This window comes from Rattus norvegicus, chromosome 20 (genome assembly GCF_021556685.1).
Source record: "Rattus norvegicus strain SHRSP/BbbUtx chromosome 20, alternate assembly SHRSP_T2T, whole genome shotgun sequence".
NCBI classification, from domain to species: Eukaryota; Metazoa; Chordata; class Mammalia; order Rodentia; family Muridae; genus Rattus; species Rattus norvegicus.
In genome coordinates, this window is record NC_141553.1 from 11,070,284 (window position 1) to 11,205,427 (window position 135,144).

A 135,144-nucleotide genomic window follows, 5' to 3' on the forward strand; every position below is an offset into this window, starting at 1 on the left:
TGGTTCTGATTGGTAAATAAAGTTGCCAGTGGCCAATGGCTGGGAGACAGAGGTAGGTCTTAGGGTTTATGGGTAAGGGGACAGAGAGAGAGGAAGGATTTAGAATGACCATGCCGGGAAAGCAGAAAGGTCAGGGCTGAGATGTGCAAGAAAAGAGAGTCCACCAAATGTATAAGAGATGAGAAAGGGCAGCCCGAAGACTGCCCCCCAACAACAGCCCCCACCTGACAGGGTCAGGGGTGTCTGGGATGAAATATAGGTTTTATTACATAATAATTCAGGAATATGGGAGGGGAGAGCATACTAGCCCCATGGATGTTTGAGTGTGGCCCAGCCGTTGAGCTGATTAAGGCATATTAAATAAAAGGCTGTGTGTGTGTATGTGTGTGTGTGCACGCGTGCGTGTGTGTGTTAGGGATGGCATGGCAGCATTCAGGCAGGCATGGTGCAGGAGGAGCTGAGAGTTCTACATCTCCATTTGAAGATAGCTAGGAGACTGACTTCCAGGCAGCTAGGAGGAGGGTCTTAAAGCCACAGCGACACACCTATTCCAACATGGCCATGCTCACTCCCGCAGGGCCACGCCAAGTGTCCATAGGGTGCCCTACCCCCACCCGGGAGGTCAACCGCCCACACTCCTTGCTCCTGTGGACTTTCAATGCACACAACTTTATTTAATGCAGCAGACAGTATTGTGGCCCCACGTTAAAGATGAGACGCTAAGGAGAGGTGTGGCCCCTGGACTAGTGTGCACTTTGCAAGTAGAACCAGGTCTGCCTGGTACCCACTGCGAAACCAACTGTCTGTCCCTTCCTGCTGGACATAGTGGTCACTTGGCCTGCAGTGTTGGTAGCCCTTGGGTTCAGCCAATCTCCATTTGTGCTTCTGCTGTTCTCTGAGAGGACTGGGACCTCAGTGGTGAATGAGAGAGGGTGGTGTGGAGATGCTGCGAAAGCTACAGGGACAGGGACACGGAGGTGGGGCTGTCTTCTGAGCGGGTGGGGATCAGGGGTTGGAGGGTCAATGTAGATAGAAGGACCCAACAACTGCCACCTGCTTAAAGGGAGCTGCCCAGACGCAAAGAGGCTGATGGGACGGAGCCCGAAGCCTTGAATGTAGATGGCACAACCTGTCCCCAGATGCTGACAATTACAGTGTCCGTGGGCATGAGAAGATGACAGGCTGCTGAATTCATTTTGTGTTACTGTTATTAGGATGCCTGGCACTGGATCACATAGAGGACAGCTTTCATTTGCCCACGAGTAGTGACGGCGTCACTGCATGGTAGACCGCTCCCAAGGGAGGGCGGGGCTGGGATTGCTCTCCTAGAACCACAGAGCCATCCCAGCACTGAGAACTGCCTGGATGCTTTCTGGGACATGTCTCTAGGACCCATGACCTCTCTCCAGGCCTCCCCTCTTAAAAAGGATCCAGGTTCCCCCCTCTTAAAGGATCCGTTCCCTTTACTGATGTCTACACTGGAGGCTCGGTTTCTAGAACATGAACCCTTGGGTTTCAACTCAAATCACAGCTAAACCACGGCTGGAGCCTTTTCTATTTAGCTCTGGCACTACAGGGAGCATAGACAGTGACGCTGGCCCTGTCAGCACTGGGGCACACTGCAGGTACTGCCCATCTCTGTGGCAGTACCAACTGCAGAAGACTCCTGAACAGTTTAGCAGCAGGGGACCTCCCAACGCCAAACTGTTTCAGATGTAAAATAACAACCCTGGCACACAGAGGAGGTAAGCATATTACTACTTACACTGTAAGACCTCAGGGGAGACCATGACCCTCTGTAGGCTACTGGGGAGCCGAAGGAGGGAGGCTGGGGACTGGGAACTGGGAACAGACCCCCTCCCATGGGCAGGTCTGCACATGGTTGAATCCTCCTGTCAATGCCAAGAGTGAGAGTCCTGAGTTGCTCAGGAAGCTAGTGGCCACATCTACCTGAGGGATCAGGAAGGATCAACTTTCCAAACGACTCTGCCAAACGACTGTCCCTGCTGTCTGTGCTACTTTTCCTTTTTAGAAGACCGTTCAGCAAAAAACGTTACTAAAAAAAAATGAATCACAGCCAGTGTGGGAAAGTGTGGCAGTTCCTCAAAAAAAGCCACCGCAGACTCACCAGAGCAGTCCCACGCCTGCGACTACAGTGGAAAGGACAGCTCGGAGCGCTGAGCGGGTGACATCTGCACATTCATGTTCCTGCGGGGAATGCTCAATAGCTCAAGGTGGGAGCCGCCTGGGAGTTCATCATGGCGTTGCGGGTCTCTGTGTTTACGTGTCCTTAGAAGAAAATAAGGCTGGGGTGTAGTAGATACTTTTCTGTTGCCGTGATCAAATACCCTGTATGGCAGTTTGAATGAGCTTGACTCAGGGAGTGGTACTATTTGGAGGTGTGGCCTTGAAGGAATGGGTGTGGTCTTGGTAAAGTAGGTGTGGCCTCGCTAGAGTGGGTGTGGTCTTGTTGGAGGAAGTGTGTCACTGTGGGGGCAATGAGATCCCTCCTCCTAACCATGTGGGAGCCAGTCTTCTAGTGGCCTTCAAATTAAGATGTAGAAATCTCAGCTCCTTCTGCACCATGACTACCTGGACCCTGCCATGCTCCCACCTTGGTGATGATGGACTGAAACTCTGAATCTAGTCATGCTGGGTGGTTCAGAAAGAAGAGAGGTTTATAGGGCTTATGACTGGCTGTTTCAGAGCCCATGCAGCATGACCAGTGCCCAACAAGGTTTCCTGGCTGCATAACAATATGGCCGATGCTAACACATGGTGGGAGGAAGAGGGTACTGAGCAGTAAGTACCACATCCTGTGAAACCTGGGTCCTGGACGAGGGGCAGAGAGGGATGAAGAAAAGACAGACACATATATGGCCAAGCTGGTGGGCTTCTCAGATGCTATCAGTACAGCCATAATCCAGTCCATCAGTGAGTTTATTAGGCGTAGCACAGGGGGAGGTGTTAGCTAGTCTCTCCATGGGAGGTCTCTGCAGACCGTCTCAGGCTATAAAGGAGGAAGCCACAGTTGTTAGTCTTATCACACACGGATGGATTGTCCTGTAGATCCAGACAGATTTGAGAATAGCTTGGCTCTTTCTCTCGAGCCTGGGCCATTTGGGTAATGATTTTGCCAATCGTCCTATGGGTCTAAGGTCTTAGAATCTCCCACATGACTGTGTCCATGCCAAAATATACATTCCCTCAGGACTCGACTGACTCCGGGCTTTCTCAGCAGCCTATCGTAGAGGGAGGGCAAAATGACAGGCTTCGTGAGGGGCTGGCAGGTGGTGACAGTGACCAGTCTTATCTTGGTCATGCTGAGGGAGTGTTTAATCTGCCTCAAGATCTGCCCCAGTTACCTAATGACCACCCCTACACCCCTACACCATTGTTGACAGGAATGGATGGACCCTGTGGTACAGGGCCCTGACTTCAGCACCTGCCGAGTCTGTTGCTTCCCTGTGTCCCTTTGAGGTCTGTTCCCTTGAGGACTACAGGGGCACTCAAGTCTCACAGCGTCCTTGACTCTGCAAGAAGTTCTTGATTGGAGCCGGTTCTGGCTCTCGGGTGATGCATATACTGCGTGGTGAATGTCCTCCCAAAGCCTATCTGGGCTCCCAAGGGGTAGCCTTCTGGCCTAGTCCCAGAGAAGAACTCTGCCAGGGCTCCAGGAGTCCTTCATTGTAGGTGCGAGCGTGGTGATTCCGGTCGGTTGTGAGGTTTTATGTTGACTGAGACCCGGATGTGATAAAATTCGAGAGGTTTTGAGTGAACTCTTCTGACCCATTTGGCAGGACTTTTCTTCTTACGCAACCTGTTGTTGCTGGGCCATTCTTACTTAAGAGGAGACCAGGATGCACTCCTTATGAATCTGAAGTTTTAATCAAGCCACTTTCATTGACACAGGCCCTGGGTTTATTGTTATTTGCTTTAGAAAATGAATCCTTTATCATAGTGGCTCTAACACCTGAGCTATACAGCCACCCATCCCCCATCCCCTCTCTGTTCTCCCCCACCCCCTGCTCCCTCTACTCCCCTCACTCCCCACCCTTCTCCCTCCTCTGTTCTCCCTCCTCCCCGTGCTCCACCTGCTCCTCCTACTCCCCCTCCCTGCTGTCCTCCCTGCTCTCCCCACTCCCCCGCTCCACACCCCTACACCTGCCTGTGTGCTTGCCAGTTGTACATGGCTCTCTGAGGTCTTGCTGTCGGGCTGCACCTTAGTCAGGATTTCCATCGCTGCTACAAAAGCAGCATGACCAAAAGCAAACTGGGGAGGAAAGGGTTTATTCGGCTTACACTTCCATATCATAATCCATGATTGAAGGAAGTCAGGACAGGAACTCAAGCAGGGCAGGAACCTGGAGGCAGGAGCTGAAGCAGAGCCCATGGAGGGATGTTTCTTATTGGTTTGCTTCCCCTGGCTTGCTTTCTTATAGAACCCAGGACCACCAGCCCAGGGATGGCTCCACCCACAATGGGCTGGGCCCTCCACTAATTAAGAAAATGCCTTACAGGATGTGAGGGTGATCTGGCTGCGACCTCTGTCACCCCACTGATCACCAGGGTTGGTTCAGCGGATCTGGCTGGCAAGTCTGGTGTCCCTTCCTTCCTTCACAGCTCCATGTGCGTCCCTCCCAAAGCTGCATGCTCCATCCATCCTCAAATAGAGGAGGACCGGTCTTTGGCCAAGGGAATCAGGTAGCTTCGCTCTCCTGCTAGAACCTCCAAACAAGCTCTCAAGAAAATGCCTTGCAGCCAGATCTCATGGAGGCATCTTCTCAAGTGAGGTTCCCTCCTTGAAGATAAAACCAGCCAGCACAGGCTGGCATGGGGGTGGGGGGTAGGGGGCTGTCTTTTATTGTTATTGCTTCAGAATTGAATGAGTAAATTATTTAAATCACAAGCAGCCCCTGACCATACAGGTGGTGGATAGAGCCTAGGCTAGCCCAACTCAGGCTTGGCTTCCGTTTGTGGTTATCCTGAGAGCTTTGGGCACACCAGGGGGGCTAAGCGTACACTTGTCCTGTGCTCATTCCTTACCTAGCTACACTGCCAAGAAGCAGACACTATGATTTTTCTCCATCCGAAGTGAAGAAACAGAGTCAGAGAGGTTAGGAAACCTGCCCAGTTGATACAGTTGGTTAACAGCCGGAGATCAAGATCGGAGATCGGGACGTAAATTCTGGCCCAGGTTGGTATCAGCCTGATTACAGATCTAAGGAGGCCTCCCACAGGTTCCTGCCAGTCAGAGGACTCAGAATTAGGGGAAGGGCAGACAAGAAATCTGCAGAGTTAACAAAACAAAGAAAGAGAGAAAATAGAGTTCCAAGTTTTTTTTTTTGGAGCTGGGGACCGAACCCAGGGCCTTGCGCTTGCTAGGCAAGCGCTCCACCACTGAGCTAAATCCCCAACCCCCCCCCCCAAGGTTTTTTTTTTTTTTAAATTAATCATTCCATTTGTTAACATCTCAAATGATAGCCCCTTCTCGGTCACCTCTCCACAATCCCCCCAAACCCCTCCCCCGAGCTATCCCCCCTCCCTGAGTTCCAAGTCTTTAATCACCAGTGGGGGAGACTGAGGCTGTCTGGCACCCTTTTAGCAACTGTCTGGAGGTGCCACCTTCTAATTGTGGGCACCCACAGAAATCCAAACCCGTAGAGCAGGGTGGATTCTCTCAGTAGATAATTATTTATAATTAGCATCGCAGCGCCACAAGATTGCTTTTAAATTGCTTCAAAATGGTCCCCGAGGGTTTTGAACATCCCCCGAATACGTTTAATTTCCTATCAATTTGTAGTAAGTCGTAACACCCATCCAAAAGTTGTTTTCTTAAGAACGTACATAAATTAAAGCCTGGTATTGTTGAAGGGAGACACTTAACGTCTCAGGGACCGAGGACGGTGACCGAGCACAGAGGGAAGAAGGATGCTGTTGGGTGGAGAGCACCCCAGGGCTCTACCTAACCCGTGGGTCAGGGTGACATTTACCAGCACCAGGACAATGGGAATGTGCAGGCCCTGATCCGTCCCTCTGTTTGTCAGACCAGCCTGAGGGTACAGATCCAGACATAGTTGAACCTTGCTGGGAGGGTTCTGGTTCTAGGACCAGCTTAGGGCTCAGTGACTGGAGGCTCTGAATGAGCAACGAGCCTTGGTACTTGGATGGTCTGGTCTTCGGCAGTGCACTGCTTAAGCTCCACTGACCGCAGCCGTTGAAGCTAGGCATGTGACCAGTCAAGCCCAGGTCTTTGGTATCTGGAGAGGCAAAAGACTGAGGGTGGCTGTGTAGGCCATTGGTCCATAGGAACCCTTTGAATCTAAGCTCCATCTCCATCACAGCAAGGGATTAGAGAGTTCGAACTTGACCTCTTGGTTCTAAAATAAACGCTTGCTGTGAGCAAGGGCTGCTCCGTGCAGATCGCCTGCTGTGTTATTAATGAGAGCTCAATTATAGAGTCCCGGCTTTGTGGGGCGCCCAGCATGCTCTCTTCATCCCGCTGGGCCCCGGGGAGGGCCTTCATTCATCCCACACAAAACCAAGAAAATACATACAGATCCTAGGAAGGAAGAAACAAGAAAGGGCCACACTGGCCTCCTACACACCCTCTAGGAGTCAGTCTTGGTTTGCTTCTGCCCCAGAGCACCACCCCTCCCCCATTCAACTTGTAGCTCTCTAGACAAGATAATTAATTGGGGGTAGAGTAGGTGGCAGGTGGGTGGCCCTTCCTCCTTTTTTTTTTTAAACTAAATAAATATGTATTATATATAAGTACACTGTAGCTGTCTTCAGATACCCCAGAAGAGGGCACTAGATCCCCATTACAGATGGCTGTGAGCCACCATGTGGTTGCTGGGATTTGAGCTAAGGACCTCTGGAAGAGTAGTCAGTGCTCTAACCACTGGACCATCTCTCCAGCCCTCATTCCAATCCTTTACTGGGGCTCTCTTTACAATAATCTCCTGATCCCCGCCTCTGGGGCACCAGTGGATCTTCCCTCAGGGCTGCCTTGGGAGCATCTATAAATGGTGGTAGCTGCTGTTCTATCTGCCACAATCCTGAATCCTTGGGTTGGAGCAGCAGAGCTACGGGGAGTTCCCTGGGTTGGGTGGGGTGGGGTGGGGTAGTGGGAGCTGTGGGATACCTCTTTGTTAGCTGTTGTTGGTGTTAGCATTCTTATCTCTTTGTTTCTGGGACTACAATTTCCTTTGCCCTCCCTCCCCCCTCCTCCAGGGGCTTTAGTGATGGGTAGGAAGGAAGGAGGGATCAGGAGGGATTCCAGGAATGGTGACCAGGTGACTCAGTTCGTGGCTCCCATTAACACCTTTCTCCTCCACATCTTTGTCTTCTGTGTCACTTATCATGATGCAGAAAACACCTATTAGACTCTCATAAACGATCACATCATTGGGTTCCAAGTGAGAACCGAGAAAACTCCCGTCGGAGACAGGAGCCAGAAAAGCAAGCTTTATTTCCTGTACGTGCAGTGAGGCGGCCAGTTCGGGATGTGAACCTCGTCCCCGAAGGAAAATGGTACAACATCGTTATAGGATGGGATCACAAAGCGAGGGGAGGTGGAGTGGGGTGAGCTGTTGCCTTGACCAAACTTTTTTTTTCCCTTTTTGACACAAGGGGTTAAACAAGGAAGTTAATGGAGGTGACTGGGTCTTATCCGGGTCACTTGGTTTACAGGGACCTTGTGTCGCCTTTTACAGCCAGGTCCCTCCCAGACTCTGGTCTGGAATTTAGAATGATAACGGAAGGACAGACAAGCTGCAGTAGTCAATTAAGCCAAGATAAGCAACACCTTTACGACTGGCGTGCCTTAGTTTAGATAACAACAACTTCCTTCTTTCCATTCACTGCTTAACAGACGTGAAACACCTGAAGAAGCAGGAACAGACGCTTCTGTTCTGGGGCCTGGGAACCTGAACTCCATTTTGACCCTGTCAGCAAGATGGAGGTCGTGCCTGCAATGGCTGGACTCAGGAAACTCCTAATGTTTGAGACACAGATGCTATAGACCGCCGTTTGGGTTGCTCTGCCTCTCGCTATGCTCCTGTGGACCCCGAAGAACTCAGAGTGGGGCTGTCTTTAGAGAAAAGGCCTTACAGAACTAGTTAAGTTAAAAACAAGGTCACCATGGTGGCCCCGATCCAACCGACTGACTGGTGTCCTTATTAGTGTGTCCGTAGGAAACTCACAATTCCTCACGCTTCAAAAGACATTCCATAGATCCAGGAATGAGCCCAACCCGGACTATAAGAGGATTTCAGGCAGTTACATAAAATCCAGAATTCCTCAGGAACTTGTGAAGCTAGTGGTTCCATCTGCCCAAGAGTTCTTTTTTTCTTTACCTTGGTAGAAGGGCCATGTGGTCACCTATAATGCCTATCAGTTATCACAAGTGCTTCTTACACATCTCAAAGTCTCTCTCTCTTTTAAAAAAATTATTTTATTTATATGAGTACACTGTAGCTGTCTTCAGACACGCCAGAAGAGGGCATCGGATCCCATTACAGATGGTTGTGAGCCACCATGTGGTTGCTGGGAATTGAACTCAGGACCTCTGGAAGAGCAGTCAGTGCTCTTAACCACTGAGCCATCTCTCCAGCCCCTCAAAGTCTCTCTTGCCACCCCTTCCTCTGCCCTTGGCTGCCTCTTTACTAGCTCTGTCTCTGTTTCCTTCTGGACCTTGCTCTGCCTCTAACCATGACTACCCACTTGTCTCTCCTCCCCAGGTGATGTCTTCTCTGTCTTGGTTGCTCCTTGAGTCCCACAGGTACATCAGGCACTTCTGTGCCCTCTTGGGCTTCTGAGACATTGGAATCCTCCCTCAGGTGGAGTTCCTGCTTGCAACCCTAAGACTCCTCCTGCTTTCTTTAACAGATGTCTCCTTCCCTGCTTGCTCTTCTCTCAGTTTGCTCCTGTCTCTAACTATGGGCTTTCCCCATTCGGAATGCTCCCTGCCTGTCTTCTCTAATCTCTTCCCGCTTTGGACTCAGAGATTCCATTAAGCCTCACTGTCTTACTCCAAATAGCTTGGTCTTACTTAGTACAGCTCAATGGGCAATGGCGTCATACTCCATTTCCAATTTCTCATGGATTCTAATAACTTTTGCCACTACGCAAGCAAGTCATCCCAGAATCTCTTATCTCTAAATTTTCTCTGTTCTTCATCCTTGGAAAAGCGCCTTTTTTTTTTTTTCCCCCGGAGCTGGGGACCGAACCCAGGGCCTTGTGCTTGCTAGGCAAGCGCTCTACCACCGAGCTAAATCCCCAACCCCGGAAAAGCACCTTCTTTACTCCGCTCATTCTCGTCTCTCCTTCTGATCACTAACCAGTTTTTACAGAGATTCAAATGTCTTTTGGGGATGGATAATATTTAAATATTGTCACACGCTATTTTACTGTATTAAAAAAACAAAGCTGGCAGGGCGGTGGTGGTGCACACCTTTAATCCCAGCTCTCTGGAGGCAAGAGGCAGGTGGATCTCTGAGTTGGAGGTCAGCCTGATCTACAGAGTGGGTTCTGGGACAGACAGGGCTACACAGATAAATCCTGTCTAGGGGGGAAAAAGCTGTTTCTGGAGCTGGGTTATGTCTCTGTCGCTCTGTCTCTCTGTCTCTCTCTCTTTTCCTCCAGGCCCAAGCATATTTATTTAAAAATTTCTCCCAAATCTCTGTCCTGGGTCAGGCAGTTGGTTCCATCTGACTCTGTGGAAAGAAGGAAAACAAAACAAAAAGGCACTGGAAAAGACTCTCTACTGGCTGGTTTTGTGTCATCAGAAAGGAAGGAGCCTCAGTTGAGGAAAAGCCTCCAGGAGATCCAGGTGTAAGGAATTTTCCCAGTGATTGATGGGGAAGGGCCCATCCAATGGTGGGTGGAGCCACCCCTGGACTGGTGGTCCTGGGTTCCACAAGAAAGCAGGCTGAGCAAGCCAGGGGGAGCAAGTCAGTAAGCAGCATCCCTCCATGGCCTCTGCATCAGCTCCTGCCTCCAGGTTCCTGCCCTGCTTGAATTCCTATCCTGACTGTCTTTGATGGCAGACTATGGTCTGGGAGTGTAAGCCATTATCAAACCCTTTCCTCCCAACTTGCTTCTTGGCCATGGCGTTTTTGTAGTAGCAATAGAAAGCCTAAGACAGACGCTATATGAGCTTTAAAACAGCCAAAAGGTAAACTATTCCAACTACTGCTGCTTATCCCAAGTCACCAGGCCCTACCTGCCCTTGGGGTTGGTGAGGTGGCACAGAGGTGACAGACTCTAGGAACAGGTGAGAAACGCTGCAGCAAGCTCTTTGACTGCTGCTGTAAGCTCCTTTAATATCCTCCACTCACGCTCCATTGGTCCCAAGAAAGCATCTTTTCTAAACACCAGTTACTGATTGGCTGGCATTGTCTGCACCAGTAATTCTTGCTCTCTTGGGCAGTCCTCAATTAGGTCCTCCAGCAGGAGATGCTTTTGTGGCTACAAGCCCCCCCCCCCCGCCCCCGCTCTGGCGTTTACATAGAGGCACCTCTTGTTCCTGCTACAATCCCAGACTCCTTTTCTTGATTTTATTTAACTCTTTAAATGCTTCCTTTTCTTGCATCTCTAAAACTTTTGCTAACGTATAAATGGACAAGTTATTTTTCTAGATAAATGAGTCAATTCAAGCCAGATTAGAATATATAAGAGCAGAGTTACTGGGGAGCTGCTCTCTGGATAAGTTCACTGTCCCCCAAGACCCAAGGACTAAGGCTAGGGAAGTCATCATGAGAAGGGGGAGACAGGAGGGGGACAAGAAAGAGCATGTGTTTAGAGAGAGGGAGAAGGGAGAGAGACCGAGAGACAGAAAGGAAGGAGGAGGAGGGAGAGGAGGAGAAAGAGGAGAGAAAAATGAGGAGACAAAGAAAAGGTATGGATTATATAGGGAGGAGCCTCTGGGGTAAGGGCAGCCCATCCCCTGGGTTGGAAAGTTCAGGGTTGGGGGCAGGGTACACCAGATAGGGAGTGAGGAATGCTGGGAGAACCTGGAGGCCAGGTCTGCTTTGGTATGTAAAATATGCACCTCAGCCCCTTGTTTCCAGTCTGAAATCGAACACAAACCTTATACTAACATTTGTACAAATGTTTCGTAAGCAATCCGTATCTCAGGATTTGTAAATTCACCGGGTGCGGGTTTTTAAAGAAAAATTGGTAAAATCTGTAGCCACGAAGAAAGTTAGCTTAAAATTTGTAACAGAAAGTGTCGACAGTTTAAAAATCTGCAGTGTACTTGTAGGTAACTTGGATTATTCAACTCTTGTTTAGGAAAACAAATGTTTTTAAAGAAAAAAGTGTGTGTGTGTGTGTGTGTGTGTGTGTGTGTGTGTGTGTGTTCCAGATGGGCTCACTTTGGAGTAAACAGTAACCACATGGCTTGCTGCCATCTTGGCTGATGACGTCATCAGGATGGACGCAACCACGTGTCCGGCAGCCATCTTTGCTAAAGAGAGGGCATGTCATGTGACTTCACCGCCATCTTGATTAAGGTGACCGTGTACTACAGAGCAACTAAGACAGCACCTGTAAAACTTTTTGATCCTTCTTACCGTTATGTTAATCATTCTCATCCTCATTCTTGTCCCTCGGTTATCATTCAATCTTCTCTTTTAGACTATGGAGGAAGCAACCAGACCTCCAAGGTATTTAGAATTAGGGTGGATTTCTGTATAATGACTAAAATGACAGATGAGAACAAACCCATGAACCAGGCTTGTGGAAAACTTTAAAACAACACATGCTCAATGAAGAAGGTTTATACATTCCTAAAGTTATGAAGGTCTATTCAGATGAACAGAATCTTAGAGATGTATGTCAAAGTACTTGTGTCTTTGCTAGCTATGCTCAACACTAGGCTTCTAGAAAATTTTAGATAAGGAACAGCACGCATTTGGTAAATAAGGTTTATAAATTCCCAACCTCTATTCATTCAGGCTGGTGGGTATGTCTGGCCCCTTTATCTCTGCTAACCTTAAGTTTTAGCTATTTGGATAGATTGAGTCATATAAGAACTGTGATAGTCTATAGAGGTACATCATGAAATGATCAGGAAAGGTCTTCAGTCTCCCTGCGGAGACTGCATTTATGGTTTAAAGTTTAATTGTGATGCTAGAGGAAATTCAAGTCGGAGTTTTAAGGCCCAAACTGAACAGGAATAAAACTGTAAAATTTACATATTTAAAATTATAATCTTAAAACGCTATTAGCTTGTAAGCTATTAAAGGATAATTAAGGCGTGCAGTTAAAGGTCAGTTATAAACGATCAAAGTACTTCGCGTGCTCGGATCTATGCTTGTAGCCGTGTAGTGTGAATGTGCATTCATTTACAAGACAAGCTTTAGCCTCCTGTATATGTGGTCAAGAGTAAGCCTGAAGCAGGTCACAAAAGAATAAGTAAAGTTTGTGTAACGACAGGTATACTTAATAAAGTAGATGATGGCCCTCAAGCCCCTCAGAGAGATCGGTTGGATATGGTGTTTAATGAAAAAGGCTTCCCCTGACAGACAAAATGCCAGCTCTTGGTAGCAGCCACTGAGGTGTTCGGAGGAAGTTTCCCGAGTTCGGCCATCTTCAGGAACGAATTCCACCTTGCGGGCAGGATCAAAACCGAGTTCATGTTCCCAAGGCCCCGGAACCAACTCCTATCCTGCATCTTCAGATGTTTCCTGTTTGTCTGTTAACCAGGAAGGGACGTAAAGAGGGAAGGTGCTCTTATCCCATGATCCTAAGGCGCACAAATAATGTGACTTAATCGGCAATGGGTCACGTGACTGTGGAGCTTGCCCACTTCTTTCGTTTCTCTCTCTCTCTCTCTCTCTCTCTCTCTCTCTCTCTCTCTCTCTCTAAATTCCAGGTCAGAGTCCAGGAGGGGACCTGGCTTCAGAAGCTGAATCAAGGACCCCAAAGCCGAGGCCGGGTGACCCAGATAAGTCCCAGGCAGGGTTGGGGATTTAGCTCAGTGGTAGAGCGCTTGCCTAGCAAGCACAAGGCCCTGGGTTCAGTTCCCAGCTCCGAAAAAAAGAAAAGAAAAGAAAAAAAAAAAGTCCCAGTCACCTCCATGAACTTCCTTGTTTAACCCCTTGTGTGAAGATATGATTGGTCAGTGCAACAGCCCACCCCCGCTCTTCCTCCTTTGTGTTGCCATCCTTTGTCACCCTTCGAAGATGAGGTTCAGATCCCAAACTGGCTCCCTCCCTGGGCCAACTTCATTTTAAGCTTCTTTTTCTTCAGGGAGATTTTCGACTTCCACCCAGATCCCAACAGAGGTTGACTCCAAAGATGGGGAGGAATGGACTCTGCCTGGAGCTTACTTTAACCGTGGTCACCCTGACTGTTAGCGTTCTGTCTAAGCTCCACCCCCACGGTTACCTGGCAACAGCCAGATCTGTTCCGCCCCACAGTTACCTGGCAACAGCCAGGCATGCCTGGCACTATAAAAGGGGCTGCTTGGTCCCTCTTCACTCTCTCGCTCCCTCTTGCTCTCGGTCTCTTGCTCTTACCCTCTTACCCTTTGTCCCTTCTTTCCCTGTTCCCCTACCCCCTTCTCTCCACGTGCTCTTGTCGGACCTCCACTTCTCTACTTCTCTCTCTCTCTCTGCCCTACTACCCTCTTAACTCCAGGTAACTGTGGGGGTGGGGCTTAGACCGAATGCTAACACTGACCAGTGAGCAAAAGGGGCCCCCCACCACTGTTGGGTTGACTGCCCGCCCAGTTCGTCCTCCAACAGGAAAATGTCTCGCTTTCTGTTCTGGCAGCTGAAGGATGATGACCTCTGTTAGCATTTCGTCTAGGCTCTACCTCACAGTTACCTGGCAACAGCCTGGAGTGTCTGACTCGCTATAAAAGGGGCTGCTTGCCCCTTCCTCTCTCTTCATCTTCCTCTCTTATCTTCTTCCCTTTCTGTCCCTTCTCTCCCCATTCCCCTCCCCCCCTCTCCATGTGTTCATGATGGCTGGCCTTTACTACTACTACTACTACTACTACTACTACTACTACTACTACTCCTCCTCCTCCTCCTCCTCTCTCTCTCTCTCTCTCTCTCTCTCTCTCTCCCTCCCTCCCTCCCTCCCCCTCCCTCCCTTCCTTTCTCTGTCTCTACTACCCCCTACCCCCAACTCCCGTTCCCATGCCCTGAATACACTTTATGCCTCAGCATGGGCCCGCAGAGTTACTCCCTTCCCCAACATCATACCACGCCTCCGAACATATCCCTGGCTTCTTTTTCTTTTTTATAAGATACAACCACCTCTGCCCCTGTGAGGCCACTCGGACTACACTTCCGGCTGGCTCAAATGTATCCTCCTCACATCTCCGTGACGGCGCTGATGAGGAGCTGATGATAATAGCTTTATCAGTTCAGCGGCAGCAGCAGGTAGACCTCGGCTAGTTCCGCCCACCATGACTGTAGCTGCCTGGCCATTTCCTATGTCAGTTGACTTTTTCTTTTTCTTTTTCTTTTTTTTTTTTTTTTTTTTTTTTTTTTTTGGAGCTGGGGACCAGGGCCTTGCGCTTCCTAGGCAAGCGCTCTACCACTGAGCTAAATCCCCAACCCCTCAGTTGACTTTTTCTAGAGCTACTAGGTCTCCTGCTGAAAAAGGCCAAGTGCCCGACATGTTCCTCAGACTGAAGAGACAAACTCACACAACAGGCTTAAACAAAAACTCAAGCTAGCATGCTGTTCTTACTAACTAGAATTCTACCTTTTACTATCTATTTAAAAGATCTTGCTTTTTATTTTTTTTTTAAAACTCATTTATTTTATGTATAGGAGTACACTGTAACTGTCTTCAGACACACCAGAAGATGGCATTAGATCCCATTATAGATGGTTATAAGCCACCATGTAGTTGCTGGGAATTGAACTCAGGACCTCTGAAAGAGCAGTCAGTGCTCTTAACCGCCAAGCCATCTCTCCAGCCCAAGATCCTGCTTTTCAATGACCACCCTCCAAAATCAACCACTCATGGTAAATGACTATGGATAGAAAGGAAAAAAAAAAAAAAAAAAAAAAAAGAATGGCTCTGGGGACATTGGGGATATGGGCAGGCTGAGGAGAGACTGGAGGTGGGAACCAGCCTGTGCACCTTGGTCTGCAGCCTCAGGGCCTGTGACTTGTTCAGTCACACCTACACATGGCAGCCCTACAAGCACGGACAGCCCAGGAGCAAGAAAAGAAACGTGGTTCCAGGTTCGCACTGTCCAGAGATGCCCATGAAGTACCTAACTGCAATTTACTGTGTGTGTTCATCCAGACAGTGGAGAACGAACAGTCACTTAAGGGCTGCCTAGGGGTGGTGCTCTGTAGTTCCAGTAGAGAGGGCTCAGAGCGAGGACTTCAGTGGAGAATAAAGCTCAGAGCAACAAAGGGATGGTTACAGAACTCTCCCTCCCCCACTTTACAAAAGGGAGAAGGATGGGATCGCTAAGCAGGCAGCCCCTTAGGAGAAGGAAAAAAGATAGGCAGGAGTTTTCACATAGAGGTGGTTAGTAGGATGGGGAACAGAGTTTCAGAGAAAGCTCTGGGGTCAGTGTGAATTTGATTGGTCGCCCTACAAGCCATCGAGATACTAAGGCAGTGGCTACTGTCCTGCTTTGATCAGACCGGAAACTGAGATGCAGGGTGGGCTACACTGCTGGCTGGTGGTGTGAGCCCTGTCCCCAGCAGAGCCTCCCGAGGGACCAAGAGACACGACTTCCTCATCTCACAATCACCCTCCCTCCAGTTCTGACTTCAGCAGTATGTGTGCCAGGGAAAAGGGCACCATAAACAGATTTATTTTGCAACTCTCCAGCCCCGCTAGCTGTACAGCTGGAGTTGAGATTTAAATGGCGAGAGGAAGTAAGCAGATATGGACGAAGTTTTGAAAGGCCTAGCATTCATTCCCTTTTAGCTGGGGATGTGTCTTATCAGGCATGCAGAATTTCACAAATGACAGGCAAATTCTCTATTGCTGAGTTATATCCCCAGCCCTAAAAGCAAATGTTTATTTTTTTTTAAGATTTATTTATTTTATGTATGTGAGTAAACTGTTGCTCTCTCAGACACACCAGAAGAGGGCATCAGATCCCATTACAGATGGTTGTGAGCCATCATGTGGTTGCTGGGAATCGAACTCAGGTCCTCTGGAAGAGCAGTCCATGCTCTTAACCTCTGAGCCATCTCTTCAGCCCTATTTTCTTTCTTTTTTTTTTTTTTCGGAGCTGAGGACCAAACCCAGGGCCTTGCGCTTGCTAGGCCAGCGCTCTACCACTGAGCTAAATCCCCAACCCCCCTATTTTCTTTTTTAAAGACCGGGTCTCACTATGTATCCCTGGCTGGCCTGAAACAACTTTATGTAGTCCAGGTTGGTCTTGAACTCAACAGAGATCCAGTTGCCTCTGTAGGATGATGTCATTATGCAGGCGAAGGCAGTACAGGATAGAACGAGGCCTGTCATTGGACGAGAAGAAAGGATGGGTGGGAGAAAAGTTATAGAGAGGGGAGGAGACTGGAGCGAGGAAGGAGAGAGGCAGCGGAGAGAACATGGAGATGAATGTTAAGATTGCACTCTGTGTATTTACAGGTTGTTATGAATGTTCTTAAGGGATGGATGTGTACAGGGCTATGTATGTCTAGGTGGGCAATTATGTCTTATCAATTGGATCAGAGGTTATTGTGTTTGGTGATTTTATGTGGTGATTTAATTGAATTCAAGAGAGTATGTGGTGGCTAGAGACGTGTATGTCTGGCATGGTGGCAACCTGCCTTGGGAACTAGATGGATAGAGAGATTGTTGCCAGGCTCAGAGAGAAGCCATCAGCAGTGGTGATATGGGATGGAGGAAAGCGGGTGAGATGCTTTGCTGACTGAGATGGAGATATCTACCAGACACCTTGGGGCACTGTAGTGCCGGATCTAGTGAGGGATAAAAGACAGCATTTCTTAATTTTACAGCAACATGCCTCTGTCTTGTAAGTGCTGGGATTAAAGGCATACATTACCTGGCTTCTGAAAAAGGGTTCACTAGATATCCCTGGTTGGCTTAGAGCTTACTATATAGACCAGGCTGGCTTTGACTTACAGAAATCCACTTGCCTCAGCCTCCCTAGTTCTGGGATTAAAGGCCTGTATCTCCTAGCTTCTCAGTTGCATTTCTAAGCCAGGGGAGTTGTGATAGTTTGCAGGCATTCATCTTTTGCAACCTACTTTTTTATAAGGGTTCAACCTCTCCTCTAGTCCACCACCCAGCAGAGGTAGTTGAAGAGAAACATTATCAGGATCTGGGGGAAGTGGACCTGTTCATCCATAGTTCTTTCGGGGTAGCTTGACTGTTGGCAGCAGATCAGTCCAGTTGCAAATACCAGATGCGACTCAGCACTGCAGACCAGTCAGTCCTCTAGGCAGGCAGACACCAGACATGAACCAGCAGCTGTCTATAGGTCAATCCTGAAAAAGCTGCTAGCCTCCCCAACCAGCCTGAAAGGCTGTAAAATTGGCGAGTTGCTACAGGAACCTCATGACCAGTTCTTGGGCAAATTTCTCTCAATGTCGGAGTTATAACAAGTTGAGCTCAACAATGCTGTGTAAGGAGAACCAATACATGTGTGTCGTTAGCAAGGAATAGCGAGCAAAAGCAAACCAAAGCTCAGTTGCTTGCCTGCCACTGTCTGCGGGGTCATATTTATACTCCTTCATCACAGGTCCTTACACATGTTTGCTGTAGCAAAGCATCCTTTCACCTGTGTCTGCTTCAGGAAAACAGTCTTTCATGTGTTTGCTTTAGCAAGACCTCCTTTCACCTGTGTGCCCCAGCAAAACATCATTCAACAGAACTAACTTTCCAAAGAAAGTAGAAGCTTTCACTTTAGTGGTTAGCTTTTAATCATCAACTCCATACAGCCTAAGATCACCTGGGAAGAGAGTCTCCATGTGGGATGGCCCACCTTGGGTTGGCCTATCAGCGTGTCTGTGGAGGATTATCCAGAGCTAATTGATGCAGGAAGACTCCGCCCACTGTGGGTGGTACCATTCCCTAGGCAGGAGGTCCCAACCAGCATGCATGCATTCATTCTCTCTATGCTGTTGATTGTGGAATGTGATGTGACCTGATTGCTGTCTCAAGTTCCTGTTCCTGTGACCTTCCTACAGCAATAGATCGTAGCCTGGAATTGTGATCTAAACTATGCCCTTTCTCCCCTGTGTTGTTTTTTCGTTAGGGTTTATCACAATAATAGTAAACAGGAGACCTGGGATCCTCAGGCTCTATGGGCTTAGGGTACCCAGGGCTTGCTAAGATACAGGAGACCCTGTTAGGCTTGTAGATGCTAAGGGCTGAGCAGGTGGAGCCTCAGACCCAGGGTCAAAGAAAAGCATCTTCCAGGAGTATCCTGCCATGCTGAAGGCTAGATACTACCTGGCCTGGCTGGGCTTCTGCAAGGTATATGTTGGCAGCCTTGCTCTGGTCCTCGGGAAGCTCACTCTCTCCTCCCTATCTCTGTTCCTCTGACTGGTTGCCCTCCCTCTCTCCTGCCCCAGCTTCCTATGGAAACCACGAGGGCTTGCTGGTGTCAGCTCTTGGGTATCACCTGCTTGGGCTTTGTGTAGAGGGTGCACAAGCCACTGTCTCCGTGGCATACCAAGACTATCAGCTACTCCTCAGGCTGAGAGGAAGAGCCTAGGCTCAAATGTGGGGCTTCTGTGACTGCACAGTTTCCCCAAAGCTTGGGCCCTAGCCCAGGGTCTGCTGCCATCAAGATCTGGCTTCTAGCTCTTGTGGTCTGATCCTGACCTCTGTGCTGGTTGGGCAAGGCTTCTCCACATTTCATGAAGAGAGGTAGCTTCATGTGCTCAGCCAGCCAAAGGGAAGTCCAAAGAGCATCGTCAGACTTACCCAACGTGGCATTTGTTGCCAACTGGGATGTCTGTTCTTGGTCGTCAACTTGACTATATCTGGAAGGAACTACAATCCAGAAACAGAGGGCAAACCCGTGAGATTTTGTTTTGTTTTTGTTGCTTTTGTTCATGTTTTGCCAGACAGGGGGTCTCTGTGTAGCCTTGGCTGTCCTGGAACTCGCTCTGTAGACCAGGCTGGCCTCAAACCCAGAGATCCACCTGCCTCTGCCCCCAGAGTGCTGGGAATAAAGGTGAGGACCACTACTGCCCTGCAAGAGATTATTTTTGCTTTGTTTGAAGCAGATAAACCTTCTGGACAATTCATGAATTGTCTGGACCTTTGAGGTAAGGAAGACAAACACCTTTGATCAGATCTTGAGGCTGGAAGATCCACCTTTAATCTGGGTCACACCTGGTGGAAACTCATATAAAGACATGGACGAAGGAAGTTTCTGCTTGCTGTCTGCTTGCCCTGGCCTTGCAAGCACATCCATTCCTTCACCAGCACTGTGCCCTAGTTCTTTGGGATCCCAGCACATACTGAAAACCAGCTGCAACATCCAGCCTTGTGGTCTGAGCAACTACTGGGATTTTGGGCTTTCTGTTTACAGCCAGCCATTGTTGGCTTAGCTGGCCTGCAGCCTATAAGTCACCCCAATAAATTACCTTCATATATATATATGCATATACATATATATGCGTATGTGTGTTTGAGTGTATATATGTATGTATATATGTATATATGTGTATGTGTGTATATAGGTATATATAAGTATGTGTGTATGTGTATATATGTATATATGCATATACATGTATATATGTGTGTGTATGTTTGTATACATGTATATATAATAGATATCACATAAATATTATATATTATATATATATTTATTTATAGAGATTCATTCTATAGGTTCTGCTACTCTAGAGACCCCTGATCAATACACCAGCAATACCTGCCATTCTGGTATTTCCACAAGCCATGCCTCAGCATATCCCGGGGCTCCAATCAGTACTGAGAAGAACCCCCGTTATAAGTTTTTGCCTCTGCAGAAGGTACTGTTTACAATCATTTGTTTCCCGAATAAAAGTTGTATTCATCATCCTGGTTTCCTATTATGGGCATCTCCCCATCTAACACCTCCAACTTTTCGGTTCGTGTCCATGAGATTCCAGCAGTTACTTTCAGTCTGGGTAAATGTTGACATCTGTGTACAGTTCGAAGCTTTTGAAATACCCCCTCTGGGGGCTGGGAAGACAGCACAGCAGTTAACGGCATATTGTTCTTGCCAAGTATTCCTGCTTAGTGCCAGCATCCTCACAGGGTGACTCATGACTGTCTGTGACTCCAGCTGCAGGTGATGCAATACCTCTGGCCTCTGAGGGCCAAAACCTCCCTGTGTTTGTACCAGTCTCTCTCACACACATAATTAAAACACAAAAACAAACCTTTAAAGAAGCCCATTTGCCTAGGGCCCAGAACTGTTTTGGATGCCCTTGGAGCACAAACTGCCTCACTTCACAGCAAAACAAACTAGAGCCCGAGGTGTACTTGTCTGGAGGGCCAAGATGGCATCGAGCCTTGGCCTGTAGTCTGGCAGCCAGAAGAACCCATGTCCCTGTCAAAAAGCTCTGGGAGCATGAATGGCCAATGCCCATCCTGTCCCCAACTTGTGGAGACTGAGACATGTCATTTTGTGGTGAAGCCACCTTGGAACTGAGAGGCCCTTCTGGGTTAAGAGGTGGGTAGCCCCCCGTCATTTGGCTTCGGGCTCCACACTCACACTCAGTTTATGGATCTGTGGAACAGGTTGCCAGAAAGTTCTTTCTGAGAATTAGAGCCACTTGAAAGGACAGAGCTTCCTTGGTCAGCTCTGCAGGAGCCCCAGTGTCAACTTGCAACTCCTGAAGACTTTTACACAGCCACTGAACGCCGCTCGGGCCAGAATTCTTTTGCCAGTTGACATTAGAGGTAGGCACCTTGGTTTTTCTAACAGGAAAACAATACAAGTACGAGCTAGGCCAAGAGAAGCCAGCCCCTGCAATATGGACATGATGGTTTCAGAGCCAGGCTGACTGGTAAGTAGGAGTGAGGGTGTTGTGTTGATAAAAAGATAAAGGGGGGGGGATTATGTTCTATGGAGGTGTGGTGAGGTATGGGAAAGAGGGTGCCTCAATGGGCCCATGTTGAGGCATCCCTTTCCCCTAAAGGACCAACCACACGACGGTATAGTATAAAATAGACTTTATTCAGGGCATGGAGAGGAGAGTTAAGAGGGTAGTGCGGGGAGAGAGAGAACTAGAAGAGTAGAGGCCGGCCATGAGCACGCGGAGAGAAGGTGGGGAGGAGAATGGGGAAAGGGGGACAAAGGGCAAAGTGGGTAAGAGCAAGAGAGAATGAGAGAACAAGAGTTGGGGGGGAGGTTAAGCAGCCCCTTTTATAGTGTCAGGCATGCCTGGCTGTTGCCAGGTAACTGTGGGGCGGAGCATACCTGGCTGTTGCCAGGTTACTATAGGGGTGGAGCTTAGAATGCTAACGGAGAGAGTGGGCCATAGAGAGCAAGGAAGCCCTAAGTGTCAGGGAAACTTGTTTAAGAAAGAGAATGAAGAAAAGGAAAGTTGTAGAGTGTTTGTTGTTTGTTTTCGGAGTAGCTCAGAAAATTGGTCAGGCTTAACCCTGCTTCCTGGCTGCTGCTCCGTAACCGACTGTTGAATTTTTATTTGAAATTAATCGATCTATACTGGACTGTGACACGCAGAACCAGCACATTAATACTCTGGAAAGTGTTTGAAATTAAGAATATTTTAAACGGGTGTTTCTGCAGTTTAACCGGGTGACCTTGGGCCTTCAGAGAGCGTCTGGTTTCTGGATTTACAGGTGGGGCGCTAAGCCAGCACACTTGCAGGTCCCTGTGGCAATTTTTGTCTTTGAGTTTGGATTACTAAGAATGATCACATAGATAAAGGCTTTAGAAATATTAAGTTCCCAGGAAGAGTTCAAATCCTCTCGCTTGTCGAACGATGCCAAGCAGGTCAGGGAGTGGGTGTACTTTCCCATAACTTGAGGCTACTCTAATTCTCTGTTGTCTGGGCTACTCTTTTGGACCCGCTGCCTCTGTGGCCCCAGCGTCTTCATTGTGGAAAGCAACAATGTTACTTGTTATTGGTGCATAGAGTCATCAAAATTGCCACATGGTTTTTCTCGTGTTTTACAAGAAACTAGGAAACAAAAATTGGTAATGGCTAGAAGGAGGCCAGGAAGGGTGTGTGAATCTCTAATCTTACCACTTGGGAGGCAGAGGCAGAACAGGTTGGATTTCCGAGTTTGAGGCCAGCCTGGTCTACATAGGAAGCTCCAGGACAGCCAGGACTACACAGGGAAACCCTCTTCTGAGAAAAACACCAGAACGAACAAAAATTGGTAAGGAACAATGGATTTATTATCAGTTTGTCCAAATCGTGGAGATGGTGGAGGAGCCGCCAGCCTAATCCCTCCCAGACCAAAGATAGGTACACAGAGCTTTTCAGGAAGTGGGGAGGAAGGAACTTGAGCCTCAGGGTAGCTCCAGATCAGTTTTTAATTTGAGTCCAAGTAGAACAAAGTGGGGTCTCAATGAGTTACTTTAAAAAAAAAAGAAAGAAAAATTGGGTTTGTATAAAGTAGGATTCCCATCCACACTAGCCCTTGTAGAGCCGTTTGTAACTTCGTCTTTGGCAGGCGGACCCCTCGGGTGTGTCTTGTTCTTTGAGGCAGCTTCAGGGTCTAGACTTAGAGGAAGTCAGGATCCCTGACTATCTACTGGTGGAGGTGACACAGGCCTGCAGGGGACCCTGTCCCAGTGGAACAAAACCAACCAACCCCCCACAAGTGTGAGGGAATAAAAGCAAGGAGGAGATGAGCTGGTCGTTGAGGAAGAGGCTCGTGTGTGGAGTCTATGCTTCTCAGCAGAAGCAGCTCCTCGGCGACTGCTTCAAGTCCCAACTCTCAGTGGGGTAGAGGAGGGAGGAGGAGCAGGAAGTTCAAGCTGGGTTACACGAGACCTGTCTTAAAACACAAAAATCAACCAAAATAAATTTATTATTATTATTATTATTATTATTATTATTATTATTATTATTCATACTGCTGCTGCTGTGTTATGTGCCCAGCAGAACTGGAGTGTCAGGAAATTGTGAGTCTCCTGACTGGTGACCGGGCAAGCCCAGGTGCATGCTTAACCACTAAACCATCTCTCTGCCCTCCCGTTATCCCTTTTTTTAACTTTTTTTTTTTTTTAAAGAGATATTTCAAACGAAAACTCTAAAACTGAAACAAGCCGTGCTCAGGACCCGGGCGCTGGTGACATTTGAGCCCCAACTCAAACTTGTCGAGTTCGCAGCTGTAAGATTCTCACGGACAGTTTTGTAAACTCGGTCACAGTTAACACACGAGTTGACAGCCCGGGGCCCTAACCTAGCAAGGGCGTCTTCAACCCCCGTGACCCTTTTACAAGTCATCCGTGCCGAGAACATATGGTTCTTCAAACATGGCTGATGCTCTGCCGTTTGAAGAGATCTTTTCTTGGCAGTCCCTACTCACAGAGCTGCTTGGCAGGAGAATGATTGGGAGGGTCTGCTTAACTATGTCTTCTGACTTCTCTTGTTTTGTAGTCTTACTACTTTGCCACCTTAAAAAAAAAAAAAAAAAAAAAAAAGACCCTTCGTCTGTTCTCACATATGCTCTGGCCAGGCCATTACAAATTGTGCCTTCTGGTGTACTAGTTGATACCCAAGAACCTACAGAGCTACATCCCAGTTCTTTCAAGATGAAGGAATATTCAGACCCGAGGCTGCCCTGTCAGGTGCATGCAGTGCTGGGGAATGGAGTCAGGGCTCCAGGCATTTTAGGTTAATGTTCTACCAACTGAGCTACTCTCCAGCCCCAGCATCAAGGTCTTTAGGAAATTTGAATCTGGGCAAACGCTTGAGTGCTCTCGGCTGTGGTTTGTGGGGTCTCTGGGAAATTCCTGCTGGGTCACGTGGATAATTCACCCTCTGAAGGCTGGTGCTAAGTGACACCAGATGGATCCAAATGCTTTCATGCCACACACGTGGAGATGGGGGTTACCCCAAAATCTAAAGAGGAAGCCAAGCCTCAGACAAGTGGTCCGCCACCAGAACGGGCAAAATCGGCGCTCAAGTTCCCTAATGGTCTCCGTTAGGGTTTCTATTGCTGTGGCGAAACACTGACCAAAGAAGCAAATTGGAGAGGAAAGGGTTTATTCAGTAGCTTACACTTCCACATGATAGCCCATCATCGAAAGAGGCCAGGACAGAAACGCAAGCAGGGCAGGAACCGGGAGGCAGGAGTTGAAGCAGAGACCATGGAGGGGTGCTGCTTACTGGCTTGCTCACCATGGCATGCTCAGCCTGCCTTCTTATAGAACCCAGGACCACCTGCCCAGGGGTGGGACCACCGATGGTCAGCTGGGCCCTCCCCATTGATCACTAGTTAAGAGAATGGCTGACAGCTAAGTCTCATGATGGTATTTTCTCAGTTGAGGTTCCTTTCTTTTGGATGACTCTAGCTTGGATTAAGTTGACATGAAGCTATCCAGGACACTAACCAACCAGCCATTCAGGAAGTGGCTGGATGGAGCTTCCAAAGTGACATACATTTCAAACAAACCCTCTTTACAAATTGCCACCCAGATCACAAACCAAAGCAAGGTTCCGGTGGCAGGGCTACAAGGAGCTCTTCAGACTTCAAAACTAAAACAATTAGTGAGTTGGGTGGTGGTGTCGCATGCCTTTAAATCCCAGCACTTAGGAGGCAGAGGCAGGGGGATCTCTGAATGGGAGGCCCGCCTGGTCTAAAGACCTTGTATCCCCAGAGCAAGCTGACTGGTAAGTCTAGCCATAGCTGTGAGCTCTGGGTTCGGTTAAGAGAGCCTGCCTCATTGAAGGGGTGGAAGAATGAAGCCTGAGGTCAACCTTGGGACTCCCATCTGCATGTGCATACAAACGTACCCATGAACATGCAGACCCACACACATGCAGACCCACACACATGCAGACGTACACACACACACACACACACACGTGCAGATGTACGTACACACACATGCTTACCACACATACACAAAGAAAACGAAAATGGGTTTATTTATAGTTTGTTGAAACACAGGAATGGGAGGAGACAGAGCTGAGTCCCTCCTAGTTTGTCTGTGGCTATCTTACGATTTAACCGTTTTTCAAATTTTTATTGTATTTGTTTTGGATGTGGGGGGCTCGCGTCATGGTTGAGTAGAAGATAAAAGTCAGAGGTGGCTTTGTGGACTCGCTTCTCTTTCCACCTTTAGGTGCATTCCAGGATTTGAACTCAGTTCCTCAGGACGTTCAGCAAGTGTTTTTCCCTCTGAGCCGTTTCCCACCTCTTATAGTTTAGAAGAAGCTGATCATATCTGTGAAGGAGAATCAGCCTTTCCTAAGAGTAAGGGTGCTTAGGCCCCAGGCTGTTTTCAGTTTTTAAGTCTAGGCATAGGAAGGTTGGGGTCTGTTCAGTGTCCCTGTTCTGAAAGAAAAAGGAATAGGTTTTGTGGGATTCCTGCCCATTCTGGGCCTGTCAGATTTCTCTGTGACCCTTCCTTTGGTAGGAGGCGGGGGGGAGGTTGTTTATATCTTTGGAAATTATGTTAGGATCCACACTCCTGATAAGCAGTAATTTCGCAAGTGATCGTTGATAGCTGAAGGGAAGGGGTGAATACTTTTCAACTGAAGAAATGTTGAAGTGCCAGTTCAGAGGTGACCAGAGTTCCTCCATTTTGAATCAAATTGCCGAGTCTGAAAGGCTCTATTTTCTTTTTTCAAGATGGGGTTTCTCTGTGTAGCCCTGTCTGTCCTGGAACTCACTCTATAGACCAGGCTGGCCTCAAACTCAAGAGATCTTCTTGCCTCTGCCTCACAAGAGCTGGGGTCAAAGGCCACCACTAACCTAGAGAGACCTGTGTTATTAAAGAGAGTCACAGATATGACTTTGGCCATGTCTTCCCAACTTAACATTTGAAAGTGTTTCCTTTTTGAGAAGTTCTCACTCACTCGGTAGTACAGACTGTTCTCAAACTTGAAGCAATTCTCCTGCCTCACCCTCTTAAGTGCTGGGATTGAAGGCCTGAGCCACTTTCTAGGGAACTTTCTCCCTCCCACCCCCACATGTGTCTTGTCTCTCTCTCTCTCCCTATCCCTCACTCCCTTTCCTCCCTCCCTCTCTCTCTTTCTCTTTTCTTTTCAAAACAAGGGATCAGTTCTATGTAGCCTTGGTTGTCCCGGAACTTGCTCTGTAGACCAGACTCTGGTCTCAAACTCTGAGATTCACCTGCTTCTTTGTCCTGAGTGCTGGAGGAGGGCCAGGTGGGAAGAAGGCTTTTATGATCAAAACATAGGCCAAAGGGGTCCAAGAAATCCTTTCTGAGCTAGCTAGAGCAGATGGGAGTTGCCTGTGTAGACCGTAAACAGAACCTATGTTAGTTGTGAAATTCACTAAGTTATGGGGTCACTGTTGGGAAAGGAGTTTGATTAAACTCAAAGGTTAAAGATGCTTCAGCCATAAGTGTTATTTTTTTAACCTATTTGAAATATTTTAGTGGGAGAGGATGTGCCCAGTCCTGCAGTGACTTGCAGAGGATGTGCCAGGGTGGGTTGGCACCCAGGGTGGCCTCCCTCTTCTCAGAGGAGAAGTGGTGTAGGTGGAAGAAGTGTATGAGGAAGGACTCAGGGGGGGTGCCATTGAGATGTAAAGTGAATAAATTATTGGGGAAAAAGGAACTTTGGTTCAATCTGTAGCAAGATCTGCTGAGATGCGGCTCTCAGCTGAGAAACTTCTACCCCACTGGGTGAGGGGTTCTCCTCTCTCTCCCTGCTTAAACTTTCCCCATTTCCCTCTTCTGTCAGCTCAGCCTCTGCCTTCCAGACAGCCTGGTTGAGTCATGCAGTCTCTTCAACTCTTCTGTAGCCACCCTGTAAGCTTTTAAAGGTGTCTGGTGGTGTGACGAGTTATTAACGTTAGTAATTAAGATCGGGTTGGAGTGAAAGAACCTGTTTGCCAGTGGTCACGGCAGTTTATGTAGCTGAAGAGACTTGGAGACTTGTTACTCAGCAGTTTCCGGCAGTGTGGGAAGGCACATACTTACTTCCCTGTCTGTTACTGGAGATCGTGCCCCAGAACAGAAGCTTTTAAAGGTAGGCAGCCCGGCCGCTGGTATTTGGCCTAAGTCGTTTTCAAGTGAACTCGGAAAGTAGGGCTTGGATCCCAAGGCCTGAGCAGGCATGAGGCCACACGGGTTTCAAGTGGTGTGCAGATGGCCCGGTCCTGATGCCGCAACTGAGCCTGCACAGTCCTTCCTGGCCTGTTTTAGCATCAGCCTGCTTGGTGAGGGAGGAAAGCTCAGGTGCCTGTTAGTCCTCTGATCCGATGACTCACTATGGCCAGAACAGGCTGCTTGGGAAAGAGGGTACTCATGGCTGACCCTAGGAAGACCCCGGACTAGGTTAATTGAGGTTTCCTCTTGGGTCGAATGTGGATACAATGTTGCTAGCCAGTTGCCAAGTATAAATAAATCAAAGGGTACAGCACGTGGGACTGAAAAGCGATCCTGGTGCCTCACCAGACACTGGGGACAATCCTCCAGGATTCCAGGATGGGATCCTTACTTGGGGACAGGTGTGTGTGTGTGTGTGTGTGTGTGTGTGTGTGTGTGTGTGTGTGTGTGTGTGTGTGTGTTAGGAGTGGGGTCCAGGAAGATAAGGGGAATGGGCAGGAGACTCCAAAATTTCCAGGCGCTCCTAGGAGGGCTCAGAAGGAAGGGGATTCTAACCTGAGCCATCAAAACAACCCAGGTCTCAAGGGGACCTCCAGGGCTGGGAGGGGGTCTAGGCTGAGTTTCAGAATGATTCCAGGGGACTGAAGGGAGGCAAATCCAGGCTAGGCCAAGAGAATACCCCAGTTCTTGGGGAAGGCACCCCAAGAGCACTCCAAGGAACCATCGGGGTCCAGGTATGGCCCAGGAACACCCCAAGAACTTCAGGGGACAAGGGGATCCAGGCTGGGCTCAGGAACACCGCAGTACCCCAGAAGGACTCCAGGGGGCTGAAGGAGGGAATTCAAGCTGGGCCCACGATCATCCCGGTGGGACTCTGGGAGGACCGCAGGCGGCTGAAGGGGGTTCGGGCTGGGTCTAGGAACACCCCGCTGGTCCGGGAGGGTGGAGGCTGCTCCCGCGGGGCGCCCCTCACGTCCCCTCCCCCGCCCGCTGTCCGTTGGCCGAGGCGCCCGCCGCTGCGCCGCGGGCCGCGACTCCTCCCCCGCGCATCCGTCCGCGCGTGTCCCCGCGTCCCCGCGCCCGGCGTCCCGCGCCGGCGGAACTGTGGGATCGCCGCGCACAGGAAGTGGCGGCGGCGCCGAGGCGGAGGGCGGCGATGGGGGCCCGGGGCGGCGGGCGCCGCACTCGCTGAGGCCCCGACGCAGGGCCGGGCCGGGCCCAGGCCGCGCGCGCCGACGCGAGAACCGCGACCAGCAGGTGGAGTGCAGGTGAGCGGCGCCGAGCCGGGCCGAGCCGCCCGAGGTCGTCCCCCGCCCGCGGTCGCCGGGCCCCGCCGCAGTGGCCGGCTGCGCTCCGCGGGGCGCGCGGCCTGGAGAGCGCGGCGCCTGGAGGCTCCGGGTCCCGCCCGGCTCCTGTGCGGCCTGCCCGGCTCGCCGGTGCGGTGCGGGGTGCGCGGCGGCCTGGGGATGGGGGCGATCGGGGAGACATGGGGATGCCGGGCCCGGTGAGAGGGCCTGGGCGGCCTCGGGTCCCTCTCCGGGGGGAACCTTGCTCGGCTCCTGGCTTCTCGCACTGGAGGATCCCCCATGCCTGATTTCGGGGCCCTTTGGGCTAATTTCACTTTTTTGCTTGCTCAACGCCGAGGGAGGTCTGCAGGTGGGATGCCCTGGAGGAAGGTTCGAGGGCTCTCTCTCTCTCTCTCTCTCTCTCTCTCTCTCTCTCTCTCTCTCTCTCTCTCTCTCTCTCCTCTCTCTCCTCTCTCTCCTCTCTCTCCTCTCTCTCCTCTCTCTCCTCTCTCTCTCTCTCTGACTTTGGCGTTGAGACCAAAGGCCGACTGTGAATTTCCACGTTTCACTCAGGCGCTGGGGTCATTCAGTAACCAGAGCCTCTGGAGGAAAACACCTGTCCACGGTGCTCGGTGGGGCACCAGGAGCCCTGGAGCAGTTGACCCCAGGTACCTACGACAGGAGGATCATAAGCACTTAAGCTCGGTGGAAAATATGTGCAGGTTTCCCTTTTTACTTTGAGAGAAGTTTAGGGGCCCAGGGAAATGATTTTAGAAATGGCCTTTCAGACCTAACTTTTAAAGCATTGTGGAGAGTCTTCTAGAGAATCAGTAAGAGATTGGGTTCTTCCTGGGAAACAAGAAGGCTACTTGGATTTGAGACAGATTGGAATGACTCGTCCAGAGCCAAGATCTCTTATTCTGGGTTTGGACATAGGGTGCCGGCTGGGGGTGCTGGGTTTGTGGCTTGTTGGAACTGAGTGGGAGCAGCCCTTTCTGCTTCGATGACATTGGGGAATGGATTGTGCGCCTTCAAAGAGGTCTCTGTGGGTTGTGCTTGGTCACTTTGATCACTTCCTTACTGTCCCTTCCCCTTATCAGGTAAGCAGGACTCCTTCCTACTTTAGGAGTTAGTCTATAAGATTGATTCCTAGTATCACACGCGGTGCTCTGTAATTACATTGTTTCCAAAGACAGTTGCATGCGATTGCCTTGCCAGCCTCTCTCTGGTGTTGGTGGTGTGTGCTCCTCAGAGTGGCTCTGCTCAGCAGGTGGATGTCAGCTGGATGGCTGACCTAGCTCAGTCTGGACCTGCTGGAGGCCTTGTGTGTGGCCCCACCTGGGCTTATCTGTACAGCACCAGGTCTAGGTCTTAGAATTTGCCTGCGGAATTGGTGGGAAGTGGGTTAAACACAGTGTCTCCTAGGGAAGGAAGACAGAAGAGGTGCTGGAGAGAAAGGGAAATGTCTGTCTCAGTCTAGGCTGCTCCCAGACCCAGGACCAGCACTGGGAAGGACAGTGTCTGTGTGCTCTAGGGAACTGGGGAAACTGAACAGAAAGTACCTGATCTACTTCAGAAGTTGGAAAAGAGAGCATCTTCCACAGCAGTGAAGTGGTTTACTTCTTTTCTTGGGGCTTATAGCAGAGACCTTGGGCTGACAGACTGTGAACCACACTGGAGTCTGAGGAGCAGGGTTAGTCACTTGTCCTGGATTACATCACAAATTGTCCCAGCCAGAATTTAAATGAAGAGCAAAGGGACTCCAATTTTCTCAAGTCCTGTCAGGGTAGTAAAAAAAAAAAAAAACCTGTATTCTTTGTCTCCGGCCCACTTGGAGGCAGGTATGGCATACTAAGATCTTTTAATAGTCGGGGGGGGGGGGGAAGCAATGATGGAACTTTATTGTTTCTGGGGTCAGAATGACATCCTTAATCCAAACTCACCCCTGACAAGCTGGCGCTGGTTAACTGGTCCACATACCCCTCAGAAGACGGAGCTGGTACCAACTGTGTGTGTGTGTTGCCATCTCTGACTTGTGGCTTTGCAGTGTCACTCATTGCCTTTCAGATCCAGTGCTGAACCCTTGGCATCCCCTATTCTCTCCCTTGCCAGAACAATGGCCACTTTCCTTACACTCCTTGCACTTATCCGACACTATCTCCCTTCTCTCACACGCTGACAGACTGTGAATTCCACCCTGTGCATACCTCTGTGATTTCTCCCTTCTCGTGCTGTGGGCGCCGAGGTTTGAACAGCTTGTCTCTGGGCGTGACCGGCCACATTCTGCCGTTGGCATCTTGCTGACTTGTCTGACATGAGTTCCGTATCTGTTTCGTCTTCTCATTGAGAAGTTTCTGCTGCTCTAGGGCTATGTGGAGTTCTGTAAAACATTTGCTCAGGGACTTCGTGGGGGTTATCTTTATCAGCTAACTGAAGAACACTGGGGCCGTCAATGATTTTTTTGTTTCCAATTCGTAAAGTGAGTAACTGAACAGTGGGTCATTCCTAGAACGACCTCGTGGTGACTGCAGGGTTAATTTGAGTGTATTAACCTCACGGTGCTTTGTTTCGGGCGAGTGCAATAGTGCTTCCTCCTTGGGCAGTCTTGCTGATTTGTTTAGAGTCCAACATGTTCCGATCTTGTTTGTCAGCCAAAGTCCAGCAGTGTACACTCGTCACCTGGGCATAAGCTTAGTTGTAGGGATGGAGAGGCAGGCCGATGGGGTCCATGGGTCTTGCTGTACCTGTAACTGGCTACTGGACTAGTTGTGCCTTGCCCAGTGGCCACCTCTCTCTCACACATGGACGGGATATGTTTTAGATGTCAGTAGGTCTGAGTGGAGGGTAGCACACTCGTGTCCTTCAGGAGGTGACAGGCAGAAGCCTCCCTCCTGGCTGGAGTGTTTTGCCTCACTTAGGATAACAGCCTGAAGCTAGGTGCTCTTGTTTGGAGCAGGGTGCCAGCAACCCCACGTCATGTCCCTCTGTGACCCAGGAGCCATGCATCATTAATGTGCAGTGTCTCCATTCCTTTTGGGAAGTGGGGTGAGATCCATTATAAATGACAGCAGCAGTGGATATAGAGTGGTGTAGAAGAGAGCTGCTGCAGGGCACGGGCCCTCTGTCTCTCTGTCTCTGCTGGCTGGCTAAGGGTGCTCTTCCTCTAACAGTTTGCTGACGGGAGCATTCAATACTATACGCTGATATTACATTTGTCCCTGCTTTAAAAACAAGTTTATTTATTTAGTGCGCGCGCGTATCTGTGTGGGCATGCATGTGGGTGGGGCCCCGTGTTCAGAGGTCAACACTGGGTGTCTTCCTCAGTCCCTCTCCACTTGGTTCTTCTTTATTGTTTTAGAAAGATTTATTTTTATTTTAGGCGAGTGAGTGTTTTGCCTGCATGTATGTAAGGACACTACACACTCGTCCTGGTGTCAGAGGAAGCCAGAAGAGGGCACTAGATCTCCCGAGGCCAGAGTAACAGAGTATTGTGAGCCTCCATGTGGGTGCTGGGGGTTGAACTGGGGAACCTCTAGAAGAGCAGCCAGTGTCCACTCTTAACCACTTAGCCATCTCTCGAGCCCCCTTCTATTTTTTAAAGATTTCTTTTTCCCCACCCGCCATGTGCATGTATGTGTGTGCAGGACACATGTGTCCAGGGAGGTACCTATGCAAGCCAGAAGAGGTTGCCAGACCTCTCTCCCTTGGAGCTGGAGTCACAGGTGGTTACAAGTCACCTGTGGCTGCTGAGCACTGAATTTGGTTCTCTGGGGGAACCAAGGGACAGCACTCTGAACTGCTAAGTGGCCTCTCTAGCCTTCCCACCTTATTCTCTGAGACAGGGTCTCTCACTGAAACTGAAGCTGACAGATTTGGCTAAGCTGGCTGGCAGCTAGCAGTTGCCATGTACTTCCCTATGCTTCCCTCCCAGCGCCAGGATTGCAGGTCTGAGCTGCTGCACTGGGCTTCTTACATGGGTGCCTGGGATCTGCGGTCCTCATGCTGTGTGATATGCCCCAGCCCCTGCCTCTACTTTGCTTATCTCATTGCCATAGAGGACGGAGCAACTGTGCCCATTTCATATACACCTCGTTTAATTCTCCAAGAGATACCAAAGAAAGGAGTGTCTCTCGGTGACACTGAAGCTGAGAATGGGATCGGCAGCCCTGAGCAACAGGCTTGGCTTGGCAGGTCTAGATTTCAGACACCATTGAATCTCCAGCTACGGGGTTTGTCCTCCAGACTGCTTGATGCTCAGAATATACAAGATGTGAAAAACTCAAGTTTCTCAAACAGATCAAGTGATTAATTAGCTCTACACACACGTCTGTGTTCAGATCGGTGTTTACTCGTGCAGGCTACTCTTGCTGTAGAGGGCTCAAAGCCACAGCCATGTGCCAGAAGTGGCGCTGGACTTGGGGGAATATACTCACTGAGTTTTTCTTCTTTGTGTGAAAGGCTATGTGTTGACGCTGTGTGGGTTCACACAGACAGACAGACAGACAGACACACACACACACACCAATGATCCAGGCAGGCTTCCTATTGATTGATTTCTGATCCCGGTCATTGTCCCAGTGTAATTGCAGGGACTGGTTGAATGAACCGGTTTGCCTTTTATTAGAAAGAGACACAGGAAGGAGCAGTCGGAGTCCCTCAAAAAGTGTGGTGAAATTGCTGAGATTTTTTTTTTTTTTTTTTTTTTTTTTTTGTTGCTGCCACAGGCAGATTGGGTCCTCGGTAAGGACACCAAGCCCTCTTAACTGCTAAGCTGCCTTAGCAATTCATTAGCCTGGGCAGATCATTAAATGAAGACAGCATCAGCTAGAGTTACGTGGGAAACGGGTGCAGGTGACGAAGCTCAGAGTACAAGAGGTCTCCTGGGGAAGATGCTACGTGTGGCAGCGTGTGGCAGCGTTGGGGCGAGCCCCAGACAGGTCTGGGAAAAGAGGCTGGGCTGGAGGGAGGCAGGCCAGATGAGGAAGAATCTCAACAGAGGAATCAGCCAGGCCCGTGCAGAGAGCCTGGAGCTAGGAGGTCCACAGGCCCTTGTCCCACAGGCTGCCTGCTGAGTGCCCTGGGCTCCTCCCTCACCTGGGAGCTCCCTGGTCAAGTCATTGCAGATGACAGAAGTCTGAGTGGCAAAGCTCTGGCCACTTAAGAAATGAAGCTTAAAGTTTAATAACTTTGTCTGTCTGTCTGTCTTTCTTTCTTTCTTTCTTTCTTTCTTTCTTTCTTTCTTTCTTTCTCTTTTTTTCCGGAGCTGGGGACCGAACCCAGGGCCTTGCACTTGCTAGGCAAGCGCTCTACCACTGAGCTAAATCCCCAACCCCTAACTTTGTCTTTCTAGCTAGGGTGTTTCTTGTGGGGAAATGCTGGCACAGGAGGGCCACATATCCCATTGACAAGCATTCTACCAGCAACATCCCCAGTGCCAAAGTTTAGTCACCTAACATGTTTTGAGTGTTAGCCTGCATGCATGTCTGTGCACCATATGAATGCCTGGTGCTCACGGATATCAGAATAGGGCTGAGGACCCATGGGAATTGGAATAAGGACAGTTGTGAGCTGCTGTGTGGATCCTGGGAACTGAACTCAGGCTCTCTGGAAGAGCAGCCAGTTCAGTTAACTGCTGAGCCATTTCTCCAGCGTCAAGATTAGTAACTTTTTTTTTTAATAGAGAGGGTCTTTTTACGTGGAATTCACTCTGTAGACTAGGCTGGCTTCGAAATCACAGAGATCCACCTGCCCCTGCCTCTGCCTCTGCCTCTGCCTCTGCCTCCTGAATTCTAGTAACTTTTGATAGAGGAGGGAAAGCAGGGCGTGGCAGAAGCTATCAATTCAGGTAGCTTTAGGTTTTAGGAGCAGCCCTGTGGTCTCACAGGCCTCTGCAGCTCTGTGTGGTCTTTGTAGTAAGTGGCCAGAAGCTGGCGTCGGAAGAGAAATTGCCCATGCAGAGAAGGACTCCACAGTTCTGTATAGACATGGAGTCAGGAGCAGGTACACTGGAGAGGTTAAGAGTCAGAGCTGGCAGACACCCTCCATGAAGTACCCTTTGCAAAGCTCTCTCCATCAGTGGTTGGGAGACCACAACCTAGGTTCTAGGTGCTTGTTTTCCTGGAGCCCTGACTGCATTGTAGTCTATGTGCTGCTGAACTTTTGGCTGTAGAGTGTTTCATTTTTTGTCGAGCAAAGTTACAGGTGGAGCTTTTAAGGGCAGATTTCAACAAGGGTCAGGCAGCCAGGGGAGGGAGTGAGGTGTGGGTGTGGGATGTGAGAGGGGCGGGCTGTGCTGAACACAGCGGGGCTCACCTGACCTCCAGTTGCTGACCTCAGCCAAATGTGGAGTCACGGGACCCAAGTTACTAGTTTTTGTTCTTCTAAGAAAGGTCCTGAAATTTGGTCTTGGTGCAAGTTTCTGTTTAGCCAGTGCTGTGCCCCATTAGCAGAGCAGTTGTCCATCCTCAGGCCCACCAGTGAGCCACCACCTTTCCATTCTCATTTCTCAAGATAAAGTTAGAGTCCATGAAATGGACCAAGGCATTTTTCAGAATACACACACACACAGGGTAGCAGCAAATGATCCTGTATAGACACAAGCTGAAGGAGTGTCCCTCATGTCCATCTGTGCCCTCTGAGAGCAGGGTAGGTCCCCTATGAGGACTCAAAGGCCGAGGACGGGGGCAGAGCATGAGTGCCAGGTGAGAGACAGTGACTCCCCTGCTGTGGTCTGTGTAAAGACTGGGTAGTCACAGAGGATGCTGTACCAGACAGGGGCCCTCAGCCAGGTCCCCTTCCCACAAGTCCTGTGCAAATGTGTGTGGCCATTCAGTACCCAATGTCAATGCCTCAGATGGGTCAGTGAGCTTGAGACTGACTTTGTGCTCTTGGGTACATGGTGCCTATTGCCCTTTGCAAATAGAATGCTGTGGAATGCTGCGTTAGTGAAGTGGGCTCCCTGTATCAGAGCCCCCCATGTGTAACTTCTGTGTGACTCCCCTGTATACCCCTCCGTTTCTCCCCCTTCCCCAGTATGTGTGCCTCCTCTATGCCCCTCCCAATGTGTTTCCCCTGGGTATTCCCACTATGCGTTCCCCCTCTGTGGTCCCACTGTGTGCTCCCCCTGTGTACTCCCACTATGCGTTCCCCCTGTATGTTCCCACTGTGTGCTCTCCCTGTATGTTCCCACTGTGTGCTTTCCCTGTGTGTTCCCACTGTGTGCTCCCCCTGTGTGGTCCCACCATGTGCTCCTTCTGTTTCTCCCACTGTGAGTTCCCCCTGTGCTCCCCATGTGTGCTCCTTGGCTGGCCATGCTTTCTCCTCTGTGATGTTTCTCCTCCTCCTCTGCTGTCTGCTGGTGTGACCTTTGCTTGCATTTGACTCCTGCCTAGATTTCTACAGCGTGCTTTCTTGGGTCCTCAGGACGCTTATCAGTGTCCTTGCTCACTGATCCCTTTCCCACTTGAGTTCATCTTTTCACTTCATTTCATTTTAAGGAGCAGATATTTGAACTTTAATCGAATATCGTCTTTCTTTTCTGGGCTGTGTTTTCTGAGAGCTACACAGTGCGTGAGCCTGGGCACTGTGCACTCCGCATGCTGTTGTAGCGGTTTTAAGTCCACTCTCCCTCCGTCCTCAGTCTCTGTAGAGCTTCCTTGTGGTGAATGCTGTAATGGTCCATGCCATGTGCCCTTGTTCCCGGGTGCACTTATTATCTTCGTTGTTTTGGAAGATATTTTAAAAACGCACTATTTACATTACTGGCCCCTTGCTGCTGTTACACGGTTGCAGGTGACTGTTGGGTATTGATGTCATGGCTGGTCACCTAGCCATCCCTCGTGGTTTGCTTGTTGCTTTAGAATCTTCTGCACCCATCCATGACATCTGCCCGGCTCAGGGCCTCAGGGTGGTGCTGAATGGACAGCCATGGGCATCCCTGTTTAGTGCCTGAGTTTAGGAAGTGATCCTAATTTCCCTCTGTGCTGTGGATTCAAACATTGCTGCTTTATTTTCAACCTTCCCATTACTGCTCCTCAGAACAGAGGAGGCGAGAGAGAACCATGCAGAGAAACTGAAGTGACACCAAGGAGATCAGAAGGAAAGGCCCGCCTTTGTGAGATGCAGAAATGAAAGCAGGGGCAATGTTGGCGTACCTCACCAGGACGGCTAAGCTGTCTTAGGCCACCTGCGGTGAGTGCCAGCATAGTGTAGGACAGCCACTGTGCCTGGCACACCCCTGTTGGGACCTGCAGAAACTGTGGGGAGACTGTGTTGGCTTGGATGTACCTACTGTGTTCCCTTTCGGAGACACGGCTAAAGTGTTCAAAACTAAGGTCAACCCTCTAGTACTCTGTAAATTCCTGTTGCCACTGTAAAGGAAGAGAAGCTTGTGTGTGCATGTGTGTGAGTAGCTTGTGCGCGCACGCGCGCACACACACACACACACACACACACACACACACACACAGTGAAGCATGCTTTTGTGGTTGTAGCTACCTTGTCCAAGATATTAAATGGAAACTTAAGATATTAAATGAGCAGTTTATCAAGGTAAAGTTGGGTACTGCTGTGGATTCTGTGGTGAAGTCACACCATCCCGCCCCAGATCAGTGTATCCATCCTGTAAGACCTACCTCCTCGTTAGCTACTGGGATTACCCCTTTGGTGGTCAGGTTGCTATCATGGTACCATAGTTGTGATAGTTAATACTGACTGTCAACTCGATGGAATTGATAATCACGTACACCATTAGAGAAGCCCAGCTCTGGGTGTGTCTGTGATTTTTGTCTATGATTTCCAAAGACAAATTGATCCTGAGTAATCAGTGGGTCAGCATTTAGATGCCCTTACAATGCAGGGGCGTTGTTGGGGGGCGGTGGTAACAGGTAGGGAGTGCTGCCTGCTTAGGGGACATAGGTCTCTGGAGGCATGTTCTTGGAGTCGTATCTCCCCCCGGCTCCTCTCGCCCCTCTTTCTTTGCTTCCTGTCTGCCAGGAAGTGACGAACAGCTCTCCTTCATGTTGTCCCACCACTATGACACTCTGCTAAGGACATAGGGCCTGAGCCCTCTGAAACCCTGCCCCAAAGTGTCCTCCTGTAGGTGGCTCCACTGTTGCGGTGACAAAGGAGTGATGCAAAAGTGCCACGTGCTAAGGACCTTGTTTGGTTTAATAATGGCACAATGGCTCTAAAGGGGACACTAGGGTTTGCAACGCAGCAACACAGGAGAGAGAGAGAGAGAGAGAGAGAGAGAGAGAGAGAGAGAGAGAGAGAGAGAGACTCCTGTGCTCACTGCAGTGTTTCAAGGTTTGTAGGAAAAACCCTGTACAGGAAGTCCCACCCAGCCTCAGGTAGCCCGTGAATGGATGACAGGGAGTACCATGTTCAAGGCAGTAGCTGTGAGGAAGAGGGGGGAGGGGCAGCAGTGAGAGGGCTCAGCAGGAAAGGAGTCTGTTACCAAGCCCAGTGACCTGAGTTTGATCCTCATGACCCACATGTGGAGAGAAAGTTGTCCCCTGACCTCCATGCCATGACACATGTATAACACACACACACACACATACACACACACACACACACACACACACACGGAAAAGGGAGCAAGAGGCCCATGTGTGCTGCTGCTTGATTCCACTCAGAGCCTACGCCCTGGCAGGATTGTGGCCTCAAAGGCAGGGTGCTCAGGCAGCTTCAGGTGGACCAGCAGCCTTAGTTCATGGCCTCAGTGCTGGCTGGATGCACCGTGTGCGGTTTGTGGGCTACACACTTAAGATGCGCCACCTGTTTACATGTTGTATTTATATATGGAGTGACAGGAGAATTGAAGAAGTTAGCAGCGTCGAAGATGGATTGCAGAACACATAACAGAAAGCCAGACCTGTCTGACTGCTCTCTGGACTCATGGTCAGCACGCTCTGCTAGAGGGGGCGTGGGCTGCATTGAGGGGCCTCCCTGGGAACGGAGGCTCAAAGAGGGCAGAGGAGAGGTGCTTGACTGCAAGGGATAGGAAGCATGTGGCTTGCCATTACTCCTCAGGAGAAAGTTATATCCAGCCCTGAGCTTTGAAGGAGGAGATGTGGGGCTGGGCATCCTTTAAGGGATAAGGCGAGCAGCAGGAATTTAGGGAATCGCCTTCCCTGGGAAACTGACTTATGGCTGAGGTCACGGGCAGGCCAGCATGCTGGAGGTGGCCAGTGTGCACAGGTTACTGTGGGCTTTAGACACAGGCAGGATAGCCAAAGGGAACCAGCTTGTGACTGGGACAGAGGAGCCTGCTCCTGGCTGTGTAGTGAGGTGTCACGGAGGCAGTTTAGCTGGGGTACAGCTCAGTCCTTGCTTTATACACTCAGACCCCCAGGGCTTCCTGGCCTGGGAAAATGTTGATGTGAGGCTGTGTTGGGCAACATAGATCGAGTCCCGAGAAGCCTTCTCCAGGTACCGAGAGCGTGGAAACCAGGACATCTCAAATGTTGGGACCGAAGTCAAATGCGTTGATGGCCACCCTCTCAGAGTGATTTCACATCTCTAGGCTGGACACACCCACTCCAGGAGGCCCTGAGGTGAAGGGGGTGGAGGGTTACACGGCGACTCTGCAGGTCTGTCCACAGGACCCATTGTTGGCTGTGTGCTGAGGAGGAATCCCCAGGCATCGCTCCGGAGACAGTCAGGATGAGAGTCCGGGTGGGATAGGACAGAAGAACACGTTTTAAAATTCCTACATGGAAATAAACCAAGAGTTCACTGAAGGGGCCAGCTGTGGGGGAGGGAGGAGGCAGCCCTGTGGACCGTGGTGTTTGATTTTCAATCATATGCCATGAGAAGGCTGAGGCAGGAGAGTAGTGAGTTCTGGACCAGCTTGGGGTACAGAGTATGACCTTGTCTCAAATGTTTTCCTTTCTCCTCTTGCTTCTGAGACCCTCCTGCTAGTTCGGTGGAGGCCTTCTCTGCACATGTCAAACTGGGCACAGGGCCCCCTTCTCCTGGGTGAGCCGTGTGCTGGATTTCTTGGTTTACCAGGACCATCCAGCTTCTCCAGTTGGCCATGAGGCACATTTATGATGTGTTAGCGGTCTCCTGTAGATTTGTTAAAATGTGGAACTCTTTGTGTCTGTTTGGAAGCGAGTCTGTCCCCAACTTCCTGTTTCCTGCATCTGTGTGTCTCAGAATCCGGGTTGTTCTAATTACAGGCCTGAAGCAGGTGGGGACCCCTTCCTATGGGGAAAAGAGTGGGGGTATGGAGGAGACATTCTCCAGAAGCCTCCAGCATTTGAAGGCTTGGTCCCCACTTGGAAGCTATTTGGGAAGGATTAGGAGGCGTGGCCTTGTTGGAGGTATGTGAGAAGGGGAGGGTTTTAGGTTCAGATGCCTGATGGCATCCCCAGTAAGCTCTTTGCTTCCTGCCTGTGGAGTGAGACTTGAGCTCTCAGCCACTGCTCCAGTGCCATGCTTGCCTGCCTGCCTGCTGCCACGCTCCCCGCCATGTTGGCCATGGATTCTCATTCCTCTGGAACCGTAAGCTCCAAATAAACCCTTTTCTCTCTGTAAGTTGTCATGGTGATTTTTATCTTAGTTTGTTTTTCAAATCACAATAATAGAAAAGCAGGTAAGACAGAGTTTGTGTGAGGTTAGAGAAAATGTTCCTTAAGGAGGCTCTTAGTCTGGGCCTGGTTTCAAAATGCTGTGTGTGTGTACATTTTCATGCATGTGCATATGTAGGTGTGCATGTGTGTGGAAGCCAGAGACTCGTGTCAGATATCTTCCTCTTTTGGAGACAGTTTTTCCCTGAACCTGGAGCTCTCTAATTTGCTAGGCTGATTGTCTATCGAGCCTTAGGTCCTCTCCTGCCCTTGCCTCTCAGTCCTGAGATTACAGCTACAGTCTGATGTCTTATATGGGTGGCAGGGCAAATTCAGACCTCATATTTACAAGGCAAACCCTGTACCAGCTGAACCATCCTCTGAGCCCTTGGATTTTCTGGAAGATACGATTTAACATCCTCGCTCCATTTCTGCAGTAAGGAGTGCTCTGTCTACATCCCCTGGCCCTGTCAGGATGCATCATTTCCCTGAGCCTCCATTATCTCCTACCATGGCACCAGCTACCCCACACGTTGGGCTCCGTGGCATCTCACCTTTCCTGTGGTCCAGAGGTTGGAGTGTCGCTCAGGGGTTACTCAGACTTATCTTTCCTCACGGTGAGCAGCATGGCGCCAGGTGGCTGCTGTCTTCTGTGAAGGCCTCTGTAGGAAGGAACCGGCTCCAGATTCCTTGGGTAGCTGCCGCCAGGAGTCAGGGCCTTTTCGGTTTGTGCTGACAGGGGACCTTGCTCATTCACACCATCACATGAAGGGGGTGGCGGGGGGAAGAGGACAAAGATGGAGAGATGGGTGGGGGCACAGGGAGGAAGTGTGAGCCAGGGCTTAGGAGACAGAAGTCGCCATGATGTTATCTTGGGCTTATTACGTTTGAGGACTTACAGGAGAGTGGGCTGAGTGACCCTTCGTCCTCTGCTTACAGGGAAATGCCAGGTTCTAGGCATGGGGAGAAGAGCGCCGGGGTCATGCTGGGGAGGAGGAGTGTGTTCCCGTGGCAGCATCTGGCAGGGCCACTGCCCTATCAATTTCATGTCATCAGGTCTGTAGTACAGAGCCGTTCTGTCTCCCTGTTTTATTTTATTATTATTAATTTTTTTTGGTTCTTTTTTTCGGAGCTGGGGACCGAACCCAGGGCCTTGCGCTTCCTAGGCAAGCGCTCTACCACTGAGCTAAATCCCCAACCCCTGTCTCCCTGTTTTATAATCCCATGCTTCAGCCGGTTGTGGTGCATGCCTTTAATCCCAGTACTCAGGAGGCAGAGGCAGGAGGATCTCTCTGAGTTCGAGGACAGCCTGGTCTACAGAGCAAGATCCAGGACAGCCAGGGCTGCACGGGGAAACCCTGTCTCAAACCAACCCAAACCAACAGAATCCTGCACTTCATCTGGCTGGCGGTCCTCTCTTCATCCCGGTGCCCCTCTCTCAGGGGCCTGACCAAGGAGACTGGCAGCTTCTCTGGCCATCGCTGTCACATCTGTTCTCAGTCACCCAGCCTGCAGCATCTCTTTTCTCCTGTCCTCAGGTTTGTCCTCGTATCCTCCTGCTAGGTTCAAGTTGAAACTTAACTCTGTGTGTGCACGCACGTGTCATGAGAGAGACAGAGACAGAGGCAGAGAGACTCGAAGAGAGATCTATTCACCCCGAGTGTTACTCCTCAGGAGCCCGAGTGACGGGGCCTCTCACTGAACCCGGAAGACGACGCCAAGCCTCCAAGACATGGTCTTCCCATCTCTACCTTAACAGAGCTGGGATTTCAAGGGCATGCCACCACACTTATTTTGATGGGGTTCTGGGAACCAAACTCAGGTTACCATGCTTTCCTGATGGCACTGACTGACTGAGTCCTCAAGCATAACTTTCAGCATTGTCTTGATCTTCTGGCTTTCTCCCCCTCTTGGCGCTCCTGTTCTTTTCTCTTCCCTGTTCTATCGTATACATAGGATTTCCCTTATTCAGCCCTAAGCAATCTCAGATTTCTTTCTTCCCCTTTAAAAGCTTTCTTTTTTCTTTTTTTCAGGGTCTCTTTAGTAGCCCTGGTTATCGGGGAAACTCACTATGTAGTTTGAGAGTAGCCTCAGACTCACAGAGATCCTCCCGTCTCTGCCTCCCCTAGAGCGGGGATTAAAGGTGTGGCACCATCCTGACTCATTCCAAGGTTTCTTTTTCCTCTGTGACTCTCAGGTCACAAGCCAGGCTAGCTGGCTTTTGAGGGATTTGCCTGTCTCCACCTTTCACCCCAGCATCTCTAGGATTAAAGAGATGCACCCTTCACCCTGTCTTTTTATGTGGGTCCTGGGGGTCTGAACCCAGGCCCTCACTCTCGAAAGCCAAGGGTTTCCCCACTGATCTGTCTCTCCAGGATGCTCTGTACCCACGTTGAGTGAGCGTGTCTGCCGTCCCCTGCACGATTCATGGGTATGAATCCCCCGAGCTCCTGACTAGAGTCAGGGGTGGAACTGAGCCACAGCTGTTGTAGACTTACAGAGGGGAAGCAGACATGGGATTTCCAGGGAGGGCGAAGAAACCACGAAAGTGGTGGGGGAATCTGTGCGATCCCAGAGGAGCTAAATGGCGACAAGCCACCGACAGAACAGCACACTCAAGTGTGCCAAATGACTCAGCTGTCTCTGGGGAACTGCATCCTGTCAGCCTGTGGAGGACAGGACACACATTCCAGGGAGCTCAGGTTAGGAAGGCCTTCCCTCGTGTCAGCTCCTAACAGGGGATGTGGCTGCATGGCGCCTCTGACTTTTCTTAAACCGTCTTTCATCAGCTTGATGCCAGCAAACAGGGCCACGATGTCAGCTGGGTTTTTTGTTTGTTTGTTTTTTCAACGGAGGTTTTGGGAGCTGAAGAGGAACTACACACGCATCATAATGAGCACACGGTAGTGATAGCTAAATACTGTCGGTTTGGTTTGAATTTAGGCAAGGGGTAGCTCGGGCTGGTCTTGAAGTTATGATCTCTGATCTACACCTGCTGTGAACGGGCATCTAAGAGCTGGGGTTACAGGTGCCACTTTTGCTGTTAGCATAAAAAAAAAAAGATGTGTGTGTGTGTGTGTGTATGTGTGTGTATTGTGTGTGTGCACATGTGCACACACATGCATGTGTTACTTGTGTGTGTGTGTATGTGTGTATTGTGTGTGTGGGCATGTGCACGCACACGCATGTGCTACCTGTGTGTATGTGTGTGTGTGCGCATGTGTGTGTGCGTGCACATATGTGTGTGTGTAATGTGTGTGTGCACATGTGCACACACATGCATGTGCTACTTGTGTGTATGTGTGTATGTATGTGTGTGTATGTGTGTGTGTATGTGTGTGTATATGTGTGTATGTGTGTGTGTATGTGTGTATGTGTGTGTGTTTATGTGTGTGTATGTGTGTATGTGTGTGTGGTGTGTGTGTGCGCATGTGCACGCACATGCATGTGCTACCTGTGTGTATGTCAGAGGAGTCCAGAAGAAGGTGCTGGTACACCGGAACTGGGGTTACAGGTGGCCGTGCGCCATCTGGTACGGGTGCTGGGAACTGAGCTTGGATGCTCTTAGCCACTGAGCAAATTGTCCAGGCTGTGAACTTGGATTTTTACAGGTGACAAACAGTAATTCAAATACAGCTCTAAAAAGACGATTGTGTGGGGTGGTGGAACTGGTGGGATGACTCAGTTGATAATTCTAGACCCATGGAAAGAAGCCAGGCATAGTGGCGTCTGCTCGTAATCCTAGCTTGTGTGAGGCAGAGACGGTGCGTCCCTGCGATCGCTGACCAGATGGCCCACCTACTTAATAAGCTCTGGGCTAGTGGGAGACCTGACTCATACTCAGGCACACAGGCACATACACATATGCACTGATACATACACGCATGCACGCATGCATATATATGTATATATGTATGTATATGCAAACACATATGTGCACATACATATGCATGCTGCACCGCACACACGCTGCGCTGTCTCTGTGGCCCTCTTCCCGATGCTCACTGGCTCACTGGCTCACTGTGTCGGCTAAAGGTTAGACCACGAGGGGTGCATGGGACCCAGCGGGTGGGCCCAGAATCTTCCTCTGCTCTCCGTGTTGTCAGTGTGATGGGCTCCCCTGTGTGGTCTTCACGAGCACACAGCAGGTGAAGCCTCCAGACTGTCTGCGCAGGCCAATCTCCGTTCATTACACTGGTGTGCCAAGGGGCAGCCGTGGGTTTTCACTTCCGTTCATTTTCTGGTTCTGAAAAGCCAGCGCACTAGGGTTCTGTGTGTCTCTCTCATAAGCCACCATAGCATTGTGTTGTGTGTGCCGTGCGTTAGGAAGTCGGGCGGCAGGCAGGTTCCTGGTTGATTGTTCCTGTGCAAGGTGTTGGATCTTGACCTCCCCTCAGACCCAGACTTGAAGCTGGATCCATGGGTAGTGCCCTAGGACACCTCCCTTCTGACCTCAATGCACGGTCCATCATGTGTGTGAGAGTGGTATGCACATACACGCATACATGGGGCACCGTGTGCATGTACTGCATGCCGTGTGGACCCTCACTTGGCTGACCAGCATGGCAACCTTAGGAAGCAACCATCTTGGCCAAAGACTGGCACACTGAGGAAGGACAGTCCCAGCGGTGGTGGTGGTGGCTCAGGACTAAGTCTATAGATGTCCAAAACTGGCTATGGTTTCCCGTGTGTGTGTGTGTGTGTGTGTGTGTGTGTGTGTGTGTCTGTGTGTCTGTGTGTCTGTGTGTCTGTATGTGTGTATGTGTGTATGTGTGTGTGTGTGTTTGTCCCAGAACCTTTCTCCTCTGGCCTTATTCCTCCTACTCTCTCCACAAGCAGCTAAAGAGAATGGTAGTCCGCTGTTTCTGTCACCATAGCAACAGGGCATGTGACACCTATGCATGGCACTCACCCTTCGGTGAGAACTTGGCATGTGGACATTACCTCTGCACTGTAGCACTGCCCTTTGTCTCCTTGGGTGTTTGCCCCAGCTCACCACTGGAGCTCCCATCCTTTTCCTTGTGGCCGTGTCATGCGTGGCTCAGCAAGTCTGAGAGTTGCACTCTCCTGCCCGTGGGAATGGCAGCGAGAGTGGGAAGCCTGTGGCTCTCTGCTCGAGAGCTCCGGTGAGGCTGTCTGTGGGTCTGTCCTTGGTCCTCTCCTCTCCTCACTCGCTGACCCAGGATGGTGTGGGAGAGCCGTGAGGCAGGACCTTAACATGAGCCCAGGGCTAAGCCCAGCAGCATCCAGGCCTTCTCAGAGGAGAAGAACTGGCCTGAGAGAATTTCCCAGTTCAGTGGATGTCGGAAACGGGTCACATACAGATCTGTTGCCTTGTGGAGCACAGCTGAGAAGCACATAATTACATCCACCCAGGACAAGCTTCTCAGCAGTGATCCTGTCAGTTGCTCTGTCTTCCTTCGATTATGTCTACCAAAGAGTAGAATACAGCTGGGTGGCCTGCTTTCTCTGGCTACTAGCATGGTGTCAACAGGCAATTGCTGGCCTGTTACAGTGAGCTCTTCTGTACTGCCCCTTATACTGCTGGAGATGGATCTGACAGGTTGAACCTAGGATTTTCAAGTGACACCCATCTCCATGCTGGGGACAGAATGGTCCAGCTCAGGCTGCCTGGAGGGGGCTGAGGAGAGGGTAGTTACCACCTCTGGCTCTGTGGTCAGGGCAGACTTCATCCTCCTGCCTGCTGGGTGTTGGGCAGTAGGCATTTCTGGGACCCCCAAGTGCCTGGAGAGCCAGGTGTTTGACATTTCCACCCATGTGGGAACGAGGCTCTGAGCTCTAAAAATTGGTGTCTGGTGAGGCTCCCTCAAGAGGCAGCAGTGTGTCCCTTCACTGTGGCAGCAGGCACCCGCTCTATGACCATCCCTAGTGCACCAGGAGCCAGCTGTTCCCGAGACCCAAAGGTGGCTAACCAGCAAAGTCCTCATGTGATGCCTGGGTTACTGACACTCAGATCAGAGTGAATGCCTGGCAGCTGTCACCCTGTCACTCTCTCTAGTCCATGGCTGCCTGCAGCTGAGATGCTGCATCTCCTGTCCGTGGGAGGCCCTGAGCTGGGCCATCCCTTCTTTATGTGAGTTTCATTGCACAGATACATGAAAAGGCAGGGAATGAGCCTCAACTGTGTGGTTGTGACATCAGTGCTGTGTGAGGCACACCTCTGAGCTGTACTCTGGCTTCTCAAGGGCGGTCATGGTCTAGGCACTCTGAGGCATTCAGTAGCTGCCTCAGCCGGAGACCCAGGTGCTTCTTCCACAGCCCTGGGCTCCCCAGCCGGGCTTCCTGTGCCTGAGCCTTGGGTAGAGGGTCCTAGTGCCCGTCCTGTTTGAAAAGCAGGTGCCCTGTGTAATTTTAACAGCTAGACCCAATGGCAGGATCTGTTCCAGAGACATGGGCTTGTCCCTGTTTTCAACTCAGTGGAGTTTGGCAGTCTTATCCAACCACAGAGCCGGGCCAAGTCATATGTCTGTCCCTGGCTCCTGGCACTTTCCCTCGCTTCTTCTGGCCTGGCTCTCCCAGTGCAAACCATCCCCCCTTTCCCATGTCCTGGAGGGATCTGGCTGTTAGACACTGGGTAATGCTTGTCAGTGAAAAAGCTGAGAAAGAGTATTAGGACTCTTTACCAGGACACTGAAACCTACGTCTGCTCAGCGGAGCACGTCTCTCTGATTGCAGCAAGCTGTGGCCACAAGCTCCTGGCCTGCCGGGCCTAGCTCACCTGGCTCACTGCTTGGGGACCTTTTCCTGGCCGGCCTATCTTCCCAGTGGTTCTGGGTGGTCCCAGGACTAGACTAGGAGGTCTTGTGCTGGTCACAGAGGGGCAGGGAGCTGTGGGAATAACTTAATAATTTGTCGTTCCTTTCTTCTCAGCTCTCCTTGCCTCCAGTCACCACAGATCATTCAGGGTTGACCATCAGAACAGAGTGTCCCTTTCCCCCAAAACGGCTGAGATAAGTTTTGCCAGCACAGCCACCTTGCTTGCTCCTTCCTGCCATGGCTCTGGAGGGCTCGCAGCAGACAGTGCCATCCGTGAGCCAGAAGTTCTCACTGTCTTCCCTGTGCAGTCGCCAATCGCAGCTCCACACACAGGGGCCTGGCAAAGCAACCAGGTGTCGGCAGGGAGCCTCGGGAGAGTCGCTCGAACACCAGGCCTAGAACTGTTTCTGTGAGGTTTGGAGGGGACTGGATGTGCGTTGGCTGCTTGATGGTATGAGGGGCAAGTTGTTTAGTCCTCCATGTGCACAGTGTTGTGCCTGTGAACAGCGTACTTCTAGGGGAGCCAAGCTGAGCCCTTACAGGGCTCAGGAAAGAACACACACACACACACACACACACACACACACACACACACACACACACACAAGACATTTGGCAAATTCTAAATTCAAACTAGATACTCACACCCAGATGCTTGTTACTATAGCTTCAACTCTCTACAGAATTTTTAAAAAAGTTTTTCCTTTTTTTTTTTTTCTAAAGAAAGCTGGAGAGTCAAGTGTGTTGGCTCGCACCTTGTAATCCCAGGACTTGGAAGGCTGAACCAGGAATATGATGAGGTCAAGGCCAGCCTTGGCTATGTGGCAAGTTCAAGGCCAGCCTGGGCTACCTGAGACTGTGTCTCAGAAGATGAAAAGAAGGGAGCTGCCAGGATGACTCAACCTTGCAAACACACGGACCCACTTAGAGAAACAAGTGTGGAGATGTGACCCCAGCTCTGGCAGGGATGCGGGAAGCAGACAGGAGGATCCCTGGGCTCACTGGTCAGCTCATGTAATTTAATCAGTGAGCTCCAGGCCAGTGAGGGCTCCTAGGACAAAGGAGGTATACATGTGCGCGCGCGCGCACACACACACACACACACACACACACACACACACACACACACACACACGGAGACAGAAACACAGATAGAGACCGGCAAACAGAGAGACAGTTGGACAGAGACAGACAGAGAGAGATTGGAGAAGACGGTTTCCACACTAACACACCAGGAGGCTTTTCTGTGGGGTGTGTCCTGTTGATCATGCTTTGTCCTTCTTACCATGATGGCAGCGTTGAACCAATTTAGCTCTGTGAACCGCAGAGACTTAAGAATGTCTGTCACTATTCATCCAGCACCTTGTTGACTTATAGATCTGTTGGTAGGTTATCTCAGTCCTCCTGCCTCAGTTTCCCGAGTGCTTGTGTTATAGGGGTGCACTGCCACACTGGATCGGTTTGCTTTGTGTTTAGGGTTCTTTATCAAGTTGAGGATATTTTCTTCTTCTTTTTTTTTTTTTTGGTTCTTTTTTTCGGAGCTGGGGACCGAACCCAGGGCCTTGCGCTTCCTAGGTAAGCGCTCTACCACTGAGCTAAATCCCCAGCCCCCTCTTCTGTTCTTCATGATGGTGATGCTGGTATTGTTGGTGGTGATGGTAACGGTGGTGGTGGTGGTGATGGTAACGGTGGTGGTGATGGTAACGGTGGTGATGATGGTGGTGTCCACAGTGATTTTTCAGGAGGGGACACCACCCATTTGCATGTCATCCTTGCACAGTGCCTTGCTAACCTCCGTGTGTGTACCACTGAGGTCTGCACTCATTTTGGCTTTCTAAACCATGTAAATATCTGTAAACAATTCTACCAGCTTAACCAATCAGGCTGCTTCCCTTTGATTGCTGATTTCTGTCCAGCACGCTGGCTTTCCCGTGGAGACCTGGCCTAGCCTTGCTCTTTGATGAGTCACTCGCTGATCTTCCTGGGGCTCTGTCATGGTTGTGAGAGATTATGCAGCAACAGTTCTCTCTCTCTCTCTCTCTCTCTCTCTCTCGCTCGCTCGCTCGCTCGCTCGCTCTCCAACCCTCTCTTTTTCTTTCTTTTTTAAAATAATGAGTAGATTAGACTAGCTTCAAATGTGTTGGGCAGGGAACAGGCATCTTCTGCTTTTTTACTTCTCTTCCTGTCTTGAGAGAGTTTGAGAAGCTGGGTTCCTGATCTGGATGTTCTCAAGGTCTCACTCTGGGCTCGCTGCGCTTGGGTAGGTTTTTCTTTTGAGTGCTAGTATTTGACTTCCATCTTGCTTTTCTGGTTCTTAAGTAGAGTCTCATCTATGACTATGGTTTCTTTTTGAGCCTTAAAAAATTTTTTTATCAGATTTATTTATTTGTGTGTGTGTGTGTGTGTGTGTGTGTGTGTGTGTGTGTATGTATGTGTGTGTGTGTGTGTGTGTGTGTGTGTGGTTTTGCCTACATGGATGTATGTGTACTTTATGCATGCCTATGGATGGTGGTGAGTACCAAGTTGGTTCTGGGAGCTAAATATACCCTTATCTGCAAGAATGGTTAGTGCTCTTAACCATTGAGCGAGCGATCTCTTAAGCACACTCCCTCCTCCTCCTCCTCCTCCTCCTCCTCCTCCTCCTCCTCCTCCTCTTCTTCCTCCTCCTCTTCCTCTTCTTCTTCCTCTCCTCCTCCTCCTCCTCCTTCTTCTTCAGAAGGGTGAAAGCAGGTGAAGTAAAGTATCTCTGTGTAGATCAGGCTAGCCCAGAACTCCCTATGTAGGGCAGGCTGGCCCGTATTCTGTCATATCCAAATATAGCAGTCCTTGGTCTTTGATGCCCACACAAGGCGAGGGGCCATTAGTTGTCACTCATTTTATGGAGTCCAAGTAAGGGAGTGGCACTTTCCTCAGCCTAGTATGGCCAATAAGTTCTTGGGCTTGGTTTTCTGATATGATTTAGTATATCCCTGTGCCCCTACAGTCTCAATTCACCTCAGCAACTTTTAGGGTGGCACTCTTTCTGATCTTAGAAACAGTGATTTATCAGTCTGCTGGATGGATGCTACCTGGGTACAACTTCTGGGTCCACCCAGGGGCAGTCCTCATCCTCCCTCAAAATGGAGCCAAAGCTGCTTCTGAAATGAAGTCTCCTCCCAGTCTCCTTGGAAGGCCACTCTGTACAGTCTGGAGTCACTTAGAGCAGAGCACAGCCTGGCACCTGCCCACCAGGAGAGAGCTTTTTCAGTCAAAATGTGCCCATCTTTTTCTTAATGTCTGAAAACTTTGATTTTATTTTTATTTTTGGTCTCACTGTGTAGCCCTGGCTATCCTGGAGGTCCATATGTAGATCAGGCTAGCCTCACGGAGATCCACCTGTCTCTGCCTCTTCTGAAATTCAAGGTATATGTCACCATGCTCAGTTTGACAAAAGAATTTAACCAGAGCTGCAGGTAGATTTTGTGTGTGGTACTTTTTCTTTTTCCTTCCCTGTCCACTTTTTCTTGCGGAGCTAGGGACATAATCCCAGGCTTTGTACACTGTGGAGCTCTCTGCACTGAGCTTCACGGCCCTTCATGTCATTTCTGAGCGACTATCGCGTTGTTTTCCCATTGTAGTTTATATGATACCCCTGACACGATGGGAACCTTACCAAAAGGCAAAAAGCGACCCTGGCTTCATTGGGAAGATCCAAGAGCCAAAGAACCATCCGTCACTATCAGTCCCCTCTCCTAGCATGCTGCTGTGGAACGACGTCTACCTTAGTCACGTATTTCACGTCTCTTGACATTAGTAGTTGGTCAGGAGTCCAGCTCTTGCTCTGTCACCCTGGCTGGGTCCTGTGCTTGGTGACCTTTCCTGCCTCTGCTTCCTGAGGCTGAGGCTGCAGGGCATCTGTGCTTGCCTTTCCCACGTTCTCTTCTATGTGCAGTTTTTATTTTTTTATTTCATTTTGTTCTATTTTTAATTTTTCAGTAGAACTGGGAATTGAATTTGTGTGTGCTTGGACTTGTAAATAAGAACCTGAACTTTAGTCCCTAGAACCCACATAAAACTGCTGGGCCTGGTGGTTGTCACTATAATGAAAGCTTTGGGAGGCAGAGATAAGGGAACCTGAGGGACAGACACTGCCAGCCAGACTGGCTGGACTTGTGAGTTTTCAAACTAATCAGAGACGCTGTTTCAAAGGAGGGGAGTGGTATTTCTTTTGTTACTTTGTTTCTTTCTTTGTTTCTGTTTATTTTCTGAGACAGTGTGTTCACAATGTAGCCTTGGCTGACCTGGAACTTGCTCTAGACCCAGATGGTCTTGAAGTCAGAGATGGACCTGCTCCGACTCCCTAGTAGTGATCATATTAAAGACAGACTATCCTCAACTATCTTGTTTATTTTGTTTATATATACATATATATGGTGTGTGTGTGTGTGTACACCTACGTGTGCATGTGTGTGTGTGAGTGTGTGTGTGAGTGGTGTTCATGTGTGGTATGTGTGTGTGTGAGTGCACCTACTCGTGCATGTGTGTGTGTATGCATGTTCTGCCTGCATGAATCTTTGTTCACCATGTGCCTAGTGCCTGCACTGGGTGTTGGACCCCTTAGAACTGGAGTTAACACATGATTGTCATCTGTCATGTGCATGCTTGGAATTGACCTGATATCTTAGGGAAGAGCAACCAGTGCTCTAAGCCATCTCTCTAGCCCTAGTGGGTACCATTTCTGAAGATGACACCTAAGGTTGTAACACACACACACACACACACACACACACACATGCACACGCACACGCACACGCACACGCACACGAACAAGTTTTGGAGGTAAAAAACATCCTGGCTGGGATTGATTTGGTCAGTTAAACAGTACAGAAGAGACCAGATTATTCAAAGATGCAATGCTTTGAAAAGTAAAAAAGGCAAAGAAGAAAACATCAGTGGGACTATGTCAAGTGGGAAAGAACATAAAGTTGATTTCTATGTAAAGGTCTCATGTGCTGGGACAAAGTAAGGCCTTGATTTTTTCCAACTTTGGTGAAAATTTAAATGCAAGAACTCACCAAAGCCTTCTTTGAAGAAGCAAGGCAATTCACAGTGCCACGTCCCAAGTGAGCTGTTGAAGCCAGGCTGGTTGGCTCCTGTCACTACAAAGGGGCAGAGCTGAGAGTGGAGCAGATTTTCCTCAGGAGTACATGGACCAAAGACAATGTAGAAGCAGCTTAAGATACTGAAAAGAGGCCAGGCTGGGTGGTATACGCCTCTAATCCCCCAGCCCCAGGGAGGTCGGGAAGGCAGGAGGATTCTGAGTTTGGGGCCTGTTCTCTTCTCTTGAGGACACCAAGACTCAAGACCCGACCACTGTCAAAGGCACTGCCATCTGCAGCTGTCGGATGGGGTGGGAACACAGACAGTCACCCCGCACCCACCCAGCAGAATTAATGGTCTTTGGCCTTAAGAGAGAGACCCGTCACAAAAAGCGATTCCACTTACATGTAGTTGCTAGAGTTTGCAGTGTGCAGAGACGGGGAAGACAAAGCTCTGTGAGTGGAGAGTGCCAGTGGCTTCACAACCATGCACAGGTGCTTAACATGCCTCAGGATGGTCCGTCTTGTGCAGGTTTTGCCACAGTTTAAAATGGAGGTTTAAGAGTGCTGATCCTCAAAGGTTGGGATGTGGTGTGGCAGGGCTGTCAGGGGCCACTCCAATGTGTGGAGTGGATGGGAAGGGTCACCACCACAAGGTGAGTGGTAGCTCTGGTTAGGACAGCTCCTGGGGCAGAGGGAGGCTTTTCTGTTGTTCAGGGCAGACACCGCAGCCCAGTCCCATTGCTTAGGGACCTGTGGGTCTCTGCAGTGGTCTCTTGTGTCCTGGAATGTAACTGGTGCCTGTCTCAGGCTTTGTTCATTGATGACTCATCTGTGAGCCTCCTGCTATGCAATGGAGTCCAGGCTCCACTTCCCAATCGCCAGGGGCGTGATCCTGGGATTGGCTTGTGTCCCTAATGAAGTTCCTGCCTAGCGCTGTTTGCCTGCTTTGAGAGAAGTGCCTCTCCTAAGCCCCATGTGCCACATTCATGACCATGTCCTCCTCTTCTAGGCCCTGCAGGTCGGACACCCTTGAGGACAGCCATCGCCTGGCCCTGCTAGCCTGTGCCTTGGTAAGTGAAGAGAGCACGGTGGGTTTCAGGAGTTTCTGCATGTCTCTGTGTGTGTGTGTGTGTGTGTCCTGAGCATAGCCTAGATGTGGGTCACCTGTGTGACATGGCCAGTTCCAGGTAGTGGAAGATCTTTGACCCAAGTGCATACCTAGGTTAGATAGGACTACTGGGACCATCTGAGCCCTGGGCATGGCCAGGCCTTAATATGTCTGCTGATTTGTTTTTTAAAAAGGACATGCATTTTAATGTCCTCTATGGTTCCGAGGCAGCTGTATCTGTCCTATAGATATATATGTCTGTATCACCAGTGAAGGGCTGGTGAGCTGGGATGCTGGGCTGAGGTGGCTGCCAGGACACAGCTCTCACATGGCATCCCCTCAACAGACTGGCCCCAGAAGCACTCAGGTCTCCTTGAGACCAGCTAATAGCCACCTACCCGAGACCTGAGAGCATGTGACCCTGGGGTCAGAGTTGTTTCCTGATAGAAACAGGGCAGGTGCCTCTCCTTCTGGAGGCCACAGGGGCTGATGGTGGTGGAACACTGGACTCACTATCTGGGTCAGTCGGGCAGTGGGTTCTGGGTCACTAGGCCTGAGAACTGAGCCTAGTCTTCTGTATGACCTGGGAGAGACATCCCTCCCTGCTCCTGCGCCCTCACTCTTTGGAGCTTCATGGCATCCCCAGAGCTTAATGAAGGAGCTGGAGACTCGTCCTCGGTGGTCAAACCTGGATCAGGTGGCATCCTGCCTTTCTTCCAGGGCCCAGAAGACATCTGCAGAGTGGGTGCTATCTGTCCAGTGGATCCGTTGGTTCAGACTGCAGGTTCATGGTTTAGGTCAAGGTCCTAGTTCTTGGCAGGCAGTGGGTAGGTAGTTTAACTTTCTGGGACAGAATCGTATCCAAGAGTATTTTGAAACCCACTCTTTTATTTACACCACAACAAACATTTTGAGTAACTCAGAGCTGAGCCTTTGCAAGAATACATTCCTGTTATCACAGCACTCAGGAGCCGGTGGCAAGAACACCATGTGGTTTTGGCCTGTATGGGCTACAGAGTGAGACCCTGGCTTAAGCCCTCCCTCCGTAATCCACAGCATAAATGGCATTGTTGAACCAAAATCTAGCCTCACACCTTCTTTCTTTATAGTTATGATTTCCTGAAAACAGTATCTAACTTTTCCTTTGTACACACACACACACACACACACACACACACACACACACACACACACTCACACTCACACTGTTGGTGTTTCTGCAAAGTGAACTATATTTCCATACCAGTCCTCCTCACCAAAGATACAGAGATTCTGAAGTCAAGCATCACCATGGCTAGTTGTGTGTGTGGCCACAGCTTGCCCAGATGGGCCAGTGCGATGCTGGGACCTTTCTGGGTCTGGGCTCAGGGGTGGACAGCTGCTTGGCAGAGCTCTGTAGAAAGTAAGCTGTGAGAGGCACTGAATGTACCTCGCCATGGGGACAAGGACTCTGGTTGTGTCACATCTGAGGGCTAGGAAATGAGGGGGAAGAAGTTCCTGAGGTTGGGGACATTGCTGGACCTGCGAAGCTAGGAGTGAGGCCTAAACTGGCTCTACAGTGCAGTGTCTGGGGTCAGCTCAGTGCCCACAGGGCACTGACAGGGCTCTTGGTAAGGGGCAAGACAGGAACAGTTCACATATGGCCCTGGGCCTCTGGCCGTCCCCGCTATCCCAGCACTAATGTTGAAATTTACAGTAGCACATTTGCTTCCAACAGCTGGCATCTCTTGAAAGCTTTCCAAGGGCCAGCAAGATGTGCCAGTGAGTCAGAGCACTTCCTGTGACTGAATCTGACCACAGAAAACATGGCAGAAGGGAAGAACTGACTCCTCGGTGTTGTCCTTTGACCACCACATGCGTGATATGGCATGTAACACCCCAAAGTATTTATAAAAAATAATAAATGAGACTGGAGAGATGGCTCAGGGGTTAAGAGCACTGACTGCTCTTCCAGAGGTCCTGAGTTCAATTCCCAGCAACCAATCACATGGTGGCTCACAACCATCTGTAATGGGATCTGATGCCCTCTTCTGGTGTGTCTGAGGACAGCGACAGTGTGCTCACATATATAAAATAAATAACTTTAGATAAATAAATGCAGACATTCAAATAGCTAGTAAACATCTGTAAAGGTGCGTGTTCCAGGGTATGGTGCAGTGTGGGATACTGGAAGACCCAACATTTGGAGAGCCCTGCTGTGGGAGGAAGTACATGAGGTTCTGGGCCTTGGTGAGATTCTCCAGGGCGTTCAGGAGACCTTATCTAACAGCGCAAAGTAATTGGCCAAAAGGGATTTGCCAGCCGAATTAGCAGTTTGGAGGGGGTGGGGAATAGGAGATGTGTGTGTGTGTGGTCACCCAGGGACACAGAGGACTCCAGTAAGTGTGGCCAGCCCTGAGCGGAGTCCGTCTGCGTCTGTAACAGTCAGAGATACTTCCCAGCCTAAATGGCAAGCTCAGGTTGTTTCCAGTCAGGCTGGGAAGCGGGCAGGAGTCTTCGGAGGAGTGGGACTTTCTAGATGGGATCTTGATTGTGTCTCTCAGAACAATGGGGGACAATCCTCTCTCGGGTCTGTGAGTGCTGCAGCCCAGGTGTGTTTCCCTGGTGACAAAGGTCTCAGACAGAGTCTGAGGTTGCAGGGAGGGAGTAGGTGCTGGGTGGATACTGGAGGCCCAGGGTTCCCTGCAGAGCAGAGAAGAGGAAATAGGCGAAGGCTACAGAGGGGCTCACTGTGCAGCGCTGTGTCTTGCTGTGAAGGGCAGAGATTATCTCTGTATTCTGAAGAGGTTACGTGAGGGGAGAGCAAAGGGCGCAGACATCGCCCTGACAGGCTGTCTGAAAATGGCAGACAACTTGCAAAGGGAGGCACTTTTCTTGAAAGAAGAGATGAGTCTTATCAGTGCTGGGTGGGTGGGTAGAATGTCGCCATGCAGACACAAAGGTAGGAGCCTGGCGTGTGCGTTAACTCTGTTCTCAACACTTAAATTTTAATTATAGAAGTAGCATATGCTTGTAGACATTGAACCAGAACCAAATATAATAAATAAAGCTATATTCCTCACTCCATCCAGGATCTTACTCTTCTGGGAGGATCCACAAACCCAGAGTGGTTTGTAATTAATCTTCCAGAACTCATAAAAAGCTCCGAGAAACATACAAGCAGATGGTGTCAGCAGAGTGCTTACCCAGCACGTATGAAGCCTTGGGATTGACCCCCGAACACTGCATACATCTGCATGATGACTGTGCCTGAAGTCAGTGCACTCGGGAGACAGAGGCAGGAGAGTCAGGAGATCAAGGTCTTCCTCCGTTACATGTCAAGTGTGAGAACAGCCTGGGCTTGGGCTAGGCTATACCTTGTTTCAAACAATCATACACATTTTTTTTTTTTTTGGTTCTTTTTTTCGGAGCTGGGGACCGAACCCAGGGCCTTGCGCTTCCTAGGTAAGCACTCTACCACTGAACTAAATCCCCAGCCCCAATCATACATTTTTATAAAGACAGCCAAACAGTTACTAAGTGCGGTTCTGTGAAGCCTCTGCAGCTGGATCCCGTCAGTTCCCACAGACCTGCCTCCTTTTAAAAAGCTCTTCTTGGCGGGCAATGGTGGCATACCCCTTTAATTCCGGTGTTTGGGGGGCAGAGGCAGATGGCTCTCCAAGTTCGAGGCCAGCCTGGTCTCATAGTGAGTTCTAGAACAGCCAGGGCTGACCCACAGAGAAGCTCTGTCTCAAACAGCAACTAAAAGCCCATCTTGGTTCACTAACATCCTGAAGTGTGTGTTTATTACAGTGTGTTCTCAATCGTGCCTACGCCTGTAGGCTCTGGGATGGCTTAAGACCGTTGACTGGAATGGCCCCTTTACTCATGCCTCTGGTTTAGAGAGCAGTGATGAGCTGGCCTGCTCATCTTCCCATGAGGGCCAGCTAGGGCCAGAGGCCATCTTTTCAAATAATGTGGCAGACTCAGCCCTCACAACCCTGCAGGCTGCCCCAGTAAGCTGCCTCCATGGAAGTGGACTTTGCCTTCCCTGTTCTATAGAGCTGACTCTCTGCACCTGTCCCTCCAGCTGGTGCTGTTTGTAAGTTTCTCTGGTGACAAGTGGCTTCGGGAGGAGAGTGGTCTGGCCACGGACACCTTTCCACTGAGGACTGTCTGCTACCTGCACGGTGGCCCCATGTGTAGAATACAGGTAAAGGGCTGAACATGTGCACTTTTCTGGTACCTCTGACCTGTGTGGATGGCATCCATCAGCAAGGTCTCCTCCTGCAACCCTCTGCAGGCCACGCCAGATGCACCCCCTGCCTCCATCTGCTGCGTTTGGCCTCGTGGTTGCTCTGATTGAGTGTCGTGGGTCTTGTCTCATGGCTACCATCTGCTAGGTTCTGCTCATCACATAGGAAGCTGAGGCTACATCTGAACATGGTCTCTACAGTGCTAGCACACCTGACCTTTAGTCAGGGTCAGCTTTGTATGGAGTGGGGCTCTGGGTAAAACTATGGGAGGTGACATCTGCAATGTGTCCTGGTCATCCTCGTTGGCGGGGACTTTGCCTTTCCCCTGATCACCCAGTGTGGGCTGGAATCAGGAGGCGAACTCACAGGAACTCAGGGGACATGGAGGAGTGTGTGTCTCCACTACACACTATAAGGCAGATGCTACTGTGTGAGGCCACACTGTGTTTCTCTACTTCACTGTCTTCCTGGAGGGAAGATAATTTTCCTGTATGAGGTATGCTAGCTGCTGTGTAGACCCCCCCCAGCAGAGGTAGCGTGGAACCCAGAGGAGAAGGCTATGTGCACAGAGGGTGTGGCACTCTGGACTCCCACGAGGGAAGCCTCATGGGAAGCTTTGTTTCTTACCCTGGCTTTAACAATGTCTTGGACTTCCTGAAACCATCCCATCACTGACACTCTATATTTTTCTCCTCTGATCTCTGTTAAGGTGAGTGCCAGTGATCCCCCTGCCTCAGCCTCCTGCATGCTGAGACTGCAGACAAGTCCAGCCTTACCAGTTCCTCCCTCCTGTCCCTCTTTAGTGCAATGGCTGCGGATGGGTCTAGAACAGGTCCCTGTGACAGGTGGCTTTTCCTAGCATTCATAGAGCTATCCTGTTCTTCCTCTCCCTTTATCCTTTATTGTCATGGTCCCATGGATTGATTTGCTGTAGCTCACCTTCCCATGTCCTGGACACGGCAGCTTCGATGGCGTTTTGGTTTGCTGCATAAGGCTGGGGCCAATCTGTAGGCTGTCTTGTCTGCTCCTGGCTGAGGCAGACCTTTCCAAGGGTCCTCCTCTCTTGGTCCTGGCACTTTCCGTGTCTCCTCTCAGTAATGTGCTGACCGGAGCACAGATGCCTCTGGCAGACGGCAGAGTAGAAGTGTCAGCTCGGATGACTTACCATCATACATATGTGGAGTGTTTCAAATTGACTGCTGCACCGCTGTCTAATCAGAAAGTAGGTTTGAACTGTCAGGCTGCTGTCCAGTGTTCACGCAGAAGAAGCGCCATGCATCCATTGCGTGTCTTCAGAGCTAAACATGGACGAGCTGTCACCTCAGAGTGCTGCCAGCTCGGCTGGCCAAGCTCCTCCACCCCTCTGGTTCCCACAGGTCCCCTCCCCTTCTTCCAAGGTGTTCCCTAAGCTCCCTAGGGAGGGATTGGATGGAGAGCTATGACCTGGGCTCTTTTCACCTAATGTGTGGCTTCTGGGTTTCAGTATCCTCTCCCATCAGCTGCTGAGGCAGCCTCTCTGACTGGACTAGCGCTGAGCTGTGAGGGTAGCAGAATGTGATCAGGGGTCATTTCATTAATTTCTCTCTCTCTCTCTCTCTCTCTCTCTCTCTCTCTGTCTCTTTCTCTCTCTGTCTCTTTGTCTCTTGCTGTCTTTCTCCCTCCCTCCTCCCTCCTTCTCCCTTCTTCCCTTCTTCCTTCCCTTTTCCTTGCCAGTCATATTTTGTCCTACCCAAGGCCTCTGAGCTGTCCAGCCTCCCGTTCCTGGTCATTCAGGCAGTGATTGCGCCTGGGCTCCCTCTTGTGGTGTGAGCTTCTAATTAGATCAGCCATTGCTTGGCCATTCCTAGTGCCCCAGCGCGCCTTATAGGGGTTGAAGGTTTTGTTACTGTGTTGGTGTCCCAGTCCCACACAGGAAGGCTTGCTTGGTTACAGAAGATGACTGGTTTAGGCTCCATATCCTAGGAGTCCTCACTAGGGTCGCCTCGGTAGATTTCAGGGAGTTTCTGCTGCACTAGGTTTCCAGATTGTCCTCCCAAATGTCCCCCAATTCCAGCTGTTTCTTCTAGTACTCTTTCCCTCCACCCCTCCCCACCAGATCCCACCTAGTCCTGTCCCCATCCCCAGTCTGCCTGCAAAATCTATTTCTCCTGCCCAGGGAGCTCTATGCGGCTGTCCCCCCCACCCCACCCCGCAGAGCCTTTCATGTTACTTAGCCTCTCTGGGTCTGTGGATTATAGCGTGGTTATCCTTTACTTAGCAGCTCATATTCACTTATAAGTGAGTACCTGCCGTGCCTGTCTTCCTGGGTCTGGGTTACCTTACTCTGAATTTTTTTCTAGTTCTATTCATTTGCCTAATTGCGTAATTTTTTGTTTTTACAGCTGAATGATACTTCATTGTGTGAATGAGTTACATTTTCTTTATCCATTCTTCTGTTGAGAAGACAGCTAGGTCGTTTCCGGTTTCTGGCTATTATGAATAAAGCTACTGTGAACATAGTTGAGCAAGTGTCCTTGCGGTATGATGGCATGTCCTTGCGGTATGATGGCGTGTCCTTTGGGTATACCCAAGAGTGGCATAGCTGGGTCTTGAGGTCGATCAATTCCCAAGTTTCTGAAAAATACTGCCATATTGATTTTCATCGTGGCTCTACAAATTTGCACTCCCACCAGCCAGGGAGGAGTGTTCCCCTTGCTCCACCTCCTGGCCAGCGTGACCCATCACTTGCCTTATTGATCTTAGCCATTCTGACAGGTATAATAAGGTGGGATCTCAAAATAGCTTTGATTTGTATTTCCCAGATGGCTAAGGATGTTGAACATTTCTTTAAGTGTTGCTAAGCCATTTGAGATTCCTCTGGTGAGAACTCCGTTTCGATTGGCACCCCACCTTTAATTGGATCATTTGGTCTGCTGATGTCTAGTTTCTTGAGTGCTTTAGATATTTTGGGTATTGGCCCTCAAGAGATGTAGCATTGGTGAAGATCTTCCCATCCTACAGGCTGCCATTTTGTCCTACTGATGGTGTCCTTAACCTTGCAGAAGCTTCTTGGTTCCATGAAGTCCCATTTATCAATCGTTGGTCTTAGTGTCTACACTGTGGGCTTTCTGTTCAGGAAGTTGTCTCCTGTGCCAGTTCGTTCAAGGTGAATCCCCACCTTCTCTTCTTTCAGGTTTTCAGTCCTCTGGCCACAGGGCCTCTCCCGTCACCAGCCCCGGCCCAAGGCTATAGTGGATGGTTCACCAGCGTGTCAGGGCATGACTGAAAGAGCAAATTAAGAACTTCTAAACTATGACTCAGTAATAAGGAGCCGTACTGTCAAGTGCCACAAGGAACTGGGGACTGAGACCAAAAACCACTTTTTTTCTCACCTCACAGCCCAGTGTCTGCACCTTGAGAAGCAGACTCCTCCTCTTCTAAGAGTGCTCCCTGTGACAGGGAGGACCGAGAGTGGGCAGCTGTTCTCTGGGCTGCAGGAACTCATCCCTAGGCCTGCTTGCTTCTATTTCTGTCTTTCCTCGTGGTCTCCAAGCCTCAGGATTACTGCCTTCCCTTGCTGGTTCATGTGTGGTCTGGTCACACTTGGCTTTTTCCTTTTCACTCGTTCACCTTAAAGCCCCACTTAGTGCCTGCCCTGCTTGAGAGGCTGGGCTGGTGAGTGCTGATGAGCCGTGGCGATCCTAGACACAGCTAAGGGTCAGGAAGCAAGGAAAAATGGGCTTGGGTGGGGGAGGCTTGTGAGACACCCTGTGCCCTTCTCTGGACTGCAGAGAGAGGCATTATCTGTTTGTGGGCACACATGGGTACTTGGTGGGTGTTGGCGGGAGTCTGGCTGGGCTCTTACTCCAGGCCACACCCCTGCTTTGCCTCTGGTCCAGAAACCTGTCTGGTGTGATCAGGTGTCAGGGTCTGGGTCCTGCTCCTCCCAGCAGTGAGGATAAAAAGCCAGCCCAGTCTGCCTTCGGGCACCTACAGCTCTGCTGGGGACCTGCCTGCACAGGTAAGGGTGACTGTTAGTGTGTCCGCATCACCCGAAGGGAGAGTGACGGGGGCATCTCCTAGACCCTGCCGGTCTTTGGTCTGTCCTTCGGTGGGTGGCCCTTTCCAGATTCCCTCCCTCCACCCTGGTGCTAGATGAGGGTCCTCGTCTACTCTGCTTTCTGGTTCTGGGCCCATGGTTCTTTGTTGCTCAATTTCTAAAGCCAGGTCCCTTGAAAATTTGGCTGAGTGACACTTGTCTCTGTTGGCCTGCTGGCCTCCTTTGGGCGCATCCTTTGGAATGCTTGTTGTTGCTGCTGCCACCATGGCAGTGGGACTTCCCTGAGTGCCTAATCTCTTCTGTGCAGACAGATGTCACCTAGTAAAGGAGATGACAGAGCCTGGCTCCCAGCGTGGTGGCTTCCAGACTTGCATCGCTGCTTCGCCCTTGGAAGGCAGTGAGGCTACACTAAGGCTCTGGGTTTGACAGGCACAGGGTGGGTGGCGAGCAGCATGGCAGCTCCTGGCATTTCCCTAATGCTCACACAGCTGAGCTGGCATGTTGAGTATGTCGGATGGATGAAACATACTCCTGGGTTAGCATCTTCCTCTGGTGTTTTTACCCTGCTCACGAGGGAGTGTTGAATTTAGGCTTACAGCGTCACTGCTGTGGTTTGAACAGGTACTGGGTGTTGCTGATATCCTGAGGGATTGGTGCCTGCTTGCACGATTTCCTCTCCGATCTGTTCCCACGGTTGTGCAATGACTTCTTGGGTAACCAGCCTCTGGATAACGAATCAGTCTCTTGCTTGCAGAAGCACAGCCATCGAGGTGTCACTTGCTGTCTTTGATGAGCCAGTGTTTCTCTTGGACCAGCATCACCTGGAATGGGGTTGAGGGAGGTTGTCCATTCACTGTGGCTGATCAGAGCTGTGGTCTTAGCCCTGGCATCTACTTTATCTGCAGATTGAAATGAACTCGGACCTGCAGGTCCTTCAGGAGAGTATGTTTTTAGACTGCAAAAGTTACCCACATCTTTAGGAGAGAGAGAACTCTGAGATGTGTTGGGGTTGGGGTTGGGGTTGGGGGGGGGGTTGTTCTAAGAAGATGAGCTTCTGTTGCATGGAGTGGAGCCCTTGGATTCTGTCTGTTCTTGCATTCCGGGTTGGGAGTTGGGAGGGTTCCTTGGCCGGGGATACTAAGGGATGTCCGAACTGCAGGTGAATCATTTCACACCTTGTCTTAGGAGTGTGAGTGGATCCTTTGCCTAATAGGGTGCTAGCTCTGCCTGCAGGGCCACAGGCTCTAGATTGGTATGAGGGGAAAGTTAAGAAGATTCTCCTCTGCAAAGATTCCATCCCTTCTCATCCTCAGGCTTCCATCCCGATGAATACCTGAGCCACACCTGCGCTCACCCTATGGCTGTGATGCTAGCTTACCCATGGTGCACTTGACTTTAAAGATTATGTGCACAGAGAGACAAACAGCAGCGAACACAATCACCCAGAAACCAGGATAATGAGTTCAGCATGCTATAAGAGAAATAATTTAAAACATACATTGTTTACACCTGGGATTCTGCATTGCTCTTTTGAACTGTGGAAGCCAAGCCATGGGGATGGGATGTGGAAAGGGGGAGGGGAGGGAAGAAGAGCGAGAGGTGGGGGGGGGAGAGGGCGGGGAAGAGAGGGAGAGGGAGAGGAAGAAGGAGAGGGAGTTTTCCCAGTTTTGCCCAGGGTCATCCACAGCCCGACCATTTCACAATCTTCACAATCAGGTTCCAGGTGGTGCTGCTTGTCATGCCTGAAGTAATGGTGAGGACAGGGTGTGCAGCACCCTGAGGAGCGGGGGTGATAAGGCCTGGCTTCGGTTCAGAAGGCAGAGCTGTGACCCAGTCCCCAGGAGCACAGGGTGCTGGGGGTAATTAATGAAGCCGTGGTGTAAGGGATCAAGAAAGAAGTGTTCCTGCGTTCTTAAGGCTACACAGCCGTCTTGGCAGACTCTAGAATGTTCATCCAGTGGCTACTGGGAGGGGTATGTGGGAAAGCCTCACTGCCCTGTTCTATAATTAACCTCTGTAGGGCAGGCAGTCTCCCTCTCTCATGCTGGGGTGGGCCTTGGGCCTGCAGTACTGAGCTGTAATCCAGCACACATGAGTTCAGTGTGTGTGTGTGTGTGTGTGTGTGTGTGTGTGTGTGTGTGTGTGTCCCACATGGGGGCTGGGAGGGGGTAGTGACTCTGATCACCTACTACAGCATGGGGCTGTACAGACTTGGTTTTAAGCAGATGAGTCGTGGGTCCAAAGCAAGGTTCCTGCTGTCTACTGTCCTGGGAAAGTGGGGGAGTTGCCAGAACCTGTTGCTCCAGAGACAGCGCTTAATACTGACAGTCGATGTATACTACTTCTGGGCTTGGGGACAGGCCCGGGACTGCTCTGATTGACACGTGACTCTCCGGACCCTTTATCTACTTGGGATGCAGTTCACCTTGGAGTGCTTGCGGGGTGATGGATAGTTTGCGTCCTACCAAGCATGTAGCATGAGCAGACGTGGCTGTGGGACTGACTGGAGGCCAGCAGATCCCAGGGCTGCACCAGGCTAGCAGTGGACAGAGCAGGGACGTGGGCAATAGGCAGAAAGGCCAAATGGCTCTTCTAGATGCCCAGCAGGGGTCATCAGAACCCCTGTGCTCAAGATAGCTGTGGCCGAGAGAAGATGGGGGGCTTCCCTCCCTCTGCCGAGTAGGCCCAGCAAAGCGACAGCCACCAGCCAGGCTGGTGCAGTTCCGTTCCATGAGCCCGGCCTGCAGGCTGCATGCAGGAGAATAGATGAGAGAGTTTTACAAGGTGCAAGGAGCAGAAGGCCCAGGCTCAGCCCCTAGCTCCACACTGCCTACCCAAAAAAATGGGAGAGGGGTGCCAGTGGCCACAGTGCTGTGGGCCCATGGCTGCTGCATGCTCTGTAAATGAATGTGACCAACCTGCAGAGGCCCATAGCCAGGGACGTGTCTATTCTGCGGTTCATTTGAGACCAGGCCAGCTTGGGGACACAGGGAGCTGGTGCTCCCATCTCTATTTCTCTTCATGAGAACGTGGCAGATTCAAGCGTCTCCTCTCAAGCGTTTCCTCTACAGAGTAACTGGCCCTGAATTTGAAGAACCCAAACCATCTGTTCATCCTTCCACCCCACCCCCTGGCTCTGTGAACGGTGGCCTCTGGCTGGTGGAGCTGTACTGGGACAGTGTCGCCTTGCCCGCCCGCCCTCCCCCTTCCCCATAAGCCCTGTATTTTTAGTAGGTGACTTTGTGGAAGTAGGTGACCCGGCCCCTTCAGGGAGGCACCAATCGCATTAAGACGGTTGGTCTAACTGGACAGGAGGGGTGGCGACGGGGTGGCCTCTGCCAAGGTCACCCTTCCTGCCCAGTCTGCTCCCTTCTGTAGTGGTCAGGGCTGTCTGTCCTTCTGTTCACGCCCAATAAGCCAGACTATAAAGCTTAGGGTCACTGCTTTCCCGAGGGTTGAGGGTCGATTGCAGGGGTGAATAGTTTCTGCTGTGGCTTCAGATTCTTCCCTCACTGACTCCGAGCTCCATACTGAGGCTCCATTCCTGATGTCCATGGCTCCTTGGGGACCCTGTAGTACACACTGACTTTCCTAGTGGGGGTGGCATCCCCTAAACGGGGTGACTTACTGTCTCTCCTCCTCCAGCCCTGTGTCCTACCTGCCTATGTATGTGCCTGAGAGCGTGAGTGCCAATGTGTCAGAGTGTGAGCAGGGAGGTCAGAGGTCACTTCTGGGAGTCATTCCCTTTCCACCGTGCGGATTCCAGGAATTAAACTCAGGTCACCAGGGCCACATGGCAAACGCCTTTATCCTGCAGAGCTGTGTTGCTGAGCTGGTCCTTAGCAACATTCTCATGGAAATTGTTTCTATGCCCATTGCACACTTCTGGCTTAAAACACACACACACACACACACACACATACACACACACACACACACACACACACACACACATACACACACACACACACCAGATACACTAGATTTCAAGCTTCCTTACTGGGCTTCTTTCGAAGCACCGTTTCGGGTTTGAGCCACAGGATGTCTGAACTAGGAAGGATCCCAGAGCCCTTCGGAGCGGTGCCCAAGGTCAGACAGCAGCTGGGACAGGTGCGGGGTCAGCTGGCACTGAGGAGCACGGCTGTAGCTAGAGGCCACCCAGGGCCTCCTTGGGGTTCCACAGCTGCAGAGCTGGTAAGACCCCAGGGTCAGTACCACAGAGCAAGCATGGTGAAGGCCCCAGGTTTTCCTGTCTCACTCTGATTTAGAGATGATAACACTGATCTTACTTTAATAGGGCTATCAGACTTTCTCCACATTGGCTCCTGAGCACACAGTATCAGCGCTCTGTGCTACAGGAGACTTGCTCACGCATGAACTGTTGTGGGTTCCTGTTCCCTGAGTACCCGTGGGAGCTTCTTGTGGTATTACAGATGGCCAGGCATGCTAGGCCGAGGCTGGTTGGCCCTGCTGGCTGGTACCACATAAATTGTTGGTCTGCCCACCGTGGAGTGGTGTGAGGTAGCTTGCACTGAGGCATGGTGAAATGTGGGGCCCCCATCCTTTACAGCCTAGGAGTGATGTATATAAAAATCAGCCTATGTAAAAATCTCATTCATCTCGCATTTGGAACTTTTTAATTTGAAACCTAAGAAATCTCACCAGGAGCACCAAGTACCAACCAGCTTCCTGGAAGCCAGCAGTCTGACAGGCCTTGGCCTGGACCCTTCTGGGTCTGTCCAAGGCACCTTCGAAAAACCCATCATTCGAAGAGATGGATCCCTTTAGAAATCACACTATAATAAATACATTTTTAGGACTAGAGAGATGGCTCAGTGGTTAAGAGCACCCGACTGCTCTTCCAGAGGTCCTGAGTTCAATTCCCAGCAACTACATGGTGGCTCACAACATCTGTAATGGGATCCGATGCCCTCTTCTGGTGTGTCTGAAGACAGCAACGGTGTACTCATATATAATAAATAAATAAATCTTAAAAAAACATACATTTGTGAACTTAATCCCTGCTTGACCAAGTGGGTCATCCTGGTTTTGGCTTCATGCTACTCCAAGAAGCCAGAATCAGCAGGCAGACATGGCTTAAGCTATGGGTGCTGGCTGGCTGGGGACACATCTGCGTCAAGCCTTTTGTCCTGCTGGTGCGAGGGTAGCAGAGTAGGTGTTGAGGTGCTCTTGAGGGTGAGCACAGCAGGTAAGAGGCAGGACAGGTGCTGTTCTGGCCTGGGTATGGCTCCCCCATGCTGGTCCCCATGTGAGGGTTATGAGTTATTTGTGGTTAGTTTAGTTTCTTACTATGTTTTCTATCCAGCTTTTTTCTGAAAGGTTAAAAAACATGACTTTCAGCCAGGTGTCTTGGTACTTGCCCATAATCCCTGCATGTGGGAATCTAGTCATGAATATGGGGATTAGATATGGACGACAGACAGACAGACAGACAGACAGACAGACAGACAGACAGACAGACAGACAGGGTTTCTTATGTATTGGGTAAGGCAGCTAATGACCTTAGAGATAGCACATGCCACACTTCCTTGAGGAAATGTGTGCCAAGCTGATCCTGCCTGGGCCAGCTCCTCTGTCTTCATGGCCCTGTCTTTATGCCAGCAGAAAGAGCAATGGCAGCCACTCTGCCAGGGCATGTGGACAGCGTGGGCAGTGCCTCTCAGGGGTGCAGTGAACATACCCTCAGGGACAAGCTGGTGACAGGTGGTGTCATTTGCAGATGGTGAGAATCTGGAGAAACCCCAGTGTGCAGAGGCCACCTTGTGTGGGGTTGGGGCGGTAGCTGACGCCTCACCCAGAGCCCCTGGCAGGGTTTAGAGCTGAGGCATGCAGTGCAAGCCTAGGTACGTGGGTGTTTTGTGCCTGGGTGCCATGTTGCTTTGCTCTGGCTTTGTTGCTTTGATTTAGGAAACTCCCCCTAAGACACAGGGACAGGGTGGACAGTCCTCCTGAGTGATTGAGGAGGACAGGAGCCTGCCCCCTGTTACTTAGACTGTAGTGCTCCCATGGCAAGGTGCTCCCTGTTACATAGACTGTGGTGCTCCCACGGCAAGGTGCTCCCTGTTACATAGGCTGTGGTGCTCCCACGGCAAGGTGCTCCCTGTTACATGGGCTGTGGTGCTCCCACGGCAAGGTGCTCCCATGGCAAGGTGTTCCCTGTTATATAGGCTGTGATGCTCCCATGGCAAGGTGCTCCCTGTTACATAGGCTGTGGTGCTCCCACGGCAAGGTGCTCCCTATTACATAGGCTGTGGTGCTCCCATGGCAAGGCACACAACTTGCAGATGGCAGAAATGCCGCTGTAGATTAGGTTGTGCAGGAAGCACAGAGCAAAGCAGGCTGCTTCCTTTGGGTTATCTCAAGTGTCAGAGTTATTTTGTCTGAAGGAACTGCTTCTCCTTGAGGTTTCAAGCTGGTAGCACAGTCATGGTGTCAGATGTTCTAGGAGGAGCAAGTTTTTGTCTGTCAGCCACACACACCACAGTCAGGGAAGGAGGGAAGCTGGAGATGAACTGGGATTCTGCTCACATCTCTTGTACAGAGCCGCCCTCCAGCCCTTGCCTTTCCTGCTGGGTCTCTTCCTTACCACCCTGAGATGACCTCCACAAGCTCGCTCAGCTGTCTGTATCTATCCCTCGTGCTATTCCCAGTGTTCCCAGTGCCAGATGCAGGGGCCAGGCCGGTCCATGCTCTTAGTGCAGAGCCCACCCTTCACAGATAGTCTGGGGTGTCTTCCCTCTCCTTTGTGCCTGCCTTTAAAAATGTCTTGGGGCGATCACGAGCCGCCCAGACAGCACCTGGGGAGAAAGTTTCCAAATATGTGCAGCAGGGAGATGGGGCCCCAGACTCCTGGGCTCACGCCTGGCCTGTTTACTCTTTGTTTGGTCTGCATAGTAACTTCATTCCCCGTGAGTCCCCATGTTGTTGGAAGGGCACTTTACCAGCTGGGTCCCTGAGTTCCCCGGCTGCCTTGTTCCTGGATTCTCTACCGTCACCATCTACAGCACTGGGCTGGCTACGCACGGGTAGGATGCTGCTTTGCTTCTTCTGCATGTGCTTGCTTATGTAAAGATGTGCAGGGTAGACTGGTTCTGGAGCTGAACAGAAGTCACCTCCTAGAGGCGTCCCTACAGAGCCAGGCTGAGAGTGGGACACAGAACCCTCCACTCTACGGTCATGTGATGTCCAGAGGGTCCTCTAGTCAGCACTAGCGAGCAGTAACTCCTGCTCCTTCGCAGAGCTGGAGGGATGGGTGTGGTGAGAACCTTAGAAGCATGGGCGGGGCCGGTGAGAACCAGGCAGCTTCCTCCTGGAGAGCTCCCCAGGTCTCCCTGGCCTTCTGACTTGCAACAAACTGGGTAAGCTGATGAAGTGGTGACCTGGGCTCCTTAACCTAGTAAGCAAAGTAGCAGGGGACAGCGCCTGGCTACATGGACAGTGTGCTTCCCCAGCCCTCAGAGCCTGGTGTGGAGACCTCGTCATTGGTCCTGGACTTAGGCTGTGGTTCAGCCAGGGCACTTTCTTCAGACTTAGAACAGCAGGAGAGCAGGGTGTCTGAGACCACGACATGTCCTCTTCTCACATGCCCCTGAGTCATGAGGGTGCCGGGGCCAGCCCTGAGAGTCCTGTGCTGGAGACACTTCTGGGATGGAGAAGAGCTGGGAGGCTAGAACCGCCGTCTGGGACAGAGGCACCAGGATAGTGCTGCCAGTCACTGTGGTTGCCACAGCACCACACAGCCCCACCATTTCTCCAGTCCCTCTGGAGGCTGTGAACCATGGCCGCTGGCCCCAGCAGTTCTACCCTGTGTCTGTGGGACGGGCTTAGATTCCACCTATGAGTGTGAAGGATGTCTTCTGGGCCTGCTTGTCTTAGCACAATGCTCTCTGTTTCTATCCACACTGAGGCTAAGACTTGCTTTATTTATTTCTTAGTTTATTGACTGATTTTTATGGCTGTATAATATTCCACTGTGTGTATGTGCTAATTTTGCTGCCCGTTCATCCACGGGTGGACAGTTAGGAGATAAGATAGTTCTAATTTCTTAACTTCCATGCTGTCGTACCACAATGGCTTCGCTGATGTGCAAGGGTCTCTCTCCTCTTTCCACACCTTCTCCAGTGATGGCTACCGTACGCTTTGTTTGCACTGTGTCACTGACTACTGTTCCCAGTATGTCTACACCATTTTTTGTTGTCCTTGGCTCCATCTCGACCTGAGCCTGTGTTGGACACTGGTCTCTGCATTAGTGACTTGTCCTGTGGCTGCGATGACACACTTGAGCAAGGCAGCTGAAGGAAGCGAAGGTTTCCACGGGATCGTGGTTGGAAGGCAGGGATGAGGAGGTGTGGGAGTGTGAGGAGGTGCTGGTCACTGCGCATCCCGGGTCAGGAGCAGAGAGGGAGCGAGCGATAAAGGCTGGTGCTCAGCTCACCAGTTCCTGTTTACTTAGCCCACCCACATTTTGGACCAGTCTTTCTATCTTAATTAACCTAGTTTATATAACCCCTAAAGGGCATGCCCAGAGGCTAACCTAATCTTTTTAAATACTCCTCCTCCCTCCTCCCACCCATGTCTGTCTGTGTGTCTGTCTCTGTGTGTGTGTGTGTGTGTGTGTGTGTGTGTGTGTGTGAGAGAGAGAGAGAGAGAGAGAGAGAGAGAGAGAGAGAGAGAGGGGGAGGGAGAGAGAGAGAGAGAGAGAGAGAGAGAGAGAGAGAGCTTCTGTGTCCCAGGTAACCAGCTATCAGCTTTCTCTTTCCTCCTGGTTTGGGGCTAGAGTGTCTGTTCACTGCTGTATACTCCAGGCCAACTGCCACACCTCTGGGAGTCTCCTGTCTCCACCTCCCATCTCCCAGAGGGGACCCTGGGATTACAGCCTCAAGCTACCACATCAGGTCTCATGCGGGTTCTTTGCATTTAAACTCCGGTCCCCATAAAACAAGTGCTTTACCCACAGACCCATCTCCCAGCCCTAACTTACCTGTGTAGCCTCTCCCCGACATGCCTATAGGCTTGTCTTTTTGGTGGTTCCAGATCCTACCAAATTGACAGTATTAACCATCATGGCCGCTGACCATGATCATTTGATTGGCAGGCCTCACGGAGTCTGCAGCCACCTCCTCATACTGTCCCTGTGTCCTTTGCTCTGCAGAAGCCTCTCAGTTTGATGCAGAGGTTTTTTTTTTTTTGTTTTTGTTTTTGTTTTTGTTTTGTTTGTTTGTTTTTGCTTTGTCTGCTTTTTTACTTTCCCATGTGTTCTTTTGAGTCTGGGCCCATTTCCTCCACACAGGGGTGGTGTCGGAGCAGCCGCTGGCCGCTTTGGCCTTTGTCGTGCCCAGCACATGTTGGGTGCTGTTCTTTTACTGCCTTCCCAGTGCCATTACAGTTCAGCCCTGAATAGAGAGAAGGGCGGGGCCAGCACCAGAAGGTGAGCAGGAGAGCCTACACAAGGAGCGCCCTGCGTGGCTGAGGACCTCTGGGGTACCACAGGCCTGCAGTGGAGGCAGCTGGGTGCTGACACTGCCTGTGGAGACAGCTGTCACCCACCCATGAATGTTTAAACGCCATTTTGGCTGCACCACGGGGCACAGGTCAGGGAGCTGAGAGTAGATGAGGCTGTGTGCTGGCTCGCCACCAGAAGAGATGGACACGCAGGAATACGCAGCCGAGCCTTGGTCACACACAGGAGTTCCCCACCGTGAGACAGAGGACTGGGGGTGCGGTGTCATAGAATCCCAGCAAGTTCCCAGAGCGGCACATAACTACCAACAGCAGCTTAGCAAGTTACATCTGTACAGGCAGCGAAGGGGACACTGGAGAGGAGACTAGCTTACTCCATGTATGTGTTTGCTTGTAACGTGTATTTAATTATTGTAGCCACGGTGCAAACGTGGAAGTCACAGGATGGCTCTCAGAAGTCAGTTCTCTCCTCCGAGCAGGTTCTGGGAATTGAGCTCTGGTTGGTAAGTGCCTTACCCTGCCTGCCACTGGTCCTGCCCAATTGAAAAAGCTTTAGTCTTGCTGGGCATGGTGGGGCACATATTTTAATCCCAGCACAGAGGCAGGCAGAGCTCTGTGAGTTGGAGGACAGCATGGCCCGCATGCTGAGTCCCAGCATAACCAGGCTTATGTTTAAGGGGGTCTGTCTCTTCAGGTTCTGGGGAACCTGAAGTAGAAGTGTGCTGCAAGGAAGCATCACCAGTGGAATCAAGGGCTTCATCCAAACCTTGCTGAAGTCTTGATATAAGCAGCGTCTAACTTCTACCTTAAGGAAAATGGGCTGGTCCTTAGCAGGCCATGGGTTAGTTACCTGGGTGCTGCCCCCAGGGACTCCTCTGACAGTGTCCTTTGGAGTAAATGCTTGGCTCACAAACTGTCTGTGCTACCACTGTGTCCCTTTAAGACAAGAGTGCTCCTTCCCCAAACCCAGGGGACAGTGAGCTCAGCTGTGGGCCCTGTTGTCTCGTGCTCCTCCCAGTGGGTATCTATAGGTGACCATCAGTCATCCTTTGAGAGCCAAGAGGCCCATTGGACAGAACGGTGAGGCTTCAGTTAAAAACGTAGACTCTGCCCTAAGCTGGCCGCTCGGGGGCCACTCTGTATGGGAGCTCTTTGTGCTCTTTGAGCTTAGTCAAGGCTCTCATTGCAGGCCTGGCCCTTGTTGCTGACCCTTCCCCTGCTTTGGCGATCTCGTGCACGATAGCGTGCACATGGGAGTATCCTTCTGCACCCTGCCCCTGGGGCGAGGCTGGTTCTAGGAGCCCCTGTTGCACTCTGGGAATCTTATGAACTACCTTGAAGATCACCCCTCGTAGCCATCTTAGAGCAGTCCTGGTTCCCCATGAGCTGGGCCTCCCTGCTCCACGAGTGATGCCACACTCAGTGTGAGGACGGCGCTGCACACGCAGCCTGTCACATCTGCCTTGATCTGGTGCTCAAGCGCCCCTCCTGAGGCTGTTTAAACTGTCTGGAGAAGGTGTGAGAGTTACACACATGCCACTGCCAGATGGAAAATCCCAGCTCCCCCTGCCTCTCCCTCCCCCACCCCCATGGCCAGGCTCGGGTGAGCCATTCCTTCATGACAGTGTGCCTGTCTCACTATGGAGGGGTTCCTCAACACTGCTCTTGGGAAAGAAGTTCCTGAGGCAAGGAGAAGGAATTCCTTAATTTTCAAATACTCTTTTTTTTCTTCATATATCAACTCCAATTCTATAAATAAAATTATGAGGGCTGCAAGAAAGGGGGGGAAGGTACCCAGCATTGAACATCCAGGTGGCTGATTGCTCTTATAAATCAACAAATGTCTGTTACCTAGCATTCCCTAAGGGCAACAAGAGCCGCAGGAACTCTTAGTGCGGTGGTGCTGGTCTCTGGCTGTGCAGGCATTAAAATGTCAGCAGGACCGAGCCACCCAAAGGCTTGTGCTGGGAAGGCATGCTGCCCGTCACAAGTTTCTTCACCAGGGTGGCCCAGAGAAAGCTGAATGTGGTTTCCCAGTCCGTGCTGGAGGCTCTGGCCACAGCTTCATGGAGCTCAGAGCTCAGAGCTGGTGCTGATGTCTTAGCAACAGGTGCCCTGTACACAAGGCCAAAACAGGCCAGACACAGTGGCCAGGCAGAAGAATGCCCGAAGAGGGAAGGCCTGTGGTGTGCGGTGTCTTTCCTGTCGTCAGCAATGGGGCTCTGGGTCCCTGAAACATGAGACACTGGTGGGAGCCCTGGCCAAGCGGAGTCCACTCTCTCCACATGGGTGGAGCTCCTGAGGTTCGTCTGTGTGAGCCTGGATCCCTGAGTGGTGCTCAGGCCCAGGGCTGCTTTGCCTCACTAGTTCAGCATCTTTTGCCTCAGTGTTCACACGCCTTCCCTCAGGATCTCAAAGCCACAGAGTACTGGGCCTTAAAGCATCTAAGGCTTCCAGACAATGTGCCCAGGCTGTGGAGTGACTCACTTACACTGCATCCGACTCGGGAACCCAAGGGACAGTGTCTGAGGCATGGACCTGGGGACTTGGGCTTGGTCAGCCTTCTGTTCGGGCCTGGAGTCTCTGGCCACTAGGCAAGGAACCTATGATTCTCTTTGGTCCCAGTCCTGGTTGTCGATGGTCAGGGCCTAGTGACCTGAGTCACGTCATAATAGCTCCTAGAAAAGCTGCTTATTGGATTAGCGAATGTCCCACATCAGAGCCTTCAGCGGTCCCCAGACAGCAGACTGCCCTGTGACCTGCTTCAGCTCGTCTCCTGTCAGTAGGTAGTCAGGAAGTTCTCGGGACAGTCTTTTCCTAGTAGTCTTAGTGCCTACCTGACGTGGGCAATACAGACCAGTCACATCTTCCCTCCTTGAGCCTGCTCCCCAGTCTGCCAGAGGCCTTGGCACAGCCAGGCTCCTCCTCCTCCTCACCTCTAAGAAGCTCGAGAGACAGGGAAGCCATGTTGGCCAGCTCCTCAACCTGCCTCTTCTCTGGGGTCTGCGTCGCTCTACTGGCTGTGGCCCTGGCCTATTACTTCTACTGGTGAGGGAGGCCTGGTGCAGGCCGTGTGGGTTTGGGGATGGTGGTATGATGATGCGGGTGTGTGGTGGGGTTGCAGGCTGGGAGAGTGCAGGTTCGGGTCGTGTGGGTGTAGGCAGTGTTGGGCAGTAATGGTGCTGACACTGTAGATGTGGGCGGTTCTGAGTGGGCAGGGCAGGAGTGAGCACTGTGGGTGCAGGAGCTACGGCAGGGCTCGGGGTGGCTACTTCTGCTCTATCCCTTGGCTTACACCCTGAGGCCGTGAGAGCTGGGAAGGGCCCAAGTGACAGGAGCTCATCTGATCTCCCAGTTCCTAATTCGTGTTGGAGGTTGTTCAGTGATGTCCCATGTCCCCAGGGGCACAGGTGCTGGATCCTTCCAAGCTGGGAGGCTTGATTGCCAAAGTTTATCAGTGTTTTTTTTCCACAATCTCCTGCGGCCTTCACCTCTTTCCTGCCTTTGTCCTTCACTGCCTTCTCCTGCTGGGTGAGCCAGCTTAGATGGGATCTGTGAACGGAACAGAGATGGGGTAGTGCTCATCACAAAGGCTCAGTCCAGGAGCTGGACTCTGCCCTGCTCAAGAACACCATGACCATATCATGTCACCGCTGAGCCTCAGCTCTCCAGTGTTCCTCAGTCAGGTGGGGACGTGCTGCTGCTGTGGCTCTGTGGAGACAAAGACTGGCCGCTGGGCAGCCCTCTGAGGGGTTCAGCATGCCCGCTTTTGGGTGTTACCATCACATGACATGGTGGAATCCAAACCAGGGTTGTGTCCGGGGAGTGCTGAGTGAGGGGACAGAACGCCATCGTGTCATCTTTGTTAGAGGGCTCGGGGTGTTGTCTCGGACCTGGCCAGGTAGCAGGTAGTGAGGACCCTGGTTCACAGCAGCATCTCACGGGGCACCCAGTTAGCACTGAGTGACACGGGCAGCTCATATAGTCTGCAGCTCTAGTGGAGTCAGCTGAGGGTGTGGAGGGCATGCTGTCTGTCCTGCCGTGCTAGAGCTCACCATTAAGTCACATCCTAGAGTCTCCAGGCCTGGCACCATCTCCAGTGTCTTTTCTGCGACCCTTGCTTCAGATGTCTGTATAAGATGCCCCTCAAGACGTCCCAGTGATAGGAGAGATGGGACCCCGACCCCTGACTGCATATCCACTATCTCTTGAAGGTCCCCTTTACGCCCTCGTAGCATCTCCAGTCAGCTCTTGAACCAGGAAATCTGTGTGGCTTAGTTTGATGAAAAACATCAGAGTTAAGAACCCCACCCAGGCGCCTCCCCCACACAGTAATAAAATAGTTCAAGCTCATATAGTGTTCGCTGCGTGGACTTAAGCTGTTGCCCATTTCACAGAAGAAATATCTCTCCGAGAAGCAACTAAAGTGGAGAAAGGCATTTATTGGCTTGCCTGTACAGTGTGAGACCTGTCAGTTGACTCCGTGGACCCCCCTATTGGGATGTGATCCCGTTTTGAATGTAGCACCCTCAGAAGCCTGTGTGGGCATCAGAGTGATGTCGCCTGGAGGGTGTCAGAGCTGGACGACTGACGTTGCCTGGTTCCTGAGTCAAAGTAGCCATAGCCATTTCTTTGAGCGTACAAACCATGGCGAAGCCTTAACTGTGGTGATAGTGACTGGACAGAGTGTGGCACTTGGGGCTGCTTCTGGAATCAGACCTTTGTATGTGTACGAGAGAGAGAGAGAGAGAGAGAGAGAGAGAGTGTGAGAGAGAGTGTGTATGTGAGCATGCGTGTGAGAGAGAGTGTGTGTGTGTTATGTATGTGTGTATATATGTGTGTATGTGTGTGAGAGTATGCGAGTGTATATGTATGTATAAGTATTGTTTATATAGAGAGAGTGTGTGTGAGAGAGTATGTGTGTGTATGTGTATGTATATGTGTGAGAGGGAGAGAGAGAGAGGGAGAGAGTTAGAGAGAGAGTGTGTGTGTATGCATGTAAGAGAGAGAGAGAGAGAGAGAGTGTGTGTGTGTGTGTGTGTGTGTGTGTGTGTGTGTGTGTGTGTGTAGCTGAAGCTTCACACACAGACTGAGAAAGGAGCTTTGCTTGGCTTGCTCGCACAGCAGGGGGTAGAACCGTGAGCTAGTGATTTGATGAAGCGGTTGGTCAGATCCCTGTAGGGAGGTGATTGGCCATCTTCAGAAAGGGGTGGAGCACACAGCTTCCTGACCTCAAGCTTCAGCAAGCCCCTGTTCTGACCTTTTCATGGGATCACATGGTCTGACCACATGGTTTGACCACAGGGGTTGACCATGTGAATTTAACGTGGCCATTGTGTTGCCCGTTAGGAGAATGGCACCATTGTTTGCTGACAGGACCCTGGATAACCTTGCAGTTGGCTTAAGGGATTTTTGAGACTTTGTGTGTTGGAGTTGGGTCCTGCTGCCTCCTGACAGGAGCCTGCCCAGACACTCACTTCATTTACCCTCAAAGCCACCCGGTGGTCCTGACAGGGGCAGTTGGTCTGTTCTCTTCAGATGAGAGACAGATTGGTTTATACATTGTAATTTAGATAACCGTCAGCCCAGATCTTTGGAGCTCATGCTTTTTAATGTAGTTAGAAGTCCAAGTGTCACGGGACTTTTTGGGCTTTTTAATTTGTTGACTCTTAACAGTTTTTAATATCAGTAGAAACTTAGTAATCCAGTTGGTCAGACCTGATTAACATTCTTTGCTTTTTCCTCAATAGTTTTTCTTGGCTTCTGAGATTTGGAATTTCAAGTGGGGGTATCCCAGAGTGAAATTCCTTTAGGGAGATTGAAAAGCTCGGTTTAAACTCTCAATTGTACCGAATGATGAGAAGATTCTTTTCATACTGATGAAAATCCCTGAATCTTGAACCTGACAGCTTGGTGACATGGGAGGTCTGGGTAAGCAGTCGGGAGCACACAGCGGTGGTGAGGACACGGGTGCTTCCTCAGTTTTACCGACACTTGGATCAGTGTGGTTTCTATAGCTCAGGAATGTGCCACGAAAAAGTTGAGTATCTCAGAGAACTAAAAAATATGAGTGTGTGTATGTGCGCACGTGTGTGCATGCTTGTGTGTATGTATGTATGTGGCATGGAATGTATGTGGAGGTCAGAGGCTCTCTCTTTGTGTGGGCCTCAAGGTTTGAACTCAGGTCATCAGTCTTTTGTGATAAGTGCCTTTACCATTTTACCACTGCCAAAACATTCAAAGAGTCTAAATATGGAAGCACATATGGACTATGAACGTGAGAGTTAATGGCAGTGTTCACTCAGGACTGAACCTCTGTGTTTGGTGTAGTTCCCGAGTCGTATGATGTCTGTATGGATGGGCTCAGAAGCAGCTGGCGCAACCTCGAGGTGAGATATGAATCTAGGAGTTCACTTCCTGGCTTTGCTCCACAGACACCATTAGCACACAGGCCCCGTGAGCCGAAATGGCACCACGAGCCTCACCCACACAGCTCTTTAGTCCAGACTGAAGGGAGTCCTGCTGCTGTGTCTTTTTCCCCAGCTGATGGAATCAGCCTCAATGTTTTCTACCTTTCCCAGGTTCTCCCAGGGACTGACTGTGGGAACTCTGTGACCAACTCTGACGTTGTATTATTATGTCCAAAAGTCCCTTATGGTGATATACGATGGTTCAAACAATCCTTAGCGCTTTAAAGGACTCCCAACACTTACTTTATAAGCAGACAACAATTTTCTGGAGGGGTGGACACGAGCGTCACCTGTGTTTCGCAGGCTGAGGATAAAGGTATCTGTCACTTTTGACAGTTAATGCAGAATTTATTTAACCATCAACCCAGATCACAGATGCAATGAGAGTTTTGTGTAAGCAGTCGAATCTTACAAATAGACCTAAAGCTTTCTCCAGGGAGGTTAGTTTCACAATTGTGCAACTTAGCAGGAACGCCTGGCCCTGCTTAGACTTGCCATTGCTGTGATGAAACACCATGATGAAAAGCAAGTTGGAAAGGAAAGGTTTTATTTGACTTACACGTCCAGAGTCAGAGCAGGGGCTGACGCAGAGGCCATGGAGGGATGCTACCTACTGGCTTGCTCCCCCTGGCTTGCTCAGCTAGCTAGCTTTCTTTCTTTCTTTTTTCTTTCTTTCTTTCTTTCTTTCTTTCTTTCTTTCTTTCTTTTCTTTTTTAAAATTTTTATTAGATATATTTCTTTACTTACATTTCAAATGTTATTCCCTTTCTCAGTTTCCTGTCCATAAGCCCCCCATCCCATTCCCTCCCCTCCCCTCCCCCATACAGGTATTCCCCCTATATGTCCCCCTTACTGCCCCCCATATTCCCCTGCACTGGGGGTCCAACCTTGGCAGGGCCAAGGGCTTCCCCTTCCACTGGTGCCGCAACAAGGCTATTCTCTGCTACATATGCAGTTGGAGCCCTGGGTCAGTCCGTGTATAGACTTTCGGTAGTGGTTTAGTCCCTGGAAGCTCTGGTTGGTTGGCATTGTTGTTCTTATGGGGTTGCAAGCTCCTTCAACTCTTTCAATACTTCCTCTAATTCCCCTCAGCTTGCTTTCTTATAGAACCCAGGACCACCAGCCTAGGGATGGCCCCACCCACCATGACCTGGGTCCTCCTCATCACTCACTAATGATGAAAATCCTCTATGGCTTGCCTGAAGTTTAATCTTAGGAAGGCATTTTCTCAATCAGTGCTCCCTCCTCTCTGATGACTCTAGCTTATGTCAAGTCGACATAAAACTAACTACACAGCCTTTGAGTTGTTGAAAATTCTTTTTAAAAACATTTACTTATTTCGCATACAGGAGTAAAGTCACCCATACGCCATGCTTTCGTGTGGCGGTCAGAGAACATACGCGTTGTTGCCACAGGGTCTCTTCTTGTTGTCACTGTGTGGTGTATACCAAGCTACCCAGTCTGTGAGCTTCTGGCTGGTTTTCTTGTCTCCCCCACCCATCTCACGGTGTACGTCCGAAGATGGCGTATGTGCTTTTTATGTAAGTTGTGGGGCTCAAACTCAGGCGTTTAGGTTTGCATGGTAAGTATTTTTATCCACTGAGCCATCTCCCAGCCCCAATAATTCCTTGTAGACTTTCCCACTGTCAAGAGGTAGCTTTCTAACAAGAGAAATCTTTGGCCAGTGGGAGAACATATAGACATTTGGATCAAAGCTAACCAAGAGTTTTAAGTGACTGTGTCAGTAAATAAATAGATAAAAATTTTTAAAAATCCTTGTTCCATAAGTCAGACTTCCTATAAATGTCACTGCGAGCAGACTAACACTCTAGGAAGCCTAGGAGTGAGATGGCGAGGTAGGTTAGAGCATTTCCAAGTCCACTGTGAAAGAGGAGCCAAGTCTAAGCTCTGTGTGCTTAACCTTAAGATGCTACTGGAAGCCGAGCAATGGTGGCACACACCTTTAATGCCAGCATTCGAGACAGTCAGAGCTCAACAGAAACCCTGTCTAGAAAAACCCAGTATGGCATGGAGTGGGGGGGAGTAACAGGTCAGCAAGTTTTAGATGACTTTTTTTCTTTAGTTTTTTTTTTTTTAACTTGTATCTTATCTATGTTTGTCTAAGAGAAGGCTTGTGAACACACTCTTCTTGTACAAGGGCTAATAGCTGTCAAAACCCATCCTAAGGCTTGGCAGTGATGGCACAAGTCTTTAATCCCAGCACTCAGGAGGCAGCGGCAGGCAGATCTCTGTGAGTCCGAGGCCAGCCTGGTCCACAGAGCAAGTTCTGAGACCACCAAAGCTGCACAGAGAAACCCTGTCTCAAACAACAACAAAGCCATCCTAAAATCTTCACACGTGTCATATATTACGCATGCTAAGAATAATAAGTTTTGCACAGTTTTTAAAATGTAAAATGAGCTGGGTATGGTGACACCTTTATTCCCAGCACTGGGGAGGCAGAGGCAGGCAGATCTCTGTGAGTTTGAGGCTAACCTGGTTTACATAGTGAGTTCCAGGACTGTCGGCTACATAGTGAGACCCTGTTATGAAACAAATAAACAAACAAGAGGAGAAAAGTAAAATGAAGTGACTGCAGATCTCGCCAGTTACTTTTAAGAACTTTAGGGGAAGATTGGGGTTTGCTGTAAATAAAGTAACCACAGGCAAATAATCACCCTCACACAAACAACACAGAGTGAGCTCCTTAGAGAAACAAAGTAGCAAGCTGGTATCTCTGATCTTCAGACAGGAGAAGGGCCTGACCCAAAGGGAAAGGAGCAAAGATAAAGTGGGGAGAATTAGATGTTCATTTCCCTGTAAGGCTCCTCAGCCAGACAGAGCCTTTACAGGGAAACGCTAATAGAAAAATGCTTTCTCTGTTCCCTTGACTTTGTCCTAAACAATCTAACAAGGAATTCAGAATAAGCCACCAGGCCATCCACCCAGCCTAGAGAGCGCTCAGTCCCAGAAAGAGCTCATCAATGCCACTGAGGAGGCCACCTGGACAGCCCTGCAGGGCTTGTGCTGGAACCTGGTTCTGATCCATGTTACTCCTCCAGTGACAGTGGAGCATCCTCAGGCCCCACATTCAGGTGCTCAGATCTGTCCAGGAGCGGCACAACTTTTAGCTCAAAGGAATAAGTGTTTATTCCGGAGCCAAATAAGAGTGACCAAGGCCCAGGAATACAGATTTAGGGTACCCCTAAATACTATATCCCAGTGTAGTAAGAGCTATATGAAATTTTTATAATAATGGAACGAGAAAGTCATATATTAAGGTAGTATTAAAATACCTTGGTGGAAACATCAGGGAGATTGGTACAGCAAAGTGGGGAAGCCTCTGATATAGGCTTCTCATGTTATTCTTAGCCCACGATTGGTGGGAATTAGGGGACTCCGCACATTCCAAAAGGATTTGCCTCAATCATAAAAATGTCACGTCAAACCCAGAGGTGGGCTATAAATATCTCTTAAGAGGGCTGAAGATAGCCCAGAATAATTTAGTTCTGGACCTGTAAGATTCCATCTCTCTACAGTCACAGAAATATAAGAAAGAACGAGACAGCTCTGATATACCCGGCTGCCTTGTGAGTCATTAGTGCGCCTCATACATCTTCCCCCCCTCCCCGGGAACGCTGGTTCTCAGAAATTTCTGTCTGGGGGTGGGGGTGGGTGTCACTGCCACGCACACGGGGTCTTGCTGGGGAAGCGTGGGCTTAAGTAGAAAGAGCAGTTGTACCTAGAGGCAGAAGTTGGTATCAGTTGCTATTCCTGGACACGTGAGGTCTGGCCCGCCATGCCAGGTGTCTGCGGCCACCGTAGCTTAGAGCTGCACTTGGAGGGTCTGCTGAGGTCCTTACCTTGGAGAGTGTCAGGCTGGGGGCAGAGGTCAGAGGCGGTGCCTTTGCTCAGAATCTTCCAAGGTCCTGGATTCCTTCCCCAGCACCACAGAGAAAAAAAATGTGTTAAGTGATGTTGTCCCAGCCTCTTCTCCACAGACGGTGCCTTAAGCTATGAGCCTCACTTATTCACTTCCCTTTTCAAGACGGGGGGAGAGGGTGTCTCTCTACATAGCCCTGGCTGTTCTGGAACTCACCACATAGACCAGGCTGGCTTTGACCTCACAGAGACCCACCTGCCTCTGCCTTCCCAGTGCTGAACTAAAGGCGAACACCACCACACTCAACTGTCTTTCAATTTTTTTAATATTTCATAATCGTGGACGTGACTACTTCATGCCAAATAAATATGAAAAGTTCTCCAAACCCTACTGCTCCGGAAGCCAGAGGTTACCTTTAGGATAATGTCTTCCAGGGGACGGGGTTCCTATGCTCCAGAATGTAGTCACTCGGTGTCCGAATCTCTGTCTCGGACCAACCGGTAAGGAGTCTGCAGCTAGGGTTTGGCAGCTGCGTGTCTCAGGAGATGGTGTACTGTGGCTACGGCATCGAGGAAGGGACTGTCGTCCCCGTCCAGTATAGAGACACAGGTGGGGCTGCAGAGGGCTAAGGGAAGGGACCCTACACTGAGGCTTGGTATGAGGCGGTATGGCCCAGCTGCTGCTGCTTCCTGTCCTTGGGGAAATCAGGCAGAGTTCCCAGGTCAGAAGACTGAGTTGTACTTACAGTGAGGAGGCCCTGAGAGCCCAGTCTTCCTGTGTACCCCCCATGTGTGACATCGTTCCACCCACCAGCTTCCTGTGGTTTGGGAGTGTAGCATTGCTTGAGGCTGGGCCCTGTGGAGCAATGAAGTGTAAGGCTGCCGAGAGTGTGGGTAATCTGGCTTGGGCACCTCGGCTGCTGTGCACTTGCTCTCCTGCCCCCCTCCGCAAGCCCTGCTGTTCTCATGTGCCAAGTGTGAGCATGAGCTGGCCACACAGCCGGCCCTGACGTTTCACCCACTTGGCAGAATGGCTATTTTTGTACTCTGGGACCCAGCTGAGTGGTCACTATACTATCCCCACTCCTGCCAGCTGAGTCCTGTTGCCCTGCTGTGGGAGAAGGCTCCAGACTTCCCCAGCCAAGACCCCAACCATCTGAAATCCAGAGGCCAGGGAGAGAAGGCAAGCAGAAGAGCAGGTAAGGAGCCAGGGCTCCCTGAGTTCCTGCCAGGCCTGGGAGGGCAAAAGGAAGCCCAATGGAGGTCATGCTCCTGCCAGAACAGAAGCGCAAGGACAGGCTCAGAGTGGTTTTAAGGGCACTGACCCTGCTGACCTACTTCCCTGGTCATTGAGCAGAAAGAGCCTATATCTCCAGACATAGAAAGCCAGGCTCATCGCTCAACTACAGGAAGGTTGTACAGGTTCCCAGCCAGCCAAGCCAGGTGGCCTGGTGGGGCAGCTTGACCTTGGGGGAGGGGGAGTTACTAGACTAAGTTATAGACCAAAACTTGAATTTGCTGTAAAGTTCGGAGTCAGCAAAGGCAGGACATACATAAGAAGCTAACAGTTGCAGGGCATGGGGAGAGGAGAATCTAGGTATGAATTTACATGTTTTTCTCACAGATGAGCTCTTCAGAGTAGGCCTCCCTCCTGAAGGGTCTACTGGCTTCTATTGAGATCTGAGCCGAACCCTCCTGGGGGGTCTCAGGGCAGAAGGCCGGGTTCCCTCATCCCACTTACCCTATGTAGCCCCACCCCTGTGGCAGTGTTAGGTGCATTCAAGGATACGTGAGGAGGGGAGTGAGGAGGGGTGTGAAGGTGGCAGGCTCTGGGAGTGGCCAGTGCAGCAGTACAGGTCCCAGGGAGGGGCAAAGGGCACGGATTAGAAGAAGAGAGCAGCCCAAGGTCGTGCTGGGGTCTGTGAGTATTAGGATGGCTACTACTGCATAGGCCCATAGCAATCGCAGCAGTCACCACGGAGAAGCATGCGCTTGCTTGCTGCTCTTTAAGGGTGGCCTCTGTTACACCTCATAGGTTTATGTGCCACTGGCTGGATTAGTATTTTAGAAACTCTCTCTTGCTTAAAGCATGTCTACTGCGCTTTTCTGAGCTTATATTCAGACATGGAGCTCAAGTATTTGACTGCCAAGAGGGTGACCCCAGTGCATGGGAAAAATCGGGCCTCTTCCTACCCTTCTGTGTCGACCCTTGCAGGCCCGTCCCACGTGGTAACACCCCACTGCCATGTGCCCTGTGAAGGCTGAGGGGGTCGTTCTGAGACCTACTTTGTTTGTTGAGGTTGAATCTCCACCTTCCCGAAAATCTAGTTTACATGTGTGAAATATGGTGCCAAGTTATTGCAAATGTGACAATGCCCTTGTGCTTGTCCGAGGTTTGTTAAAGGCCTGCAGAATGCCCATACCTCTGGGCTTGCCCAGGAGAGCCTCTCTCAGGAGGACTCTTCTGTGTCCCTGTGGGGAGCCTGGGGCGGGGCAGTGACCTCGTGGAGAAAAGCAATGGAGAAGGAGCCTGAAGGCACTGGGGAACAAACTCCGCCCAGCCCAGCTTCTCCTGTCCCGCCTTTGGCCTCCCCATCCCCTTGGCAGACAGCACCTCTCTTTCTGCTTCTTCTGGTGGGTTGTCCTTAGGCTTCTGACAGGATGAAGAAAGGCTGCACTTTACAGGTACCTGAGCTTTGAGCTGAGGGAAGGAGGGACGAGCTACCCATCCCCCACCCCACCCCAACACCCACCGCTGCCCAGGAAATGCTAGAATTCAACTCCACCAGCTTCTTAATTGTGAGCTGTAGTGTGTGCATGACCAAGAATGACCACAGTAATGGCAATTATACAAGAATTCTAGGAGCAGTGTGTCACCGTGCACCTGTGCGTAAGATGACTGACATGTCAATGTGTGTGCACATGTGAGGGCATGTGTGTGTTCATGAATGTGTTAGACATGAGCATACACACATGTGCATGTGGATGAGTATACCTGTGTGCATTATGCATATATGTGTCCTGTTCACTCGTGTGCTGTTCATGTGTGTACGCGGCGCATGTGTGTGTGCATGTGTGTGCAAGAGTTAAGTACACCTGCATTATGCAAAACATGCATGTGTTGGAACATGGTACTCTGCCCTGGCCCAGGGTGGTGTCTTGGTGTGAGAGACACAGCCACGCCTGTGAGCCCAGTCCTGTCACAGGCCCATTGTGGAGTCATCAGGCCTGGGAGCTCTGTGCCTCCCTCCACTTCCCTTCCCACCATCGCCACTGCTCAGGCCAGGGCAGTCACCAGAAACACCCTGGAGGCCGTAAAGATTCAGGAGCTGGGGACTTGGGGTAAGCGAGGGGCAGGAGTTTCTCATTTGCTCTTATGCTTGCTGTACTGGGGCCCCATGAGTCCCGATGAGTAGAGTTGAGTCTGCTGCCCCTACTGTCTGCTTTAAAAGCACCCAAAGTGGGGGCGTCTCTTCCCTCTGGTCCTTTGACTCCTCTAAGAGGGAGTGGCTCCAGACCATGTTGGTACTCACATAAATGGCTTCGGAGCCCCTGTGCAGTGGCCAAAGAGACCAAATGGACGTCTTGAATGTGCCTTTCTAGCTCTGAGGGGAAAAGAAGCTTACAGTTATGGTTATCTCCTTCCCTGGGATGGCAAAAAACTTGCCTGGTTTGTTCCTCCCTCCCTCCCTCCTGTCCCTCCCTCCCTCCCTCCCTCCCCCCCTCCTGTCCCTCCCTCCCTCCTGTCCCTCCCTTCCTTTCTCCTTCCCTCCTGTCCCTCCCTCCCTCCTGTCCCTCCCTCCCTCCTGTCCCTCCCTCCCTCCTGTCCCTCCCTTCCTTTCTCCTTCCCTCCTTTCCTCCCTCCCTTCCTGCCCCCTTCCCTCCCTCCCCCCCCCCACCTTCTCCCACTAGCTGGACCTGGATCACACATTTTCTGTTTCAGGAGGAGAGGGGTGTGGCCTTGTGGTTTGTGTTGGGCTGGGGCTCTGCTCTCAGAACACAGGGGTGTATACTGCTGTGGTGGTTGTGCTCAGCACACAGCTTCCAGGTGCTGTTAGCTAACCTTAGATGGTTCTGGGGCCACAGGGCAGAACTCTGTCAGGAGTTCGAGGGGCTAGTGTGTGACATTTAATTGTACCTTCAAATCCATTAGTCTAGACAATGAAGTGCTCTAACATTCCCACAAACTCAGCTATGGTTTTAACCACTTTATTTTATTTTTAAAAGATTTATTATATATAAGTACACTGTAGCTATCTCCAGACACACCAGAAGAGGGCATCAGATCTTTACAGATGGTTGTGAGCCACCATGTGGTTGCTGGGAATTGAACACAGGATCTCTGAAGAGCAGTCACTGCTGTTAACTGCTGAGCCATCTCTCCAGCCCTCCCCCTTTTTTTTAAAAAATTTGTCTAAATCCAGTAGAAACACAAGTCCACTGGAGCCCAGAGGGCCTGTGTGGGATGCTGAGAGACCAGACATTCATGGCCTGTGGCTGTGCTCCAGCACAGACAACCTGAGGCTGCAGACCATGGCTGTGGGTTACCTGCTCTCAGTACAAGAGGGGTGGGATTGCACTGCTGATGGAGCCTGTCCCTGGGGCCTGCGTTCTTGGTCTGTGTGTGATGTGGTGCAGCCCATCCTGGTGCTGACAGACTTCACAGTTGTGGCACCTACAGGGCTGTACCTTCCTGCCTTTTCTGAGTCACTTTTCTTTCTTGGCTGTGTTTCCTATGAACTGTGAAGTCAGTTCACTCAGGGTGGTGGGGGATCTTTGGATCTGTAGTTAGGCTTTGGCAGTATTTATAAACAGCTTATGTATTGGGAAGGCTTATGGCCTAAGCAATCTAAGACCATCCACTTCCCCGAGGCTACGTGGGTCAGCAGTTTCATCTGGGCTTAGCTGGGTGCTTCTGGTTCCCCTGGAATCGTTCTTGTTCACTGACAGATACCCCAAGGTGGTCTGGTCTGGTGACCTAGGCAGGGTTGGGCTCAGTAGATATGGGTCAGTAGACTGACCCACGTATCCCCAATTAATGACCAAAGGTCATAGCAGGTTGCAAGGTCTCTGGAGGCAACCCTGGAAGTCATAAATGCCATTGCCACCCAGGCAGCCAGCCCAGGCCCTGAGCCAGGGGTCAGTGCTCATCTGAGAAGCAGCAGTGTGGACCAACTCAGGACATGAACACCAAGGTGGCCTGCTGGTCAATGCCTGGACCTTACTCAGCTGGGTTTTCTGTTTCAGCCACACTGTTCCGTGCAACGTGTTTGTGCATTGTGCGTGCACAGCTATAGACTGTCCTAGAGCCTGGACACATGAGGGACTGGTATATCTTCATCCGTCTAGTTGCTAACACTTGCGAGCCCATACCCTGCTAGCTATAGAGGAAGCCTTTAGGCTCCCCACTTTCTACCTGCCTAAAAGGCAACATGGCCGCAGGGTCATGCTGGTGAGACATCAGAGCTGCCGGAGTCTCCTCCACCCTGGTAGAACCACTCCCCTGAGCACTCTGCTTTTCCATACCCACTTGGCCCCTCAGAAAGGTTTGGCTGTTATATTTTTGCTCTTGGCTGTTTATGACTAGTTAATGCTGCACCTGACTAAGACAGTTTGAGATACTATCCCATTCTGCTGCCGTATGTCCTCTTACACTTTCCTGTTAATAATTCTCCTCCAGCATCTGCTGATTCTGGACCAGCTCAGTTCACCGCTTACAAAACAAGGTTGGGAGGGTATGTAGGGAATGCCCTTGGCCCAACCCCTCACACAGCCTGCTCCTGCTGCACATCCAGGCTTGGTAGGGAACTGACCGTGAGGGAATGGGAGGGAGACAGCACAGTGACAACTGTGTTATCCTGCAAACTGGAATTTGATCACCAAAACCCACATTGCCTGCATCTTCCTTGTGACCGAGTCTCCTGTCTGGGGCATCACAAACAACTCATTTTCCATATTTTAGGGTCTTCCATCTGCTAAATGGCAGCCACACTCTCTGAAAGCCTCTTACCCCTCAGCCAGGCAGTGTGAAACGTAGGGAGGTTGGGCACTGAGAGACAGACACGAGGGCATTCTGGGACGAGGTCCCCAGGGAAGCAGGGCAAAGGGACCAAGGTTGACGGACAGGCTCCCAGAAGATGGGGACTGAATGTGACCAGGAAGTTGGCTGAGGAAAGAGGGACCAACAGGTTTCCCAGAGCTTAGATTAGGGAGCCGAAAGCCTATGTGTTTGTAAGAGGCATGTGAGGCCTTGGGCTGCACTGTTCGCCTCAGGGGCCCAGAACTCTGGAGGTGAGTTGCTGGCAGATCTGGTGCCTCTTCCCTTGGCATACGGCTCCGTTCCTTCTCTGGTGAGCACATGCGATCAGATCAGAAACAACAGCACTTACCTTCTTCACCTTTTGAAGCCCTCATTTCTAAGTACTGTAGCATTCTGAGGTGCCGGGGGTTTACAGTTGGGGATGACTCAATTCAGTCCTAGTGAGGAGTCCTTCAGGGCAGAGGATCAGGCAACGCCTTCCTTGTGTCTGGTTGGCTGGCTCAGTGCCCTGATGATGCCCTGAGCCCCAGCTATCTCAGGCCAAGACTGAGAGCTCCTTTAGGTCACAGTCAACTCAGGAAGGGTCCCACTTCTCAGTGAGTGGTATCTGTGGGAAGGGAGTGTGGCTCAGGGTCCTGGACCTCCTCCAGGGACGTCCTTGTGGGAGGAGCATCTCTCCAGTTCCTGGTTCCCAGCTGTGGTAACATTTGAGGGTTTGCGTAAGACCCGTACAAGGATGCACTTGGAGTGCTGCTGGTGCTGCCGCTGAGCGTGGCTAACCCTGTAATCAGCACAGATTCGCTGAGCCGCGGCTTCCTCCTCCCCAGAGGGCAAACACCGCCTGTTCCTCAGAAGCTAAGGCTTCTTCTGACCCAGGAAGGTGCTAGTTCTGGCAGGCTGGGAAGTGCCATGATGAAACTCAGGAAGCAATGGTGTCACTTTTGGGGCAAGATGTTCTAATGTCAGGCTGGCCTCGGGAGCCACTAGCCCCAACTACCTGAGGGTTATGGGAAAGCCCGGAAATACCTGCGAGCTATAGGTACGGCCCTGTCCTCCAGCTGTTGGTCAATTAGGCTCCAGAAACCATGTCTATTAGTCACATCCAATCTTCAAAGGTCACGTGGAAATCATAAATCACACCAGTGCCTAGAGATGGGAGGGACCAGATGCCAGGGCAGGAATATCTGAAGATATTGAGAGGGCCACGGGAGAAAGAGGTTGTGACTCTGACAGGGCCATCCCACTGCAGGGGATGCAGACTCACAGATGACAGGTCTCATGCTCTCAGGCATCCCCTGCAAAGACTGTAATTAGCTGACACCATGCTCCTGAGCCCAGGATGTCTAGTGGTACCACTCTCCTGGTGTCTCCTATTAGCTCCTATTAGCTGCCCTGTGGAACCCAAAGTGACTGTGAGGAAGTGTCGCCTTGAGGTGGCAGCGTGTGTTTCCAGATGGCTATGTAGATCTCAGAGTTGTCAGGATCAGGTGCATGATAAAAAAAGAAGAAAGGGTGTGGCCCTGAGAAGTGCTGTGAGGTATGGTCAGGGTGCAGCTGGATGCCCTGTGCTGCTGCCGGGGTTCAGGCTTTTGTTGTGAGCACAGCTTTACAAGTAGGTGGTCCCAGCATACAGGACAGTTCGAGTGTCTGAGATACCTCAGCTCTGGCCTGTGTGCCAGGAGTGTGCAATGGAGGCTAAAGTGGTCTGCGGTTTGGCTGAGACAGTAGGTCACAGTAATCAATAAAACACTCGCAAGCATAATTTCAAGCCAAAGAGACTCTTGATGTGCTGCCTGGTGATACAATCGCGCCGCAAACACACAGTGGAAATCCACAGCCAGGGAACCGGAGAGGCTGTGAGGCAGCCACAGGGATGCTGGATCCAGGCTGGTCTGCGGTTGCATTTATAAGATTAAAACTCCACTTTTAAAAGTCGTATTTTACAGCTCTCCAGTACAAGCTCTGCACATTGAAACTTGGGTTTGAAATGTGGGTGTCAACTTGAAACCATCTGAGGACTCTATAGACTTTTAAAACTTGCTGGGTGTGGTGGTGTATATGTCTTAAGCTCCAACACTCTGGAGGCAAAGGCAGGCAGATCTTTATGGCCAGGACTACATAGTGAGACCAACACCGTAGTCAGTGAATTCAGGCCTTCCTTCCCCACACTCCCCTGGCAGGATGGACCAGAAACTGTGTAGCCAAGAGCAGAGCAGAGCAGAGCTGGCACGAAGGTTGAATCGCATTCCTGTGGACAGCACTGAAGTTAAAAAAGGAAACAGTCCTGGAAATGGGGTGTAGCCAGCACCGAGGAAGCAGGCCCTGTGTCTATCACTGGGGCATTTGAGGACTACAGAGTGATGGCTGAGGTCATGCTCTGCAGCAGACACATGTCGTGGGACACTGCGTTTGACAGTTCTGTGTGGGTGACGAGGCTATAAGGCTATTCAAGATATCCTGGGCTATGAAGTAGAGCAATGGTCTTGGTGCTTGAGCTGAGCTCCAGGCTAGCCTTTGGCTATTCTATCTGCCTGCTTCAGGTTTGGCTGGACCCAAGGACACCAGAGATCCAGAGGTGAATGTGGTAGGTAGCAAATGCACTGTAGGGACAGACGTTGGCATGGGCTCACCATGGAGTCCACACAAGCTCTCTAGTTCAGAGGAGACCTCCTCTGCCATGCAGCACGTGGGATGGTGGCTAGAGCGGGATGCGCAGAGAAAGCCATCCTCACAGCCAGAGCATGAATGGGTGAAAATCGTTATCAGGGAAGGACAGCTGAGGACTTAGCAGTGGACACCAGCCCTGCTGTTACACACCAGCGGGGCCAAGCTCAGCACTGTGATGCCAGCCTATTTGTGCTATCCTACGCCTTGGAAAAAGCTATCAGAACAGTGACGGGCACAGCCAGGGCCTGGGGTGGGACCAGTCTGCACGGCTCATTCTGTGTAGTGGTGGTGGCCTCCTGGCCATTGAGTCTTGACACCCAAACTTGAGAACATGGTGACTGCATGTAAGACCTCACTGGAGTTCGATCTTAAAAATCATAGTCTGTCCCTAGGGCCCTGGCTGTGGGATCGGAGGTATGGCATATCTCCTTTGAAAACCCCAAAGCCACTGGGTGAGGCACAGTGTAGAGCCTGAGTGTGGGGTGCTGAGGGCGGTTGCATCTCCTGGGGCTGCTGGGTCAGAGCCATCAGAGCCATGTGATGGCTGTGGAGACCCCAAGCCACCTTGTATATTCAGGTCTATTCAGATCCGTCCTGTATGGTATAGGAAGGAACTCTGAGGTCCCTGGGGTGTGAGGGTCCATGGCCTGCAGGCTCTGGCCTTGGAACATGAGCATAGACTCAGACCTAAAAGTCAACACTGACATCTCCTCCTCCTGGCCCCTTGACTAGGCCATTCACCCGTCCTGTGCGCTAAGTCACCTGTTACACGTGGTCCTAACAGCATCCACTGCGGGACTTCATGACTGTTGACAAGTTGTGATCAGGCAGTTTGCTGTAGGCCCTGGACAGTCGTGTCTAAGAAGTGTCCCTGTCGCCTCTCTTCTCTTTTGTCCTCATCTTTATTGCTGGTTTAACAAATAGCCATGTGGGCTGGAATTCCCTTTCAGTGACAGCTAAGCCACCATGGGCTTTGGTCACCTAGAGATCTGCCTGGAACTGAGGTTCCCTATACAGCATTGGGTGTAGTCTCCTTCACAAGAGTGTGACCTCCTGTGTATCTGTCCCTAGTGCAGGGTAGCTGACTATCCACTGTGTGTGTGTGTGTGTGTGTGTGTGTGTGTGTGTGTGTGGTGTTCATGTGTGGTGTGTGTGTGGTGTGTGTATGTGTGTGTTATGAGTGTGTGTGGTATATGTGTATGGTGTGTGTGTGTGGTGTTCATGTGTGGAATGTGTGTGTGGTGTGTGTGTGTGTGTGTGTGGTGTTCATGTGTGGAATGTGTGTGTGGTGTGTGTGTGTGTGTAGTGTATGTGTGTGTGGTGTTCATGTGTGGTATGTGTGTGTGTGCTTTGAGTATGTGTGTGGTGTGTGTGTGTGGTGTTCATGTGTGGAATGTGTGTGTGGTGTGTGTGTGTGTGTGGTGTATGTGTGTGTGGTGTTCATGTGTGGTATGTGTGTGTGTGCTTTGAGTATGTGTGTGGTGTGTGTGTGTGCTGTGTGTGTGTATATGCTGTGTGTGGTATGTGTGTTGTGTGTGTGTTGTGTGTGTGTTTGTGTGTGTGTTGTGTGTGTGTTTGTGTGTGTGTCTGTGGTATGTGTGTGGTGTGTGTCTGTGGTATGTGTGGTGTGTGTGTATGTGTATACATGTGTTGTGTGTGTGTGTTTGTGTGTGTGTATGTGTGTGTGTCTGGTATGTGTGGTGTATGTATATATGTGTGTGGTGTGTGTGGTATGTGTGTGGCATGTGTGTGTAGTATATGTGTGTGTGTGTTGTGTCTGTGGTATGTGTGTAGCATGTGTGTGTTGTGTATGTGTGTGTGTAGTGTGTGTGTATGTATGTGTAGTGTGTCTGTGTGTGTGTATCTGTGGTATGTGTGTTGTGTGTGTGTGTGTATCTGTGGTATGTGTGTAGTGTTTGTGTGTGTGTATCTGTGGTATGTGTGTAGTGTGTGTCTGTGTGTGTCTGTGTGTCTTCTGTGGTATGTGTGTAGTGTGTCTGTGTCTGTGTGTCTTCTGTGGTATGTGTGTTGTGTGTGTGTGTGTCTGGTGTGTGTGTAGTGTGTCTGTGTGTGTGTGTATCTGTGGTATGTGTGTTGTGTGTGTGTGTGTATCTGTGGTATGTGTGTTGTGTGTGTGTGTGTGTCTTCTGTGGTATGTGTGTAGTGTGTGTCTGTGTGTGGTGTTCCTGTGTGATGTTTGCATGATACACACAGTGTGTGTTCCTCACTTTCCAGGGTCAGCCTCTCTGAGCCAGGCACAACAATGCATCTCCTCCCTGAGTGAGAACCGTGGTGTCCGGGCCCCAGGCCTGTGCCTCCTCCACACTTACACCGACCACTTGCCCTGTGTTTCCAGGACGGCTGTTCTCAGTGAAGGACCGTGCGGCCGCCCCTGAGCAGCGACCATGGGCCTGCTTGCCTACCTGAAGACCCAGTTCGTGGTGCACCTGCTCATTGGCTTCGTCTTCGTGGTGAGCGGGCTGATTATCAACTTCACCCAGCTGTGCACGCTGGCCCTCTGGCCCATCAGCAAGAACCTATACCGCCGGATCAACTGCCGCCTGGCCTACTCGCTCTGGAGCCGTAAGTGCCCACCCTCAAGGGCGGTGTGCAGGGCCTTCTCTGTGTGCCCACCCACGAGGGCAGTGTGCAGGACCTTCTCTGTGTGCCCACCCACGAGGGCAGTGTGCAGGGCCTTCTCTGTGTGCCCACCCACGAGGGCAGTGTGCAGGGCCTTCTCTGTGTGCCCACCCACGAGGGCAGTGTGCAGGGCCTTCTCTGTGTGCCCACCCACGAGGGCAGTGTGCAGGGCCTTCTCTGTGTGCCCACCCATGAGGGCGGTGTGCAGGGCCTTCTCTGTGTGCCCACCCACGAGGGCGGTGTGCAGGGTCTGTGTGCCCACCCACGAGGGCGGTGTGCAGGGCCTTCTCTGTGTGCCCACCCACGAGGGCAGTGTGCAGGGCCTTCTCTGTGTGCCCACCCACGAGGGCAGTGTGCAGGGCCTTCTCTGTGTGCCCACCCACGAGGGCAGTGTGCAGGGCCTTCTCTGTGTGCCCACCCACGAGGGCGGTGTGCAGGGCCTTCTCTGTGTGCCCACCCACGAGGGCGGTGTGCAGGGCCTTCTCTGTGTGCCCACCCACGAGGGCATTGTGCAGGGCCTTCTCTGTGTGCCCACCCACAAGGGCATTGTGCAGGGCCTTCTCTGTGTGCCCACCCACGAGGGCATTGTGCAGGGCCTTCTTTGTGTGCCCACCCATGAGGGCGGTGTGCAGGGCCTTCTCTGGCAGGGCCACACCTGACACTCCATCCCAGCACAGAGCCGGGTACAGCTCAGGCTCCCTGAGGTCACCCCCTCCAGGCGAACAGGTGTCCGAGTAACTTTCCTGGGCTCAAGTACATGCTATTTCCATATCAGGCGGTGTGACTCACAGAGAAGGAGGGTCTAACACAGCGCTGTGGCTGCTTTCAAACCAGCAAGAGCAAGGGAAGAATAGGCTCGGTGACCTGACCCGGCCACCAGTGCACAGTACCGAATGTCCCAATTCACACTGCAGGGTGCAGTAAAACCTGGGGTGCCCCTTAGTCACGAGTGTGCGTGTGCTACCTATCCACCAGAATGTACTAGTGCAAGAAAGCACATATACATGAGAAGCCTTCTCCACGTCTGCATGGACAGACAGGCGCTTACTCCCACCCTATGCATCATGGGAGGGCACTGAACCGGTTTCTACCCGCAGTTTACATGATGCCAGTTTGACTCAGTTGCTCCCCAGGATAAGAACACAGCCTCGAGAATCCTGCAGATGTCCATGCCCCCCCAGGCCTCCTCACCTTCTCTTGTTGATAAGGGCCCGAAGCTCTCCAGGGGTCGTCTTGTGAATGCTCACCCTTCCACAGTGTGCCCACCACACAGATACCAAGGAAACGAGTAGCTCTCCTGTACCAGAGAACCCTCTTGCAAATGCATTTCTAAGTAAAGAGAGAAAAGCAGATACACAAAGAAGTGTGCAGTCCACTACTGTTTCTACCTGGCTGTTGCAGCAGAGGCATGGACAGAGGCAGGAAGGGGCAGCAACGCCCTAAGAAGTGGGTGCAGGATGGTGTGTGTTACCCCCACGGGAGAGGGCACATGCATCTCACAGGGAACTGTCTTTGGGTTCTGCACCTTGGTCCCCTCCTACCTAGAAGCCAGTGACTCCAGTCTGCCTGATCCCCCTCCTCAGCTTGACTCAAAAGGCAACAGCTGTTGCAGACAGCAAACTACAATTCCCACATGTGCAACATGACTTGGTGGTGAGACCATTCCACTGTTGACAGAAAAAAGCTAAGCTGTAGACTCCCACATCCGGTGCTACCCTGACACCAGAATAGCACACACACCAAATCCTGAGGGAAAAGGAAACAGAGCCCCTCAGCTATCGTGGGAGACATGCTAGAAAGTCAGATGTGTCCCCGTGAGGCTTCCTGACCGAGCCCTGGGAGGGGCAAGGAAGCCAGTTAGCATCAGCCTAGCCTCAAGCAGAGATGGGGGGTACATGATGAATGAAGCATGTCCTTGGGGACCCTCTAGGTGCCCAGACCTCAGGACTTCCTTCTGTTGTGACTGGGTCATAGCCTGGGCTGGACTGGAGGACGATGACTGTGACCACTCTCAGGTGGCAGAGCCACCCCTGTGTGTGTTCTCATGCAGACACATGTGACTCTCGGGCATATGTATGGGATGCCCTTCAGGCCACGTGCTAATGTGCCTGGAAAACATTAAGGACCCCACCTCTGCAGTATTCCAAAGCAGCTACACCATTTGGCACCCCTTCTGGGACTAAGTGAGAGCTCCTCAGTGCCCAGGGCCTCGCCCTACTTGTGGGCTCCATGTTTGAGGCTGACAGCATGCCCTAGCTCCATTCCAAGGGAACAGTTCTTTTCAGGGGACCCTGGGGTTCTCACATGGAGCAGTGGCCAGAGCCACAAGTGCCTCCTGCCACCATCCTACATTTGGCGATTACGTCCTGGTCCACCCACCTCAGGTGCCTGGCCGTAATCCTGCCACACCAGACCATGGCGTGCAAGCAGGATGCCTACTCTCTTGTGCTTCCTCCCAGAACTCATTTGTACTCAAGCTCTATGCTGGTCGAATGCACACAAAGCTCTCACCATGACACCTTCTGGCCCTAATCTTATGATGGTGCACATGCAGAGGAACCAGGCGATGAGGAACCAGGCGATGCCATGGTCTTGCCTTACCCTGGATCTGTCATGGCCGGGGAGTTGCAGGCAGGTGGAGGCTGAGTTCTAGCGACCTTCCTCATTCTGGTGGAGATGCAGACAGTTACAGAGTACCCTCCGAGCTCCCGCCATAGCGCCCCTCGTGTCCCTGGGCAGCCGACAGCCTATCAGCCACTACAGCAGTAGATCTCATAGGAGTGCTCCCACAGGCCTGGGGGAGGCAAGACTGAGTATGGACCATAGCTTACACCAGATGTCCACCTTATCCTTGCTCTCCAACTGTGAGTTGCACAGCCCTGCAGGCATTGTCTTCCCTGTCATGCAGGAAGGGATGTCATCCAGCTCCAGCCTTCCGCACACGCAAGCTAGTGGTCACGTGACATTCAATGGTGCACAGTTATCCACCAAAGTGACCTGGTGGCTGAACACTGAGGCAGTGTGACCCACTTAGATCTGCAGGGCCCTGCATCTTCTATTTCCTGCCAGCAGCTTCCTTGACACAAAGTAGCTATTTATGATTTGGGAAAACTTACAAACACGGATGCTCCAAACTCACTTCTAGAAGGAAGTTCCCCTCTAGATGGGAACAGAGATGGACTTGGGTCTGACACTGCTCTCCCAGAGCCTGTGGAAAATGGGGGCGGGGGAGGAGCTGGAGCAGGGCACTGGACAGGCATCTCCCAGTGCTGACCCCACCCTCCCGCAGAGCTGGTCATGCTCCTGGAGTGGTGGTCCTGCACGGAGTGCACTCTCTTCACCGACCAGGCCACCGTGAACCACTTTGGGAAGGAGCACGTGGTTGTTATCCTCAACCACAACTTCGAGATCGACTTCCTTTGTGGGTGGACCATGTGCGAGCGGTTTGGCGTGCTGGGGGTGAGCAATGGGGTCAGGGAGGGGCTGGGTGCATGACGGCAGAGTGGGGCCCCAGGAGGAGACCAGGTATCGGAGTCCCCAAGACTCTAGAGGCTTGTTCCTTAGAGGCTTCTTGGCTTGGCCCCTTTCCCATTGAGCAGTATGGCTAATGGAGGAGATGGTGGGAGGGTGTTCCCATGGGGTCTCCTCTGTAGTCTCTCCTGCCTGCTCTCAGGACTCGCTGTGACTTCATTTCTTGTCACTACCTTTCTCCATCCAGAGGATCCCACTCAAGGCTAACTGAATAATTGGTGAGCTGAGTGGCCTCAGATGAGTTTAAACTACACTAAGAGGGCCAGGGAGTTCCGTGCAACCAAAGCCCTTAAGCAATGTCGGGAAGATGGGGGTCAGGAAGGGACCTGGAACTGAGGTGCTGCTATTCACCATGTCGTGCTGCACCTGCCAAGCCACCAAGGTTTGGCTCTTGAGTAGTTTCTAGGGTGGCCCCTTGTGTATTTGAGGGGTGCTGATCCAAGAATCATTCAGTCATACACCCATTTATATCAAAACTTGAGCCGGGAGAAGCAAGGCCTGAACCCCTGGGGTGTCTGTGAGGGCTTCTGTGCAGGCGCTCCCCACTGACAGGTGCCGCTGGTCTCCCTGCAGAGCTCCAAGGTGCTGGCTAAGAGGGAGCTGCTGTATGTGCCTCTCATCGGCTGGACATGGTACTTCCTAGAGATCGTATTCTGCAAGCGGAAGTGGGAGGAAGACCGGGACACTGTCATAGAGGGGCTGAGGCGCTTGGCTAACTACCCGGAGTATATGTGGGTGAGTGTGCTGCGTGTGCCATGAGGTGCCATGGCTTGTGGATGCAGCTCAGTCCTCCTGGGTACCAGGACCCAAGCTATGAGGTGAAAGCTCTCCGGCTAGGGAAATAGCTCGCTTGGTAAAGCAAATAAATAGTGCTTTTACCACACAAGTGTAAGAACCTGAGTGTGAGCCCCAGAACCCAGACAGAAAAGGCAGGTATGGTGAGCACAAATTATCCCGGCACTGGGGGAAGCGGTTCGCTGGCTGGCCAAGCTCCAGGCCACTGTGAGCTCCCATCTCAAAAAACAAGGTGGAATCTCAAACACACACACAGTCACACACAGACACACACACATGCACACACACAGACACACGCACGCACACACACACGCACACACGCACGCACACACACACACACACACACACACACACACACACACACACACCTGTGCAGACACATGCCCATGATACCATCCCAGATTTGCAGACTTGGCCTCATTCCTAGGACATAGCTTCCACCTGTCCCCGCTGCTGAAGCCCAGATTTGGCAGACACCTGCCCAGGGTGCAGGCGGTGGGAGTTCCGGCCTGCACGGTATTTCTCACCCCTTTTCTTGTCTACTCTCGGAAACCCGGCTTCTTAGTTCCCATCTCTCCACCATGCTCAGGGACAGCAGATGCTTTCTGTTTTCTGGTCAAAGGCTGCTGCTCCTTCAGGTCTCTCTTCTTCTGGAGAGTTCTCTCAGGAAAACTGTTCTGATTGCACTCGTCTGCGTGAGTAGACTGCAGATTGCAGCCCTAAAATAAAATGCCATTTCAGTGACACAACGTGCTTGCCGCTGGATGAGTCTGTTTTTCTCTCTACCTCCAGCAGTGTGTGATATGTGGTCCGGCATGCATGACAGGCATTGAATGGCAGGGCTCTGGTTCCGTCCCTGCTGTCCCGGAATAACCTTCTGTCCTCTCCCTACCCCTAGTTCCTCCTGTACTGCGAAGGAACACGATTCACAGAGACCAAGCATCGCGTCAGCATGGAGGTGGCTGCCTCCAAGGGGCTCCCCCCACTCAAGTACCACCTGCTGCCCCGGACCAAGGGTTTTACCACTGCAGTCCAGTGCCTCCGGGGGACGGGTAAGCCTGGGACCCCGGGAGAAGCTGGAGGCCGCCACTGCCCACGAGGCCACTGGGCAAAGCGAGAACTTAATGGGGCTGGGGATGTTGCTCACGTGGGATCCTCTGTTCTGGTACCCCATAAACCAGGCATTGGGGGAACTCCCTGCAACCATAATACTCAGGAGGTGGAGTCAGATCAGGAGATTATTTTTGGCTATATAAATTCAAAGTTCCAGAGACAGTTTGAGGCCAGCCTGGACAAATGAGAATTTGTTTCAAAAGGGGGGGAAAAAAGCTTTATTTTATTTTTTTTTCTTTTTTCTTTTTTCTTTTTTCCGGAGCTGGGGACCGAACCCAGGGCCTTGTGCTTGCTAGGCAAGCGCTCTACCACTGAGCTAAATCCCCAACCCTATTTTTTTTAAAGTAGAATATAAAATATAAAAATGTAAAATACACCAGAAGCCCGGAAGAATGGCAGAAGTAGGATTGACCTGTTAGAAGACCTGCGATCTCTTTGGGGATGATAAATTGCTACTTAGTGGCAAGTTGTCCAATAGTAAAACTCAAATAAAGCAAAACATTAATTATAAAGGAGAATGTCAGAGCAGAGACATCTGGGAGGGGTTACCTAAGCCACAGAAAGGGGCCAAGAGCCCTGGGCAGGAGGGCACCACCAGCAGAGAGGGTCTGAGCACTTGGCTAGCCAGCTGGGAGTGAAGATCACCGCCCCATGCTCTGCTGTGTGGAGGAGGGGCAGACCCAGGTGAATGCTCTGCTGTGTGGAGGAGGGGCAGACCCAGGTGAAGTGTGGCTTTTCTGTTAGGGGGTGACATCACTGCTCCAGAGTGTTTCCCATCATCCATCGCTCACTGGTCCTGTCTCCTCCCCTCAGTTGCAGCTATCTACGACGTGACTCTGAACTTCAGAGGGAACAAGAACCCATCTCTCCTGGGGATCCTGTATGGAAAGAAGTATGAGGCAGACATGTGTGTGAGGTGAGCGCCCGTCAGAGGGCTGTCAGGACTTGGCGTGGCCTGCTGCAGGACTCCTGAGGGTGTGGGACATAGCAAGGCAGCCTAGTAGCCTCTGGAGTCCCCTGGCCAGTGTGAGGGCTGTTTCTTGTGCGTCTCCCAGTCTCAGTGGACACCTATGCACACACGTCTCTGAGGCAAGCTCTATTCCAAGTCTGCCCAGGGTCAATTGGTCTCCCTGAACAGCAGTCACACAGAATAACCTTTGATCTCTTGTTTTGAGCTAGTGACATGGGACATCCTGCAGAGCCCCTCCTGGAGTGGCACAGCCCCCAGGTGGCTGCGATTTGGCATTTATAGGAAGCTCTGATTGGGGAAGGCCTGGCCTATTTTTCAGAGCCCAGGTGATGGTGCCTGCAGGGTTTGCTTGGCCATCGTCTGTGATGCAGCCACCGTCAGGACCCATTGGAAGGGCCCGAGGCACATCTGAGACCTCCCACGCAGAGGCAGCCTGCCTTGTAGAACACAGAGTCACAGGTTGACCGGGTGGATAGAGTCCATGTCTCAGTGTTGGCTGAGGAGCAAAGCCAAGGTGATGTTCATCTCTGTGCCCCTGAGGAAACAATTCATCAACATCAGTTCTGCTCCACGCCTGCAACTGATTCTTCTGAGTGGACTTGAGCTCATACTAGTTTACTAACTACACTGTGGGGACTTTCATAAATAAGTTTGTGGACATAAACTAGTAAGAATTCTGGAATTTTGGGGTCTTTTAAGAACACAAATGTTATAAGATTGTTTTCACTTTAGTCGCAGGTGTGGGGCTGCTTCGGACGTCCACAGCAGCTGACTATGATTTGCCTCATGCTCTAGCAGAGGCCTGCTTTTGCCAGTTGCAGACAGTCTCTGTGACTGTGTGGGGTCTGTAATTCTGGGGACCTTTCAGAGGGTAAAATGTCAAGGACCCCGAGAGATAGGGTGAGTCGTTGTCAGAGGGTAAAATGTCAAGGACCCCGAGAGACAGGGTGAGTCGTTGTCAGAGGGTAAAATGTCAAGGACCCCGAGAGACAGGGTGAGTCGTTGTCAGAGGGTAAAATGTCAAGGACCCCGAGAGACAGGGTGAGTCGTTGTCAGAGGGTAAAATGTCAAGGACCCCGAGAGACAGGGTGAGTCGTTGTCAGAGGGTAAAATGTCAAGGACCCCGAGAGACAGGGTGAGTCGTTGTCAGAGGGTAAAATGTCAAGGACCCCGAGAGACAGGGTGAGTCGTTGTCAGAGGGTAAAATGTCAAGGACCCCGAGAGACAGGGTGAGTCGTTGTCAGAGGGTAAAATGTCAAGGACCCCGAGAGACAGGGTGAGTCGTTGTCAGAGGGTAAAATGTCAAGGACCCCGAGAGACAGGGTGAGTCGTTGTCAGAGGGTAAAATGTCAAGGACCCCGAGAGATGGGTGAGTCGTTGTCAGAGGGTAAAATGTCAAGGACCCCGAGAGACAGGGTGAGTCGTTGTCAGAGGGTAAAATGTCAAGGACCCCGAGAGACAGGGTGAGTCGTTGTCAGAGGGTAAAATGTCAAGGACCCCGAGAGACAGGGTGAGTCGTTGTCAGAGGGTAAAATGTCAAGGACCCCGAGAGACAGGGTGAGTCGTTGTCAGAGGGTAAAATGTCAAGGACCCCGAGAGACAGGGTGAGTCGTTGTCAGAGGGTAAAATGTCAAGGACCCCGAGAGACAGGGTGAGTCGTTGTCAGAGGGTAAAATGTCAAGGACCCCGAGAGACAGGGTGAGTCGTTGTCAGAGGGTAAAATGTCAAGGACCCCGAGAGACAGGGTGAGTCGTTGTCAGAGGGTAAAATGTCAAGGACCCCGAGAGACAGGGTGAGTCGTTGTCAGAGGGTAAAATGTCAAGGACCCCGAGAGATGGGTGAGTCGTTGTCAGAGGGTAAAATGTCAAGGACCCCGAGAGATGGGTGAGTCGTTGTCAGAGGGTAAAATGTCAAGGACCCCGAGAGATAGGGTGAGTTGTTGTCACCCACTTGGGGGTTGGTTGCTGTTTGTTACAAAAGAAGGACGCAGGAAGACGCAGGGACCTCTCTCCCGTCCATTCTTCATTCTCTCCTATCTAGTGATGGGGTGAAACAGGCGGAGGGAGGGACACGGGGTGGGAAAAAGAAGGAAGTAGCAGAGACCAGCTAGAGTGAGCAGTGAGCCCACCGGCCTTTTCCTCCTGACTTTGTAAACAGCTGGAGGTCCAGGACCCCCATCTGGTCCTGGGAAACACCCTGGGTTGGAGTCAAGTGAGCCTACGGTCTTCTCCTTCATATTGGTCAGCCTCCAGCAGGGAAGCCGACCCCAGGGGGACTACGGTGATTACTTCTGAGCCTTAGGTGGTTTCCATGGCCAGGTGTGTTGGTCAGCTTCCTCTCACCGTAACACCTACCTGAGATAATTAACTTACAAAGAAGAGACTTTGTCTAGACTTAGGAGTTTAATAGTTTCAGTCCACAGTTGAGTGTCTGTTGCTTTGGTCCAGTGTAGGGTCAGCACGCTATGGCAGGAACACACCCAGGGCTGAATATAGCAATCACTCCATCAGTCAGTTGGCTAAAGAGGGAGGGCTGGGGCACTGACCCCTCAGAGATGGCCATGACCAAGGACCTCCCACCGGCCCATTTTTTTTTTTTCAAGTAGGACCAGGATTGTAGGAAACCAAAATGCTAATACATGATTTTTGAGAGACAGTGGAGAACAAAAGAACAACTTTAAGGTAGATGACAGTGACTGAGAATCTGGCCGTGTCCGGAGGTGAGTCCCCTCAGAGGCCAGTCATGCTCCTGTCCTCTGGCTTAACTGCCCCAGGTCAGAGCCAGACCGTGGCTGGGTGGCCATATTCCCCCCCCCCCCCCGTCCAGCTGCTCAGTCACCCATCAAGCTGAAGTGTCCCGCATGGGCACCCAGCTATGACAAGGGAGGCCTCCTCTCTCTGCCCTTTCCTCTGTGATATGCTGATTCTGTAGAGACGTCGAACTGCGTTTCAACAGACAGCTTCGAGCTCGCAGAAGCCTTGGCTGGTATGTGCTCTTGAGCACGGACTTTGTCCAAGTGTACTGTTCCTGCCACCCAGCATACCTCCGCAGTCACGGCCAAGGGCCTTCCCCCATGCCTCCCTCAAGGGAGACAGAACTCTCGGGGTTGTGATGGGGCAGGCCTGCATTACATAGCCCCAAAGGACCTCTGTTCTTTGTGCTGTCATGTTGGCTAGCTTTGCGATGGCAGTTGTTCCTGGAAAGTTCAGGGTAGCAGGTTCAAGCTCTAGCTGCCATGAGCAGGAAGACTACCATGTGTCTATCTTGTCATCTTACTTCAATAATGTGTATTATGTAGTAGTGCACATGCATATATGGTAACACACATACACACACATACATATACATACACACACACCCATACACACACATACACACACATCACACAACACACATACATACATACACACACACACATACACATACACACACACCCATACACACATACATATACATACACACACACCCATACACACCCATACACATATACACACACACCCATACACACACCCATACACACACACCCATACACACACATACACATACATACACACACACTCATACACACACACCCATACACACACATACACACACATACACATACACACACACACATACACACACACATACACATACACACACACTCATACACACACACCCATACACACACATACACACACACACCCATACACACACATACACATACATACACACACACTCATACACACACACCCATACACACACATATACACACATACACACACACCCATACACACCCATACACACACACACACACACACACACACACCAGGAGACCCATGAACTAGGTCTGAACCTTGTGGTCCTCTTGCTATAGGAGGTGCCCTCCTGCTCCACCCCCGACTGTGAGCCATCTGTGCCAAACCCTCTCCCACGCAGTCCCCAGCATGTGGCTGGAACCCTCGGGAGGTATAAATATGAATATTTTATCTGCTAAAATGCTGTTGCCTCTGACCCTGATGTGCCCGTAAGCCTGCAGCAGTGCTCTGTGGAGCATCATGTTCTGTGGCCCTGGGCTCCACCAGTGCTGTGCTGAGGTGAAGAGGTCCCTAGACACAGCCCACACAGCCACAACCCCTCAGGGCCTCCATTTTAAATGTACAGGTTTGTCTCAACCTGTGAACCTTTCACATGGTTTTTTTCCTCTGAAAGAAAGGGCCACCTGTGGGCCACCATGGTGGCCATCCAAGCCCCTCTCCAGAGTTCACCAGTTTCCCCCTTATTCCAAGTTCCATTACCCACAAGCAAATGAAGTCTGAAAACACTAAGCAGAAATTTCCAGAAGCAAGCTATCTGTTTGGGGACTTTAAATCCTCCCTCTGTCACCCTGGGTGCAAAGCCTTGTCTGGTGTATCAGCTTGTGTAAGCCACCCTCCTAATGTCATTCACACAGACTCATGGTGTTTGTGTTTAAAAGTAACTTAATGGCTTCAGAGCACAAGGGGTGTGAAACGAAGGGAACACTCAGGTGTGGAGCACGGCACACCAGAAAACAGTGTGCAGAGGGGGCTGAACGCTTAAGGTGTCAGATGTCCTTGGGACTTGGGATCTGTGCTCCCAGAGGAGGACCATGATCACCCCAGTCCTTGCTAACCTGTGTGAACCTGAGTGCTCTGCGCCACCTCCTGGCTTCCAGAGGTACTGCAATTCCCTGTGGAAAGCAGGCTGCGCCTGTCTGGTGCCCAGGCTTGCACGAAGCCTGCTCTGCCATAGAACCTGTTGAGGAGCTCCTCATTCTCTGACGCCACATCCAATTTCTGACTGACAGAAATATGCCACCTGTCTAGCTTGCTTTTTTGTCTGCCTGTTGGTCTGTCCTTCCTTTCTTTCCAACAGTAGTTATATTTTGAGATGGGACTTTTCCTATGTAGCCCTGGGTGGCCTGGAACTTGACATGTAGACCACAATAGCTATGACCCTCTCTCTGCGTCCCAAGTGCTGGGATTAAATGCGCGTGCTGCCATGTCCAGCGCTAAGTCTTGTGTTTTGTTTTATGTTGGTTTTTGGAGACAAGAGTTTCTCCCAGTAGCCCTGGCTGTCGTGGAACGGACTCTGTCACTCAGGCTGACCTCGAACTCAGAGATCCTCCTATCTCTGCCTCCCGAGTGCTGGAATTAAAGGTGTGCACTACCACATACTTGGCTCTAGCCTTTTAAAGTTCATGATGGTTATGTGGAAGAGTCCGAGAGCTGGCTCTCCCTACAGGTGGCGGTATTGTTTGTTGCAGACTAGAGCCAGATGATCGTAAAGCATTTTTACTGTCATTGACAGCCATCCTTTCCCCACCATATGTTTGACCTAACATCCTGGTGACTATCAGAACCGTACAATGTACTCCTAGCAAACCACCAGCTCCCAGTAACCCAAAGGCGAGGATGCTATGGGATAGGCTCTGAGACCTGAGGTAGAGGGCCCTTGCTGTACCCCACCACCTGTAACTCCTACCAATGCCATCCATATGTACTTTAGAACTTTCCTCATTCCACAACTAATAAAAATCTCACGTAACTACTCACAGTAGAAAATGGCATTTTGGGAAACTTCACTATGTGGTTTGGGGTCACAGCCTCTCGTAGCTGTCAATCATTGAAGGTGACAGTCAAGGTCAAATGCCACAGATCCTTGCCCTTGGTTGTCTCCAACAGGGTGTGTGTTGGGAAAGACCAAGGCCACTGCAGTCACCCTATGAGGAAGTAGAGGCATGGTCTGCCAGGCAGATGACTCACAAGGGTCCCCAGACATAGAGGCATCTTTCAGCCCTCATGTGGGGGATGGCTTGGCCTTGCCCAGAAGGTTCCAGCATGCCAGATGACTGACTGACTGGTTGTTTCAGAAATTAAGAATGAGGCCTGACGCAAGGCCCTGGGTTCGGTCCCCAGCTCCGAAAAAAAGAACCAAAAAAAAAAAAAAAAAAAAAAAGAATGAGGCCTGAGTAGGGAGCCTCAGGTGGTCTCACCTGTGTCACTTGCTCCCTCCCAGTGTAGGGCAGGTGTCCATTCACTCTTTACACTTTACAGGAGGTTCCCCCTGGAAGATATCCCAGCAGACGAGACCGGCGCGGCCCAGTGGCTTCACAAGCTGTACCAGGAGAAGGTAAAGGCTCCTGCTTGCCCTTGTCTCACCTCCAAAGCAGGCTGGGGCAGCAGGGAAGGAAGGAAGGAAGGAAGGAAGGAAGGAAGGAAGGAAAGAAGGAAGGAAGGAAAGAGCGTGCCACATGGTTCCCCTTTGGATGCCAAAGACCGGTGGTCCTCGCCTGCATTAGAGTTGTCTCTTGTTCTTAAAACTTGAGAAATTAATGCTGAAGTGAAGTATAAAGTCTGGCCTGGTGCCTGGTGTGTGCAAGTGAAACTGCGTTGATGGCATTTGACCACATTTGTTCCTTTTTTATATAAAGGAAATTTTAAGTGTGTAACAAACCTTGCCCAGATTTGCAACAGCTTGCTTATGTCACGGGTATCCCTAGATTTCCAACAGCATGCTTATGTTGTGGGTATCCCCCAGACTTATAACAGCGTGTTATGTCATGGGGCCCCTCAGCAGATGCCTTGGGGTGCTTCTGAGCACACATGTCCAGTTCCCAGTCCAGAGTGCGTGCTCACCCTGTGCCCACTTCCTGGGACAGTAGGTGTCCTCTTCACATTGTTCTGGAAACCGGATGGCCAGAAAAACCTATAGCAAATTAAATTCCCCTCAGTGCTGGGAACAGCTCCCAAGGAAGTAAGGGAGCCCCAGAGACCAAGTCAGGAGGAGAGCTAGACTTGAGGGTGAAGGGCCTGGCTGGCACTGCACCACCTGCTGGTAGTGCTGTCCCCCCTCAAAGGCTTGAGTCATGGGGTCAGATGGTAAGATGTGGCTTCACTCAAGACAGTAAGGTATCGAGCTCGTCCCAGCCCTCCTCCTCTCCCTCCTCCTCCTCCTCCATGCTGAGGAGTGCTGCCCTGGTGACTGTCCTGGCCCACCTACACAGTTCCACAAGATGGTGACACTAGGCTGGAGAGAGGTACACAGAGAGTCCCCTCAGGCTGCCAAAGGAAGCCTGTGCACATCTGGAGGGAGGTGACCCCAGAGGCAGACAGCTTGGGTTTGCCCAGACTGGACTCAACCGGAGACCGGCTGCAGGCTACTGCAAGACAACCCAAGGGAATACACCCTTCCTGATACCTGACACAACTATCAAAGCCCTCAGAGGGACCTGAGAAGCAGCAGACAGACTAAAATGAGAACAGATGAAAATGGAGAACAAGGAGGCCCGCAGAAGAGCAGAAAGAGCAGCGGGAAAGACGGCAGGGGAGTGGAGAACAGAAGCAGCCCGCAGAGCGATGCAGTAGGTCGAGGACTGTGTGCATGCACAGCGCTTGCCTCGTGGAGGTCCCCTCCGCGTGTCAGTGTTCCTCAAGAGTGTTATTAATACAGTGGCTCGAGAGACAGCTCAGTAGTTCCAGCTGTTCTTTTAAAGGACCTGGAGTCAATTCCTAACACCCACGTGGCAGCTCAAAAATGCCCGAAAGTCTAATTCCAGGGCTTCTGATGCCCTCACACAGACATATATGCAGGTGAAACACCAAGGCAAATAAAATTAAAATAAATTATAAAAGGAGGAGCCAAGCGGAGCGGAGCACACCTTTGATCCCGGCACTCAAGAGGCAGAGGCAGAAGGATCTCTGAGGTGGAGGTTCAAGGCCAGCATCCCAGGACAGCCAAAGTGACATGGTGGGACCCCCGTCTCAGGAACATATACATTAATCAAATAGAAAGCTATGGACACGGCTGATAGAATTAGTGTTAACAGGAATAAAACAAGACACGACCAACAAACAGAAGAGCAAATTCACGAGCTGGGCCTGGCTGGCTTTGTGCCCGCCTGTTTGGAAGCCGGGATAAAGTGTGCCATCTCTTCTCCCACCCCCGATGCCCAGCAAAGTTCACAGCACAGGTCATGTACCACAGACGCACAGACCCGTCATCCCAATGAAAGAATTTCTCCTGGGGTCCAGAACATATGTCCGTCCGTCTGTCTGTCTGATCGTTCTTTCCAGCATAGCATTAGAAGCCTTAGCAGAGCGATTCTGGAGACAATGAGAATGTCCAGGTTGGAAAGGCGCACGGTCAAACTGCCCTGTTTGCGACGCTCAGCCTAAGATTCAGAAAAACTTCAAAACTGTCGGAATGTTAGAACCGGGAAGTCCCCTAAAGTCGTAGGATAAAAAAACAGTGTCCAAAAGCCAATATCATTTCCATGCACTGAAAGTGAACTAGCGGAAGTCAAATCCAGGCAAAACCAGGGAAACCTGGGCGCTGAACTAGCGTCAGACCCGAAGTCTTCCTGTTGGGAGTGTCAAAAGGAAGCCCAGTCAGAATGCAAGACGCTGCAGCCAGCATTACGTCACTTCAGCCGGCATTACGTCACTGCTGTCCACGGCGGCCAAAGTAACAAAAGTCACACGTGCCCGAGTGTACGCGTGCGCAAACACATACACACACACACACACACACACACACACACACACACACACATACACTTTCTCTTTCTCTCACTCACCTGGGTTAGTATACCTCAGGAAGAAAATGTAGCCGGGTAGTAGTTTATGCCTCCAATTCCAGCATCCTAACCCTAAAGGATCAGAAGTTCAAGGCCAGCACCAACTATGTGGAGAGTCCCACACCCACCTGGGTTGCAGGCCTGTATCAAAGAAGGAGGAGGAGGAGCAGGAGGAGCGGGAGGAGGAGGAAAGCACATAGGAATGGTATGGGGCCAGCACAATGGCTCAGTAGGTGAAAGTGCTTACCACGAAAGCTGCTGTCCTGAGTTTGGTCCCTGGATGCTGTGTAGGAGGTAAAAAGCCTTGTGCTGGGCACACAGATGACTCACTGTAGGGGTGTGGACTGCAGCCAGGCCCGGACCCTTGGCTGTCCTTTGATAAATGCTGGGGTCTACACCAGCAGCCACTGGCCAGTCCTGCCCCTCGGCCGCTCTTCCTGCTTGGCTGGCCGTACCCTAGCAAGCTCCCCTCCTGGGTCCAGGTGACCCTCCCTCAGACAAGCAACTGAAGATCCTCCATGGAGGTGCTCCTTCCGTCTGCTTCACGATGTGGCCTGTGCCCTGCCAGGCGGCTTTTGTTGCTGAGTTGTCTCCTAATCAGAGTCACTCCTGTCGATCTCAGCTTGGTCCTCTCCCCTTTGCTCTCAGGATGCCCTGCAAGAGATGTACAAGCAGAGCGGCGTTTTCCCCGGGGAGCAGATCAAGCCTGCGCGGAGGCCGTGGACTCTCCTCAACTTCCTGTGCTGGGCCACATTCCTCCTCTCTCCCCTCTTCAGCTTCGTCCTGGGCGTCTTTGCCAGTGGATCCCCTCTCCTCATCCTGACGTTCTTGGGGTTTGTGGGAGCAGGTACAGAGCACGGATGTGACACCTCACATGCAGGGGTCCACTCACTGGGCCACCGCCATACCCAGGACTTTTGGCTCATTGTTGTGGTGGCCCCGGGAGGCAGAGGCTTGGGTCAGGGAACTGAGTGTGGTGGCTGTGAAGAACTAGCGTGGCTTCCTGTACTAGAGTGACCACACACGGGGAGGAAGCGGATAGGGGTGGGGGTGGTAAGGCCAGTGAGGACACCCTTGTGAGGCCTCTCATCGCTCCTCTCTTATCTTTCAAGCTTCCTTCGGAGTCCGAAGACTGATAGGAGTGACTGAGATAGAGAAAGGCTCCAGCTACGGCAACCAAGAGCTTAAGAAAAAGGAATAATTAACGCTGTGATTGAACACCCATATCCTGACGCGGTATCCAATTAACTCAATTAAAACAGAACACCCAAGAGCGAGGGAAAGAGACACTTAGAGACTATTTTTCTTATTAACTGGTGACTAATATTAACAAAACTTGAGCCAAGAGCAAAGAACTCGGCCTGCCAGGTGAAGATGGTTGGCCAGCACCGGCAGGGTCCCATCGGCCCTCTGCGGGGACAGAGGCGGGCTTGGGTGGGGGGGGTGGGGCTGTGGGGCTCCCCCAGAACTCTGCCTCCAAGAGGCAGCCTTGGCTGCTCTCCCTTCTTAAACTTAGAATGAGGCTTTTGTTTCTTATCGGTTATTTGGGGAATGGACCTGGCCCCAACCTTGTGCCCTCCACCCCAGAACACTGGCTCTCCAAGGGTGCCGCTGCCTCACGGGGGCAGGTCAGCTGGATTCTTGTCCCACAGCGCTCTTTTGTCCTGCCCTGCTTGGCACCTTAGCTTCCAGCCCCTGGGGAGGGAGGAAGTCTTCTTAAAGATAAGCACACACTGAATGTGGATCTGGCCCCTTTGTCCCTCCCTTGCCCTGGGGGCTGAAGACCACACCTCCGTCCTCTGCAGCGCCCACCGGTGGCACCGCCTTGCTGGGGTTGTGTCTGAGCACCTTAAGTCTCTTTTAAAAGTGAACGCCCGAGAACTCTGCAGAATGTGGAACCCTTGAGTTCGTACAGCGTCTCCATACAGCTCTGTTATCTCCTCCTCTGTAGCCAGCAGGCTGCCGTCCCGCACGGGGCCTGATGGGAAGACCACACTCGGGCCCCACACTTCAGACCTGTGGTGCCTGGGGGGGGGGGTGCTCCAGCCTATGGGACTCCCCTGGGACACTTCATGGGGTGGTGTCACCATCAGGCCTCCTTGTTCTCAATCAGACGCCTTTAGTGCTTGTTAGCATTAGAGTCTCTTTACAGGTGTTGGTCTGTGGCTGGCTCGCAGCTTCTCCCTGTCCTCCTCCTCCTCTGCCTCCATTCAGGCAGGTGTCATGGCTGCCGACCATACCCACCGTTGCCCCTTACCACCTCAGTGACATACACTGACCTGGCAGAGAACAGGGGGCCCCAGCCCGCATTTGGTACCTTGCCAGGGTCCCTCTGCTGGCCCTGGAGGCCCATTTCCTTCTTGTTCAGCACAGGAAGGACCTGCCTGGTTTCTGGGAGACCCAGGTCCTCGGGAAACACCATCACATACTTTTACCTTTGGTCTGGAACTGGCTCTTTTAAAGTCATTTCATGTTTTCTAACAAGGAAAAACTGGGTAATTTTTTTTTTTTTTTTTGCATACTGCAACCAGAGTTCATAGTAAAAGCAGAGAAGATGTTATAGGATACACTGGAAGAAGGAGACCTGGAGAAGCCTGAGGGCTGACCTGGGCCTGGCTGCATGGCCCCAAGTGCTGGGGACCTTATAAGGCAGCATGCCCAGTTCACAGAAGATGCTACTAGCCTCTACGGTCCATGCACAATGGAGTGGCTGCTCCTGTCACTCTTGGGTAACAGCAACACACATTTGTAAGGGTAAAGGGTTAAGTCAAGCTAACTGAGACACTGAATCTCTTCCCCTCCAGCTGAAGGCTTGCGTGCCCTGGCCTCTGCCAACTGTAAGCTACCTTGGGTACTCCCGAGGGTCAGCTCCCCACTGGTAGGTTTTTCCTTCTGTCTTTCTGTCTGCTTGGGGTCTCTGTCTTCCCCCACTCACTATTCCCTCACAAATCGGAAGGAAACAGTCCAACGGGTCCTGCTGTGCATGCACCTGGCCCCAGGAAAGCCACCTCAGAGCCTTTACTGCTTCACTAATGCCTCTGGCTTCCTACAGAGCCTTTGAGGTCAGCTGACTGTTGAGTCCATGAATGACCGAGGAGTCCAGGCTGCAGGCTCTGTCCTCCTAGGCCTCCCCCTGCTCATGATCCAATACAGCGCTTCCGAGAGCAATAAAAACTACACTAGGAATGTGGGAGTGGGCTTTTTGGTTTTTTGGGGTGGGGTCAGATCTTGCTTTTTCATCTGCTTCAGAAAGAAAAAGGGGGAGGAGAGCCCCTTCGATTTTTCTATTAAATTAATAAATCTCAGAATAATGCTTTTCTCTTTTCCTTCACACCCTACTACTGATAGGCATGACAGATGTCATGGGCAGATTCAGACAGAAGGGTCTGCGGAAGCAGTGGGCTTGCTAGCCTTCAGGGAGCCCATGCTGGAAGCAGCAGGCTCAGGAGCCAGAGGCATTCTGGAACCGGAGTGGTTGGTGGCCTCAGGAGGGAGGGCCTGGACTGCTAGGCTGGCTCTGCTTCTGGTTCTCCAGCAGAGGGGCCCCCACAAGACTGGGATATGGTCTCCTCCCTACTCAGGGTCAAGAGCCAGATACACGAGGGCTCCCACCATCTCCCCGAGAGACCCTTCCGCTGTCCAGGCGGTCTCCCACCCCTGGTCCCCAGCCACACCCACGTACCTCACGCAGGCCTCGCTGAAGCTATGCTGAACTTCAGCAGTGGCTGCCACTCTCCTGCCTGCTTGTGGCATTTCACGGCACCCATATTGAGCATCTAGGCTCTCTCTGAGGGCTTTGTGTTAGCATCCTGATGGGTGGCCATCCTGGAAGAAGCAGGAGCATCATACTAGGAAGGCTGAATGGTCAGAATGTGGGTAATTAGAGATCAGGGACACTCTTCTTTTGACAAGACCTGTTTAACCCAAAGGGTAAGCAAACAGAACAAACGCTTACTGTTTGTGGATCTTTGGTGACTGCATCTGGGAGGCACATCTGAGATGCTGTAAGCCCAGTCCTGGGGGAGGGGAGACAAGGGGGCGGAACCCGTCTGATTACAGAGATGAGCTTTGAATTCTCAGGCTGCCTGTTAACAAACTGTAACAATGTAACAAGGCTTTCTTGTAGGAACAATGCAGGTGTCTTCACAGATGCCTTGGCTGCCCCTCCCAGCCCCTTTTGTGCACCTTGCCCTGAGAATCTTTTCTGCCTCTGATGCAGTCCAGCCTTCATACTATCCCAGGAAAAGTCAGGGTTAGCCCCGATTTGTGTCAGGTTCCGGATGAAGAATTAAGTGACTCTTCCTGCATGTTGCCCTGTCTCAGCCTGAGGCTTTATAGGACGAGCCAAAAGTAACCTTTCCAGCCCTGATGACCTGCACCTCAACTGTTTGTCCCACACATAGACCCGACCACTAGCTAGATGCATGCGACGCTTAACGCTAGCCATTTGGTGTGGCTTCTAGCCCTCTGCAGTGTCATGAAGCTCAGGGTTAGAATGGCGCACCTGTGATGCCTGCTGCCTTCTTTCTAGAAACATCTCTGGCCCATAGGCCAGCCCCAAACCAAAGGCACCTGGGCCTGGGTGAGGGCACCCCTGACCTGCCTCAGGCCTTGTCCCAGAGTCTTGCCATGGGGCTGTCAGGAGGGTGCTGACATTCATGCCCTAGATTCCCTGCATACAGGGGCCAGGATTTTAAAATGCCAGTTCAGGCTTTGGGCGATCTACTTGGCTGACAGGGTGGACACATGAATCGAATTTATTACAGGCTTTTGAAATCGGTTAATCCAGGGAAAAGGTGGGATTCTCACAGACCACTCCAGAAATCAACCCAACGAGAGCACTTTGCAGAGCCATCAGAGATGGTGGCCTCCTCTCTTCACAGACAGCGACCTGTGAAACTGTGAACTTTGTACTGACAGGTCACCTGGAGTTTTCTTTTTTCTCCCGTAGCTTTTTGGTTTCTTTCTGTTGCAAAAGTGTTTGGACAGAAGCAGAACTGTGAACGAGATCCTGAAATGCACTAAATTGTATTCTATTAAACTGGAGTTACTTGATTCAATGAAAGAGTTGCGTCGCTCCACTTGTATTTATTGTCTCAGAGTAGTAACATTGTGACAATCAAACATGACTTGACTGTACCTCCTGGCTTCTGCACCGAGCATCAGTGAGTTCTGTAACTACAGGAACGGCTCTTTCTGGAAGCCGCACAAACCATGAACTTCAATGATCAAGTGCTGCGTGCGTGCGTGAGTGCGTGCATGCGTGGGTGGGTGGGGCAACTATCTGGGCTGCTTTTCCATTACCAAGAAATCGCCATATCTGACTGTGGGCAGTCTCCAAGAGATGCATTTGTCTACAGGGTGCAACTGTGTTATTTGGGTGATTCCTTTTGTACTCTTCTTTTTACAAGTTTGCTACTCACAAGCTTTCCGGAGTAAGGATGGAGGGCTGTGCTCTAGGAAGTTGTCCAGGTCTGGGAGCCAAAGTAGACTTCCCAAGGCCTGGGTCTACGGCCTGGCTGTGTTGACTGCTATGCAAAGCTCTCTCTGTCCACAGCATGTAGAAGGTCACTCAAGCGGCGTGGCGCTCCTGCTTGGTGGTACTTTCTAGGTAAAATGCATAAGTATCATACACTTGTTTATTACAATGTTGTGAAAGGAGGGATAAAATGTCCACAATATACAAGAAAGTGACTCTCTGCCTCTTTTTCTTTCTTTTCTTTCTTTCTGGTCTGCATAGACTTCCAGGAGGGACAGCTTTCAAGTGCTTCCTGTCCCTTGGGGATACCCTCCTCTAATCCCTTGGTCTCTGCCTCTTCTCTGAGGCCCTTCAGCTGGCAGCGCTGCCCCCAGGCCCCAGGGTCTCCACTATGCTAGGAACTCAAGTCCCCCATGTTGGATTTTAAAAGCCAGGGAGGAGGCTGGAGGGATGGCTCCACAGTCAAGGGCTCCTGCTGCTCTCCCAAAGGACCCAGGCTTGATGCTTAGCACCCACATGGCAGCCCATAACCGTGTAACTCGTTGGGAATCCAATGCCCTCTTCTGGCCTCCTTGGAGACCAGGCATGCACAGTGACATACATGAAGACAAAACATTTATACACATAAAGATATATATATATATATTTTTTTTAAAAGACTAAAAGCCGTTGGAGGGTGAATGTTTTTCAAAATCGGCATGCCTACGTCCTGAACTTTGGTAAAGTCACCTTCATTCTGGGGAGATAGTGAGGTTCCCTGTCTCCATTAAAAAGGAAATTGCAGCTGGAGAGATGGCTCAGTGGTTAAGAGCACTGTCTGCTCTTCCAGAGGTCCTAAGTTCAAGTCCCAGCAACCACATGGTGGCTCACAACCATCCGTAATGGGATCCGACGCCCTCTTCTGGTGTGTCTGAAGACAGCGACAGTGTACTCACATATAATAAATAGGTAAATCTCCTATTAAAAAAAGGAAATTGGCTGGGGCTGTAGCTCAGCGGGTGGAGTTCATGCTTAGCATTCACAAAGCCCTGGGCTCCGTCCCCAGCATCACATACACCATAGTGGAGCACAGGACCATCATAGCACTCAGGATGCTAAGACCCTAGGGGAAAACAAGCGATGCCTGCCAGCATAAGCTATGTGAGGCAAACCAAAGGCAAAAGGGATCCTCTGGGGTCATTCATATTCTCTCTCTCTCTCTCTCTCTCTCTCTCTCTCTCTCTCTCTCTCTCTCCTCTCTGTGTGTGTCTATGTGTCTGTCTCTGTCTGTCTCTGTGTCTCTATGTGTCTGTCTCTGTCTCTCTCATTGTATGTCTCTTTGTCTGTCTGTCTCTGTTTCTGTCTCTGTGTGTGTGTCTGTCTCTCTAACTGCATGTCTCTGTCTATGTGTTTGTCTCTGTCTGTCTCTCTCTAACTGCATGTCTCTGTCTCTGTCTCTTTGTCTGTCTGTGTGTCTCTGTCTATGTGTCTGTCTCACTGTCTCTCTGTCTCTTGTCTGTCTCTCTGTCTCTCTAACTGCGTGTCTCTGCCTCTGTCTGTCTCTCACTGTGTGTGTCTCTGCCTCTCTCTCTCTCTCTCTCTCTGTCTCTGTCTCTGTCTCTGTCTCTGTCACACACACACATACACATGCCATTCACACCTGTGCCCAAGGCTGCTTCTGAACCTTTTCTGGGTCACCTCTTACTATCAGGCTTCTAATGTGACTCCCACATAAAATGTTTTTAAAATGGGAGACTTCCTTCTGGCAGAGTTAGGCTCTATGGCTATAATTTAGTCACAGTCCAATCCACCTGTCCAGGAACCCCTAGAGTAGCTCAAACCAATGGGTATCTTCTACCGTATACAACAGGAATTGGATCATGTCTTGTTGGGCTTTCAATGCTAGAGCCAAGCTGGAAGACAGGGTCACATGCTTCACGTATGGCCCTGAACACGCAGACAGAACAGCAGGGGTGAGGGGTGAAGGGTGGGGGGTGAGGGGTGAGGCACCTGCTCTGAGACAGCAGGAGAGCCTCTGGGAGTCCTGCATTTCTAAATTTCCACCCATCTCAGAATGACATCATTGCCCACCTCAAAACTAAAGAGACATATGACTAAACCCATAAACCCACTGGTTTTCAATCACTTGTTTTTCAGAAGAGTTTGAAATCACCAGCTTTGGGGCTAACGAGATGGTTTAGGCAATAAAGATGCTTGCAGCCAAGCCCGACAGCCTGAGTTCTATCCCCAGGACCCCCATGATGGGAGGAGGGAACTGATTCCTACAAGTTGTCTTTTGATCTCCATATATACATGCACTCATCGACTCAATGTTAAAAAAAAAAATCAAATTTGGCAGTCACACAGCCGAGCCTGTAATTTTACCAGCCCTGCTGCGGGTGACACCTCCACGTACCATGGCGTGGGTTACTTTTCGGTGATTGTTAAAGCCACCAACCCTTCGCTTGAACCCAACAGGTGACAGAAAACAGACCACATTGTCGGAGCACTGAAAATTAAAGCTGCCATCCCCCCACTTCATCTCGTGATAAAGATAAACGTTATCTATCTAAAGATTCAGCAGTTACCATAATTGGCACTCTGATTGGTGGCAGAATAGGCATGACTCACCGGCGCCTCGATGGGGTCAAGGGGACATTAGTGGCTTTAGCTTGCCTTTTCTAGGCCAAGTGGTGGGTTCACCCCTGGGTCCCTTTTCTGAGCATTCTAGAATGTTCCTTCTCTCCATCTGCTTGCTCATTCTGATGGCTAATGCACACTCTAGCTCGGTGCACTAATTTTGGTCCAATGGGTGCACGTGAAACCGCACGCCGAGCTCGGCTTGCCTCCTTACATCGCCTTGGAGACGTGTTTTCGATCTAGTGAAACTGATTTTATTAACCTAGTCTTCCTGTTTCTTGTTTTCAAGAAGGATTTGGTTTGACTCCCCATCGTTGGATGCGCGTGATATGTGTGAGGTCGGAGGACAACTTTGGGGAGTCCGTCTCCTCTCCCACCTCGCTGATTCCGGGGCTTCTCCTATTGCTCTGCCTACCTCAGGGTAACTGAGAGGGCCAGGAGGACGGACATGGCCCACTGCATCTGGCTTGTGGACCGAGGCTTGCTCAATAGACACACACACACACACACACACACACACACACACACACACACACATGAATTGAGCTGCTTAGAGTGGAACCCAAGGCCTTACGTATGCTAAGATGGTGTCTTGCCACTAAGCCATAACCCCGCTCCCACACTGATGAACGCAGGCCTGTGTTCTACCACTGAGCCACACCTCCAGCTCCCTTTATGTTTTTGTATTGTTTTCGGATTAATCCGATCTTGCTAAAGTTACAAAATTATTATGTTTCCTCTATGGGCTGACACGTGTACGGATGTGCGTGTACAGGATGTGCGTGCCCATGTGTGCCAATGCCAGAGGTCGACATTGGCTGTCTGTTAGCCCGGACAGTCTCATTTTGCAAAGCTCCTCCATTTTAGTTGGACACTGGCCATTCCTCTAACTAACTTCTAGAACTACCATAACCTTTGCCCCACCCTAATTGTATAGCTGCCTCAGACACAGCCGGACTACAGGGCATAGTGTGGACTGCGCGTCAACCATGCCGCATACAAACTCTCTTTCCTCTGAAACTGGTAAGAAGAGGTCCCACTGTGCCATGCGAGCCTGAGCTCTCCTCAGAGCCCTTACCATGCTGCTGTTTGTCTGTGGTGTTAGTGACTCTTCTAGCAAATCTCTTACCCCAAATAGCAGTCTACCTCAGTGTCCCCCTTGAGCCTCAAGCCTGGAAACTCACCCTCCACCTTACTTTTTTGAGTCAGGGTCTCTCACCGGCCCGGTTTGCCAAGTAGGCTAGACCAGTGGAGCCGGCAAGCACCAGGATCTGCCTGTCTCCCGCTCCTCGGGGCCTTGCTTTTTAAAAATGTAAGTCTCAAGGATCTAACTCTAGGCCTTGTGCTTGCAAAGTAGACCCTTTAGAAGTCGAGCCATCACCCCAGACTCTCCCATACCTGGTTTGGGGTTTGATCTTAATGCTTCCAGCCAAGATGCCTTCAGTGTGAACAAAGCAGTTCTAAAGCTCCTCTGGCGAAAACTCAATTTTCGTTTTTTCGGAGAATGCTTTTATCCACACGAAATAGCGATAGCCTGCTATTACTTTCTTTTGATTTTTTTTTTTTTTTGGTTCTTTTTTTCGGAGCTGGGGACCGAACCCAGGGCCTTGCGCTTCCTAGGTAAGCGCTCTTTCTTTTGATTTTTAAAGAATGATTGTACGTTTATGAGTGCTTTGTCTGCATGCATGTATGTGCACTGTGTGGGTTCAGTACCCACGGAGGTCAGAAAAAGGCATTGGACACCCAGAAACTGGAGTTCTGGATAGTGTTAGCTTCCACACCGCTACTGATCAAACCCAAGCCTTCTGCAAGAGCAGCCAGGGAGTGCTCTTATCTGCTGAGCCGCCTCTACCCCTCTCCTGATCTTTAAGACATTCCCTGCCTTCTGCTCTTCTGGCTAAGAAATCTAAAGAAAGTATTTCATTTCTCAGTTGGGGATCTGTCCTCAATTTTCTCCTCGGGATGAAACAGATTCTGCAAGTGGGTTTCTGGGGCTAACAGGAAGGGCCACACTGTTCCAGTGGTGACTGAGACAGGACACCCAGCTGGTGGCTGAGCATATCTGTTTGCTGTACCCTGGGGTGTAGGCTTGGGGCCTTGGCAGGGCCTCTTCTGGGCCATCTACTTGAGCTGATGCGGATGTCAGCGACAGACCCGTGGTTTCTGTGTTCATGACTCTTTGGCCTAATGTAAACTGGGGATCTGGCCTTGAGAAGGCTCAAGAGACCAGCAGGGTTGGTTCGGTGGGTAAAGGTGCTTGCAACCAAAACTAGTGACTTGAGTTTGATCTCTGGGACCCACATGGTGAAAGCAAACAACCAGTTATCTCCAACTACACACACACACACACTCACACACACACTCCACACACTCACATACACACACTCACTCACACTCACACACACTCACACACACTCTCACACACTCACACACTCACACTCACACTTACACACACTCATACACACACTCACACACATACACACTCACACACACATATACACTCACACACTCACATACACTCACACTTACACTCACACACACTTACACACACTCACACTCACACTTACACACACTCACACACTCACACTTACACACACTCACATACTCACACATACACACATATACACTCACACACTTACACACACACTCGCACACATCACACTCACACACACACACTCACACTTACACACACTCACATACTCACACATACACACATATACACTCACACACACACACACACACACTCACACACACACACATTCGCCCCAAATATATATTTTAATGTAACAAAAATATTCTTTTAATGTTGATGCTGCCAGAAGCTATGTGAATAAGTAGGTCAGTACGTGGCTGGAGTCTATGTTCACTCTGGTATCAGGAGTCACTGCTGTGCTGGTGTTCATGAGGTTTCATAGTGGAGGGCTGAGTCCCCTTGGGGCGGGAACCTCAACTGAAGAACTGCTTTGATCAGGATGGCCCATGTCATGGTTTGAGCATTTTTGGCCCAGAGAGTGGCACTACTGGAAGGTGTGGCCTTGTTGGAGAAGGTGTGGTCTTGCTGGAGTGGGCGTGGCCTTGTTGGAGTAGGTGTGTCACTGTGGGTGTGGGCTTTAAGTCCCTCATTCTAGCTGCCTGGAAGCCAGTATTCTGCTAGCAGCCTTCAGATGACGATGTAGAACTCTCAGCTCCTCCTGCACCTTGCCTGCCTGGATGCTGCCATGTTCCTGCCTTGAGGATACTGCGCTGAACCTCTGAACGTGTAAGTCAGCCCCAATTAAATGCTGTCCTTATAAGAGTAGACTTGGTCATGGTGCTTGTTTTTGCTTGTTTACAGCAGTAAAACCTTAACTAAGACAGCCTATGACCCTGTCTGTGAGGAATTGTCTAGATTGATGAGTGAGGGAGGCCAACCCTAGGCAGGTGGGCCTGGGTTTTATAAGAGAGATTGTTGAGTAATGAGCCAGTTAGGGATCTGGTAAGCTCCTCGGTTTCTGCTTCAGTTCCTGCCCTGGATTCCTTTGGTGATGAACTCTGACCTGGAAGTGTAAGCCAAGTAGACCCCTTCTCTTGGCCCAAACAGAAGAGCAAACCACAATGCTCATCTGCTGCTGTGGGTAAGACAGTACCATGGCAGCTCTGAGACAAGCTCTGTTGGGTCCCTGCTCACTTTCTCCCAACCAACATGCCAGGGGAGTTCCCTACATGATGGTGGTCCCCTGCAGTAGTTCTTGTCTCCAGCAGACTCTGAGAGGACACTGAGCCTTTCCTAGACAGCCCCACTGCCCACGGACCTCTCCTTTCTCATTTTCCTTCCTATGTCTCTGCTTCCTAACCCCAGACCAGCAATTGAGCAAGGATCACACTGCCCATGCCATTCCCAATGTGAATGTTGTGTGCTCCTTCCAGAAAGGATTTCCAGTGATACTGCCCCCCTCAGGTCACCCCTGAACTGGAATGTGGAGTGGCAAGTGTTTCCAGAGGGGCCATCGGAGCCAAACACTTGCTGTGATGACTGTGACTTAGGCATGGGGTTAGGCTCCTGGGTCTTCCTGTTCTTTTGACTCCCTGTGCACCTGCCCCACCCAGGTGGCTCTGATCGAAGCTCTAGAGACCCTCCCCCAACACCCACCTAGATCATGACTGCCTGGGACAATTGTCACCAAAACAAGCAACATTTTGTTATCCAAACCAACTTCAACCTCAGAGAATCTGGAGACCTGGAGAGTCGGCCACAAGACGTCCCCACTTAGGGGGAGAGCAGAAGTCAACTGTGTTGTTTTTAAAACAAAATATCAAACGTTTGATTTTTACCAAATGAAGGCTCAGGAGTCAGTGATGGTGGTGAAAGCCTGCTAGCTCTGAGAGAAGAGAAAGCAACCCGCTGACCTTCCAATTCCACCAAAGTCCCAAAAGGACAACGTTCCTTCTTCCCCACACTGCCTTAAATACCCTTCAGCTCAAAGACCCTCCTTTCCCTTCCCTGGGTTTTCTTATATTCACTCCTGGTCAGCTGGTTGCTTGCCGGGCCTCTTGACCTACGGTTGACTTTATTTAGCTCTTGTTTACAGAAAGCTCCTGGGTTAAAGGTGTGGGCTCAGGCTGAGCCGCACCACAATGAGAAACAGGTTTTTTTTCCAGTTCACCATCTTGGGTTTCCAGAGTGATCAAACATCCTGCTACACGAGACATCAGTTGACATTCCTCGGAACCCACCTCTGTATTTTATTCTATTTTGTATGTTATTTCACTTGTGTCTACGGCCCTGCTCCGCGCCCAGCACTGTGGTTACGTGGGTGTATCACCATCCCCCCACCTTTGACAAGGATTCTGAGGGTCATACGTGGGCCTGCATGGCCAATGCTCTGTCACTGAGCTACCTCCCCCAGCCTCTCCGTGTGCTTCCATTGACTGACCAGCAGTGGGATGAGTTCATCCAGGACTTAAGGTTGACATCTGGACTGGTTCCTGCTTTGTCAACTTGACAAGAGCTAGGGTCATCTGGGAAGAGGGAACCCGAATTGGGAGAACGTCTCTATCAGATGGCTTATGGACAAGTCTATGGGCCATTTTATTGATTGGGAATTGATGTTGGAGGGCCTATCCCATCCCAATGTGGACAGAGTTGACCCTGGACAGGTGTTTTTGTTTTGTTTTGTTTTGTTTTTTTCCGGAGCTGGGGACCGAACCCAGGACCTTGCGCTTCCTAGGCAAGCGCTCTACCACTGAGCCACATCCCCAACCCCTCGTTTTTGTTTTTGAAGCAAGCCGAGAAGGCCATGAGGACCAATCCCGTAAGCAGCACTCCTGTGTCAGTTCTGCTTCAGTTTCTGGCTTGGGATGCTACCAACTTCCCTTGATGACCGACAGCCAAATGCCCCCTCCCCCTGCTCCTCTTAGTCCTGCTCTTTATCACACCAGTAGAAAGAAACTAATACAAAATCCTTAGGCTCACAACCCCATCCCAGGCCCTGGCCCTCCCCCATACTCACCAACGATGGTACTTCTGTTGGCCTGGCCTGAGACACCAACTAAGGACATGCTGTGCTGGGCCAGGGTAAATAGGGCGGTTCTTCTTGGCAGCACACCACGGTCCTGCTGGGAGGCTGAAACATAACTGTGTCCTGTGACCACCCCAGAGCCTCCCTGCCATCCTGCTGGAGCCTCTGTGGCCCACACAAGCCACTTAGAGAGCGCCCTCAACTAATGGACATTTAAAAATGCATGGCAAGGCTCCTGCCAGCTCCTAGGCTTTGAGGAAGATCGATCCCACGGTCTCTGACAAAAGTTCAGGGAGGCCCGCCCTAAGCCCCCTTCCTTTTTCTTGATCCCTGAAATCTGCCAGAGCTTCAACCCTGTTCATGAGCTCTCTGATACCCCCTGTCTATGTGGCTCAGGATCCCCGTATGCCCTTTCGGATCAAGGACAACCCTTGGCTGCTCTGACTGTCTTGTAGCTAACAGGTGTTTAGCTTCAAATACAGGACATACCCAGAATGCTCTGCTGCCTTACTCATCTTCTGGCCTCCCGAGGCTACAGGCACCTACAGAGGGCCCCAGAGTGGAAGGTCCAAGCAAAGCACACTTCCAATGCGGCACTGATTCTTTGGGCCTACCCCTTGCCCAATTGTCCCAGAGTCTTAGGCCACTCTGCTTCCGCAGGGTTTGGTCAGCTGACCATTCACACCATGTCCTTAGATGCCCTGTTGCCCGAGGTACAGACAGTGACACTTGGAACGTGTCATTCACCAACACCACGCAGAGTCAGCAATCCATCCCTGGACTTCTGCTTCCCTACCTCATCCCTCCACTGGGTCCCCGTTCCCTGGTTCCCATCTTTCCCTCCACTGGGCTTCTGCTCTCCCTGATGCCTGTAACAGAAGACACAGTGGCCAGTGACCTACGCGAGGACAGATAGTTCTTATTGCCTTCCTTCCCCTTCCCCCAAACCCATTCCCGCTCCAGGTCTTTGGCTCAGCGGCTTGTTGGGTGAGAGCAAGCATTCAGCCCCAAGACTTGTCCGCCATGTTCTGCAGGGGCCCGTACAGTATAAACAGCAACTTTGGCTGCAGCATGGTTGAACTTGAGTTCCCAGCATGGATGATAGAAGCCTAGGAAGGGCCTTGTGGGGGTGTTTTCTGGGCCACCAAGCACAGGGAATACTGTTGCTGTGATGGGCTAGCTCAGAACTGGTTAGGAACTGATGAACTGGGTTGGGGATTTGGCTCAGTGGTAGAGCGCTTGCCTAGCAAGCTCAAGGCCCTGGGTTCGGTCCCCAGCTCCGAGAAAAAAAAAAAAAAAAAAAAAGGAACTGATGAACTACTGTTAACTGGGAATATGTTTGGCTGCTGGGATGGTCGTCACTTGGTCTGAAGACTCAGGGTGCAGTCTGACTGTGGGGAGGGTCTCTAAATGAGGAGGAGGGGTGGGTGTGTCGAAGGACGGGCACGCTGCTGTCTCTCTACGAGGACTCAATTTTGCATATCTGGGACCCAAAAGTGGCTCAAGGTTGTTACCGAGTTGTTTGATAGGTTCAAAGTGAAGCTCTGCTTTTGCGCTGTTGGGATTAAACGAGGTCGGTAATCCTGAGGCACTGAACGTGGGGACTGGGTTCTCACACAGAACCACCCATGTCTATGTGGATGGTCTCTAACTACTAAAATGCTAATAGTTTTTAGATCTCCACTCCCCCCTCTTGTTAACTTGCACTGGCCTCACGTTCAAATGGGTTAAACCGGTTTTAACCTGCACAAGCCAGCTGACTTTGGGGCTGGTTATTTACATATGCCGCCCTGTTAAGAACTTGTGTAAATGCTTTCACTGGAGAAAGACAGTTGCTATGTGACAGAGTTCCACAAGGTAATTTACAAGAAGCCAAAATTTATTTCTCATGGTTGGGGGTGGTGGTGGTGGAAATTCTAATGCCCAAAAGATTTAATCTGGAAGATGGGAGGGCAAGTGAGAACCAGAGAGAGAACAAGAAAGATCAGACAGGAGGCCCCATGCCTTCTGTAATAGACATCAACACATTTGTAAGCAAAGCCCTTGGTATGTAATATGGCCCCCCAGGACCCCCCAGACACTGCATTAGGGATTAAATTCCAGTGCATGGACTTTGCCAGCACAGTCAAACTCCAGTGACAACCATGAGAGCTTTCGTCTCAAATCTGTTGATAGGCAGAGTGACAGGAACAACCTTTGATATGTTTGCGACACCTGTCACTTTGTGACCTTTGACCCAGAAGCACTCTTCACTTAGCGCTGATGAATCATATCCCTTAAAAAGTTTCATTTGATACTGTAGTTGCAGAGTGAGGACGCCTCCTCTTGTGTGCTGTCTTCACTGGGTTTTGGCATCAATGTTACAGTTTTGCATTAAGAGGCAGCTGTCTGTTCTTATTCTTTTTCCTGGGCTCAGGGGATTCCGGGCTGGTAGACTCCCTTGGGATGCTCCAGGGTCAGGTGGTATTTTGTGCATGGGAGGGGGATTTGAAGGGAAAGGGCTCTTTAGCAACTTTGCCAATTTGTTTGCTGTAAAGGAGCCATTCAGTTTTTCCAAAGTCAGTTTTCCCTAGAAAATCCCATTTCATCCTAATTTAAAATGTAACGGTCCCGGGTTGGGGATTTAGCTCAGTGGTAGAGCACTTGCCTAGCAAGTGCAAGGCCCTGGGTTTGGTCCCCAGCTCCGAAAAAAAGAACCAAAAAAAAAAAAAAAAGTAACGGTCCCTTTGGCCGTATCCCTTTCTTGTTTCAGTGCCGGTATTTCCCCTTTGAAGCTTCACTGACCTTTGCTGATCCAGACAGTTCTCCAAGTGGCAAGCAAGCCTACGGGCTCTGTTCTCATCATGTGCTTGTGCCTTTTGTCTTCATTGATTCCTTCCTTCTTGTTGCATTTAAATAGTGTTTTCAACCTTTCCGGTCAGTGCTAGGTCCATTTCTTCTCATTCCTCCTGTAATAGAATGATATTTGGGCCACAGCTGTTTCATGATGCCTGCTTCCAGGCCCCACCCAATGAGCTCACATCTGGATTTTACAAATAGTGTTATTGGGTTTATTTATGCTATCCTCTTTGGTGGGGAGTTAAGAGACAGTTCATAATTTCCAAGTAGAATGGCTTCTTTCTTTCTTCCTTCTTTCTTTCTTTCTTTCTTTCTTTCTTTCTTTCTTTCTTCCTTCCTTCCTTTCTGGTTTTGTTTAGTTTGCTTATTTTGTTAATTCTCCCTTTTGGGAGTTGATAGACATTTTGGCATACAGATGTTCTGAGTGTTTCTCTGCCACAAGGAGAGGAACCACACCCCTGCTGCCAAGTTGCAATAATGTCCCTGTGGACAATGTCCTGGGCTAGGGAACCTGTTCACCTTTTGTTTCAGACTCATTATAGGTGGGATTTCTATGAAGCAGGTGTGTGTGTGTGTGTGTGTGTGTGTGTGTGTGTGTGTGTGTGTGCTAGCGTGCGCACAAAACCAGCTCTGAGCACCAGGCAAAATCTAGAGCTACATAGGGTTTGCTGCTCAGAAAGCCTACTTGGTATTGTGGGGACTCCCAGCTGGACATAGGGCAGATGAACATCAGTAAACCTCAGAGGACACAGCCCACTCATGATATTTGTCACTTTGGTCTGGAGCTTCTGTCCTAGGGGGTGGGGAGAGGCAGCCAGCTGCTGGGGAGGGAGGAAGGATTTTGCTTTCTGCCCCCAGGCACAACAGCGAGGGAGGTTGAGGCCAGAGGCCTGGCTAGGATAGTCACCAGTCCTCCAAGGGACTATTTTCAAACTTACTTCCAGGGTTAGGAAAAGGGTGTCAGAGATGCTGGGTTTTCTGAGGGCAAGGAGTAAGAGCTGCTCAGGTTCAAGAGTTGATGGTGGCGACTCTCTGAGCCAACCCATCCTTGTTTGAACCAGCCCATCCCTGGAACAGTCAATAGACTCTGAACATTCAGGCAGTGGGATAACCCTCTGACTCTACCACAGCCCTGGTGCTGGGCTGGATAGCAGGGAGTGACGCATCACCAACACAGCGGAGTTTGCAGGGCCCTGGATGCAGCATGGCATCTGGGAGATCCCAGAAGGAGGTTGTGGGGGACAGCAGCAGACCAGGAGCCATTCTAGGACTGTGGCAGTATCCCCTTGAAGCTAAATATGGCCTCATTGAGCAAAGGGTTTATACAGTCTGTTTCTTCCAGGTGGTTCTAACACCTTCCTGGTGGTTCCAAGGCTCTGAACTTCTTTGGAGAAGGTTTTCAGCTTGGAACAGGACACTGGAGCCCATGGCAGTCTTGGAGACAGAACTAGCTGAACATCCTTTCATAGTATGCTGAGAACAAGTAGCCTGGACATTTGACATTTGATGTATGCCCTCAGGAGGATCACTCTTTTCTTACCATTTAGGCCATCGAGGCTGGACAGAGAGCTGCACCAGTCATGTAGGAATAACTGTGGCAGCCCAGGTCAGCTGACATCCCTGGTTCAGTATTTCCCAGTTTTTCCCATCACTACTCTCTGCTGTGTCACCCGACCTGGAGATATGCCAGGGGCTATTGTGAGAGACATTGGCCTTGCTCCCATGGCTGAATTGGCTTTGGCCTCCAAGGCAGCTGGTGACTCCTGGAGCCCTACGAAAGGTGAAACTCAGGTGAGGGCTTTAGCCCAGCGGCGGCTCCCGAGCTGAGGTTCATGGGCACAGGCAAGGACAGATTTCTTGGGGATAAGCTTGGCATGGTGAGACGCAGTGAGGAGCCAAGAAAAAAAAAAAAAAAAAAAAAAGAGGCGACTGAGCTAAAAATAAGAGCATCGAACAGTGTCGGGAACTGCTGTCTCTGGGGCCCGGCTTCATCTCTTTATTGATACCCATTTAAGTGAAGGCGCGCTGTGCCTGTGCAAGCAGACTCAGAGAGCCACTTCTGACCAGCGCAGAGGACAGCGGCAGCAAAGATGAGACCCTGAAGAAGAGATCTGAGAATGGGAGTGTGGAGTAGGGATACCCACTCTGATGGTTTGAATATGCTTGGTCCAGGGAGTGGCACTACTAGTAGTCGTGGCCTTGATGGAGTGGGTGTGGCCTTGATGGAGTGAGTGTGGCCTTGATGGAGTGGGTGTGGCCTTGTTGGAGGAAGTGTGGGAAGTGGCTGGACAGATAGCTCAGCGATTAAGAGCACTGACTGCTCTTCCGGAGGTCCTGAGTTCAATTCCAGCAACCACGTGGTGACTCAGAACCATCTGTAACGGGATCTGATGCCCTCTTCTGGTGTGTCTGAAGACAGTGACGGTATACCCACATACATAAAATAAATAGATAAATCTTAACGGAAAGGAAGTGTGTCATTGTCAGGGTGGGCAATGAGACCCTCAATCTAACCACGTAAGAGTCAGTCTTGTCCTAATGACCTTCATACGGAGACTGCACCTGCCTGCCTGGACGCTGCCATGCTCCCACCTTGATGATAATGGACTGAACCTCTGAACCTTTAAGTCAGCCCCAAGTGTTGTCCTTATAAGAGTTGTTTTGGTCACAGTGTCTGTTCACAGCAGTAAAACCTGAACTAAGACATCCACCAAGGTCTGAGAGGGCCCCTCAGCAAGAGTGGCTGTCACAGCTTCTCAGAGCATCTGTCCTGCCCGCCCTGGGACAAATGTTGTCACATGCTCGCCACCTTGACTCTGCTCCCGCTCTAGACTTAGTTCAATCTAGCAGGAAAATAATCTTTGCATGCCGTTTACCTATCTGCATATAATTGTTGCTGCTTTCCTTCCCTAGTGGACTATCTGATCTCCTCGGGAAAACCATTTAGGGGAACATTAGTTAAATGGCAGCAGTAAAACGCACTCCAGGGGATGTCGGAATCAGATGTCTGGTCTGCATGTGCAGATGCTCCCCAGATGCCTGGAGAGTTCATGAGGGGGAGTAGGGGGAGAGACAGAACCCAGAAGCTATGCCTGAGTCCATGTGTGCCTTGAAATTCACATGATACCATTTTCAAGTTGGGTGACTTCTTAAAATACTAAGCTGGGCATGATGGTGCATACATTTAATCCTGGCACTCGGGAGGCAAAGGAAGGCAGATCCCTGTGAGTTCAAGGCCAGCCTGGTTTATATAGTAAGTTTCAGGACAGCTGGGGCTGCATAGAGAGACTCTGTCTCAAAAAGCAGATAGATAATTAAATAGATAGATAGATGGATGGATGGATAGATAGATAGATAGATAGACAGATAGATAGATAGATAGATACATGGATGGACAGACGGACAGACAGGCAGACACACTAAGCTGAATTTTGAGATAATACAGATAGGCTTGCTGTTTCAGAGAGACGAATAGGCTCTCTGTCCGTGGTGGAGAAAGGGAGGCAGCGTAACCAAATCTTTACAAAGCTGCAGCACAATGTTCCAAGCAGGTATGTTTGGCAGCTCTCGGCAACCATGGCAAATACTTCTGAAGAACTACCTAGAGGGTGACAGGTGTCTTTTAGCTCAGAGCCTCACGGGCTTCGGGTTCAGCAACCATGTTCTGTGGGCTTTGGATTGGTGTGAGGCCGGATGAACACCATGCGGCAGACATCTGTTGTGGAGGTGACTCACTCCATGGTGACCAGAATACACACACACACACACACACACACACACACACACACACACACACACACACAGAGAGAGAGAGAGAGAGACAGAGAGACAGAGAGACAGAGAGACAGTCAGAGACAGAGAGACAGAGAGACAGAGAGACAGACAGAGACAGAGAGACAGTCAGAGACAGACAGACAGACAGGCAGGCAGGCAGAGACAGAGAGACAGAGAGACAGAGATCAGCCCCTGTGTCTTTCCTTTAGTGGTCACTTCTAGTTGCCAACTTGACCCAACCCAGCATCTCATGGAGGGATCATCTAGACTAAGTTGGCCTGCGGGCATGCACACGTGGGGTTGTCCTCACTGCCTTCCTTGAGGTGGGAAAGCCCAGTCCCAAAGTGGGCAGCTTCATTCCCTGGTTTGGGGCCCTGGATTGTATGAGCGTGGACAAAGGGAGCTGGGCAGCAGCAGGGGCTGTGTGCTTTCAGCTCCCGTCTGTGGATGTGACGTCACTAGTTGTTCATGTTCCTGTCACCCTGACTCGCCTGCTTGATGGAACGCGGTCTAGAATTTGTGAGTTGAAGCAAATCTCTATCCCCCTTTTCATTCCAACAACAGGAAGGAAACTAGGGCATAGAGCATAGGTCACAGGTCATAGGGCACAGGGCACAGGGCATGCCGTAATTACTCCACCTAGGCCCTACCTACCACAGTGCCTTCACTGAGGAAGCAGTCGATGTGTTATTCGTCAATAAGATCAGAGCTCCCACCATTCAATTTCCTCTCCAGGGCTCCACCAACTGGATGCCAAGCCTTCAACATATGAGCCTATTGGGGGACACTTCACATCCAAACCATAATACCAGGTACCAATATTAGTATAATCCTGACACAGATCAATCCACGGAGACCCCATATCTTCCATAGCCTCCCCCACTTTATGCACCCCCACATTCCCTGGTGACTACTGATCTCCCCATCTCTCTGGTTTTGGTTTTCCACCAATGTCTCGTGACTGAAATGGCACGTTCACCTTCAGGCTAGTTCAGTCTAGGAGTTTCTTAGTGCTCTCTCTGGAGACCCACCCAGGTTGTTGCAGGCAGCAGAGTTCATCTCTTTGCTGTATGTAGTAATCTAAGGCCCAGCCCAGCTAGTTTACCACTCACTGAAGGACATCTATGCTGTACCCAATTTGGGGTCCCCTATGAATAACCTTGCTAGGAGCTTTGCTGACTTACCATTCTTTTTGACTCCATGCTTTGGGGGTGGGTGAGCAAATCATTCTGTTCCATAAAGCATATGCAATATCCAGACATATAACTTAGCATATAACCGTGGGCTGCTGGGAAAGATTGTTTGAGTTCTGAGGCCATCAGCTTTCCCAAGCAACCAATCAGAGCAATGTGCTGTCTTATGAGAAAAGGATCTGGAAAAAACCCACAGTATTGATCAATGGGATCACTGGGCCAGTTTTTGTGCCAAGCCCAATTATTTTCCCCGTGGGACCGGGAAGGCCCCAATAGATGTCAGAGGAGACCGAGCCAGCAGTCCACTTCTGGTCCAGTGGAGCCCGAGTACCATTTAGCATAGACAGTGGGCTCACTCGCCTTGGCCATCCCCTCCCTGCAGGAGGAGAACCTCCATGTGGTGCTGCCATGGAATGAAGCCAGTGTCCACATCTTCATGTGAGCAACTGGCGTTGCTTCCTCAGGGTATCTGAACCCCTCTGTCTATACAAACAGACAAAAGACATGGTGAGCAGGCTGTGGAGGCCACCCCTCCAATCCCTGGAACTTTTAGTTTCACCTTCAGTTTAGCTATTTAAATGAATGTGATATGGCATGGGAGGAGGTGAGAGAGAGAGAGAGACAGAGAGACACAGAGAAAGAGAGAGACAGAGACAGACAGAGGGAGACAGACAGACACACACGCACAGAGAGAGAGAGACAGACAGACAGAGAGACAGAGAGAGACAGACAGACAGACACACACACAGACAGACAGACAGAGACAGACAGAGGGAGACAGACAGACAGAGAGAGAGAGAGAGAGAGAGAGAGAGAGAGAGAGAGAGAGATATCAAGGGTCTGGTAACCGAACCCAGGGCCTTGTGCATACTGTGGAAGTCTGCTCCCCCAGCATAGCTTGCAGCCATTTTGTTCCATGCCTGCCAGTCATTTCATACTATTACTGACACAGAAATAATAGCTTGACTCGGAGCAGGGTCAAGCTGAACGCATGGCCTGTTATGTTCTGAGGTTTGTTAATCCTAAGAAATTCCACAACCATACGCTCCACTAAGGACCAATCAGAATAAAGGTCTGTTAGAACTGAGCTGTCTGGACAGCCGAAACAGCTCGAGTCAGAGCCGACCGCCGGATAATGCTTTGTGCGCCTGCGCACGAGCTCGGTGTAGGTTTTGCCTTTATAAACTGGCCCTGGGAAACATTCGTGGTCACAGTTAGCTTCCAAGTTGGGTCTGTGGCCCTGATCGGTCAGTCCTGGGGTGAACGCTCAATAAATTGTCTCTGTCTATCTGAGATCAGTGTATGTGTGCTTTATGGGTCTGACTCCTGGACTCCAGCACAGGTATCCTACAGCTCAGCTACACCCTTAGCCCTTCACAGCCACATTGGTTGTTTTCCTGTTGTATAATGGATGCTATGAAGGGGCTAATTTTGATTGCCAACTTGACAGATTCAGAACTATCTAGGGGTTTCCTCGTTTCCCCCAACAGACTCAGTAGCAGACTGTCTTCCCCCTCTCTGCACCTCCTGTGGATCCCACAGACCAGCCCCTCCTCCCTTCCCTTCCCAACTTGTCGATGTGTCCCAGCCTCTAGCTCCGCTCCAGTAGGCACACCAATGCTGGCTACCACCGGACATGCCTGCCAGAATCAGTCCAGTCATCAGAATAGCTTCCTCCTGCAGCAGATGGGACTGGGTACAGAGACCCACAGTCAGACAATATTCTGAGAGTATAAATGTAGGCTTATAACTGTCGCATGTGTTGTAGGATTACTGTGGGGTTCCCCCGTCCATTCTGCCACAGGACTCCACCACTTGGGGAGGAAATCGACCACGCTTACCCCACACCAGCCACCGCAGGGCAGGTGTCCTGCTGTGGGAAGCCTCGGGACACCCGGGACACCCGGAGCTGGCTCGGGGGCTGGGAGTGGGGTTCCCCAGGCCTGGAAAGAGGCGGGGCTGTCCGGTTCTCAGGCTCTTGGGCATCCAGGCACCACTGGCTGCCGAGGAAGAGCTGAGAATGGAGTGGGGGCCCATGGGGCTGGATCTAGCCTGGGACGGAGGGAGAAAGAGGAGGAGCTCCATCTGGTCTTGCGGGGAGAGTCCTTGGCTAGACAGTGGCGGGCTGCAGGCTTAGTGATGCTGGCTGGGAGCTCAGGGAGGTCTTCTTCAGGACACTAGACGGCTCCCAATGAAAAGAGTCGGTCCGTGGTTTTAAGACATTTATTGTCATGGCGAAAGTGAATGAAGAAAATCGTACCCCACTTCTCAAATACCTTTGGCAGGGAGGAGTGTCTGGGAAGGGAAATTCATTGGCTAAGCCTCCAGGCCTACGTCATTATAATGAAAATCTGTCTTGAGCCTACCGGACCTGTGGTCTTCTACCTGTGGAGGGGCGTTGCCCTTATGTGACTGATGGCCAGGAATCTATGGAGGGCTACAGCTAGTGACAGGCCTGGTTTCCTGAGTCAGGCGAAATGCCCATCATCCCTTTCAGGGTCACCAGGGTGTCAAACCTCCGAGACTGGGTACTGGGGTGCCTTTATGTTTGTTTATCTTTCGTGACTCTGGCCATTAATCCAGGGCCGGGCACACTCTCAGCTTGTACTTTACCACACAGCCACCTCCAGACCCCTTCTTGTTTTTATTCTTTTGTTCTCTCTCTTTTTTTCTCTCTTTTAATGTTCATGGGTGTTTTGTCTGTATGTGTATGTGTGCACTGGGCACATGCTTGGTGCCCACAGAGGCCAGAAGAGGGTATAGGATCTCCCATGTCTGGAATTACAATGTGTTTGTTTGCTACCCTTGTTGGTACTGAGACTCGAACCCAGGCATCCAGAAGAACAGACAATGCTTTTTACTGGTGAGTCTCTTCCCAGCCCCTCCTGTCTCGTCTTGACTTCTTTATTTGGATTAGTAGAATCTGCTAAATCTTTTTTTTTTTTAAGATGTATTTATTTAATGTATGTGAGTACACTGTGGATCCCTTCAGACACACCAGAAGAGGGCATCAGATCCCATTACAGATGGTTGTGAGCCACCATGTGGTTGCTGGGAATTGAACCCAGGACCTCTGGAAGAGCAGTCAGTGCTCTTAACCACTGAGCCATCTCTCCAGCCCCTGCTAAATCTTTTTTGGCTCCTTTCTCTTGTGTTTAGCTCTGGGGGGGGTGTGACCTTCTGTGTTCTTGGCATCATCTTACATCCTATTCAGAGTTGATCTTACAGCCCCTCTCTTTCCTCCCTCACACAGGACGCTGTACACTTCCGTTTTAGCTTTCAGAATTTCCTGCTTCATACCCTCGTGAGCTGACACATCCGAGAGACAGTCTCTATGCTTCGATATCGAGAGATGAGAGAAGTGCTTTGTCTCTACGTTCAGGCTGAAACCACCTCACAGATTTGCCTGTCTAGAAAAGCCTCTGAAAGAAGTGAAGAGGGGCTAGCCTGGTTTTATACACTTACTGTTTAGTTATTTTTGCTTATTTGTATTTTGTTTGGTTTGGTTTTTGCCTTTGTTTATTCAAGACAAGATCTCTCTCTCTCTCTCTCTCTCTCTCTCTCTCTCTCTCTCTCTGTGTGTAACCCTGGCTGTCCTGAAACTCACTCTGTAAGCCAGGCTGGCCTGGAATTCATAGAACTCTGCCTGCTTCTACCTCCCACGTGCTGGGCTTAGAAGTGTGCACGACCACTTCCTGGTTTGTTGGTCAATTTTTGGGTGCCTTCCTCCCTGGGAATCAGTGCCTTCATCTGGTACTATTCCTCCCCATCTGAGGAGGTCTTCCGTATCTAGTACAATCTGTCCTCAGGCCTTATTACCTGAGACATCTTTATCATTTTCTGGCTTCTTGAAGAATACTTGTATTTTTGAAGAACACTGTGTGAGGTTTGACGTGTTTTTTTTTTTTTTTTTTTTTTGGTTCTTTTTTTCGGAGCTGGGGATCGAACCCAGGGCCTTGCGCTTCCCTGGTAAGCGCTCTGCCACTGAGCTAAATCCCCAGCCCCTTGACGTGTTTTTAAACTTAGTATTTTAAATATGTCAGAGAGCTGGTGAGATGGCTCAGTGGGTAAAGACATATGCCGCTGAGCCCGAAAACCTGAGTTTGAGCCCCGAGTAGAAGGAGAGAACTGATTCCTGAAAGTCTTCTCTGACCAACACATGCACACCACGGCACACGCATGCACACATGGGCCACACATACATACACATGCTAACTAACTAAATAATTAAAGTAACAAACTAAATTTCCACCTTGTTTCGTATCTTCAGCTAGGAAGCCAACTCCACCCTCGCCATCCTGGGAAGGCGATGTTCATACTTTCTGTCTTTCTTCTCCTCCGCTGCCTTCAAGTAGCTCACCCGCGTGTGGGCTTTGCGTGAGTCTCCCTCAGATTTTTCCAAGCTTTCTTTTCTTTTCTGCTTTGCTTCCTTCTCCATTGACAACTCCTGTTCCATGGGCGTCAGACATGTCCCTCTTGGCTAAGAGCACTGACTGCTCTTCCAGAGGCCCTGAGTTCAATTCCCCGGGCAACCACATGGTGGCTCACAACCATCCATAATGAGATCTGGTGCCCTCTTCTGGCCTGCAGGCATACATGCAGGCAGAACACTGTATACGTAATAAATAAATCGGGAAAAAAAGATTATTTTTTATTATGTGTGCGTGCCACACCTGTGAGGTTTTCCTGAAGAAAGTGTCAGAGTCCCTGGAAGTGGAGTTAAAGGTGGTTGTGTGCAGTCCAGTGTGAGTGCTGGGAACTGAACTTGGGTCCTTTGCAATGGCAGCAAGATAGCGCTGAGCTGTCTTTCGAGCCATTTGATTCGTTTAAAATACTTTCTGCTTTAGGGCTGGAGAGATGGTTCAGTGGTTAACGCCCCTGGGTGCCCTTCCGGAAGACCTGGGTTTGATCTCCAGCATCCACCTGGTGGCTCACAACCATCTGTAACTCTAGTCTCGGGGAATCCAATGCCCTCTTCTGGCCTCTGCAGGCAACGGGCATGTCCATGTTACACAGACGTACCTGCAGGCAAAACACCCATACATGTAAAAGTAAATAAAACAAAAATAAAATATTTTGTTGCCTCACCGCTGCCGTCCCTCATTTGTGTTCATTTAGCCCCTTGAATATACATTTTATAGTTGCGTTGGCCTTGGTAAACAGTCTCTGGCTGCTTTCTGTTGAGGTTGCTTGCCTCGGAGGAGCCTCACACTTCCAGCTTCTGACCAGCCATTTCGTGATGCCCTTTGGACTCTGATAAGTGATACACAGCGAAGTCTCTGGATTTTCTAGGCTTGGGGTCTTGTCTTCCCTTTTAGCTCACAACTCCGTTAGCCTTTCCTGCTTGTGAGCTCCTGTAGGTTTGTTTGTGTTAAAGACTATTCAAGGTGCCCCTTCACCAGTCCCTCTGGCTGGCAGGACTCTATCTCCAAACTTGATCGGATCACATCAAAGCTGTTGCTTTATTGGAGGGCAGGGACTGATAAGTTCTGGCTTTGAGGCCAAGCCTGGCCACAGCCTTTGATATGTAGAGTCCCTGCACTGAGGCTTGAGTTTAAGTTGTTAGAGGGCTGCTAAGGAAGCAGGGGAGGAGACATGGGAAGTCAGAAGTCCTTCTGTTACTTTGCAGAGGGAGCCTGTGGCCTGGTCACACGGTCCTTACTCTAGTGTCTCGGCTGCTTGGCTTTGAGTGTCCCTGTTGTTCCTGACAAGCCTCGTTGGCTCCCATTCCTGCGAACCAGAATTCCTGGAAAGGAGGTTTGCCTGCGAAGATTGACTACAACGAGGTGGAGAGGTTGTCGTGCTGCAGGCTTAGCGCTTAGTTATTTTATGATAGCCTAGGGTTAGCCCCTAATGTCCATTCACTTAATGCCCACTTCAGTGTCAGAACTAACACCCTGTGACTAATAGATTAAAAAGAACCTTTTGGTATCTATTAACTTTGCAGACCACTAGCTTCTACTGCCTCCAAAGCTAAGAATGTTGTTTGAGGCTGACAGGCAAGATTCCTCCATCTTGCTGTAACAGCCTCTCCGATGTATTCGCCAATGCATTTTAAGTTGCCTTGATTTACGACTTTTTATGTTCTGCTACTATAAAACCTCAAGCTGCTTCCACATGGGATCAGGAAAGCTGGGTGACACCCACTCAGGATGCCTCAGGGGATTCCTCAAAACCCTTGCTTCCTGGGTGGTGGGCACTCAAGTTTGGCCTCAAAAGCACAGAGTCTTTGGACCTCTATTCTTGCTTTGTTGTGCTCTCGCTAGGTTAGTGGTT

General features: G+C 50.7%; 1 protein-coding gene and 2 long non-coding RNA genes across 23 annotated transcripts; 1 reads left to right on the forward strand and 2 right to left on the reverse strand.

The window, feature by feature from the left end:
- The first annotated feature begins 20,283 nt into the window (after nucleotides 1-20,283).
- Agpat3 (1-acylglycerol-3-phosphate O-acyltransferase 3) lies at nucleotides 20,284-113,154 on the forward strand. Of its 21 annotated transcripts, XM_087597134.1 has the most exons (12): nucleotides 28,319-28,467; nucleotides 29,059-29,153; nucleotides 52,929-52,989; nucleotides 82,227-82,332; nucleotides 92,197-92,423; nucleotides 95,770-95,939; nucleotides 96,585-96,746; nucleotides 97,705-97,858; nucleotides 98,733-98,835; nucleotides 104,946-105,021; nucleotides 108,116-108,314; nucleotides 108,580-110,775. In XM_087597134.1, the coding sequence occupies exons 5-12, from the start codon at nucleotides 92,246-92,248 to the stop codon at nucleotides 108,666-108,668; spliced, it is 1,131 nt and encodes a 376-aa protein (XP_087453260.1). In that variant the 5' UTR covers nucleotides 28,319-28,467; nucleotides 29,059-29,153; nucleotides 52,929-52,989; nucleotides 82,227-82,332; nucleotides 92,197-92,245; the 3' UTR covers nucleotides 108,669-110,775.
- On the reverse strand, nucleotides 78,857-82,103 carry LOC147998569 (uncharacterized). The gene is made up of 2 exons (XR_015645663.1): nucleotides 81,548-82,103; nucleotides 78,857-81,188 (listed from the first exon to the last, which is right to left on the reverse strand). It is a non-coding gene; the product is annotated as an uncharacterized LOC147998569 (long non-coding RNA).
- LOC147998570 (uncharacterized) lies at nucleotides 85,336-97,525 on the reverse strand. Its single transcript, XR_015645664.1, has 4 exons — nucleotides 97,334-97,525; nucleotides 95,082-95,274; nucleotides 93,672-93,809; nucleotides 85,336-89,421 (listed from the first exon to the last, which is right to left on the reverse strand). It is a non-coding gene; the product is annotated as an uncharacterized LOC147998570 (long non-coding RNA).
- Nucleotides 113,155-135,144: the final 21,990 nt, after the last annotated feature.

What these genes read in the sequence shown, in the direction of transcription:
- Agpat3 (XM_087597130.1), top strand. Translation starts at nt 92,246, where the DNA reads ATGGGCCTGCTTGCCTACCTGAAGACCCAGTTCGTGGTGCACCTGCTC. An exon ending in AGCGGTTTGGCGTGCTGGGG is followed by an intron (nt 95,940 to 96,584) that starts GTGAGCAATGGG and finishes GTCTCCCTGCAG; the next exon opens with AGCTCCAAGGTGCTGGCTAA. An exon ending in CTTGGGGTTTGTGGGAGCAG is followed by an intron (nt 108,315 to 108,579) that starts GTACAGAGCACG and finishes TTATCTTTCAAG; the next exon opens with CTTCCTTCGGAGTCCGAAGA.